Genomic DNA, 144179 nt, shown 5'->3' on the forward strand with positions numbered 1-144179 from the left:
TATTTCTCTTCTCAGAGCCTCAGTTTTTATAAACTTGTACGTGATGAAAGGGGGTGGGGGTGGGGGTGTGCACACTCGTGGATGAGCAGAGTATGTCATATCCTGGAAGGTCACACATTTATTCAAAAGGCATTAACTGAGTGCCTACTTTATTAACATATGATGGCAGACCCTGGTGATCCAGATGTGATAATGACTCCATCCTCAAAAAAGCCTCTGAAGCCTTGAGTATCAGTGAGATGGTAATTAAAGAAGTTATAGGACAGTGTGACAAGGGGAAAGAAACAGAGCAAGGGAGATGCGTGGGGTTTGGTAAGAAGCAGAGGCTTGAGGACTACGTGATTTCTAAGGTTCCTTCAACTACTTTTTAAGATGGATCTTTAGTTAGGATTTGATGATCGATGGGAAAAGGGTCCCAAAACCATGACGAGAAACCGGAGCCTAAATGGGTGGGAAGGAGTGAAAGTCTTTGGAGAACATGGAATTCAACATTTGTTGCATTCTTGTGGTCAAAACCTCCCTCCTTCCCCAACCATTTAGTGAAGTCTGCTCTGCTCACACAGGCCTCATGCAAGGGCTGCTTTGTAGAAATCAAGGGAAAGCAGCCAAGTCCGAAGCCCGAAGTGATCTGCAACGAGATAAAATGACCTTCCTAAGGCAAAATGAGCAGTAAGTCTAAACTTCAATAGGACAGTGAATTCAGAGGTGTCTAAGAGAATTGCTAAGCCAGTGGGAATTCGCAAAAACCTCATGTTGGGCTGCCATTGATTTCTACAGAAGATATAAGGGAAATTGTGCTGGAAATTTTTCTAATTTTTTCTCTTCTAGAATCACTCTTCAAAATAAAATAAAAATAAACTTTAAAATACTGTGTTTATTCAACTCATACAAGGTACCCTCTCTGAGTGTTGCTTACTTTTAGAAAGCTAACTAATATAGGTGTATAAGACATGTACTCACATATACCATGGATGAGTCCTCTCTAAATATGGATGGGCAGCTTCGAAACACAAACAGAAAAGAAAACAATTAAAGAGAAAAAACTCAGAGATTAAAAAAAAAAGTCAGTGCTTTAGTATTAAGGTAAAATGAATAACACTATCACAGACACTGCAGTAAAGTTCAGCCAAGTTTTTCGCAAATGAAGTCATAGATATTTGTGCCACAGAGAAGTTAGTCCAATAATTTTATTTTGTAGATGAGGAGCTTAGGCTGTTTTGTGTGTGTTTGTTTTTTTTGTGACTGAATATGAATGCATATGAATGCACGTGTGTGTGTGTGTGTGTGTGTGTGTGTGTGCGCGCACGTGTGCAGATTTCCTTATTTTCTTATTTATCACTGACCAATACTAAAATCATATAGAGGTGCTTCCATGAGTTCATTGTGATTGCTCTGGATTGTTTTTCCATCATGCTGTTATGCGTCTCTACATTTTCAAACAATGTTAATTTCTCATTCATTTAATGACCATTTTCCAGGGAAGATATTTTTTCCTTTTTGGGGGGGGAGGGAAGGGGAAGCCATTTTGTGAGGATCACTTCAAAAATAATAAGCAGACAAAACAAAGCCATCTTGAGATGTGCAACATATTAGCTTATTGGCTTGCTTCCACAAGCCAAATTCATTTATGCTGTGCATGGGTTTCAATTCAGTGCCTCACATCTATTACATATGACATTCACAGTTGCGGTTTGATAAAAAAAGAATCAAAACTGAAAAAATTTAGTCCATGGATACTAATTGTGTAAGTGCCAATTGTGTGTTCCTTGCTGTTTCTTAAGGTCTAGTTCGACAATTTCTGTATCACTATAACTTCTTTTTAGTAATAATACAGATTCTTCCGCTCCACCTAAGACTTACTTAATCAGAACTTCCAGGGGTGGGGTCTAGAAGCATCCATTTTTTTAATGTTATTTATTTATTTATTTATTCATTTATTTATTTATTTTTAATATAATTAATTGTCAAGTTGGCTAACATACTGTGTATACAGTGTGCTCTTGGTTTTGGAGGTACATTCCCATGATTCATTTCTTACATACAACACCCAGTGCTCATCCCAACAAGTGTCCTCCTCAATGCCAATCATCCATTTTCCCCTTTCCCCCACCCCCCATCAACCCTCAGTTTGTTTTCTGTGTTTAAGAGTCTCTTATGGTTTGCCTCCCTCCCTCACTGTAACTATTTTTCCCTCCTTCCCTTCCCCCATGGTCTTCTGTTAAGTTTCTCAAGTTCTACATATGAGTGAAAACATGTGATATCTGTATTTCTCTGACTGAGCTTCCATTTTAATGCATTTTCTAAGACAACTTCTATGAACACCCAAGTCTGAAACTATGATACTGGGTTTGGTAGAAGAACTTCGAAGATACATCAAAAATGACCAAATGCACTTAGCCTGATATTCGCTTAGTTATTAAAGAAGAAAGCTGGCTTTTAAGATGTTTCCCCCTAAAAAACAATGACTATCTTGCTTGGATTTAGTTGAACAGACAAACTGGGTATGTTGGGTGTATAATGAGATCTGTAGTCTGGGTAACAGATTTGGTTCTTCAGCAAAAATAACATTCCAGCTACAGTGAAGCTGAGGAAAAAACACAATCACTGATTGATGGCCAGACCCCTACGATGTTCTGAACCTTTCAGGAAGGTAAGACTGGGTGTTTGGGTTGTGGTTGAAAGGGGCTAAATGTTCTCTCCTGGAGTTCAGGGAACCAGCTGCTTCCTGAGCTGGCATAGGAGAGCAAACCTTGAGGCACAGAAGCTTCAATTTGCATGAGATGTACTAAGCAATCCTCCCATTAGCTGGCTGTTGCCTCTCTTGATGACTACCTTGGGGAGGAGATGGGGGTTGTGAACTTTGAAGTGGATTATTAATTATTCATGCCTCCTTCGCCTGGATGGAGGTAACCTGCATCTCAGGAGCCAGGCCCAGAATTCATTATCATCCTGTCGATGTTTGCAATAAAAATAAGGCTGAATATTAATCCTTTCACTTTCATCCTTAACTCCCTCCTCGCCCCCCCCCCCATTCTCTGGATGGGTTATGTAAAATCGTGCCTCTCCCTTAATTCTCCCTGAGTCATTTATTGTTTATTCAATTATTTGGAGGCCCTTTAAACTGAGAATTAAGTCCAAGGGCTAGTGGCTTACTTGTAAATTCCAAAGAATGTCTTTCCCTACTGAGATTTTCCATTTATTTTTCAGCATGTTTATGATAATCATGTCATGATTATTGACTTGTCATCTGTCTCTTTTTAATTTCTATATTTTGAAATTTTAGGAGTTTCATACTTTTCATGTTCCTTGGGTAGAGTTCTCTAGTGACTTTGTTGTCAGGTTTAGTCAGGGTTTGGTAGTAAAAAGCAGAGGCTTGTATTTGTCAGGTGTATGCATTTGTGTGCGTGTGTGTGTGTGTGTGTGTATGTTGTATGTATATATATGCCTCTTGAGTCTGTCTGTACATTACTTTTTTTAAGGATGCCAATAGATAAATCATTATTTATGGAAAATATAGGTTAATTAAGTGGGACATCATTAAGTCTTTATAATAAAGAATAATCTGTCTCATCATCTGATTTGTTGACACAAGGATTGATTCAGAGGTGTCAGAGGTGGGTTAAGATTAATTTGCAGACTACTTGGTATAAAGATTTATGAACAGGAAAGGGAAAATATGAAAAGAAGTATTACATAATAACAGTTAATTGAGCAAAGGTAATGACAGCCCCTGAGCTAATGCCCAGAAATGTATGTGGTCAGCAATGATGCCTCTAGCCATTGCCTTCTTGGCTTTGTTCCAACTTTCCTTTTTTTCCTTCTTATTATCTCCCTTCATTCTTTCCTGCTCTCTTTTTAAAATTTTTATTAACTAAAGCACATAGTTTACATTAATGTTCACTCTTGGCATTGTACATTCTATGGGTTATGAAAATGTATAACACCATGTATAACATCATTATGGTGTCATACAGAATAATTTCACTGTTGTAAAATTCCCTATGCTTCACCTACTCATCCCTCCCTGTCTCACTTCCAGAAATTCTGGCAACAACTGATCTTTTTATTGTCTTTCCCCAAATGTTATGTGGTTGGATTCATGCAGAATATAGCCTTTTCAGATTGGCTTTTTTCACTTAGTAATACGCACTTGCTGTTCCTTCATATCTTTTCATGGCTTGATAACTCATTTCATTTTGTTGCAGAATGATGTCCCATTGTATGAATGGACAGTTGATCCTTGAACAATATGGGGGTTGGAAAGCCAAACTTCCCAACAGTCAAAAATCCATATGTAATTTTTGACTCCCCCAAAACTTGACTACTAATAGCATACTGTTGACCAGAAGCCTCACCAACAATGTAAACAGTCAACACAAATTTTATATGTTAGATGTATTATAATATGTGATATAGTAATATAGAGAAAAGAAAATGTTATTAAGAAAGTCATAAGGAAGAGACAATACAGTCATAGTACTGTAGTGTATTTATTTTTTAAAAAAATCTCCATATAAGTGGACTTGTACAGTTCAAACCTGTGTTATTCAAGGCTCAACTATATTCAGTTTATCCATTCACCAACTGAAGGACGTTTTGGGTAATTTCAAGTTTTGGCAAATTTGAATAACGCTTCTATGAAATCCACATGCAGGATTTTGTGTGGACATACATTTTCACTTAGTATAGGTAAATACGAAAGAGTCTGACTACTGGATGTTATGGTAACACTATGCTTAACTTTTCAAGAAACTGCCAATCTATCTTCAAAGTGACGGTACTATTTTGCAGTTAATTTTGCAGTACTATTTTGCAGTTAATGAGACTTCCTATTGTTCCAGATCGTCCTCAACATTTGAGGTTGTCACTGCCTTGAATTTCAGCATTCTAATAAGTGTGTAGTGGTATTTCATTGTTTTAATTTGCAATTCCCTAATAACTTATGATGTTGAGGATATTGTCATATACTTACTCGCCTTTTGTATATCTTCTTTGGTGAGGTGTCTGTTCAGATCTTTTGCCTGTTTTTAAATTGAGTTGCTACTTTTCCTGTTGTTGAGTTTTAAGAATTCTTTGTATATTTTGGATACTTTAGTCCTTAAGCTGATATGTTTGGCAAATGTTTTCTGCCAGTCACTTTTCTTTCTTTTTTCTATTTTTAAGTTTTTTAATCTTTATTTAATTTTGAGAGAGAGAGAGAGATAGTGAGCAGGGGAGGGGCAGAGAGGGAAGGAGACGCAGAATCAGAAGCAGGCTCCAGGCTCCGAGCTGACAGCATAGAGCCCGAAGCGGGGCTTGAACTCACAAAATGTGGTATCATGAACTGAGTGGCAGTGGGATGTTTAACTGACTGAGCCACCCAGAAGCCTCTCTTTGCATTCTCTTAATAGTCTTTCATGGATCAGAAGAGTTTAATTTTAAAGAAATCTCATTTAGGAATCTTTTATTCCATGAATCATGCTGTAGGTGTCTTTCTTGTTTGCATCTTCCCTTCTTATTTTTCTTTTTTCTTCAGAACTCAAAATGAAGTTCTGAGTGAGCCATGGCCTTGCCACTTTATATTCATATGGCCTTGGATAAATTTTATTTTCTAAGTTTTAGTTTCCAGCTTCTTTGCCTATAAAATAGAAATAATAATGTTGCTTACTCCTTGAGTGTGCTAAAAAGATTATATAGGATTATGCACTGAAAATAATTATTTAAACAGTATGTTTATGTGAAATGTTACTTTCATTCATTTTGTCTCATCATCCTCATTTGTCTTTCTTGCTGTACTCTCTTACGTGGCCATGAATATGGGAGGTACACTTGCCAGCCCGTCATCCTGTGAATGAATGGTAGGTAGTTTATAGGATGCTTCATGTATAAGAGACCAAACCAAATGTAGATTTAAAAGTGTAAACTATTTTCACCTAAATCAATTAAATTAAGAGGGTGAGTGATTTTTTTTCATGTTTAAACTTGTCTTTTTGTGCATTAGCCTAGTGAGCTCAGATAGGTACACATAAGATGAGTCCAAGATCATATTTTAACCCTAAAAATTGATTTTATAGAGAGAATGATTCCATTTTAGAACCTCATTTTCAACCCTGTTATAAATATTTATTCAATAACAATACCTCAAATACATTGAGGCAGTGGTTTTCAAACTGTGTTCTGCAAAGAATTTGGGGTTTTACAGTATGTCTATTCCTGCAGTGACGTTTTGTGAGGGGAGGAAAGTACTGTCAGAACTTTGAGACCAGCCTCTTGATTTCACTAGAACAGCTTTGCTTGTTTTAATGAAGATTTCATGTGAAACTTTACTTGTAGAAATGGTTTTCCTGCTAACAAAATGTCTTTTTAATCAAAATTATAAATGGAAATTTATCAAAATTTTAAATAAGTTCACTGGTACTCTGTCTTAGAAACAGGATCACATGTTTCAAGCCCTTTTCTGGGAAAACTTATATTAAATGCATTAGTTGTTTTATATGATTAGAAGGCCATTGGGTCTGTTGTCCTAGGCATGGTGGTTGATCAGGGAACTATTCTCACCTTAGATCCTTCTGTTTTTATAAGTGCTTATGACAGAGCCACTACATCTTATCACTGATTCAACTCAAGTTGAAAAGAACTTATGCCCATGCTACACTGTATTTTCTCTCTCACTTGATTTATAAATCTGGCCTTTATATTTTGAGAGCCAAGGATATGAATATAGACTTGAGACATAAATAATGAGGTTGTTTATTATTCTTTGTCTTCTCCAAAGAGACTGGTCAAGCGAGGGTTAGAAGTAAGAGCTGTGTGAATGGAATATAAAAGAAGAAGCCTCAATGGAAACATTCAGTTCTTTAATTTTAGATATTTAGATTATTTTAGATATTTAGTCCATTAATTTATGCTGATCCATCCTTTGAAATATCTTGTGCATCCAATTCTTTTTTTATTTTTTTGTATTCCCATAGCTTCTATTCTCTTCCAAATAGTCCTTGACTCACATCATTCTTTCCATCCCCATTCCCTCTCACTTTTATTTCCTTCTACACATGGCTTTATAATTATCTTTCTAAAATGTCAATCCCATGCTACTGCTTTCATGGAAAAAGAATACATAGATGTGTATTCTCAAGTGACTACCCATTATGTCAGAGTCAAGTCCTCACTCAATGGCATGACATTCAAGTTATCCACAAGTTTTATTTATCTTTAAAAAGATTGAAATTCTTTTATGATTTCTCAATTCCACCTTAAAAGCCTTTGTTCAAGCTTTGTTTCCTATAGTCTCATCTGGTTGGCCAAATAACTGGACCATTTGCCCTTCAAAGTTCATTCTGATCCTTCATTCCATCTATGACCATTGCTGGATCACCATATTCTCCCTCTATTTGATTTTATCTAAATATACAGTGTGAGAAAATAATTCTGATTAAATTAATATTACCTTTTTTTATTGTTCATGCTATATTTATAAGTTAATTGTCGTCTCTTGAAAAACAAAAGCTAATTCTTATCACAGAAACACAACCACTGACAACAATAAAAACAGCCTCAATTTTTTATGAGTACTTATTATGACCAGTACTTATTATGATTAGTACTATGATTCCACCACCTCTTTTAATTCTCAAAATCATTGTAAGCTAATTATTATTATTCCATTTCACTCATGAAAAAATAAAGTCTTCTAGATATAATGACTTTTCTAGGATACCACAGATAACATTTGGCAGAGCTTGGATTAATACCTAATTTTGTCTGACAAAACAAAATAACTCTTTTCAATTTATACATTGTAGAATACTTCTTTGGTTTCCACTTCAGCAACCAGGGCAGCTTTACCAAAAAGAAAAACTTGACTGAGTTTTTGAAATCCTTAGAGAGAGAGAGAAATATGAATCACAATAAGAAAACAGAGTAAAATATTCCCTAAAAACTAAATTCCTATCTCAAAAAAACAAAATAAAACAAAACAAAAACCCAAAAGCTCAAAAACACATTCACACAAAACCAAAAAACAACTAAATTCCTGTTAGTGAGCCAAGGAACTGATACTGGAATCAAGTTAGAGGTCATTGCTAATTTCATGTTGTGCTCTGACATGGAATTTTCCTGGATTATGCAAATATTATAAAGCCCCATGAGCAAGAATGAGTGAGCAAGGATGGTTCTTGGAGAATCCCATGTAAAGTATGGGCTTTAGATTTTTCTTTACTGAGCTGGAATAAATATGCTAAGTATCATAGAATGTTCCTCCTAGCTAAAATTACTAGTGAGGCCAGAAGTAACATTTTGGTACAATAAACAGCAAAATTGTTCTGCGATCCTTTATTAATTTCTTTGGGAATGAAGGCCTGTGTAGAGAACAAATCATTCACTACCTAGTCATTGGTACACTTTTCTAAGAGAAGAGTAAGACTTGTAAGTTCCCTGATGCAGAAAGATATTTATCTTCCATGTTTAGAACATGGAACAAAGACATCATTGATAATGATTTCTTTGTTGATTTTTTATATTGATTATTTTTCTCATCTTCTTTTTACTTGATCACTACAAGCTTTTATTTTATTTTATTTTGCCTACAATCCTTTTGGCCATTTTGAATACATATCACATCACAAATATTATCCAAAGATTTGGGGGAAAGGCAATGGTTCTATTAGTAATCACAGACACGGGAAAGGGCATATTGAAATCCCTGTCTGTCCTCCCACTTATAATTTCTTTCCCTTTTTCGAAGTCATTAATTTAGAGCAATGAGTAAGGCAGCTATACTGGGAACTAGGATTTGTTAATATTCTGTTAGACAGTTTTCCTATCTCTGTGGGAAAGACATTTTCTGGCTCTAATCTACTTATTGTATCAGATCATTGACTGAGAAAACAGAAGCTTAGAGAGATATTGAATAAAATTCAAAACAAACAAACAAAAAAGAAGCCTAGGGAAACATGAGCAGACTCTTCCAAAAGAAAAAAAAAACCAATAAATATAAACTAAGTAAATTATTTTCCCCTCAAAAAGGTTATTTATTTAATATTTGGGCCATATCATTAATTGGGAGGTGTAATAGGCATTGAATATTTTTTAACCAAAAATTTTAAAAAAGCCATCTGATTACATTTTTTTATTTGTCGTAGATTAAAATCTCTGCGTGAGCTATGCCTTCTCTATCTTCCCCTTTACATAAGTCAAATAAGAAGTTTAGACAATCATCTGTCGAGGTAAAAGCACTTAGTTATGAAAACTTGGGGAGAAGAACAGAGTGTTCAGGTAGTGTTAGGAAACAAATCTTAAACCCCAAGAATTTCATGGGATTTAAAATTGTTCAGATGATATGCTCCCTAAAACTTTATATGGTTTGTATAATTGTTGCTAACTTGTTATAGAGGAGAAACAAGTACATATGGATCTAATTAGGCTCCAAACCATAGAAAAGTGACTTGAGAACATTGGATGACACAGCAGGATTTGTCTATTCTTATTAATTAGATATTATTGATAAGGGACTCTAAAGGTGAACACTGTTACATAAAGACTAGTCTTGTAGAGAGGTCAGTAAGCATGAATTTATGTATATTTAAGGAAGTCTTCAGCCTTTCTTAATCTTAATGGGCTGAATTTTCCTACTGTATATTTCCTGTATGGTTTTGAAACTCCAACCGACTTTTGAGTTGTCATTGTTTAAGATAAGTTTTCAGGGGCGCCTGGGTGGCTCAGTCGGTTAAATGTCCGACTTCAGCTCAGGTCACGATCTCGCGGTCCGTGAGTTAGAGCCCCGCATCGGGCTCTGGGCTGATGGCTCAGAGCCTGGTGCCTGCTTCCGATTCTGTGTCTCCCTCTCTCTCTGCCCCTCCCCCATTCATGCTCTGTCTCTCTCTGTCTCAAAAATAAATAAAACGTTAAAAAAAATTAAAAAAAAAAGATAAGTTTTCAAAGATGAATATGGATACTTTATAACTCTATTGTTGGACTCTAGAGTTTATTGTTATAACTCTAGTGTAGAAGATATACATACATTCTTTGAAATAAAGTTTAATGCAACATTTTGATAATTTCTACACTTATATGGGGATTTTTTTACAGTACAGTCCTATAAGTGTTTTTTTCTTTTCCTTATGATTTTCTTAATAACATTTATTCTCTAGCTTACTTCATTGTAAGATTACAGTATATAATACATATACAAAATATGTGTTAATTGACTGTTTATGTCATAGGTAAGGCTTTAGGTCAATAGTAAGTTATTAGTAGTTAAGTTTTGGGAGAGTCAGTAATTATATGCAGATTTTCCAACTGTTGAGGGAAGTTGGCACCCTTAACCACCACATTGTCCACTACAGTAAAACCTTGGTTTGCAATCATAAATTCATTCCAGAAACATGCTTGTAATCCAAAGAACTTGTCTATCAAAGCAAATTTCGAGAACCATTGGTTCAGTTATGATGAGGTGACATTTGGCCTCATGCACTACTCATATTGCAAAACATCACTTGTTTATCAAGTTAAAATTTATCAGAAATGTTTGCTTGTCTTGTGGAACACTCACAGAACAAGTTACTCGCAATCCAAGGTTTTATTGTATATATTTTAGTTACCTTCCCTCCTCTTAGTCTGTATGTCTCTCTCACTTTGAAAACTCAAGTAATGCAAGGAGTATAATAGTAACCTAATTACCTACTTCAGTAAGGAGCAGTTGATACCTAGGGGTCGTGAGAGAATTTTATGTAACTTTGAATAAAGCGTTCTACATTTTCCTTTTGTGTGAACAACATACACAACAGGAAGTGTATTTGTATGTAAGTACATATAGCTAAAAGCTTGGAGATCTTCAAATATTAAGGATGTAAAATTCCTTCATTTAAAAATTTTTTCATTGAAAATGTTCATATCAGTTGTTAGGGAATTTTTTTGTGGATGTGAAATAAACCTTTAATTTGATAATCTCCAATAAGACACTCTGCTTTCATTATTCATTTTTTTTTGTTTTGTGATGCTTTTACTTGGATACTGAAGAATACCTATATTAATACCATTTAACTGTAATAAAACATTTCTTTCTAATTAACAAAAGGATTTCCTTCAATGAAAAAAACAAAATCCATAGAGGGTTGAAAAGAGAATACAAACATCTATCAAATATTATATAGACTGCTTATAATTTTTCATTTATTCATTCAATACTTATTGATTACCTGCTTGGTATTAATTTGAGGAAAGGCAACATGTTGTAAAAGTTTATTTCTTAATTGGTGACTTTTCTTTTTGTAGAGAAGATTTATTGTTCTTTAAATTCAGCTCAGTAACTGGGTTCAGAAATTATTCAGGAAAATAATTCTGCAGAGTTCTTGTTACAGAAAATTACTCCAATCAACTTCATTGTATCTTTATTCAATTATTCTCACTTCTTCCTCTTCCACTAGTTTGGATAACAACACACACAAAATGACACCCCCTGCCCCAAAATCTTTTCCAGATGATGAGGCCTATGATGGTTAGTTTAATATGATAATGTAAAGGTTACAGTGCCCAATTAATCCATCAAACACTAATCTAGGTGTTGATTTGAAAGTATTTTGTAGATGTGGTTAACATATACAGTCAGTTGAGTTTATTTAAGGAATATTATCCTGGAGGGGTCCCTGGTTGGCCCAGTCGGTTAATCATTTGACTTCGGCTCAGGTCATGATGTCACTGTGCTGACAGCTCAGAGCCTGAAGCCTGCTTCGGGTTCTGTGCTCCCTCTCTCTCTGCCCCTCCCCCACTCACCCTCTGTCTGTCTGCCTCTCTCTCTCTCTCTCTCTCTCTCTCTCTCTCTCTCTCTCTCAAATATAAATAAACATTAAAAACATTTTTTAAAAAGTATATTATTCGAGATAATCTGGGTGGGCATGATCTAATCAGTTGAAGCACCTAAGAAGGGAACTGAGGTTTCTCTGAGGAAGAAGAAATTCTGCTTGTGGATTATAGTGATAGCTCCTGCTGGTCAGTGTGCAACTGGGCCTTTCTGATAGCCTGCCCTATGGATTTCTCACTTGTCTAGCCAGCTGCTATATGCATAAAGCAGTTCCTTGCAATCTCTATCAATCTGTGATAAATAGAAGGACAGATAGATAGATAGATACATACATACATACATACATACATACATACATACATGCATACATACATAGATGATAGATAGATCAATCCGTCTCCTATTTCTTTTGTTTGTCTGGTGGAACCCTGACTAATACAAGGCCATAATGCTATGTAACTGTAATTATTAGCAACATATTCATAATGTATTCATAAATAATGATTCATAAAGCCTCATATTTTTCCTGAAAGGTAGGATGTATTAACCATATGTTTCTGATGTTTTGGTATCTTGGGGGCCTTGTTAACCTTGAGAGGACTGCCCCTTCCAGGTCTAACCAATTCCAAGAGATGGAAAAGGACTTGCCGGCAAGGCTCTCTCTCATGTGGGTACCATCCACTCCACAGCACACACACCATCCACCTCTTCTATCAGGCTCTCACACTCAAGACCAGTTTTCTCCTCCCCTAATCAGCACAGGGCCATATACCAGACAACTAGGGACAGCCCCTGTGCCCCAGAGCCCACTGAAATTATTCCAACTAGCCAATTCTTAGTCTGCTTTGCTGTTTCTTCCCAGAAACTACAACACAGTCCTACATTTTTCCTTGCTTCCTCTCCCTCTTGACTGCTACTGTCACTTCTCTGTGGCTCCATCATGGAGTATCACATCCCCTCCTCTTGGGATCTGTGAGTCTAACCAACTACCTTTTCAATAGCAGTCATCCCCTGATCTGTCGGCCCGCCATACCTGAATAATAAAATCTGCATTTTAAAACAGAGGGAAACATTTTAAATATTTAGAGGTACACTACAACAATGTTTCTAATATTTTAGTACTCTAAATCGTGAGTTCATTTTGCTTTAAGGATAGCATATATCTATATACCCAAGCTTCTTGTTCTTTTGTTTTAAATCCCATGTGTGCCTTTCCAATTATTTTTTAAAACATATATTGTTAACTTTAAGCAATAAAAAAGACTCTGGAATATAGTTTCTGGTTCTTCATTGGTACTTGGCTGACTTTATATTTGGGATCCATTTATAGATTGCCCAGTAAATTAATATATGAAAAGTGCTCTAAATTTATTTTGTTTTTGTTAGTGTATGTGTGGGCAATCTTTACTGTAACAAAATTCCCTGATTTTCACAAATACATCTTTCATGTACACATACATCTTTCTCAAATACATCCTCAGATACACTCAACATACTTTTATCTGTGTTGATGCTTTAGATACCACAGGAATATTTGAATGTGCATTTTCCTTATCTGTGCAACATCTATATATAGTTTAAACTGAAAAAATATTTTATTTATATGCTACAAACCCAAACTTCAAAAAATTGATGTTATTAATAAATCTTTATTTTTAATATTAATTGTTTGGTCATTTTTTTTAATGTTAATACTAGCTTGACTGACTTCTTTCACTTTCCCGCTTGGTAGTTTGATCACAGGTAGACATAGGAAAAGTTTATAAGATGAGAGACATTGATTCATAGCTGGAAAAGAAGTGAGTGGATGTACAAATTTTGAGTTTTATGTTTATATCCATCAACAGGTGTACATAGTCTTAAAATAATCAATCCCACCCCTCAACTAACCTTCTCATAATGAATCTGCTTTCATACATCAGTTAGCAAATATTTGCCACTTTCTCAGGCTTGGGATGTCTGCCAACTGTTTGATTTTGGCATTATTAATATCTTTGTATAACAGTGTTTGTGCAAATTATTTGACTATTTAATGTCATAATGTCTTTCGAAATGAGTAGAAAATTAAAAGTGTTAAAAAGATGGAAATATTAAGCACATTAAAAGTGAAACTTTTAATCCATTTGAATGTTCATTAAATTTAATTCAATTATGAAAGAAAATAAAAGGCTAAATGATATGAAATTCTAGAAATCTGTAATTGAATCCAGTTTTGAAAGGTGAGGCTTAATGATACCTATATAGAGGAAGTTATTAAACTGTGGTTTGAGTAATAATTAATAATATTATAGCTAAACATTTTGAATGCTTCTCTCCCAAACATAGACCTAAGGTTTATAAATGCATTGTAGGGGGTGCCTGGGTGGCTCAGTCAGTTATGCATCTTACCCTTGATTTTGGCTCAGGTCATGATCTCATCATTCATGGGTTCGAGCCCTACATGGGGCTCTGTGCTAATGGTGTGGAGCCTGTTTGGGAATCTCTCTCTCCCTTCTCTCTCTCGGTCCTACCCTGCTTTCTCTCTCTCTCAAAATAAATAAATAAGCTTAAGAAAATAAAAAAAAAATGCATTGTATAATTTGATTCCCACAATAACTGTATGAAATATAGGCCAGGAAGTGTGAAGGGCCTGAGATTTTATTCCATTTGCCAACTAACGAGTTGGCATGACACAGATTAATGAGTACAGGTAGAAGATACAGACTCTTGAATCAGAGACAATGAGCTGCTTATTACAGAAACAGCAAAAGCCAGTGTCAGTGTTTATACCAGTTCTATAAGCCCAGATTCTTACAGGGCAATGCAATGAGGGCCAAGTGACTCTTGGGTTATATTAATAGCCAGGAATCCCAAGTTGAGGAAAGCTCAGTCCTTGAAAGCAGCTAGAAACAAATCTTCCAAATTCTTGCCCTGGAGGGAGACATTATGGTTATTATTCTAAAAAGCAAAAGGTAGTGCTTCTACCCTGGCTCTGTCTCTATCTTCCAAGGTTGTTTGCTCTGCAGACATTTTTGAAAAGATAGTTTTGAACAAAATGCTGTCAGGACCTTGATTCATAAGACATGTAGAAATAAGAAAGACCCATGGAACACTGCGTCCCAACAATGATTTATTATTTCCAGTTTTATGAAACTGAGGTTTCAAGACCTCAGGTGACTTGATCAGTCACAAGAACTTGTATCAAAACATCATTCTAGTTATCTAAATGCAAAGGGAAGTCCATAGTTCTGCCTACCTATTGATAGGATTATAGGTCACCAGAGAATCTTTTGTTTGGAGAAGATTGCCATTCTCTTTCCTCTGATTACATTTTGTTATCTGTGGACTATGCAAAAAACAAAACAAAACCACAGCCTCACAAATTCCAGACTTAATCCACGTGTAACCCCTTGCAATATTTTCAGTCTTAATATCTTCTTCCAGATATTAGAAGTGATTTCTCTTTATACTCAGTATCACTTCAATTTAGCTAAAAAAGTTAGCTTTCCAAATATACATAAAATTAGTTTGTATGATTTATAGCAAATGGAAATTGAAGTTGTTAACATTTGAAGAAGTTGTAGAGATTGGATAACCTAAAGGAAAACAATAGCAACAAACTCAAGAAGCCTGTATATTTTCAATAAGGAATTTGTAAAAAGTTTTAGTTTTCTGAAAATGGAACCTTAATTTAAAACCTTCAAGGTTATTTGTTTTCTTTTAGACACTCAACTATTAATTAAGCACCATTTCAAGAATGCACCGTATATTAAAATATAGCACCTTCTCTACATAAGCATCAATGTCAGTGCTATTCAAGAAGACAATCAATGCCTCACTTTCCATTATTGTGAAAGTCACAGTGGAAGTATAACCTTGTGCTTGACGTATGATAAAGGAGCAGAAGGGGTGACCCTTGGACTGGAGTGGCAGAGACCACAGGCCTTGAGTGGAACTTCTCAAGTGGACTGGAATCAGTGGGTTGATAAATAGAAGAAAGGAAGGAGGCTTCCTATCTTCTCTTGTTTATCTTGTTGTCACGAAGCATGATTGTGATTTAATCTTTGCTCTAAATTACATGTTAACTATGCTTACTCTGACATGTTAATAATATTGGGGGAAAAGAAGAAGAATATTCAGGAATATTTGGGCTTAGAAGAATTAGTTTCTAGTAAATGGCACTTTTCCCATCCTTCAACTGCTGTTTTATTGTAAGACAGTAAGTTATGCAATTTCATCTTGTAAAATGGTACTAGACAGCAGAGTAAACTTCAAGGTGTATATGTGACCTTGGGAGAGTTTTACACCTGTACTAATCTACAAGTACATGCACATATGAAGAGAAAGTGTCTTAGCATTTTCACTCAAATACAAACAGAACCATCTACCAACCAGAATGCTTTATCGGTTCCCCTGAACCTAAACACCACATGCTCCATTCTATATATGGTATATGAAAATTTGGTTGAACTCTACATTAAATTCTACACAGTGCTGGGGATTTATTGAACAAAATTAACCAGTTGTATCCTTTGAATTGTACATGGTGCTCCTAAGGTGCAGATTAAAATATCAGCAAACAATTCCATCATCTGATCAGCTGCCCCTAAATTGTAAAAACTCTGTACCAGGTCAGACTTAGTCCTTAAATCCTGTTCATTTCTTATCTGTATGAAGAGAATGAATAAATTTTTCTGCAATTTATATAATGTAACTCAGAGAATTGTTTCTCATTTTCAGGCAATGTGTAATTCAGCAACTGAGTGAAAATGTACTGTATCAATCGTAAGTTCATTATATGAATTTAATAGATGAAGATACTGTGGATACAATCCCAACTCATAGTTCCATAACTGCATAAATCACATCAAATTTTGATTATTTCAAGCGTGCGTAAGAGAGCTAATGCTATAACACCCAGGTGCTTTTTACTTCATTTAAACAACAAAAAAGGATATAAGGCATTTAAAAGAAAGAAGGCATACAATGTTTAGAGATTTCATACTGAGAATCAGTGATTATTGCTCTTCTTTTTCTATTTCCAACGGTGAAGGACATTATCTTAAGAGCATTAGCAGATTTTAGCTGTGAAGGAATAGCCACCTGGGGCCTGGAAAGAATGTCGAAGAAGCTGTGGAACCAAATCATATTGGAGACGTTGAGCCAAAAGAATCAGAAGGAAAGGAAGTCACATAATTAGAGCTGGTGAAGCCCAACATGGGGAGATAAAATGTGATGAGAAAATGGTAGTCTTTAAAATCTTTGAAATAGATGGGAATGCTGACTCCAACACATGGCAGAACAAGGCTAAGAAAACCCTGGCACTCACTCTGAAAAACGTGTATGCATATGTTAAATGGTAATGGAGGAGCCCCCTCTGTGGCTCACCCCAGCTGCAGTGGTTTGTCGTTTTCAATAAAAACTTAATGCCTCTCCCAGAGAATGAGTGCGTGCTCTGGTTCATAAGGGGATAACGCACTGGCCTTATTTCCAATGTCTGACAGATCAGCAAATACACATAGGCACTACTGCCTATTTGCTATTTACTACTACGGTAAATGGCAAGCCATAAAACGCGATCTGTTTAAATTGCATTTTGCAAACAATCCTTACTTCATGCCATACACTCTGCGAAACATTATTATTATTTATGAGGTGCAGTTAAGGGTGCCTGGTGCTGGGAGAATTGTGGATTTCTTTTACATTTAATTTTGTGAATGGAAGGGACCTGAAGATTATCTTGTTGGGGACTCTCATTTTATGGTAGAAGAAACTGGAATGTTATAATAACTTGACTATGATCATTCAGATAACTGGAGATGGAGGCCAGCTACAAACACAAGTTCCTAGCATCTTTTTATTTTAAGTGTTGAACTAAAATAGCCATGTTCCTATATTTAAAGCAATTATTCCCAGTGAGTCAGAGTCATTGTCACCATGAATGAGCACTTTGTGCCATTTAAAAAAGGAAGTGTGTGTATATATATATATATATATATATATATATATATATATATTATACACATATGTATATATATGTATACATATCACTGGTTGTCACAATTTAGGTATTTTGTCATTGAGAACCTTATTAGTCAGGAATAGGTTTTTAAGGTTCATCATGTGCAGTGACTGGGGATTATGATCCCATGTTTCTATTAAGGGGCTAAAATAAAGCATCTCCCTAGATCATGAAAGTAAGACAGAAGATACACCTGTTCTCTGGGATTAAGCAATAAAACACAAATATAATAGATGAGAGCAAAAATGTGTGAAATTTTTTTCAAAAAGGCAAAATATTTCCTGGGCCCTTTAGCCCTGACTGCAATCATATTTCCATAGATTTCAAATCACCACATGTTTTGATGTCATCACTTGACTTTCTGCCAGGCATTTCAAACTAAAAGTGAACTCATGGTTTGTCCGTCCAAAGCAGCTCCTTCTTTCCTTCCTTTTCCACCTTTCTGTAAAAAGCTCCAGTAGCATTCGTATTCAGTGACCAAAATCTAGGTGTTATTTTTTATTTATCTGTCTACATCCTTCATCTCCAAGTCATCAGTACATACTGCTCACTCGTCCTATAAAACATATCTCAAACCATCTTCTTTTTCCATTTCTGCTACCACCACCCTAGCTGGCCCAAACCCATTTCCTCTGTCCTTGACAAATACAAAAACCTCCTGATTGTTTTTCTCAGTTCTACTTGGACCCTTCCATGAATCATTCTTTGTACAGCAGTAAAAGTAATTCTTAAAAATATAAATACGACTTGGGCTGCCTGGGTGGCTCTGTCAGTTAAGCGTCTGACTTCGGCTGAGGTTATGATCTTACCGCTCGGAAGGTTGAGCCTTGCATTGGTCTCTCTGCTGTCAGCATGGAGCCCACTTCAGATCCTCTGTACCCCTCTCTCTCTGCCCCTTCTTTGTGCTCTGTCTCTCTCAAAAATAAACATTAAAAAATTAAAAAAATATATAAATAAGACCACATAATTCCCTTGATGAAAAATAGTGTAGGGCTTCTCATTATATTTGGTACAAAGCAAACGATAAATTTCTTTCCCAGCTTTAGAAAACCCTACAAGATCTCTGTACTACCTATTTATTTGAACTTCCTCAGTATCAATTTTCCCTTCACCATCTGAACTCCCATTCTATAGTGCTTCTTAAGTTCCTACAAGAAGTCAAGCCCATTCACCGCTATCAGGCCTTTCCATGATCTAGTTCCACTGCTAAGAACTGACTTTCCCTATGGATGTATGGGTGCTTCTAATGGCCATTTAGCTTAAATGTCACCCTTTAGGTCTTCCAGAACCCACAATCTAAAGTACCTGTATAACCTTTCTACTCTTGGGATCATTTTTTTTCCCCAGGATTTCACAAAGAAGTAACAGAGTTCCTTGCTAGAAGCCGCCATCTTGTCTCCCTGTTCTTTCTTCCACTCAGCTGTGGAGGAAATAAGAAAAAAAGTCAGTTGTGAAAAATGCTCTGGAGAAAGTTAAAACAAAGTGAGTAAAGCATAATCAAATAATCACAGGAGCACACCTAAGGCATATGTCATTACACATAATGGTAAGTATTGTGAAGGGCATTATGAAGTATCATGAAGAGTGATATGGTGCATATATACACTCTTCTCAGTGGTCCTACCTGTGACCAATGGGACCACCTATACCTTTGTAGTGATATTGGCACAAGTGCATTAGAGGCCTGTGAATGGTCAGGAACAGCCTAAACCAGTCTTTCATGTGGATTTGTAAGCCATACTTGCATTTTCATTAGCCTGGTGCCTGAACCTATTTTTGACTGATAATGAGGTACCAGGGGCAGGTATCTCATTACTCATTCTCCTGAGCTGTGAATTTTAGCAAGCCTACATGGTTGGGATTTAGAGATTGGATGTCGTTAGCACACAATGGGCCTGATTTCCCCAATGTCCTGAGTTGAAATTGGTTTTATTATTCCTTGATTTTATTATTTTTTTGTAATTACTTTAGGAAATTGTGATGAGTCTATTCTGGATTCCTTTGAGAAGTAATATAATCCCTAAAAAGAGAAGTAAGTTGGTATCAGAAAGAGGAAGAAAGACCAACACACCTGGATTGAGCATTTATTACGTGCCAAATTGTTAGGTACTTGTTACATGTTCCCAAACTACACTGCATATACCTTTTATACTCATTGTACTTCATTTATGTGGTGCTGTGATTAATGTTTAATTCAAAAAGTAGATAATCAGAAAGTGAAAGCATTGGTTTTTCTTTTTTCTTTAACTACCTGGCATTGTGTCTGACACATAGAAAGTGTTGGAATGAAATTGTTGAATATAAAAAATGAACATGTTATTTCTTTTAATAATTTCCATAATTTCACTAAGAGGTAATACCACTACCCAGAGATAAAAAGCTAACATTTTGTTACATAACATTTATATAAATCCTGTGAACAAGTAAAACTGTATCTGTGTAACTCTGTTGAATAGTTGCATAACATTGAATAAAATCTATTACATAAAAATACCAATATTAAATGGTCAGTTCCCTCCTAGTGAAATTTAAATTGCTGCCATGTTTCCACCATTCTAAGTACTTCTCTAGTAAATACACATGTATTTTGTGTGTGATTTAAAATAGTCACCTTATCTTTTAAAATCATTCCTGGGGCACCTGCGTGGCTCAGTCAGTTAAGCATTTGACTTCAGCTCAGGTCATGATCTTGTGGTTCATGAGTTCAAGCTCCACGTAGGGCTCTGTGCTGAGATCCTGCTTCAGATTCTGTGTGTCTGTCTGTCCCTCCCCCACTCACACTACCTCCTTCTCTCTCTCTTTCTCTCTCTGTCTCAAAAAATAAATAAACATAAAAAAATTAAAATTATCCCTAATTTTTAATTTTTTATTGTTATTGTTTTTGTGTTTGCACTCTTTTATCTTCATTAGGCCAGAGAGTGGTTTATCTGTGTTTTGGGGTTTTTTTAAGGAAACAAGTCTGAGATAAATATTTTGGCTATACTGTTTGTAGTTTCCTAATGCATTTACTTGTATGCCAATATTTGATAAATTCCTTCTCTTTTTACTAAATTCTTTGTTATTCTTCTCAGAACTGCTCATGTGACATACTTAATTTACTTCTTCCTTAAAAATAAAAGCATTTACAGCTGTGCATTTGCCTCTAAATAGAGCTGGGGTAACATCTTAAATCTTGATAATTCATGCTCTAAATTTTGGCTTTTGATTTATACTTTGATGCTTTGGTGCTTTTATACTCTGATGAGATTGTAATTGAAATAAAACATATGTACAGAAAAGTTCCCACATTATGACTGCACACATCTTATGTCAGAGTGAAGTATTGGCAGTGGAGAGGAATGGAAAGAGAAACAGGTTTTTCCTGCAGATGGACATAAACACTTGGGTTTGTCTTTGCTTTTTCTCAGGACCCAAAACAGTGGCTCAGCTCAGTAGGGGGAAATGGAAAACCTTTGGAGTAGCTGTCATTATCTAATCAAAACCACCTACTCTTTTTTTGTTGTTGTTAAGTGTGATTGAAAGTTAATTGATACAACAATTTCCTTGGGCATCTACTACTTGCAATTATCAAAGTCAGTAACCATAGATCCTTTTACAAGGAAGCTTCAACTACTGTGAAAATTTCATGTTAAATTTTTTTCTTAATATTTATTTATTTTTGAGAGAGAGAGAGAGAGAGAGAGAGAGAGAGAGAGAGAGAGAGAGAGAAAACGTGCACGCCCGCACCCGCGAGCTTGAGTGGGGGAGGGGCAGAATCCGGAGCAGGCTCCAGGCTCTGAGCTGTCAGCACAGCGCCCAACACCTGGCTGGAACTCATGAACAAGGAGATCATGACCCAAGCCAGAGTTGAATGCTTAACCAACTGAGCCATCCAGGCGCCCCAGAGATCTCATGTTATATCTTGTTTTGTAGTTATCTGTGGTTGAAGTTTTAGAGGGATTGATATATTATTTCAAGGGATGGAATTATTACTGTCAATTTGGAAATAAAAATATCTTCACAGAGAAAGTAGCTCTTGTGTGCAGGTTGATAATCACCAGTTGAGGATTTCATGATACATATAAAGTTTAAAATATTAAATGATGAAAAATCTGTAGCCTCATACAAAGGATCCAACAGAGAAGAAAAAAATAAGGATGCAGGGCACTGACATTCTGGTAAAAGAAGAAATTTAGATAAAAACAACCCAAAGTTCTAGGCTTGAAAAAAAGTTTCTTATCTTTCTTTAAAAATTGAGAGTAAAAAGGGCAGATAGAATGCCATTTTGAGAGAGAGATGGGAGAAGATACTAGATGCATATTTGTTGCAACAACATGGTAATGTGATTAATGAAAAGTTTCTACTAGGCATAAAGCTTCATTTAATGGCAAGGAATATAGAAATGCACAACTAATGCAGAAAGTGAAGAATATAAGACCCCTTTGTCATTGTAGTCTATCTTTTTTATACTTTTGTAGATTCTCTAAACTCTTCTGAAGTCTCAATCCATGTGTCTGCTGCCCACCCATTCATAATTATTACAGAAATTTTCTGAGTGCTGCAGTAATATTTTGGTGAGTCAAAAGCCTACTTGTCAGGAAGCATCTATAATTGTTAGGTTTATTTGGGGTTAATTTCTATTAACAAATGCTTATTAACACCCTGACATGCTAACAGGTAGAAAACACTGGCTTAGCTAATTTATATTATTTGATTATATGTTATATTTATACACATTATTATCCTCATTGTATGGATAAAGAAATGGAGACACAAATTTTAGGTATGTCCTCTTGGTACAATGTTGTGAATGTTTTTCTGAGCAGCAGAACCAAAAACCTAACTGAAGATGGATGGAAGTTGACTCAACACACCTGGCCGTGGAATTGTTGCCACTAATGCTTGGCTGCCTGCAAGTATGAGTGCAGAATGTGGGTAGTGCAATCTATTTGGGGTTTGATATAATTTAAGGCAATATAAATAAATGATATGAACATTCAAGTGAGTATTGTAACAGTGAATGGAGTAACTGACCAAAACCTGGTATGAAGGCAAATGAATTTGGAAAAGAGCCACATGCGTCATAGAGATAAAGAGGTAACCTGGTGAGGAAAGAACATATACCACACAGTGAGTGAGCAGATGAAGTGGAGAAATGAAAGGCATGGTCAAAGTAGGGAGATTCAGACTTTTGGATCTTGGAGGTGGAGAAATTTCAAATAATGACAAGACTCAAGGTAAAGTAAACCAAATGAAATGAACTTGAGGATGTTCAGGAAGTTGAGGGTATGTGAGGTTGGCATTTTAAGGATCATTAACATAGATGTGAAGTTACCATCAGTAATCATGGAGCAAGTGGTGGACTGGAAGTTAAAGTAACAGAGCAAGATGGCATTATTGTTAACATGGTTGAACCATGCACAACGTGACATTTATGGGCCACCCTGAAAATTCAATGAAAACTTCTGGCATAAAAGGGTTTAGAAATAGAGGGCAGCCCTCGATGTCACAAGACTGTCAAAAATTATTAGAGATCTATCATGTGTCAGGCACTGTGCTACACAGTGGAAATTCAGAGTCTGGACTGGAAGCTCATGCATAGGTGGGTGAGTTTCAGGAGTTCAGAAAATGATGGTGAAATTGACACGAGGGTGGTTTAAAAGCAGGGTGACTACCAGCTACACATTGCCTGTGTATGATTAGAAAATCTTGATAACGCCCTGGACCATGGCTCAGATTTTAGACTGTGGCGCTTTAGCTGGATTTCAGCTCCTACATATGGGAAACTTATGTACATGGCACAACCTGCAAAATCAAACTCCGTGAGCCCATATTAATGGATAGCATGGATTTTAAATGAGAAAAGGCATTGAGAGATGATAGAACATCAATGGTGAACATCAATTTAACTGAACTTGAAGTAATTGGGACCTGGTACTCTTGTGTGATTGATAAGTAATCTGCAAACAGCTTGATGGATTGGTTTGACCACACAGACTTGATCAGACTCATTCTATCTATCTCATTCTTTCTGCAGATTATCAAGATAACAAACTTCTCAGAGTTGCATTTATTCTAGAATCAAATGCTGGAAAAGAAAAATTATTTATAAGAAAGCCTGGGAGGAAAAAAAAAAACACACTACAATTCTTGATGGCAACAATAGGGAACTCATTTAGAAAATCAAGTGCACTAATCAATTTATAGCTTCCCTGGTATAAAAGAACCAAGTTATATTATTCATAGGCTAAGCATTTCTCTCTAACTTTTTAAAAATTGTGAACAGATGACAAATTACTGCATAGTAACACATTATGAGGACTGAGCATGCATGTTTATATTTCATTGTTCTAATCTAATCTAACACAACACACACCAAAGTCCCTCATACACACATTTAATGGCATGCATCCTCATGATTTTGCTGCATAGTAATTAGGCATTAGTGATAAGCAGTTCCCATAAATTACTGTAATTAGTATTACTCTTATATCACCACAGCATTTTTTTTTAGGTTTTCCCTTCTAATTTTGTTAATTCTTTAGTATCTATCATCAACACAAATGTCAGCAGTTTCCCTAATGCCATGTGTGACTTAATTACTATTCTTTGCCCAGAGTAAGGTCTCAATTAATGCTTGTTGGATTGAATTGAATAAAATCATCATGTAGTAGCTAACATTCACTATGTATAAGGGAGAAACCTTGGGTTTGCTCTTGGGTGAGGGTCTCTGTGTGCATTTCTCAGGGTCATAGTCTCTTTACTCCTTTGAAAGAGCCTTGAGTTTCAGAAGTTGAAAACATGTAGGTCAGGAAATGCTTGGTTAGAGGACAAGGTGGTGGTCATTGATCACTCACCTGCTGTGTAGCTCAGAGTTCAGGAAATTGGGTAAAGACAGACCTATACATGAAGAGTAAGGGGCAATGACAATGTATCTTCAGTACCAAACATCTTGTTATGTTGGGGTGAGAACTGAGCTAAGAGATTAATTTAGTTCACTAAACTATTGGGACAAGATTAACAGAGGGATGGGAAGAAAGTTGATTTAGAAATCCTCGACAGCATCTGAAACAGTCAGCACAGACACCTAGTACAAGGTAAGGGCAATTTCTCTTCCGGGTAACCTTGCCCTTGAATGACTACAGAGTTAAGGGAAGAACTCCCTTGATTTCAAAATATGTCGTCTTCTTCTACGAGTAGGAGGCAGAACATTTTTTCTACAGTGTGAGAAAAATAACCTAAGAATTCAAATATCTCACAGAAAACATGTAGAAGTAAATTTCAACCAAATTTGGAAAATGAGACCAAATCTTTTCTTGGATTGTTTAGGATAGGGGACCAGAAAGCAGATGTGTATCAATGGCAGAAGTGCTGGCTGGACAAATACCAATGGCGTCACACAATCTGACATCTTGATGTGCTTGCATCTTCACGGTAGCCATGTATAGCGATGGTACTTAACTGTGCTTCTTGGTAGAACAGAAAAAAAATCACAAGACATAGAATCACTGGGAAGCTCTACTAATTTCTAATCGATGCTGCAGCAAATTACTGACTTAAAGCAACATAAATTTATTATCCTACAGTTCAGTATGTTGGAAATGCAATGCATGCCTCATGGAGAAAAAATCAAGGTACAGTAAAACCCTGGATTGCAAGTAACTTGTTCTTCAAGTGTCCTCAAGATGAGAAAACATTTCTAATAAATTTTAACCTGATAAATGAGCCACATCTTGCAATATGAGTAGTACGTGATGCCAGATGTCACCTGATCACAAATGAACTGATGGTTCCCCTCTCTCTCTCTCTCTCTCTCTCTCTCTGGCTTGCCAGATTGTAAGTGATCACCAATGCAATGTCACATTTGCATGAAATCCTCCAAAGGAAGCAAAAGTTAAGTGTCTTTGGATAGGTTCTTGGTTAAAGTTGCATGAAAAAAAAAAAAAAGATTCCACTGAGCCAATAAATAGCAGTGATTCTGTTAGTGATAATGAAAATGGTCCTAAAAAAAAAAAAAAGAAAAAAAAAGAAAATGGTCCTACACAATAACCCTCCTCTCTCTTGTCTCCCTCACACCAGCCACAAGGTTTTCAAAGATAAGTGCAGGTTAATTTGTTTTTCTTTATATTTTGTATTTTCTTTGTTATTCTATATTATTATTATAGTATTGTCATCATTTTTATATGAATATTTTTGAATTGTGGAATGAATCATCTGAGTTTCCATTATCTCTTATGGGAAATTCACATTGATATACAAGTGCTTTGTCTTACAAGCATGTTTCTGGAACAAGTTCTGCTCACAAACCAAGGTTTTACTGTATTAAAAAGGCTGAATTCTTTCCATGTGGACTCTTGGAATGAATCTGCTTCCTCACCTTTTCCAGTTTCTAGAGATCACCACATTCCTTAACTAGTGGCCTTCCTCCTCCATCTTCAAAGCCAGCACCACAGCATCTTCAACCACTCTGCTTCCTGCGTTCACTTATGTGAACTCTCGTGATTAAATTTAGACCAGTCAGATATTGTGGGCTAATCTCCTCATCTCAGTAACAGTAACTTAATCAACCCATGGAGTTCCTTGTCTGGGAGTAGGATGTGGACCTTTTTTGAGGGGTGCACTGACCATAGGAACTGATTGTCCATCTTGCTCACAAGCACTGAACTTCCTCACAAGGCCCCATGATTTGAAACTTGTGTCAGGACACCCACTCCTCCTCTCTGGAGCAAGCTGCTGCCTCCCCAGCCCCCTGTGGCCCTTTACACGTTATGGTTCATATTCTAGTGGGGATCATTTGCCTGCCTTCTGGCCAGTGCAGGAACAGACTCTTGGTTATGAAGTTCTGAGGAGTGTGTTTGCCATGTTCACATGTCATAGAGTAAACATCATATCTGACTTTTACTGTGACTTTCATAGGCAATTCAGGCTTAGGAAGCATTTCTGTAGAGATTTCTGTGTATTAGGGACGGTTTAAAATGTTTTACATGTGTTAACTCTTCACAACACTCCGTAAGGAGAGTGATATCATTAAGACTAGTTTGTAGGTAAGAAAACAGGGCTAGGGGCACCTGGGTGGCTCAGTTGGTTAAGTGTCCAACTCCGACTCAGGTCATGATCTCGTGGTCAGATCCATGGGTTCGAGCCCGGTTGTCATGCTCTGTGCTGACAGCTCAGAGCCTGGAGCCTGCTTAGAATTCTGGGTCTTCTCTCTCTCTCTCTCTCTCTCTCTCTCTCTCTCTCTCTCCCCCTCTACTCCTCCCCCACTCACACTCTGTCTCTCTCTCAAAAATAAATAAACATTTAAAAAATTAAAAAACAAAAAATAAAGAAAGAAAACAGTGCCAGGCAAGGTTGAGAAAATTGACAAAATTCACACCTAGTAAATGGCAGACATGGGAATCAAACCTAGTGTGAGTGGTTCTGGAGCTCATGTTGCAAATCACCACAGTGCATATTGCCTCTCACATTGCATGGAGCAAAAGCTTAAATTGAAAACGCAAACACTGTTATAGTAAACTAAAAATGATGCAGAAAAGATGGAGAGTGGGAAGGAGAGTTAGGGGGAGATTTGAGGAAAGAGTGAGCAATGCACACATTCACACACAGTGGAGAGAGAAAGACTGATTGCATAATCTGGGTCACTGAGTATGAGAGGCACTGTGTATGGTGCACAAAGGCACCCACTGTGGGGTTCCTGGGTGCGGACAATATGGCTCATTTGCACCCTGCTACATCTACCCAGAGGGGATGTCTTTTTCTACTTGCACGAAGATGCTATATAGCTAACAGCAATCCTGTTTACAAGCTAGTGAGTGTATGTGAGCAAAATTTTTTTCTAACTAGGACAAATGGATTTATCTAATAGACATTATATTAAAACATTCCAAAAATATGTTTTCTAGTATCCTGTTTGCTACCCGTCAGAATTTCTACAGAGGTATTTAATGGGTAAGAGCTTTGAGCCAATTGTTGTAAGATCTGGTGCCCGTATAGGCCCAGTCTTTTCACTCATAGACTGCTGGACTCCTGACTTGTATGAATCGTTTTCTCTTTTGTAGTTAAGGGCTTACAGATCAAGTTTCAAGTTGTCTGCCTAGGTTTAAAATTTTGTGATTTTGTTTCATTTTGTTGAAACACAAATAGCACTCCAATGGAGAAATGCTGTCTTCTTTCAAAGCCACTTTGAAATACTAAGTGTGATTTTTGCCCCTGTTTAGGCTGTTAGATTTATCAAGTTATTAACTAAAAGATGTCCCATGGAAATCACATTCATCATTGATTTATAATGACTTGATAGCAGAAATTCAATAATCAATGAATTTTAATCCTGAAATATTAATTCTTAGTCACTCATGCAGTAGTTAAAATATTTAACAACCTCATATTGCTTGTGCATTAAAACTGCTCTTTAACACAATGGCTGTTTCTGAAAATGCTTGGATGTTGGAAATAATTGCATTTCTATTGAAGCTATTAGAATGAATCACAATTGGATTTCACATAAAAGTTTTCAATGCATAGATATTTCACATAATATGTTTGTAGGTAAGGGTTCTTCAAATAAAGCTGTTTTGTCCTCAAGAAATTTTCTCTCTGTATCAATTTTACCTCTAGTTAGATCACATATTCTTTCTTTTTTATTTTTGTTTCTTTCTTCCTTTTTTGCTACTTAAAGTATTTTTCTAGGAGTGGGGTGCCTGGGTGGCTCAATCGGTTAAGTGTCCAACTCTTGATTTTGGGGCAGGTCATGACCTCACCATCTTTTTTTTTTTTTTTTAAAGTATTTTTTTTTAGCGTTTATTTATTTTTGAGACAGAGAGAGACAGAGAGAGACAGAGCATGAACGGGGGGAGGGTCAGAGAGAGAGGGAGACACAGAATCCGAAGCAGGCTCCAGGCTCTGAGCCATCAGCCCAGAGCCTGACTTGGGGCTTGAACTCACGGACTGTGAGATCATGACCTGAGCCGAAGTCGGCCGCCCAACCGGCTGAGCCACCCAGGCGCCCCGACCTCACCATCTTGAGATTGAGCCCTACGTCAGGCTCTGCCCTGGGTGTGGAGCTTGCTTGGGATTCTCTCTCTGTCTCTCTGTCTCTCTCTGTGTCTCTCTCTGTCTCTCTCTCTCTCCCTCTCCCTCTATCCCTCCCCTGTGCATTCTCTTCTCTCTCTCTCTCTCTCAAAAAAATGTATCTATATCTATCTATATCTCTATCTATCTATATCTATATATATATATCTTTAGGCATGTTATAACACTGCTCTAGACTGAATGTTTGGGCACCCTCTCTTCCAAAATCCATGTGTCAAAGTCCTAATCTCTAATGTGAAGGTATTTGGAGGTGGGACCTCTGGGAAGTGATTAGGTCATGAGGGTGGGGTCATCAGGAATAGAATTAGTGCTCTTATAAGAGGGACACAAGAGAGATATTCTCTTACCTCTCTCTCATGTGAAAACGCAGCAAGCAGATGTCCACTGTAAACCAAGAAGACGGCCTTCACCAGACACAAGATTAGCCATCGCCTTGATCTTGGACTTCTCAGCCTCTACAATGGTGAGACATAAATTTCTGTCATTTTAGCGATCCAGGGTGTGATAATTTGTCATGGCAATCTGAACTAAGATAAATACTAAGAACCATTGCTGTGGTCGCTTTGTGAAAGCAGGGTGGGCCCCCATCCAAAATTTGGTTTGGGTGGCAAGATGACAATGCCACGTATACACCAAGATGGTATGAAAAAGTTTATTTCTGACATAATGGGACTTTCTCGAGAGTTCAGGGTGGGACCCCAGACTGGTTCAAAATGGCTTGAGAGAACAAAGAAAGGAGACCAGCTTGGCTTTTCAAGGCAGTTAGAAGTGGAGGGCCAGGGTAAGGAGTCCTGCTAGAGATCTGAACTTCCTGCCAAAACCAGAGGAAGGTAGCATCTGAGGCTTTAGCGTGAGCTTCACCAGACGGGGCCAGAAGGAGAAGGGAATGGGGGAGGTTTACAAGCTTTTAAGCAATTGAAGATCCAAAAATGGAGTCAGGCTTTTTATTACAATCCTTTTGAGAACCTATCTGTACAATAGACTTTCCTATCGACTTATAGAAGGAAAGAACAGATTATCTCTTAAAAATAAACGTTTAAAAAAACATTTTCTTTGAAAAATAAAAAATTATATACAGCACAGTATGGAGGAAAAAGCAAGAGTTAGAACCAAATTTGGAATAAAATTTGAAGTCTGTTGACTGCTTGCTGTATCCACCAGGGTTCGGGGCAGGAAACAGAATCCACTGTGGGTATCTAAAGCATGAGGGAGTTTAATGTAGGGGCATAAGGGCTCACAAAATTGTTAGAGAGGCTAGAGAAACGGGTTGTAGGCTGTACCCTGGAGTGACTCCGAGAGCTATAAGGAGCTGCTCCTGTAGGAGAGCTCTGCTTTTGATGCTGTCTTGCAGTGCTGTGCTGGAAGCCAGCAGACTCTTTGAGCACCGCCACTACAGCTCTTCCCAGCATCCTAGAGGCTCAAAATCTCACATTGTCGTGGTTTTACTTGCCAGCAACCAAAGCCGAGAGCCACAAGAAGTTTGCCTCTGTCTCACTGCCCCTGCTCAAATCATGCACAAGTGTATGTAATCAGTGGAAGCTGATTCACATCTAGAACCCTAGCTTGAAGGAGGTCTGAGAAATGTTCATTTGAGCTTTACAAGGTCAAATGGAGGTTGACTAAAACAAACTATAGTCACTTCCCTGTCTCTGTGATCTGGGACAAACATTTGAATTTGAATTTTCTCTTCTCAAAATGTATCTAATACGTATATTGAAAGGCTATCCACGGACTAGAGGTAATGTAATTAAAATATCTAGTATCTGGTAGTTGGCCAAATAACCGTATCTATCATTATGGCTGTGTCTAACTGTTTCAGAATTTTATTTTTTATTTTTTAAATGTTTATTTATTTTTGAGAGAGTGCAAGTGGGGAAGGGGCAGAGAGGGGAACAGAGGATCCAGGCTTTGCGCTGACAGCAGTGAGCCTGATGTGGGTCTTGAACTCACTAACTGTGAGATCGTGATCTGAGCCGAAGTCGGATGCTCAACCCACAGAGACACCCAGGTGCCCCTATTTCAGAATCTTAGGAATTATTGCACTGAAAGTCCTAACGAGCCATTGCTTTTTATAAAGCATGTAAACAAAGAATTTTTACTTCAGATAAAGGATTAGATAGTCCAAGTACTAATTTTAGAGATAAATTATAATAAGTAACATTGCATTTTATAAACTTTGGGACTCAAACTCATACCTCCCTCCATGTAAGTATCTATGCATTCATTAATTCTACTCTTCCGGACTGCTTTTATCACCTCTTGTGCTGGACACTGTGCTTATTGCTAGGTGTGTAGGAGAGAAATAAATGAGATTCTGCCCTTTGGAGCTTTATAGTACAGTGGAACAGAGATATGTTAAATAAATAATCAACACTGCAATGCAATTGCTGTGAAAGAAAACTGCAGGTTGCTAAGAAAGACAATAGTAAGAAAAAATTGGGTTGCCAGATTTAGTAAATAAAAATACAGGATTCCCAGATACACTTGGATTCAGATAAGCACCAAATAATCTTTTAGTGTAACTATGAAGCATTAAAAAAGTATCGGATGTTCATCTAAAATTCAAATTTAACTAGGTGTCTTGTATTTTATCTGGAAGCTCTGGGGCAAGGACTAATTTGGACAATGTCACATTTTCCCTCTTATAAATGAGGAGAAAGGACCTCAGAGAAACAAAGTGACTTGTTTCAGATTACCAGTTAATTGGATACCAGGACAGAATTTGAGTTCAGACCGGTTTGATTGCAAAGCCTTTTGTTTGTAACTGGCCCCCATCCACAGAGGGCAAGGTGGAAGAGGTCGGCCACTCCAGATTCCTGTGTAAATGGCTGGTTTAATAAGCAAGGGAACTAACAAATGTTTGAATTTTTATGAGGCTTGTGAGAGCAGCTGCAGGATGATAGGTTTCCTCACCCACCTGCCAGAATCTTAGAAGTTTATATGAAGGCCTTACCTGGGTTGTCACAGAGCTGGTCCAGATGGTCTCCACAATACATTGCCCTCTCAAGGCTGCACCTAAACACTTCTTGCTGTAGAAACGGTGGACAGAGTGTTCTTTCCAGGGGCAGGGGTGGGGGGAGGAGCCTCCCATGGCCCTGGTCCAGACAACAGGTCATATCCTCTCAATGACCTCTTCCAACAAAAACATAAACCACAGTTTGAGGGAGGACTGGTCTAAGATACATTGGTGCTGTTTAGGAAGGTGAGTCACCAAAAGTGATTTTGGTTTGTGTTTTACATATGATATTTCAGTCTTTGTCACTTTCAGGCTTCAGTCACTTTCCTGTGACTCACTTGCAAGGGAATTAACATTGAAGCTTTAAAACAAGTTGCCAATTTTGTCTGTGAAATTTTTAATTTCCTATACTCTTCTGAGGTGTCAGTCATCTGCCTTCCCATAGGAAAGCTTTGTCTTTCACCTCAAGATCTATTGGATTTCTTGTGGTGTTGAGATAAACAATATCATTAATTCATGACTAGAAAGAACTTCAAAACACATCTCACTTTTTGTTAAACTTATAACATCTCAAACTGTTGTGCAGAGAATTGTAAAATGATACATATTATTTTAAAACAGTGATTATTATTATTATTATTATTATTATTATTATTTATTTTGTTCAGGGAGAAAAAGAAAAAGAGAAAGTTCCAGAGCATAGAAGAATGGAAAAAAACATGCATGCCATAGAGAATATAGAACATGACTTTTTCCTTCCCATGATTATTGGCTATTATTATTCTTAAAGGTTAATCAAGAAAAGTAACCTGCTGAAAGAAGTAGCACATAGAGTTCTATTTCTAATGAAAGTATGCTTAAAAACATAAGTTCTCAGGACATCTGAGAGGTTCAGTCAGTTGAGTGTCTGACTCTTGGTTTTGGCTCAGGTCATGATCCCAGAATGGTGGGATTGATTGCCACGATGGGCTCCGCCCTGAGTGTGGAGCCTGCTTAATATTCTCTCTCTCTCTCTCTCTCTCTCTCTCTCTCTCTCTCTCTCCCTCCCTCCCTCCCTCCCTCCCTCTCTCTCTCTCTCTCTCTCCCTCTGCCTCTCTCCTTTGTCCATGCACTCTCTCTCTCTCTCTCTCTAAAATAATAAATTAATAGAGGTGACTGGGTGGCTCAGTCAATTAAGTGTCTGACTCTTGTTTTCAGCTCAGGTCAGAATCTCCCAATTTGTGAGATTAAGCCCCTCATTGGGCTCTGCATTAGTAGTGAGGAGTCTGCTTGGGATTCTATCTCTCCCCTTCTCTGCCCCTCCTCTGCTTGCTTTCTCTCTCTTTCAAAATAAATACACTTAAAAATTAAAACTTAAATAAAATAACCCATAAATTCCCTGTGGCATTAACCTGAGTAAATTCATGACCACATTTCAGACACAGAGTAAAGTCAAGATGGGTGAGTTTCTCCAGGGATGATAAAGAGGTTTCCCCTTAGGTACCAGCTCTGACAAATTGGTGACTCTGGAGTCTCCTATCCAAGAGGGCTCTAAAACCAGAATCAGCTGAACAGCATGCATCAGTGATTGGCTAACAATGTCTGTTCTGGCTAAATGATGGATTATTTCTTGTTAAAAACATAAATGCCAGTATAAGACTGGTTACTATAAGAGATTGGATGGATCTGTGCCAACTTAAGGGCATACACACACACACACACACACACACACACACACACACACATATTATTCTGAACTTTTTTTTTTTTTTTTAAAGTTAAGTATCGGTTCCGGAAGATTGCGGCGTAGGAGGACGCGGGGCTCACAGCGCGCCCTGCCGATCACTTAGATTCCACCTACACCTGCCTAAAGAACCCAGAAAACCGCCAGAGGATTAGCAGAAGGGAGTCTCCGGAGTCAAGCGCAGACTAGAGGCCCACGGAAGAGGGTAGGAAGGGCGGCGAGGCGGTGCGCGCTCCACGGACTGGCGGGAGGGAGCCGGGGCGGAGGGGCGGCTCGCCGGCCAAGCAGAGCCCCCGAGTCTGGCTGGCAAAAGCGGAGGGGCCGGACGGACTGTGTTCCGAGAGCAAGCGCGACTTAGCATCTGGGAGGTCATAAGTTAACAGCTCTGCTCGGAAAGCGGGAAGGCTGGAGGACAAAGGGAGGGAGAGCTGCTGAGCCCCCGGACGGCAGAGCTCAGCTTGGCAGGGAACAAAGGCGCCAGCGCCATCTCCCCCACCCATCCCCCAGCCAAAATCCCAAAGGGAACCAGTTCCTGCCAGGGAACTTGCTCGCTCCGCGCAAACACCCAAGTCTGTGCTTCTGCGGAGCCAAACCTCCGGCAGCGGATCTGACTCCCTCCCGCTGCCACAGGGCCCCTCCTGAAGTGGATCACCTAAGGAGAAGCGAGCTAAGCCTGCCCCTCCAGCCCCCATGCACCTTGCCTACCCACCCCAGCTAATACGCCAGATCCCCAGCAACACAAGCCTGGCAGTGTGCAAGTAGCCCAGACGGGCCACGCCACCCCACAGTGAATCCCGCCCCTAGGAGAGGGGAAGAGAAGGCACACACCAGTCTGACTGTGGCCTCAGCAGTGGGCTGGGGGCAGACATCGGGTCGGACTGCGGCCCCGCCCACTAACTCCAGTTATACACCACAGCACAGGGGAAGTGCCCTTCAGGTCCTCACCACACCAGGGACTCTCCAAAATGACCAAACGGAAGAATTCCCCTCAGAAGAATCTCCAGGAAATAACAACAGCTAATGAACTGATCAAAAAGGATTTAAATAATATAACAGAAAGTGAATTTAGAATAATAGTCATAAAATTAATCGCTGGGCTTGAAAACAGTATACAGGACAGCAGAGAATCTCTTGCCACAAAGATCGAGGGACTAAGGAACAGTCACGAGGAGCTGAAAAATGCTTTAAACGAAATGCAAAACAAAATGGAAACCACGATGGCTCGGCTTGAAGAGGCAGAGGAGAGAATAGGTGAACTAGAAGATAAAGTTATGGAGAAAGAGGAAGCTGAAAGAAAGAGGGATAAAAAAATCCAGGAGTATGAGGGGAAAATTAGAGAACTAAGTGATACACTAAAAAAAAATAATATACGCATAATTGGTATCCCAGAGGAGGAAGAGAGAGGGAAAGGTGCTGAAGGGGTACTTGAAGAAATCATAGCTGAGAACTTCCCTGAACTGGGGAAGGAAAAAGGCATTGAAATCCAAGAGGCACAGAGAACTCCCTTCAGACGTAACTTGAATCGATCTTCTGCACGACATATCATAGTGAAACTGGCAAAATACAAGGATAAAGAGAAAATTCTGAAAGCAGCAAGGGATAAACGTGCCCTCACATATAAAGGGAGACCTATAAGACTCGTGACTGATCTCTCCTTTGAAACTTGGCAGGCCAGAAAGGCTTGGCACGATATCTACAGTGTGCTAAACAGAAAAAATATGCAGCCGAGAATCCTTTATCCAGCAAGTCTGTCATTTAGACTAGAAGGAGAGATAAAGGTCTTCCCAAACAAACAAAAACTGAAGGAATTTGTCACCACGAAACCAGCCCTACAAGAGATCCTAAGGGGGATCCTGTGAGACAAAGTACCAGAGACATCACTACAAGCATAAAACATACAGACATCACAATGACTCTAAACCCATATCTTTCTATAATAACACTGAATGTAAATGGATTAAATGCGCCAACTAAAAGACATAGGGTATCAGAATGGATAAAAAAACAAGACCCATCTATTTGCTGTCTACAAGAGACTCATTTTAGATCTGAGGACACCTTTAGATTGAGAGTGAGGGGATGGAGAACTATCTATCATGCTCCTGGAAGCCAAAAGAAAGCTGGAGTAGCCATACTTATATCAGACAAACTAGACTTTAAATTAAAGGCTGTAACAAGAGATGAAGAAGGGCATTATATAATAATCACAGGGTCTATCCACCAGGAAGAGCTAACTATTATAAATGTCTATGCGCCAAATACCCGAGCCCCCAGATATATAAAACAATTACTCATAAACATAAGCAACCTTATTGATAAGAATGTGGTCATTGCAGGGGACTTTAACACCCCACTTACAGAAATGGATAGATCATCTAGACACACAGTCAATAAAGAAACAAGGGCCCTGAATGATACATTGGATCAGATGGACTTGACAGATATATTTAGAACTCTGCATCCCAAAGCAACAGAATATACTTTCTTCTCGAGTGCACATGGAACATTCTCCAAGATAGATCATATACTGGGTCACAAAACAGCCCTTCATAAGTTTACAAGAATTGAAATTATACCATGCATACTTTCAGACCACAATGCTATGAAGCTTGAAATCAACCACAGGAAAAAGTCTGGAAAACCTCCAAAAGCATGGAGGTTAAAGAACACCCTACTAACGAATGAGTGGGTCAACCAGGCAATTAGAGAAGAAATTAAAACATATATGGAAACAAACGAAAATGAAAATACAACAATCCAAACGCTCTGGGATGCAGCGAAGGCAGTCCTGAGAGGAAAATACATTGCAATCCAGGCCTATCTCAAGAAACAAGAAAAATCCCAAATACAAAATCTAACAGCACACCTAAAGGAAATAGAAGCAGAACAGCAAAGGCAGCCTAAACCCAGCAGAAGAAGAGAAATCATAAAGATCAGAGCAGAAATAAACAATATAGAATCTAAAAAAACTGTAGAGCAGATCAACGAAACCAAGAGTTGTTTTTTTGAAAAAATAAACAAAATTGACAAACCTCTAGCGAGGCTTCTCAAAAAGAAAAGGGAGATGACCCAAATAGATAAAATCATGAATGAAAATGGAATGATTACAACCAATCCCTCAGAGATACAAACAATTATCAGGGAACACTATGAAAAATTATATGCCAGCAAATTAGACAACCTGGAAGAAATGGACACATTTCTAAACACCCACACTCTTCCAAAACTCAATCAGGAGGAAATAGAAAGCTTGAACAGACCCATAACCAGCGAAGAAATTGAATCGGTTATCAAAAATCTCCCAACAAATAAGAGTCCAGGACCAGATGGCTTCCCAGGGGAGTTCTACCAGACATTTAAAGCAGAGATAATACCTATCCTTCTCAAGCTATTCCAAGAAATAGAAAGGGAAGGAAAACTTCCAGACTCATTCTATGAAGCCAGTATTACTTTGATTCCTAAACCAGACAGAGACCCAGTAAAAAAAGAGAACTACAGGCCAATATCCCTGATGAATATGGATGCAAAAATTCTTAATAAGATACTAGCAAATCGAATTCAACAGCATATAAAAAGAATTATTCACCATGATCAAGTGGGATTCATTCCTGGGATGCAGGGCTGGTTCAACATTCGCAAATCGATCAACGTGATACATCACATTAACAAAAAAAAAGAGAAGAACCATATGATCCTGTCAATTGATGCAGAAAAGGCCTTTGACAAAATCCAGCACCCTTTCTTAATAAAAACCCTCGAGAAAGTCGGGATAGAAGGAACATACTTAAAGATCATAAAGGCCATTTATGAAAAGCCCACAGCTAACATCATCCTCAACGGGGAAAAACTGAGAGCTTTTTCCCTGAGATCAGGAACACGACAGGGATGCCCACTGTCACCGCTGTTGTTTAATATAGTGCTGGAAGTTCTAGCATCACAAATCAGACAACAAAAGGAAATCAAAGGCATCAAAATTGGCAAAGATGAAGTCAAGCTTTCGCTTTTTGCAGATGACATGATATTATACATGGAAAATCCGATAGACTCCACCAAAAGTCTGCTAGAACTGATACATGAATTCAGCAAAGTTGCAGGATACAAAATCAATGTGCAGAAATCAGTTGCATTCTTATACACTAACAATGAAGCAACAGAAAGACAAATGAAGAAACTGATCCCATTCACAATTGCACCAAGAAGCATAAAATACCTAGGAATAAATCTAACCAAAGATGTAAAAGATCTGTATGCTGAAAACTATAGAAAGCTTATAGAAAGCTTATAGAAAGCTGCAGCTTATGCAGCTTAATTGAAGAAGATATAAAGAAATGGAAAGACATTCCCTGCTCATGGATTGGAAGAATAAATATTGTCAAAATGTCAATACTACCCAAAGCTATCTACACATTCAATGCAATCCCAATCAAAATTGCACCAGCATTCTTCTCGAAACTAGAACAAGCAATCCTAAAATTCATATGGAACCACAAAAGGCCCCGAATAGCCAAAGTAATTTTGAAGAAGACCAAAGCAGGAGGCATCACAATCCCAGACTTTAGCCTCTACTACAAAGCTGTCATCATCAAGACAGCATGGTATTGGCATAAAAACAGACACATAGACCAATGGAATAGAATAGAAACCCCAGAACTAGACCCACAAACGTATGGCCAACTCATCTTTGACAAAGCAGGAAAGAACATCCAATGGAAAAAAGACAGTCTCTTTAACAAATGGTGCTGGGAGAACTGGACAGCAACATGCAGAAGGTTGAAACTAGACCACTTTCTCACACCATTCACAAAAATAAACTCAAAATGGATAAAGGACCTGAATGTGAGACAGGAAACCATCAAAACCTTAGAGGAGAAAGCAGGAAAAGACCTCTCTGACCTCAGCCGTAGCAATCTCTTACTCGGCACATCCCCAAAGGCAAGGGAATTAAAAGCAAAAGTGAATTACTGGGACCTTATGAAGATAAAAAGCTTCTGCACAGCAAAGGAAACAACCAACAAAACTAAAAGGCAACCAACGGAATGGGAAAAGATATTTGCAAATGACACATCGGACAAAGGGCTAGTATCCAAAATCTATAAAGAGCTCATCAAACTCCACACCCGAAAAACAAATAACCCAGTGAAGAATTGGGCAGAAAACATGAATAGACACTTCTCTAAAGAAGACATCCGGATGGCCAACAGGCACATGAAAAGATGTTCAACGTCGCTCCTTATCAGGGAAATACAAATCAAAACCACACTCAGATACCACCTCACGCCAGTCAGAGTGGCCAAAATGAAGAAATCAGGAGACTATAGATGCTGGAGAGGATGTGGAGAAACAGGAACCCTCTTGCACTGTTGGTGGGAATGCAAATTGGTGCAGCCGCTCTGGAAAGCAGTGTGGAGGTTCCTCAGAAAATTAAAAATAGACCTACCCTATGACCCAGCAATAGCACTGCTAGGAATTTATCCAAGGGATACAGGAGTACTGATGCATAGGGGCACCTGGACCCCAATGTTTATAGCGGCACTCTCAACAATAGCCAAATTATGGAAAGAGCCTAAATGTCCATCAACTGATGAATGGATAAAGAAATTGTGGTTTATATACACAATGGAATACTACGTGGCAATGAGAAAAAATGAAATATGGCCTTTTGTAGCAACATGGATGGAACTGGAGAGTGTGATGCTAAGTGAAATAAGCCATACAGAGAAAGACAGATACCATATGGTTTCACTCTTATGTGGATCCTGAGAAACGTAACAGAAACCCATGGGGGAGGGGAAGGAAAAAAAAAAAAAAAAAAAAAAAAAAAAGAGTTTAGAGTGGGAGAGAGCCAAAGCATTAGAGACTGTTAAAAACTGAGAACAAACTGAGGGTTGATGGGGGGTGGGAGGGAGGGCAGGGTGGGAGGGAGGGCAGGGTGGGTGATGGGTATTGAGGAGGGCACCTTTTGGGATGAGCACTGGGTGTTGTATGGAAACCAATTTGACAGTAAATTTCATATATTAAAAAATAAAAAAAATAAATAAAAAAATAAAGTTAAGTATCTGAGAATTGGGGAGAATTTTTCTTTCTTGTTAACATAGAAGGTAGAAAAAGAAGTTTAAAAGGGGTGCCTTGGTGGCTCAATCAGTTGAACCTCTGATTCTTGATTTTGACTTAGATCATGATCCCAGGGTCATGGAATGAAACCTTGAGACAGGCTCTGAGCTGCACACACTCTCTCTTTCTCTCTCTCTCTCACACACACAAAACCAAACCAAACCAAAACAACACAAAACCACAAAAACAAAAAAAAACTTTAATAAATAAAAAGAAGGTAGAAAAATAAATTCTTGTCTCTTTAAGGCTCTAAATAATTTATTTCATTCATGAAAATTTGTGACATTTTATAAAGTGATAGACAAATGTTATTCAGCAAACAAATAATTAGGTTGCATCCTTATTCAACATTTTGGGTACAAGGCAAACTGGAAATTTGATTACACAGTTCTTGGGACAAAGCTGAGACATAATGGGTCATTTGAAGAAAATAAAGGGCTTAAAGGCTAGAACCAAAAAGGGAAACAGACAATGGGAAATTTGTTTTTAAAGTGTGAGGGGAAAAGTACACACTAATACTTACAGCTCATGCTAGTGCAAGAAAAATGGACTTAACCAGGAATTCCCATTTAGCAATCAGATTGGAGCTGGAATACAGATATAGAACTGCTTCTTACTCTGTGATGCTTTGTGGGAAAATTCAATAATGGTATTTAATATTTATTGCATATATAGTGCTTTGAAAATGGTATCTCTTATGTTTCAAATATAGCAATACAGTCCCCTGGAGGCAGTTGGTTGTTTCAAAATAATGAAACTATGGCTTAAGGTAACTAATAAAGGCCTCAGATCTCCACCCCACCCCACTTAACTGGATCAAGATCTCTTGATCTTTTTGTTGGTAACTGTCTATATTATTTTTCCAAAATCATGGATGAAGTATATGCTAAAATTTTCTCATCTAAAATAGGAATCTCTGTATATAAATTCAAGACAAAAATAAAATAAATGAGTGTGATTGGCTGAATAACACCCTTCTCCTTCCCCTGAGACATACCAATGACCTAATCCACAAAGCCTGTGAATAGTGCTTCAAATGACAAATAATGGCTTTGCAGATGGGATTAAGGATTTTGACATGAGATAGATGAGATTATTCTGAATTATTCCATGTGGTCCCTAAATGCAATCACATGTATTCTCATGAGAGAGAAACAGAGGGACAGTTGAGACAGACAGAATTGGAGAAGGTAATGTGAGCAGAGAGGCAGAGATTGGAGGCATTCAGCCACAAGCCAAGGAATGCCAGTGGCGATCAGAAGTTAAAAGATACAATGACCAAGTTCTCCCCTAGTGTATTTGGAAGGAGCATAGTCTTGCTGACACCTTGATTTTATACCAATTTCAGATTTCTGGCCTGTGAGAGAATGACTGCCTATTGTTTTTAAGCACCGAGTTTGTGGTAATTTATTGGAGTCACATCAAGAAACTAATATACAGGCACAAAAGGGAGCAAAGTGTTCAAGGCACTAAATTTGTGGTAATGTGTTATAACAGCCATAGGAAGCCAATACAATGAGTTTTAAAAAAGACCAAAAATGTTGACTATTTCTTCCCTCAGGAAAGTGTCCCCAGACTAGGTGACCTTTCCCTAAAAATTCTTCTCAGCACTTCAGACTTGCTTTTGGTAGCATTCACTTGTAGTTGCTTTCAGTTCTCTTGTTTACGTCTGTATTCCAAAGTGCCCAACAAAGTGACAGCCATGTAGTAGAAGCTCAATAAATATTTGTTAAATGATAAAGTGGAATTCAAGGCATAGGATCTGCAGGGTGGTGAAATTTCGTGGACTGTGACTCATGCAACACCTGGCAGGGTGAAGTCTTTTGGGGCAGGGTTGAGGCTGGGAATAGGACACGGCAGCTAACACTGAGTATCCCACACATACTGATGAGGGGAACAAAAAGTGGGTTGTTGAGTTGTTTTGGGAAACAAATTGCCTGTAGCTAATAAAATTACAAAGATATGTACTTTTTGACTAAGCAGAGCCTTTCTTGGAAATTTCCAGTATATAGGAGTATATGGACAGGGGTACTTATTGCCAAGTTGTTCATGGTATAAAACCATGGGAAAGGTAAGTACATAACATTAGAATAATTACTGAAACCATCATTAATTTTTATATAACATGATATATCATGATATAACATGATATATCATGGAATGTTATGCAGCCATTAAAAAATTAAATACAGGGGGAGTTAAGATGGTGGAGAAGTAGGGGGAGCAGGAGTTCCCTTGTCCCTTCAACACAGCTGTATCGAAGTCAGATCACTTGGAACACCAAGGAAATCAATCTGTGGACTGGCAGAAGGATCTCCACAGGTGGAAGGAGACAGTTTGGTGGGATCGAGGGTTACTTCAATGAACAAATCAAAGCACACCTGGTGGAAGGTCCAAACACTCCATCACTACACACAAGGAGGAGTTTTGCAGAGGATTGACCAGTGGGATAGAGCAGTCAAAACGCAACAACAGAGTGCACACAACACACTCCAAAAACGCTTCTTCAAGTACCAGGCCCTAGACAGTGTATGACCCTTTTTTAATATAGTAGCGTTCACAGGTGCAAGACACATAACAAGCTATTAAAGCATGTAAAAGACAGAAACCTAGCCAAAATGACAAAATGGAAGAATTCTCCTCAAAAGAAAACCCAGGAAGAAATGACAGAGAATTGCTCAAGACAGATATAAACAATATGTCTGAAGAAAAATTTGGAATAACAGTCATAAGACTAAGAGCTGGGCTTGAAAAAAGCATAGATGACAGTAGAGAATCTATCTATAATCTCAGCAGAGATCAGAGACCTAAGACATAGTCATGATGAATTATGAAATGCTATAAATGAGATGCAAAATAAGCTAGATACAGTGACAGCAAGGATGGAGGAAGCAGATGAGAGACTAGGTGAAATAGATGATAAAATTATGGAAAATAATGAAGCTGATAAAAAGAGGAAAAGGAAATTACTAGACCACAAGGAGAGAATTAGAGTTAAGTAATTCTGTGAAATGAAATAATATCCATATCATAGGAGTTCCAGAAGAAGAAGAGTAAGAGAAAGGGGCAGAAGGTTATAGCTGAGAACTTCCCTAATCTGGGGAAGCAAACAGGCATCCAAGTCCAAGAGGCACAGAGAACTCGCTTCAAAATCAACAAAAACAGGTCAACACCATGACATATCATAGTGAAACTGGCAAAATACAAAGATAAAGAGAGAATTCTGAAAGCAAAGAGGGACAAACAGGTCTTAGCTAACAAGGATAGACACATAAGGGTAGTAGCAGACCTGTCCACCAAAACTTGGCAGGCCAGAAGGGAGTGGCAGGAAATAGTCAATGTGCTGAGTAGGAAAAATAGGCAGCCAAGAAGCTTTTATCCAGCAAGGCTGTCATTCAGGATAGAAGGAGAGATAAAGGCTTTCCCAGACAAACAAAAACTAAAGGAGTTCATGACCACTAAATCAGCCCTGCAGGACATCCCAAGGGGAACTCTGAGTGGAATGCTGCAAAAAATACAAAGGGCCAGAGACATCGCCACAAACACAAAACCTATAGATAACACAATGGCACTAAATCCACATCTTTCAATAATAACTCTCAATGTAAATGGACTAAATTACCCAATCAAAAGATATAGGGTATCAGAATGGATAAAAAAATAAGATCTATCTATATTCTGCCTACAAAAGACTCATTTTATACCTAAGCACACCTGAGATTGAAAGTGAGGGGATGAAGAACCATCTATCATGCTACTGGACATAAAAAGAAAGCTGGAGTAGCCATACTTACATCACACAAACTAGATTTTAAAACAAATACTGTAATAAGAGATGAAGAAGAGCATTATATCATGGTTAAAGGGCCATCAAAAACAGCTAAAAATTATAAATGTTTATGCCCCCAATGTGAAGTACCCAAATATATAAATCAATTAAATACAAACATAATAAATGTATAGATGATAGTACCCTGATTGTAGGGGACTTTCATACTCCACTTACATCAATGGATATATCATCTAGGCAGAAAATCAATTAATGAAACAATGGCTCTGGATGACACATTGGACAAGATGGACTTAAGAGATATATTCAGAACTTTTTATCCAAAAGCAGCAGAATACACATTCTTCTTGAGTGCACATGGAACATTCTCCAAAACAGATCACATAATGGGTCACAAAATAGCCCTCAACAAGTATAAAAAGATTGAGATCATACCAGGCATATTTTCAGATCACACTGGTATGAAACTTGAAATCAACCACAAGAAAAATTTTGGAAAGCCCCCAAATACATGGAGGTTGAAGAACATCCTGCTGAAGAATGAATGGGTCAAACAGGAAGTTATTAAAAAATATATGGAAGTAAATGAAAATGAAACCCTTTGTCCAAAGGGTTTGAGTCCAAACCCTTTGAGATGCAGCAAAGACAGTTCTAAGAGGAAAATACATTGCAATTCAGGCCTATCTCAAGAAGCAAGAAAGTCCCCAAATATACAACCTAACCTTACACCTAAAGGAGCTAGAAACCCTGCAGCAAAGAAAGCCCAAAACCAGCAGAAGAAGAGAAATAATAAAGATTAGAGCAAAAATAAACAATATAGAATCAAACAAAATAAAACAAAACAGGAGAACAGATCAATAAATCTAAGAGCTGGTTTTTTGAAAGAATAAACAAAATTTATAAAACCTTACCCTGACTTCTCAAACAGAAAAGAGAGAGGACCCAAATAGATAAAATCATAAATGAAAGAGGAGAGATCACAACACCACAGAAATACAAACAATTATTAGAGAATACTGTGAACAGTTATATGTCAAAAACTGGACAATATGGAAGAAGTAGACAAATTCCTAGACACCCGCACACTATCAAAACTCAGGAAGAAATAGAAAATTTGAACAATTAACCAAGGTAGAAATTGAATCTGTTATCAGAAATCTCCCAACAAATAAGAGTCCTGGGCCAGATGGCTTCCCAAGGGAATTCTACTAGACATTTAAAGCAGAGTTAATACCTATTTTTCTCAAATTGTTCCAAAAAATAGAAATGGAATGGAAGCTTCCAGACTCCTTCTATCAAGTCAGCATTACCTTGATTCCAAAACCAAAGACCCCACTAAAAAGGAGAATTACAGGCCAATATCCCTGATTAACATGGATGCAAAAATTCTCAACAAGATACTAGCAAATCAAATTCAAAGGTATATTAAAAGAATTATTGACCATGATCAAGTGGGATTCACTCCTGGGCTGTAGGGCTAGTTCAATATTTGGAAATCAATCAACATGATATATCACATTAATGGAAGAAAGGATAATTATCATATGATCCTGTCAATAGATGCAGAAAAAATCATTTGACAAAATACAGCATTCTTTCTTAATAAACCCTCAAGAAAGTTGGGATAGAAGGAACATACCTTAATATTATAAAAGCTATATATGAAATGCCCACAGTTAATATCATCCTCAATGGGGGAAAAACTAAGAGCTTTACCCCTGAGGTCAGAAACACAATAGGGATGTCCACTCTCATCACTGTTGTTTAACATAGTGTTGGAAGTCCTAGCCTCAGCAATCAGACAACAAAATGAAATAAAAGCCATCCAAATTGGCAAAGAAGTCAAAATTTCACTCTCCACAGATGACGTGATACTCTACATGGAAAACCCAAAAGACTTCCACAAAACCTGCTGGAGCTGATACAAGAATTCCACAAAGTCATAGGATATAAAATCAACGTACAGAAATTGGTCGTATTTTACTACACCAATATGAAGAAACAGAAAGAGATTTCAGGGAATTGATCCCATTTACAACTGCATCAAAAACTATAAAATACCTAGGAGTAAACCTAACCAAAGAGGTAAAAGATCTGTACACTGAAAACTATAGAAAGCTTATGAAGGAAATTGAAGAAGACACAACATTCTATGTTCATGGATTGACAGAAAATTTTTGTTAAAATGTCAATACTACCCAAAGCAATCTATACATTCAATCCAATCCCAGTGAAAATAGCACCAGCATTCTTACCAGAGCTAGCACAAACAATCTTAACATTTTTTTTACATTGATTTATTTTTGAGAGGCAGAGCACAAGTGGGGTAGGGGCAGAGAGAGAATGAGACACAGAATCCGAAGCAGGCTCCAGGGTCTGAGCTGTCAACACAGAGCCCTACGCGGGGCTCAAACCCACAAACCGTGAGATCATGACCTGAGCCCAAGTCGGATGCCTAACCCACTGAGCCACCCAGGTGCCCCAGCATTCTTAACATTTATATGAAAACACAAAAGACCACAAATAGACAAAGTAATGTTGAAAAAGAAAACCAAAGCTGGAGGCATCACAATCCCAGACTTTAGCTTTATTGTAAAGCTGTAATCATCAAGACGGTATGGTGTTGGCACAAAAACAGACATAGAATAGAGACACAGAAATGGTCCCACAACCACAAATATATGGCCAACTAATCTTTGACACAGCAAGAAAGAGTATCCACTGGAAAAAAGGACAGTCTTTAGGAAATGGTGCTGGGAGAACTGGACAGCAAAACACAGAAGAATGAAACTGGATCAGTTTCTTAGACCATACACAAAAAATAAATTCAAAATGGATGAAAGATCTAACTGTGAGACAGGAAACTATCAAAATCCTACAGGAGAAAACAGGCAGCAACCTCTTTGACAGCCACAGCAGCTTCTTACTTGACATGTCTCCAAAGGCAAGGGAAATAAAAGCAAAAATGAACTATTGGGACTTCATCAAGATAAAAAGCTTCTGCACAGCAAAGGAAACAATCAACAAAACTAAAGGCAACCGATGGAAAGGGAGATGTTTGCAAATGACATATTGGATAAAGGGTTAGTATCCAAAATCTATAAAGAACTTACTAAACTCAACATCCAAAAAACAATTCAGTGAAGAAATGGGCAGAAGACACGAATAGACACTTTTCCAAAGAAGACATCCAGGTGGCAAACAGACACATGAAAAGATACTCAACGTTGCCATTCATCAGGGAAATACAAATCAAAAGCACACTGAGATATCACCTCACATTGGTCAGAGTGGCTAAAATTAACAACTCAGGGAACAACAGATATTGGGGAGGATGTGAGGAAAGCGGAACCCTCTTGCACTGTTGGTGAGAATGCAAACTGGTGCAGTTACTCTAGAAAACAGTGTGGAGGTGCCTCAAAAAATTAAAAATAGAATTTCCCTATGACCTTCACTACTAGGAATTTATCCAAATGATACAGTAGTACTGATTTGAAGGGGTACATGTACCCAAGGTTTATAGTAGCACTTTCAACAATAGCCAAATTATGGAAAGAGCCCAAATGTCCATCAACTGATGAATGAATAAAGAAGATGTGGTGTGTATATATACAATGGAATACTACTCTGCGATGAGAAAGAATGAAGTCTTGCCATTTGCAACAACATGGATGGAACTAGAGGGTATTATGCCAAGCGAAATAAGTCAGTCAGAGAAAGACACATATCATATGATTTCATTAATATGTGGAATCTGAGAAACTGAACAGGTGATCATAGGGGAAGGATAGGAAAAATAAGATAAAAACAGAGAGAGAGGCAAACCATAAGAGACTCTTAAATACAGAAAACAAACTGAGGGTTGATAGGGATGGGAAAAATGTGTGATGGGATTTAAGGAGGGCATTTGTTGGGATGACCAACATCCCAACAAGTTATATGTATTATATGTATGTGATGTATATGATGTTATATGTAAGTGATGAATCATTGGAATCTACTCACCAAGCCAAGACTACACTGCATGTTAGCAAATTGAGAATAAATTTAAAAAAATAGGTTTGCACAGAAAAAGGCACTGTTAAAAAAATTTAATAGAACTGTAATAATTACCTTGGAGGAATGTCTATAATATATTAACTAAGATGAACAAGATGTAGAAAAGTGTTGTATGATTCTATTTTTGATACACAAACACAAGATATGAGCTTATAAGCATGAATAATGATACAATTTCATGTAGACTTTTACATAATACGAGCTGAATTGTTAATAAGGGCAGTGTTATTGGGGCAGTAATGTAGTCAAGAGGGAGAGGCAGAAGTGGGAAAAAAAAGCAAAAGAAAATGAAAGGCCACCCAAAAAAGAGCAAATATTCTATAATCTATTAACACATTTATATAAACTTGTATCTGTATATAGACACACTTATTTTTATTTATTTATTTGCATTTTTATTTTATATTTATTTATAGACATTTTAAAAATATAAATACAAAATTTTAATTGAAGTATATTTACATATACCATCATGTTAGTTTCTGGTGTATGACACAATGATTCAATATCTTTATAATTTGCAAAATGATACCCATAATAGTAAGTCTAGTTAGCATCTGTTACTCTAAACTGTTATAAAATTTTTGTTGTTGTTGTTTAGGAAAGGGGACATGAAATAGTCTGGTAGGGGGCAGTTTTTGGGAAAAATAAATGTGTGTTATGCTCCCACTATGTTGAGGTTTTGAAATAAATCAATCCTAAAAGAAGAAGAAAGGGCCAGCTGTGTGGTACATCTAGGTGCAAATCAGTGGGAGCACAGGATTACTTCCGTGAGGAGTGGGCTCTGAGGAGGACTCCTGAAGAAAGACAGCAGATGCACACACAGCTCCAATCACATGGTCCAGGTGGGCAGCCACCATCTGTGTCCACCTCAGACAAGTGTGGGGACACTGAGCTCTTGTCCACCAGTAGCCAAATCTGGTCAACTCTTAGGCTTGAGCACACTACCTAAAAACTATCTAGATTACTTTCCTCTACTTTACGTGTCCCCCTCTTCACTTCCATAATATTTATCACATTTCACACATATTAATGGATTAGTTACCAATGTCTATTCACCCTTTCTCCACACCCACCTCCTTAAGGAAAGGCACTTCGACTCAGTGTTATAGCTGCAAAATTTAGCATGGTGGCTGATACTTAGTAAAATGTCAAGAATTTGTTGAAGGTTCATAGACATAACTTTTCTATACTGAAAAATACATAAGAAAATGGTTATTACTTTTTGTTCTTGTTGTTATAATCCCACTTGAGACTTTAATGAAAGCCATGAAACTTTTTCCCAGAAAAATTCAGAATTTTGTCGCATTTACTGGAGATTCACTAATTAGCCTAAAACCCATTCATGTCGGGTTCATCAGTTCCAAATTATATTAATTTTCCAGTTTAAGCCATAGACGTTAACTTTTATGAAGTACTTACAATTTGTCAGACTTTGTGCTGTCTTACATGTAATATTTCAATAACCCTTACAGCTCTAGGGGGTAAGTCCCCCTAGATGAAGATGAAGAATCAGTGCAAAAGAGATCAACTTGCTTATCCAACTTCATAGAACTGATTGGCAGTAGAACTGGGACTCAAACCGAGATTTTTTTTTAATTTTTATATAGCCTGAGTTTGCACTCTTAACCACTAAAAATCATCTGCCTGTTCTCTGTTCCCCCCCATGGTGAGCAACGGAGTTACCCAGTGAAGACACTTAATCTCCTCTAGTAAGAGACTGAAATGATGATATTAGCTGGCTTGAGCTTGATGTGAGCAAAGTTTCCTTGATTGAACAGGACAGCCTGTTCCCCCAACAGCACTCAGGATGCATCGAAAGCCCACATTCCTGCTGCACTTGTTTAGCAATTGGCAGAGCTGTGACTCTAAATTATCTCGTGCATGTTTCAAACCATTTAAATTGTCACTGTAGGATTTTGCCTATTAGCAAAATACCATCCCCTGAATACTGATTATGTAAAACAGCACAATTGTCTGGTGAAAGGAAAGCAATGACTTCTTGAATGTAGTCCAGCAGTATGACTGCTCTTTTTTGGTGAAATGTAAGGAAGTTGCTTGTGTACTATTCTTTATGTAATTAGATTCTGGGTGTATTCATATTTTACCACACGCTGATACAAAATAAATAGGCACAGTATTTTAAAAAATGTTTTGTCACACATAAATGTCCTTCATTGAGGCTAAGGAGAGTAAAACATGTCTTCTCTTGCATTTTTCTCCCTTCTTCTTTGGTGGTGACAACATTTCCGTCAGAGATTGAGTGAACTCAAGAACTCTAAATGCACTCTTGGCATGGGGCTGAGGTCTTAGCTGGCTGCTCTTGGGGGGAAGCACTCCTGGTGAAATTGGGGGCCATTAGCATGCCAGTGATTGATCAGCTGAGTTATTCACTTTAAAGCTTCAGCATTGTAGCATATAAAGTAATTTTGGTCAGTAAGAGTAAATTACACTCATTATATCCAAATGCAAATACATGTTTAGAAAGCATGTGGTTTGGAAAACAAATGGGATTCAATTCCAACACTAATGTTTCATTAGGGGCATTTGCACACGCCTATCTCTATCTCTGAGCTCTTTATAATCATCATAATGTCATTCCTCCCTCCATGAAATCAGAAGAGACATTTATTTGTGTTACTTCTACTACAAGCAGAGCTTATCTCCTGAAGAGGAGCTCCCCTACCACTGCTGTTTTTATTTCTTGCTTTCTGCACCAGTGATTCCACTAATCAGATAGAACTCAGCCTGAAATCCTGCAGAAATCCTAGGTAGCACTCTTAGACAAGGCTGTCTAATCCCCAGGAGATCACAAAATTACAAACCAACTTTCCTTAGAATTCCTTTAGAATTACCACCAGCACTGTTTTTCAATTAGGGATCTATAAAGGCTTGACTGAAGTGAGCTTGTTTGTAATAGATTAAATATGGTTGCAAACTTTTTATTACCCTGCTCATTGAGAGATGGAGGCTAATTCATCTCCACTGAGTCTGGGCTTACCTATTGACTTGACCAATTTAGAGAATATGACATTCCAAGACTTCCAAGGCAAGGTCATAAGAAGCCTTGAACTTCCTGGTAAGAGCTCTTGGAACACTTTCTCTGGGAGCCTAGAGCCTCTGGAGAAGTATGACTGCTTCGAGGTCATGTATTGGTTCCCTACATGATAGTTTCAGCAGAGCCAGCCTTCTAGTCATCTCTTCCAAGACACTAAGGATTTTTTTTTGTTTGTTTTAGGGTTTTTCCTTTTTTTTAAGTTTCAGTGTAGGTTTTATTATTATTCAGGAATAGTGAGGCCAACAGATCAGGAGATGACTGCCATTGGAAAGATAGTTACGAAGTAACTCATAGTCACCAAGAGGAGGGGGCATGCCATGCCATGCAGGGCCACATGGGGAAGCACTGGGGTTGGTAAAGAGACAGAAAGAATGAGGGGAAAACATGGGTGAGGCCCTTTTTATTTATGTATTTATTTATTTATTTAAAAAATATTTATTTATTTTGAGAGGGAGAGAGAGAGAGAGTGTGTGCATGCACATGTATGCAAGTGAAGGAGTGGGAGAGAGAGAGGAGAGAGAGAATCCCAAGTAGGCTCTGCACCATCAGTGCATAGTCCAACATGGGGCTCGATCTTATGAGCCATAAAATCATAACGCTTGACTAAATGAGTCACCCAGGCACCCTTTTTATTTATTTTATTTTATTTTATTTTATTTTATTTTATTTTATTTTATTATTTTACTGTATTTTATTTTTATTTTTCTCTTTCTATTTTCTTTTCTCCTTCCCTTTCCCCCTTCTCCTCCTCTTCTTGTTCTCCTTCTTATTCTTCTTTCCCAGACAGGAATGGAAGAGGCAGGGAAAGCAGAGAAATTTGTTAATTTGAGTAATTTCAGTGGACTTCAGGTATAGGGACTGACCCTATTTGTCTGGTACCTGGATGTGAGGTGATTTAGACAGGGAAATATTGGTCCTGAGTACACATACTCTATGAGAGACTAATAAATGGGATGGGTGGAGAATACAAACTTTGGATTGGTTGGTTTGCATATGGTTTGCATCTTGCATGGTGGTACTTTGCTATCTTTAGGAATTGGCTAGCCCTGGGAGGGACAGTCTTCCAGGTCAGCTAGGATCCAGATGCCTCCAGAGCGCCAAGAATACAGAAAATAAGAAAATATAGTTAATATGACCAAAAATATGGGTAAAGCCATCTTAGATTCTCCAGATCAGGGCGTCTGCCAGCTGGATACTATAGGGGTAACTCTATCAGTGCCACATGGAACTCAAGAATCACCCAGCTGAGCCCTGCCCAAATTCCTGACCCACAGATTAATGGATATAATAAACAAGTTGTTTTCATCCACTGTGTTTGGGGTAGTTTGTTATGTGACAACAGTTAGCTGGAACATTGAAACCACAATCTTAGAGCCATTTGGCTTCCTGTCTCACACACCAGAAATCCACTTAAATAAGTATTCAGTCTTGACCAATGACAAAACTCAGAAAATTTTAACTAAAGGTGATTTCCTGGTATCTTCTGGCAGAATTATATGATTAATCATATTTCTTTTGTAGGAAGACCACATAGAAAATATAAAATAACAAATTAATAATAGAAATGACTCTTGGGTTTCTATATTATAAAATCACAACACTTTCAAACTTGAAGAAGTAGAAGAACTCCTATATCCTTTTCAAACTGACTCTGCCAAAGGTTAGTGGGTGGGGCCTCCAGGTGATATCAACATGAGTGGGCTGTGAGGTTAATGGTAATGTTGAACATGATGAGGTTACACAGACAGAAGATGAAGAAAACTAACGCCATCTCTGTTTCCATACAGTGTAATTTCAGAAGGTCTTAGGGTTCTCAAACAGTCTTTGCACTGCTGGCTTGAGTAGTGTCTGCATTTTTCTGTCCTATGGATGTCTCCATCTGGAGTTTAATACACACTCATCTCTTTTCATTCCAGGAGGGATATGTAATGAAAATCTCCATATTAGTCATCAGCTGTCAACATTGACAAATTTCAATTACTGTCCTTTGGTAGCAGTTCACACTAGAGAAGGAAATCAGGATGGCACACTGGGATAGCATACTTGTGACAGATCTATTTTAATTGCCTTTCTTATCCACATTTAACCTCCATCATTTTGACAGGAGAATGAAACTCACAGAGGAGGTAACTTTTCCTGCCAGTGATAAAGGTAGATGGTGTGGGAAAATAGGCCGCTAGCAAGAGACTGGGCAACACTCATCAATATATAAATTGACATTGATTGCTGGAAATGCTTCCTTTTCCTTGGAGGCCTGTGGTGGTAACTCTGCTTATCAAAATACTTTGCATTTAATCAGCTGCCTGGATGGATGTTCCTGCTGATCATCCATAAATTATTCATCAATTAAAAAGACTTGGCACTATCTTTTCTTTCTTTTCTCTTTCTTTTTTCTATTTTATTTATTTTTTGCTTCATTTTCTGAGAGATGAATTTTCAACAGCCCGTAGCAGGAGGTTCTCTTAGTGAGTTCTCATCATTTCTTCTCATTCCTTCCAACAATACTGCTCATTTAGCCTTTTGATTGCAGCTTGATGCTTGCATCAGAGGAGGCCTCTTACCGTGATGGATCATGTCAGCGTTGTTACTTTACTCTTGCTTCTTTCCTTTTCTTTAATCTGGAGGGATCTACGTGGTAGTCTTGAAATAAAGAGGAAGTATTTTTCTTAAATGAGACATGTTAGAAAAGTATTTATGATCTTTGGTTCTTCACAGAACCATTTCTCATGGGATTTTTACTGTGACTTCTATTTCTTGCGTGATCTGGCTTCTGTTATAGTTCAGTCAAAATGAAATCAAGGTATCTTTCCATAACAATAATTATGTTATGCTCAATAACAAAAGGTTATTTACTTTGATCATGCAACAACCCCTACAGAGATGGATACTGTTATCCATCTATTACAGATAAGAAAGAAGCTCAGAGATTTTTGAGTAGCTCTCTCATGGTTGTACAGCTAGAAAGTAGTAAATCTGGGTTTCATTTCTGGGAAATCTGACTCCAGAAACTGATCCCCAATTTCTCTGCTACAATATTCACTTACAATCCATGTCTACAATGCTTTATTAACCATTTTAGTCATTGTTACTGCCCTGTAGAAGAATAACATATTCCTGGGGACTTACAAATTCATGATTGCTTTGAAAACTAGAAAGAGAGGGTAGTGTAGTTTCATCCATCTCAGGAAAAGACCAAAAAGCTTAAGCTAATTTCTCCAGAGAATTTGCCCAGAGACAAGGACAATAGTTACATTTGAGAGAACATGAATAAAGAAGTTGAAAGGCATTTCCAAATTTGAGAAAGAGTAAAACCAGGAGTGAAAATAGAGCCAGATATATCTGAATGGGACAGAGACATTGGATATCCGTGACTTGTCTGCAGTCTTTTCTAGATATGGAACCATAATGGCAGCTGGGTACTTTTTTTACACTCTCTTTTCCCCCATTTGGTCCATTTTCATGCTGGATCTAGAAGATTCTAAGAGTTGTATTCCAACAAGTGTATGATAAAGAACACATGTCACTTCTTCATTCTAATTCTTAAACTAATGCAACAAAAACCTGTCAGTCAACAATATTTATTGACAACCTAATATGTATGTAATTAAAGAAGTGTGCAAAATATTGTGCAAAATAGCATAGTCTTCTTGCAACTTTGGGATGTCAAATGGATGTTGTTCTTTACACCAGAAGGACTCTGAGAAACAAGAATAAGGTGTTAACAAATTTCTCATTCTGAGAAGTCAGTTAAGACAGGAGAGGAAGCGTGCAGAGCTGTGAACACCAGGCCAAAAATGGCCCAGAAGGAGGCAAATTACAATCAGTTATAAATCATAGTGGAATTGAGAGGGGTTAAGGAGGTAATTACATTTTTTTTGAATAGAGATTACAACCTTTAAGTTGAAAGAATGGCCTTGGTGGAATTTAATAGAACTCTTCCTCATTATTAAAATGATAAACTCCGTCATTTGATAGAGTTCTCCTGTTTAAATGCAAGCAAATCAAAACCACCCTGGGGTATGTGAATTAACTGTGCTCATTTATAAACTATGAAGTGCTTTATATCTAAGAGAATGCATAAAACAAGCTGAAGTCAAATCTATGAATGTATTTAGATTTGCTAGTGCCAAGATTTCTTACCCTTCTTTAGGAAATATCCCAAATGAGATATAATAAAGCTCTGGAAATATCAGGTCTCATTTAGTGCTTCTTGGTAGAACCAAGGAGCCTGAGTAAGCAAGGTTGCCTTTAGAATGATTAATATGCTAGCAAAGACTTGAGTTATAAATATAATTGTTATCCTTGCCCCTGGGAGTATGAGACATTTATCATGTAGCTTTCCAGCACCTGACACATGGGGCTTGGGGAAGGGCTCACATTTATTGAGTACATGTTCTATGTTAAGAAATATCTGGGCCCTGAATATTGCTTTACTGAACTCTTGAAGTGACTCTGTTCATAAAGCTCCATTAGTACCATCATGCATCTAAGGAAACTAAGGCTCAGGGAGCTGATATAAAATGACCACAGATTGGCTGTAATTATAGAAGCTGATTTTAAATTCAAGGTCACTCGTTTTCATTTTATTTTATTCATTTTTTAAATGTTTATTTATTTATTTTTTTAGAGAGATAGAGCACGAGCAGGGTAGGGATAGGGAGAGAGGGAGAGGGAGAATCCCAAGCAGTCTCCACAACCTCAGTGCAGAGCCCAACACGGGGCTTGAACTCACAAACCATAAGATCATAACCTGAGCTGAAACCAAGAGTCATCTGCTTAATCAACAGAGCTATCCAGGTGCCCAAGGTCAGGGGTTTTTAAAATATACTTACTACATCATGTTATCTTCTAGAGTATCATGGGTACTTCCTGAACATAGTGGGTGCTTAATAAATGTTTGTTGCATGACCTTTGAGAAATCAATCCATCTATATTCAATGAATTTGCAATTTTATTACAGGAAAAAAGGGAAAGTGAAATCAAGTACAATTAAAAGCACAATTAAAAGGCAATTAAGTATTTAATTATTTAACTTGATAAAAATTTATTTGTTTCAAAAATGATAGAAATACACATATGTAAATAGTAATGTTTATAGAAACTCAATGAAAAGTGCTACTATTGAAGGGTAGTATTTGTCAAGAGACTTTTCTCAGAAGAGAAGAGAACATTTTGCTTTTTAAAATGCGCAATTCTTAATTAAGATTTCCACTCCGCATCTTATTACCAATCCTTTCAGAAAAACACATTACAGTCTTTCAATATTATATACTAGAAGGCATCTAAAAACATATTTATTCTGCAGTAATTTTACTGCAGTACTGGAGCACATTTTCCTTTCAGTAATAGGGTAAATTAAGCACATTTTCAAGTGTTTTTTCTTGACAGACTACATGAGCAAAAATGAAATCCCCCCAATGCAAATGTCCTCAAGGGAAATGCTCTACCTAGGTCCTCAAGAAAATTTCAGGACTGGCAGCGTGTTCTCAAAAATAAATATCTCATTCAAGCAAGGCATGCTTGACCTTGACAAGCAGCTAGGGATTCTGAACATCAAGCCATGTGACTTCCCAAAGGCCACAATCAATCTAGTGCTGACTGTGGTGTTGACTATCTGCCCAAGAAAAAAAAAGCTTTGGACTTAGCTGATTTGGTTAGAAGGGCCCCTGAAGACAGGTTTGGATGACAGGAAAGTCAACCCATAGTCCCTAGGTTTGGAATGATTTAATTAAGGTGCTTCAGTTGACATCTGCGTAATGTAAAGTGAATTCCATCAAATTGCAAGCAAGACTATTGCATTTAAATCCTGCCCCTTACTCCTCAATATCGTATGAAAGTTTCTATTTATCTTAATTTAGATTATTTCCAGATCATTTTCCAGGTGCTCCCTTTTTCTTATTTACCCTTTCAAAATTTTATACATTTTTTACTTATTTAAAAAAAATATTTATTTCAAGAGAGAGAATGAGAGCATGCGTGCCTGCATGCATGAACAGGGGAGGGGTAGAGAGAGAGAGGGAGAAAGAGAATCCCAACCAGGCTCCATGCTGTCAGCTCACACCTGCACATGGGGCTCAATCCCAAGAACCATGAGATCGTGACCTAAGCCGAAATCCAGAGTCATATGCTTAAATAACTCAGTCACCTAGGCACCCCAAGTTTTTGCTTGCGTTCTAATGGGAGGTTTTGAGAGGCAGCTAAAATAGATTTTAAAATTCTGGTATGCACAATATCCAATATTTAGTTAATTAACGTGTGGAACACTTACAAAGGCTTTATATATGTACAATTTTACTTAATCCTTGTAATAATCCTATAAGTTACTCCACCATCCATATTTCACAAATGATGAAACTGAGTCTCAGAATCTTAAATGGAATTTTCCAAGGTTACACATATAGTAAAAGGTTGATTTAAGGTTTAAATCCAGACCTGTATTGTTTCAAAACTGAATGCTTATTCTATGATTCCATGTTATCATCCTTCACCTTACATGGGAAAGCTATACCTTCACATGAATGACCTCTTTTATCATGTTTAATCAATTTTTGTTCATTCACTTAGCAACCATTTACAGAGAGTTAGTATTTGTAGTTTTCAGAGACCAATATAAGACAGAATGTTCTCGCTCCTCAATTTTTTTGCAAAAGCTGGAATTTGGTGTGAACTATCAATTCTATCATTTTAAACATCATTTGTTCAGCTATGTGTTATTTCATTTATTGATCCAAGCCAAGCCAATATCCCTTTCATCTGGGAATAAGTTAAAAGCATGAAGATTCCTGTTCTTGTCCACTTAGGCCAGAATTCACACCCAGCTACTCAGTTTCTCTGCATCCATTTTTGTCCCTTTCTTGCTGTCTTCTGTGACTCCCCTCATTTTGGCTCTTTGACCTTGATATTCCTCGGACCAATGCGCAAAAGTACTTCTATTCAGCTTGCCTGGGCAGCTCATTCAGTTAAGTGTCTGACTTCCACTCAGGTCATGATCTCAAGGTTTGCAAGTTTGAGCCCCGTATTGCACTGACAGTGCAGAATCTGTTTGGGATTTTCTGTCTCCCTCTCTCTCTGTCCCACCCCAGCTTGTGCTCATGCTCCCTCTTCTATCACTCTCTCAAAATAAATAAATAAATATTTTATAAAAGCACTTCTATTCTCAGATAAGGAAACAGTATAATCAGAATGTTTTTTTCTCTTGTTTGTTTCTCATACACAGATGTGCAACAAGAATAACAAAGCCATCAATGTTTCGTGTTTGGTCTTGAAGTTCAAGGGAAATCTTTTAATAATTAAGAGGGGCCTCTGGATATAATATTTTCTTTTTCTCATGGCAAAAGTTCATATTTTTTGGATACTATATTTCTCATTACAAAACTTTGCCTACATAATGTCTATGCTTGTATATCCCTATTTCTGCCACTATGTTGTGAACATTTTATAGGCAAGAACACTGTCAAATTCACCATGACCCTCACTTCATCCAGGCTTAGCACAAAGCCAAAAAGCAGACACTCAATAAAGATGATTGGTCCAAATCCTTTCTTTAACTAGTACACGTATGAATCCATGCACTGGAGACACACTGGTGAACTAAATAAGACAAGGTCCCTGTGCTCATGGGGATTAGGACTTTCAAGTTATTTTAGAAAAAGAAGACAGAAGGAAGGGGAAAAGGAAGGAAGGAGAATCTAATGTTATATATGTAACTACAATGTATGAAACGATGTGAAGTATCTTATGCTTGCCATGTTCCATTTAATCATTTTGGTATACCCCATCACAAAGGAAGTAAATTAAACTTTCCAAAACATATGTGTTATCTCCAGTTATGAAAAGAAATCTAAGTCATTGTCTTTCTAGAGCATGGTCATTTTGTGGTTGTTACTTCTGGGAGTTCATTTCCTTGACAAAGGTAGAAGCTGGCTTTCTTTTGCTGTCTCATTTGAATTCACCATTGACTATAATAATCATAACTCTTCTTTCTCCATTTCTCAGCCATTGTAAATTTGCTGAGATAACTCAGCAATAGCTCACTACTCTGCTATATTTAATTTTAAAAGTATAAACTAAGAGGTACCTGGGTGGCACAGTAGGTTGAGTGATGGACTCTTGATTTCAGCTTAGGTCATGATCTTGTGGTTTGTGGAACCAAGCCCTATGTCAGACTCCATGCTAAGCATGGAATCTGCTTGGGATTCTCTCTCTCCCTCTCTCTGCCCCTCCCCTGCTCATGCTCTCTTTCTCTCTCTCTCATAATTAAATAAATAAACTTAAAAAAATAAATAAAAGTATAAACAAAACACAAAGATCTATAAAACTGCTTTCCCCCATCCATATCATAATGTGAGGCCAAATGGGAGAGATAAGTAGGCATAACATAGATATCAAGATGAAAGTCTAGTTCTTGTTCTTAAGTCACCCTCTTAAACTGAAGGGTTATTTCTGTTTTCTCTATTCTCTACAAATTGTGAATTTTAGAACCAAGGGTCGGTGGAGACTGATTTTGGAGAAAGAACACCTTTAGAAAGCTAATGTAAATATTCATTTGATGTATGGGATTGAAATAGCTTATTACCACCTGCCTGGAGTCAAGGCCTTCATCTCTAGGCTAGAAGCGTAGTCAGAAACTACACCACTAAAAGGTGCTTTCCCTTGTAAATGAGAGGAATTTATTCAAAAAGGAACAACTACGTGAGGTTAACACAATTGGCAGCAGTGTGATTAAATCTGTGAGATGGGAGTCCCAAACCAGGTCTGATAGAAAGTGTAATGCCAAGCTGCAGTAAAGCTCTCTCAGCAATTAGAGAGACAAAATGACCAGGGTCTGTTTATAGATAAAAGATTAGTGTGGTGTCTCAGGACTTTGATCATAGAATCTTAAGGAGCCAGATATTGATTGGGTTTACAAGCAATCACAGGAGCCCAAACTGTGCTTAAGTGGAGTAAATGGGAAGAAATGAATAAGTTACCTGTTTGATTTAAAAGGGACGATTAAAGATTATATGCTAAGATAGATGCATTAAAATATAAATCAACAATATTGGTCAAAGGGTAAAAACTTAAAGTTATAAGATTAACAAGTTCTGGGAATCTAATGTTCAGCATGGTGATTATAGGTAATAATAACTGTGTTATAGGGACTACATCAAAGTAGAAAAACTTCTGTACAGGAAAGAAAACTATTAACAAAATGAAAAGGCAACCTACTGAATGAGAGCAAATATTTGCAGATCATATATCTGAAAAGGGATAATATCCAAAATAAATAACTTATACAACTCAATAACAAAATATAAACAATTCCGTTAAAAAGCGGACAGGGGCACCTAGGTGGCTTAATTGGTTGGGTGTCCGACTTCGGCTCAGGTCATGATCTCGAGGTTTGTGAGTTTGAGCCCTACATCAAGCTCTGTGCTGACAGCTCGGAGCCTGGAGCCTGCTTCTGATTCTGTGTCTCTCTCTCTATCTTCCCCTCCCCGACTCGTGCTCTGTCTGTCTCTCTCAAAAATAAACATTAACAAAAAAATGGGCAGAAGATCTGAATAGACATTTTTCCAAAGAAGACATACAGATGGTCAACAGGTACATGAAAAGAAGCTCAACATCATTAATCAAAGAAATGCAAATCAAAACCACAAAGAGATTTCACCTTAGTCCTGTCACAATAGCTATTATCAAAAAGACAAGAAATAAGAAGTGTTTGTGAGGAAGTGGAGAATAGGAAAATGTGTGCACTGTTGGTGAGGATATAAATTGGTTCAGTCACTGAGGAAATCAGAATGAAGATTCCTCAAAATTAAAAATAGAACTACTATATGATCCAGCAATTCACTTTTGGGTGTTTATCCAAAGAAAACAAAAACACTAATTTTAAAAGACATGTGTACCCTATGTTCATGGCAGCAAGGTATGGAAACACACTAAGTGTCCATTGATGGATGAATGGATAAATATGATATATATATATGTATATCATACATATAATATACATGTCATTTGTATGATATATGTATGTATGTCATATATGTCATATCATACGTATAAAATACATATATGTATCATATCATACATACATATATGATATATAGCCATAAAAAAGATGAATTATTGTGATTTTTTTGCAACAAGGATGGAACTTGAGACTGTTACACTAATTGAATTAAGTCAGACAGAGAAAGACAAATACCATATGATCTTAGTTCTTTTTTTTTTTTTTTTTGGAAGTAGAAATATTATTTATTTAAAATAAAAAAGGCGTTCAAGTTGTCTTTACATTCCACTTTCTCCTTATTCCAACAGAACACCTGATTTTCAGTCTTTTTTCCCCACTTTTTTTTTGTATTTTATTTTTTCAATATATGAAATTTATTGTCAAATTGGTTTCCATACAACACCCAGTGCTCATCCCAAAAGGTGCCCTCCTCAATAACCATCACCCACCCTCCCCTCCCTCCCACCCCCCATCAACCCTCAGTTTGTTCTCAGTTTTTAACAGTCTCTTATGCTTTGGCTCTCTCCCACTCTAACCTCTTTTTTTTTTTTTTCCCTTCCCCTCCCCCATGGGTTTCTGTTAAGTTTCTCAGGATCCACATAAGAGTGAAAACATATGGTATCTGTCTTTCTCTGTATGGCTTATTTCACTTAGCATCACACTCTCCAGTTCCATCCACGTTGCTACAAAGGGCCATATTTCGTTCTTTCTCATTGCCCTGTAGTACTCCATTGTGTATATAAACCACAATTTCTTTATCCATTCATCAGTTGATGGACATTTAGGCTCTTTCCATAATTTGGCTATTGTTGAGAGTGCTGCTATAAGCATTGGGGTACAAGTGCCCCAATGCATCAGTACCCCTGTATCCCTTGGGTAAATTCCTAGCAGTGCTATTGCTGGGTCATAGGGTAGGTCTATTTTTAATTTTCTGAGGAACCTCCACACTGTTTTCCAGAGTGGCTGCACCAGTTTGCATTCCCACCAACAGTGCAAGAGGCTTCCCATTTCTCCACATCCTCTCCAGCATCTATAGTCTCCTGATTTGTTCATTTTGGCCACTCTGACTGGCGTGAGGTGATATCTGAGTGTGGTTTTGATTTGGCTATTCGGGGTCTTTTGTGGTTCCATATGAATTTTAGGATTGCTTGTTCTACCTTCGAGAAGAATGCTGGTGCAATTTTGATTGGGATTGCATTGAATGTGTAGATAGCTTTGGGTAGTATTGACATTTTGACAATATTTATTCTTCCAATTCATGAGCAGGGAATGTCTTTCCATTTCTTTATATCTTCTTCAATTACCTTCATAAGCTTTCTTTAGTTTTCAGCATACAGATCTTTTACATCTTTGGTTAGATTTATTCCAAGGTATTTTATGCTTCTTGGTGCAATTATGAATGGGATCAGTTTCTTTATTTGTCTTTCTGTTGCTTCATTGTTAGTGTATAAGAATGCAACTGATTTCTGTACATTGATTTTGTATCCTGCAACTTTGCTGAATTCATGTATCAGTTCTAGCAGACTTTTGGTGGAGTCTTTCGGGTTTTCCACGTATAGTATCATGTCATCTGCAAAAGGTGAAAGCTTGACTTCATCTTTGCCACTTTTGATGCCTTTGATTTCCTTTTGTTGTCTGATTGCTGATGCTAGAACTTCCAAGACTATGTTAAACAACAGCGGTGAGAGTGGGCATCCCTGTCGTGTTCCTGATCTCAGGGAAAAAGCTCTCAGTTTTTCCCCATTGAGGATGATGTTAGCTGTGGGCTTTTCATAAATGGCTTTTATGATGTTTAAGTATGTTCCTTCTATCCCAACTTTCTCGAGGGTTTTTGTTAAGAAAGGAGGCTGAATTTTGTCAAAGGCCTTTTCTGCATCGATTGACAGGATCATATGGTTCTTATCTTTTCTTTTATTAATGTGATGTATCACGTTGATTGATTTGCAAATGTTGAACCAGCCCTGCATCCCAGGAATGAATCCCACTTGATCATGGTGAATAATTCTTTTTATATGCTGTTGAATTCGCTTTGCTAGTATCTTATTGAGAATTTTTGCATCCATATTCATCAGGGATATTGGCCTGTATTTCTCTTTTTTTACTGGGTCTCTGTCTGGTTTAGGAATCAAAGTAATACTGGCTTCATAGAATGAGTCTGGAAGTTTTCCTTCCCTTTCTATTTCTTGGAATAGCTTGAGAAGGATAGGTATTATTTCTGCTTAAAATATCTGGTAGAACTCCCCTGGGAAGCCATCTGGTCCTGGACTCTTATTTGTTGGGAGATTTTTGATAACCGATTCAATTTCTTTGCTGATTGTGGGTCTATTCAAGCTTTCTATTTCCTCCTGATTGAGTTTTGGAAGAGTGTGGGTGTTTAGAAATTTGTCCATTTCTTCCAGGTTGTCCAATTTGTTGGCATATAATTTTTCATAGTATTCCCTGATAATTGTTTGTATCTCTGAGGGATTGGTTGTAATCATTCCATTTTCATTCATGATTTTATCTATTTGGGTCATCTCCCTTTTCTTTTTGAGAAGCCTCGCTAGAGGTTTGTCAATTTTGTTTATTTTTTCAAAAAAACAACTCTTGGTTTCGTTGATCTGCTCTACAGTCTTTTTAGATTCTATATTGTTTATTTCTGCTCTGATCTTTATGATTTCTCTTCTTCTGCTGGGTTTAGGCTGCCTTTGCTGTTCTGCTTCTATTTCCTTTAGGTGTGCTGTTAGATTTTGTATTTGGGATTTTTCTTGTTTCTTGAGATAGGCCTGGATTGCAATGTATTTTCCTCTCAGGACTGCCTTCGCTGCATCCCAAATCATTTGGATTGTTGTATTTTCATTTTCGTTTGTTTCCATATATTTTTTGATTTCTTCTCTAATTGCCTGGTTGACCCACTCATTCTTTAGTAGGGTGTTCTTTAACCTCCATGCTTTTGGAGGTTTTCCAGACTTTTTCCTGTGGTTGATTTCAAGCTTCATAGCATTGTGGTCTGAAAGTATGCATGGTATAATTTCAATTCTTGTATCCTTATGAAGGGCTGTTTTGTGACCCAGTATGTGATCTATCTTGGAGAATGTTCCATGTGCACTCGAGAAGAAAGTATATTCTGTTGCTTTGGGATGCAGAGTTCTAAATATATCTGTCAAGTCCATCTGATCCAATGTATCATTCAGGGCCCTTGTTTCTTTATTGACTGTGTGTCTAGATGATCTATCCAATTCTGTAAGTGGGGTGTTAAAGTCCCCTGCAATTACCACATTGTTATCAATAAGGTTGCTTATGTTTATGAGTAATTGTTTTATATATTTGAAGGCTCCGGTGTTCGGCGCATAGACATTTATAATTGTTAGCTCTTCCTGATGGATAGACCCTGTGATTATTATATAATGCCCTTCTTCATCTCTTGTTACAGCCTTTAATTTAAAGTCTAGTTTGTCTGATATAAGTATGGCTACTCCAGCTTTCTTTTGGTTTCCAGTAGCATGATAGATAGTTCTCCATGCCCTCACTCTCAATCTAAAGGTGTCCTCAGGTCTAAAATGCGTCTCTTGTAGACAGCAAATAGATGGGTCTTGTTTTTTTATCCATTCTGATACCCTATGTCTTTTGGTTGGTGCATTTAATCCATTTACATTCAGTGTTATTATAGAAAGATACGGGTTTAGAGTCATTGTGATGTCTGTATGTTTTATGCTTGTAGCGATGTCTCTGGTACCTTGTCTCACAGGATCCCCCTTAGGATCTCTTGTAGGGCTGGTTTAGTGGTGATGAATTCCTTCAGTTTTTGTTTGTTTGGGAAGACCTTTATCTTTCCTTCTATTCTAAATGACAGACTTGCTGGATAAAGGATTCTCGGCTGCATATTTTTTCTGTTCATCACATTGAAGATCTCCTGCCATGCCTTTCTGGCCTGCCAAGTTTCGAAAGAGAGATCGGTCACGAGTCTTATAGGTCTCCCTTTATATGTTAGGGCACGTTTATCCCTTGCTGCTTTCAGAATTTTCTTTATCCTTGTATTTTGCCAGTTTCACTATGATATGTCGTGCAGAAGATCGATTCAAGTTACGTCTGAAGGGAGTTCTCTGTGCCTCTTGGATTTCAATGCCTTTTTCCTTCCCCAGATCCGGGAAGTTCTCAGCTATGATTTCTTCAAGTACACCTTCAGCACCTTTCCCTCTCTCTTCCTCCTCTGGGATACCAATTATGCGTATATTAATTCTTTTTAGTGTATCACTTAGTTCTCTAATTTTCCCCTCATACTCCTGGATTTTTTTTTTATCTCTCTTTCTTTCAGCTTCCTCTTTTTCCATAATTTTATCTTCTAGTTCACCTATTCTCTCCTCTGCCTCTTCAATCCGAGCTGTGGTCGTTTCCATTTTATTTTGCATGTCGTTTAAAGCGTTTTTCAGCTCCTCCTGACTGTTCCTTAGTCCCTTGATCTCTGTAGCAAGAGATTCTCTGCTGTCCTCTATACTGTTTTCAAGCCCAGCGATTAATTTTATGACTATTATTCTAAATTCACTTTCTGTTATATTATTTAAATCCTTTTTGATCAGTTCATTAGCTGTTGTTATTTCCTGGAGATTCTTTTTTTTTTTTTTTTTTTTTTTTAATTTTTTTTTTCAACGTTTTTTATTTATTTTTGGGACAGAGAGAGACAGAGCATGAACGGGGGAGGGGCAGAGAGAGAGGGAGACACAGAATCGGAAACAGGCTCCAGGCTCCGAGCCATCAGCCCAGAGCCTGACGCGGGGCTCGAACTCACGGACCGCGAGATCGTGACCTGGCTGAAGTCGGACGCTTAACCGACTGCGCCACCCAGGCGCCCCTCCTGGAGATTCTTTTGAGGGGAATTCTTCTGTTTCGTCATTTTTGATAGTTCTTGGAGTGGTGCGGACCTGCAGGGCACTTCCCCTGTGCTGTGGTGTATAACTGGAGCTCGTGGGCGGGGCCGCAGTCCAACCTGAAGTCTTCCCCCCGGGCCCACCGCTGGGGCCACAGTCAGACTGGTGTGTGCCTTCTCTTCCCCTCTCCTAGGGGCGGGATTCACTGTGGGGTGGCGTGGCCCGTCTGGGCTACTTGCACACTGCCGGGCTTGTGGTGCTGGGCATCCAGCTTATTAGCTGGGGTGGGTAAGCAAGGTGCACGGGGGCAGGAGGGGCAGGCTTAGCTCCTTTCTCCTTAGGTGATCCACTTCAGGAGGGGCCCTGTGGCAGCGGGAGGGAGTCAGACCCGCTGCCAGAGGGTTGGCTCCGCAGAAGCACAGCGTTGGGTGTTTGCAGGGAGCAAGCAAGTTCCCTGGCAGGAACTGGTTCCCTTTGGGATTTTGGCTGGGGGATGGGTGAGGGAGATGGCGCTGGCAAGCGCCTTTGTTCCCCACCAAGCTGAGCTCTGTCGTCCGGGGGCTCAGCAACTCTCCCTTCCTTTGTCCTCCAGCCTTCCTGCTTTCTGAGCAGAGCTGTTAACTTATGACCTCCCAGATGCTAAGTCGCGCTTGCTGTCGGAACACAGTCCGTCAGGCCCCTCTGCTTTTGCCAGCCAGACTCAGGGCTCCTCTTGACCAGCGGGCCGCCCTTCCGCCCCGGCTCCCTCCCACCAGTCCGTGGAGCGCACACCGTCTCTCCGCCCTTCCTACCCTCTTCCGTGGGTCTCTCATCCGCGCTTGGCTCCGGAGACTCCATTCTGCTAATCCTCTGGCGGTTTTCTGGGTTAGTTAGGCAGGCGTAGGTGGAATCTAAGTGATCAGCAGGACGCGCGGTGAGCCCAGCGTCCTCCTATGCTGCCATTGTCCGACGATCCCCTCCATATGATCTTATTTCTATGTGTAACCTAAATAACAAGCCAAAAACCAAGCTCATAGATATGGAGACTATATTGGTGTTTTCAGAGGTACAGGCAGGGGGGTGGGGGGGGGGGGTGGAAGATATAGGTGAATTATTATTTGCTGTTTGTTTGTTTGTTCTGGTTTAACTAATTAAAAAAATACTGTGTTATGTATTTGAATGTTGCTAAGAGAGTAGATCTTAAATGTTCTCACCACAAAAAGGAAATGATAATTATGTGATGGGACAGAAGTGTTAGGTAATGCTATGGTGGTAATCATTTTGCAATACATAAATATATCAAATCAGCAGGTTGTACACCTTAAACTTACACAATGTTATATGTCAAGGATATCTTAATAAAGCTGGAAAAAATAAATCAAATTAAAAAATAAAACATTTATACATAATCAAGCATCATTGCAAGAGTAAGAGTTGAAGAAAAGATTAATTTTTAACTCGGTCCTATCTTCTCATTGGTGATTGTTAGCATGAGATCTGAAAGAGAAGATTTACTATACTTGAATGCAAGCCCCTATTTTGTGAGCTCCAAACCTTTGGGGTTCTAGTAGCATTAAAAATACAAAATGTATGTACTTAAAGTTTTTACAACTTAAAGTTTTGGACACTTTTATGAATGCTTTAACTTGTAAAAAATTAATTTTAATTGACTTCAAATTTTAATGATTTTTCTAATGCAACCCAAAGAATCATTTTCAAAAGTCTACAAAGAGTTAAAGAGTTTTCATAAGTAAGTTTTAGTTTTTCCTTAACGAAACAAATGTTTCCTAAGTGCCACATTTGATAGATTCAGAATGTTAAGAGTGTAAATACCAAAATGTGGGTTACATGTCATATAAAGTAATTAACTTGGGCAAGGAAAGTTATGTTCAGAGATACAAAGTTACAAATCAAATGGCTATAGGTTAGCAGTATATAAAACAGGACACTGAGGCATATATAGGTATAAATAGTATCAATAATATAATTTCACATATTTTGTGTTGCCTGTAAGAATAGGACCCTGATATATCAAAATGATGTCATGAGAACTCTTAGGCATGTGGAAATTCTACACTGGCCTTGCTCAAGCACATTTTTAGCTTTGGGGCAGTGGTGGTGGTATTATATCATTTGAAAAGAACTTGAAGAGGCAGTAGTCCTAAATATTTTTTGGTCACAGACCCATCAAGCCAATGAAACTGATAGATGTTCTTTTTTTTTTTTTAATTTTTTTTTTTAACATTTATTTATTTTTGGGACAGAGAAAGAGAGAGCATGAACAGGAGAGGGTCAGAGGAAGAGGGAGACATAGAATCTGAAACAGGCTCCAGGCTCTGAGCTGTCAGCACAGAGCCTGATGCGGGGCTCGAACCCACAGACCACGAGATCATGACCTGAGCCAAAACTGGACGCTTAACCGACTGAGCCACCCAGGCGCCCCAAGATGTTCTCATTATGAATAAAGGATATATGTTCCCACACACAAAATCTTACACACAAATTATGGGTTATTATGTTAGCCATCTGGACCCTCCAGAGGCAGAGATTTATTCTGAGTGAGTTCTGTGAAGAACAAAGGTAAGACAGCTGGAGGAACCTGGGGGAGCTCTCAGACACAATGTAAATCTGTCTCAGGTAAGGGAGGGATAGAAGAAAGGAAGGTTCAGTGAGACCATCTTGGACTGAGGTATGGTTCTAAGAGGGTTTATCAAGCTGTTGAGGGTCCTCAAATCAAAGTAACCCATCAGAGGAATCCCTCATCTTCTAGAAACAGACATACATGCCTTGGTCTCCTGACCACATCCAGTGCTTGGCTAGGAGCAGCCTGTGGTGTGTGGTACTTCGTGAGAAAATCTTAATGGCAGTCAGAGGGTAACAGCTGGGGCTACAGGTCAATTGCACTCACTGTAGCTGGAGATCAGAAAGTGACACTCTCACAGCCCCCACACTCATGGGTCCCAAGATGAAAAGTTGGCTTTGAAGAGAAGTGACATGATTACAGAGATGACTTTTGCAAAGTGACTGTCAGATCTATGCTTATGGTGCAATCTGCAGATTGTGATGATTCAGACCTCAGGTGTAAGTTCCCAAATTAATCCAAATCCAAATGTACTGTGGATTCTGTCAATGATTGATACCATTTATTTGTTACTACCTACTCTGAACTAGATATGGTAGTAAGCAATTAATGTAAATGAATTCAATTGTAGGTATTGTAACAGCACTTCAACGCCCCTGTAAGAGTTAATGTGGTTCACGCTGATGCAATCATTGCCTCCTAAACTAAATCCCTTGGTTTGTAGCAGAAACTAACCTACTTTCCTTGAGATTTTGCAGACCGCTGGCTTCGAGGTAAGAAGGCTCAAAATTTTCCGGAAGCTAAAGCCTCATCACATTCAAAAACAGCTGCCACTGATGCCAGCAAGTCTGTTCAGGCTCATGTCCACACAGGAGTACCTCCTGGGCACCTGCTTCTCCTCCATGCAGCTCCCACCATTTCTCGTGCCTTCCCCTTTAAAACCCTCCAGCTTTGCCTGGACAGGGCAGATGGTCTTTGAGATGTTAGTTCACCATCTCCCTGGGCTTCCAGACCCCCAAATAAAGCAACTTTCCTTTCCCACCATTACTTATCTCTTGAGTACTGATTTCTGAGTGGCAAGCCAACAAATGTGAATTCAGAACGAGTTCTCTATCCAGTAATAGTATTATGACACAATTTCATAATTTAGGAAACTGAGTAACTTGCTTAATTATCTAGAAACATGAATGTAATTTCTAATGCTTTTCTATTTACTTAGCATATATCTTTCCACAGAAATCTGTATAATATCAGCCACAACCAATAGCAGCCACAACCAGTGATCGCGGGCTCACAATCCTTCTAGAGAAGAAAAGGTGGAATTTGGGCAGTAAGTTTAGTCTCTTCTTCATGACAAAGTCCTCTGCTGTGGTCTATGAGAGGTCATCTCTACTCTTTTCCAACCTAATTTTCTAGAAATGCAGATGAGGAAGAAGAAAGTGGAACACAAAACTGAGGTAGGAAACAGAATTTATCCTAATGTTGGAAGACACTGAGGCAACAGAGCTGAATTTTTAAAAACTACCTTCAACATACATTAAGGGGAATTATAGAAAATCCTTATATACTGATGATGGTACAGTGAAAAAAGGCTACATTTGTAGCAGGAAGTGTTATTAATCAAGTGAATTATGTTTAAACTGAATGTAGGTATGTAAAATGAGGAAAAAAAGAAAATACAAGCAGGATGTATTATTGAGATTCCCATTTCAGAAGGATGGGTCAGAAATGACCCCTTTGTGGTTGGAATGCTTTTGAAGAGAATATCCATTAGTACCATGGTTTGCAAACATTGTTTTATCATAACATATAAATAAATAACACTGAGAAAGACATTCCACAATACAATACACACAAACACATACATGTAGTTCATAGTGACCACAGCTACCTCACTATCTATTTTGTCTATTTCGTTTTATTGTATTCATTTCTATCTTCTACTATTTTTGCCCTATCACATTAAGGAATGCTGGTACTGGTCAGCTTAATTGATTCCACTTCTTCTAATGGCTCACAATTTGAAAAATTGAATATGCAGTTCAACCTCCAAAAGATGATTTAAAAAAAAATTTAAGTGCTTTATTTATTTTTGAGAGAGAGAGAGACAGAGTGAGATCAGGGGAGGGGCAGAGAGAGAAGGAGACACAGAATCTGAAGCAGGCTCCAGGCTCTGAGCTGTCAGCACAGAGCCCAATGTGGGGCTTGAACCCACAAATGATGAGGTCGTGACCTGAGCCGAAGTCGGACACTTAACTGACTGAGCCACCCAGGCACCCCCAAATGATGATTTAATTACAAGAATCATGACACCATTGAGGAAGGAGGAAGAGAAGGAAAAGATTTTTGGGTCACCTTATCTAACGCATAGTTATGGAGTAGCCATATAGTGCAGATCTCTGTTTAGGGTGAGGGAAGTGATGACAGATTCTATGTTATATAAGCAATATTAAGTGTTGTTTAGAAAATAGTTTTCAGTGAGTGATGATGAGTTACTGATACTCTATTCTCTCTATGCCAGTTATCACTACGGACTTCTGGGAATTACAGGAAGATTGCCTCACCCTGCATGTGAGAGCAGTTAGATACTTCAACACTAAAAGTAGGGAAGCTGCCTTGAAGAGAAAGTGGGTCAACTCAAGGCTAAGTTGTAAGATGACATGAGCCCAAGGTTCAAGGTCTCGTAAGGGATCTCCCTTGTCTGATGGATGTATCAGAGGTTGAACAAGTTAACATGGGTCACAGTGGTATATTAGAAGAACACAATTGACACTGAAAACAAAATATTTATCCTGTCAGTCTCAGTTGGTTATTTGTTCAGTGGTTGTTGAGCAGGAACCATGTACTCAACACTGCTGAATGCAGAGCACCCAAAGGCAAGAAAACACAGTTTGATCTTAAGGATCCCACGAGGAAGATATGCCAAAGAGTTATTCAGTTTCCTACTCTCCTCCCCAAATCCATCCACTCCCCTCCTTTGTCTGCCTACCTTCCTCACCCAGAAGTTGACCCTGGGCTCTGAATCACCTTGCCTTGTGGCTTCTAGTTGGGCTCGGTCTAAAGGAGTCACCATTAGGAAATTTGAAGGTGGGAAAAAAGAGAGATCGAGGCTTTTTTTCCTCTCCCTCCTGAGCTGGAATGGATTTTCTGATGATGCTGTCCCGCTACCCCCACCATAACTACAGTTTCTGTAAGATAACCCCTTCTGCTTGTCCTGAGCTCCTAATGTTCAATGCTTTCATAATACTCTTTGCTTCCTTTGCTGTTTTATTCCTTTGAGTGTTAGTGGTATCTCACTGTTGCCAATCCCTGGGTACTTAGCATCCATTTCTGGGTTCATTAACCTTTCTCACATCTTTGTAAATATATTGTTAGGTTTCTTGGACCATTTGAGTACTATTCTCTGTCTGGCAAGACTCTGTTGTAGGATAAGCCATATATGATATAGGAGCAAAATGAAGGCACACCAGGAGAGAGGGATTCAGCAGTGACCTTTTAGAAAGATTTTGGGGTTTTTTGGTACGTGCAATGATGGGGGCCATGCTGTTGAGAAAGAGTATTTGAAGCAAGACATTAATAATTTAACACTGGATTAAGAGTGTGTTAGATGAAGACTTAACAGAATTCACACTGACTTTCAGATTTTTACATTGTGTCTTTTCCTTTTTTGCACCTTGGCTCAGCTATCTTTCAGTTTGACAAAAAAATGTTTCTACTTGGAAACGTCCGTGAGCTCATCTCACATTATTTACTTGTGAAGAATAATGATGTGCTTAAGGGCATGATAGGCTTGTGGGCTGAACACCACAGTTATGCCTTAGGGGAATATTTTAGTATTAATATGATGTTCACTTTCTCAGAGTATAATATCTTTAAGGCTCATCCGCACTTCATTAAAGACTAAAAAATGGGGACTCATGCTAATGTATGTAGCTGATAGAGTTTTCTGTACATTGTTCTATCTTTTTTTTTTTTTTTTTTTTTTTTTTTTTGGCTGCTACGACCTTTTTACCTTGATCCATTTGACAAGTAGGCTAATTTAGCATGAAACAGTAGCAAGCAAGATAAAGCTACTTCTTGCAAATCTGAGGAAGATGTGGACGTGTTGGAGGAAGCTAAATAAACATGAATCTTTGACCTTCTCCTTTAACTAGTGCTCCAGTCCAGTGAGCTCATTATAGGGAAATCTGTTAGCAACCTTCACATGTTGGCAGATGACTGGTACTGAACACATGCTGCCAGCCCGACAGGGGATCGGGAGAAGCCCGGCTTGTGCATGACCCATCACTGCTAAATAGCAAATCCCTGTAGTTACTTGCATTACGTAAAACTGCTTGATGCACATTAAAGAGAACCTTTTGAACCCCATACTCATTATTATTTTTTTCCCTTTCTTTCCATTTTCTGACTTCTGTGGTGAGATTGCCTTAAAGTCTTATCATATGTGCTCATATTCTAGGCAGCTAATGAATATGGATGTTGTTTGTGCTAATTTTTGCAGCCGTAAAAGGCTAGATTTGGAAGAAATGCCAGTTATTAGCCTCAGGGAAACTTTCAGTAAATAATTCCACTTATACCCTGTTGAGTTCAAAGGGACATTAGAGTCCAGAGAAATGAGCAGGTTGTGCCCTTTCCCCCACTGCGACAAGTCCCCTAAAAGAAAAAGAAAAAAAAAAAAAAAAAGAAAGTTAAGACAGGGATTCCCTTTTCTCCTTTTGGAGATTAAAAATTAATGTTTGCAGGCTAAAACAACTGACATTATGGTTAATGTAGTGGTTTTACATTCCTATCAAACATTGGTTGTTTTGTGCCACATTCTCCTGTTGCTTCCGTTATCTGAGTGAACACAGATTAATGCACACTTCACAATAAACTCTAGTCTGCACTCTATAACAATTGCATACAACCTAAAATTATATAAGCATATAGTCCTTTGAATAAAGGCTTAAGTGACGAGGTGGAAAGAACACTGGGTTACAGTTTTGACTCTGGTGTTAATTCACTCCTTGACCTTGGACCATTGTCTTTACCTCATTTCAGGAGATGGAGTTAGATTATACGATTTTTCAGTTTTAATATTCTGATTCTGATGTAGAGATCAGCTATCTAAATGTGGGACTAATCCCAGTTATTAATAAACAAACAGAGTTGATGAAATTTACAGATGGGTCTCTTTCTCTTGTTCCCAGTTGGACTTTCGCCACTTTGTAGAGAAATGTTTCACATCAATCTGTTGTATGTGATTGGGCTGGAAGAGGGCCAAACTGAACTCCTGAGGACCCTGAGATATACAGTATTTAAAAGGAACTTAGGGTTGATGGGGGTGGGAGGGAGGGGAAAGTGGGTGATGGGCATTGAGGAGGGCACCTGTTGGGATGAGCACTGGGTGTTGTATGGAAACCAATCTGACAATAAATTTCATGTTAAAAAAAAAAGGAGATGAAATGTTACCACTGTTGCTTTTCTCACAACTGTACACTAGTTTTAAGAATGTTGCCAGAGTATTTTACCAAATAGATTACTACTGATTTGCTCCTCATTTCAAAACATCAAAATTTGTAATGAATATGTAATTTGTGTGAAAATGAATAAACCCCATACACTTGCAATTTTACAAATTTTTCCACAACACCACTCCCTGTATTCCAGTCCTCAGAATAATTATACTCCATGTATGCGTTTATTACAATGCTCTTTTCTACGAAGGCATAGTCCAGATACCTAATACTTTGTTATTCTGCTCTCTTCTTGAACTCATGCACTTGACTGATACAAGCTGAGAGTTACATGCCTGCTAGTGGGTCACTATGGCGAGGAAAGGGCTGTCGCACACTTTCTTGAGTAGGATAAAGAGAGTGTGGACATTTGCTGTTGTTCTCTATATGAAATAACAGTAAGTCGTGTGTGAGCATGATAAAGGAGTGCCTGGTGCACAGTTCATTGACTTGGGCTTCATAATTACCCAATCACTTATACCTTACTTACGAAGGTTTAGAATTCAAATTTAGTGGGGCTGTAAATATTATTATAAAGGAGTAAAAGTGATATTAACCAAGTTTTGAGTTAAGTAGAGCAAGTTGCCCAAAGTGAGGTGCTAATTTATCTTTTAGAAGAGTCTTATATGACTGTGAGAAGGTGAGGTTGAGTGCCTAGATTAGGAATTGAAGCATGTCAACAGAATTTGACAACATTCCCCAAGGTCAAGAGGTCTTTTATTATAGAGGATACAGTGAATTGATTCCATAAAGTTGTTTAAACTAGGTGAACCATACAAATGTAAAAGTAAAGGGAAAGCACAAATACAGCTACTCAAGCTAGATTAGGTGTTAGGTATCCAAAACCCATATGGCATATGAATAACTTCTAGACCATCATATATGACAAGACATGTACCATTGACAGATTTGGTTTATGATCTTCTATATGCACTCTCCTTGCTTGTTCTCAAGATGGTTGATTCAAATAGAGAAAAGTTTAGGGAAACTTTGGAAGACAAGTGTTGAATATAGCAAAGCTTCCATCAGCCTGTATTGTTGGATGGTGGCATAAAGACTTCCTTGACAATCTATTCATTTGTACCATATTGTTACATGGACAGTAGATAATCCCTTATTGGTTGACACTATTTGTTAAAGCGGTTAGCTTTACCCTAATGAATACAAAGACTGAATAAAATATAAAATCTATTGGGGCGCCTGGGTGGCGCAGTGGGTTAAGCGTCCGACTTCAGCCAGGTCACGATCTCGTGGTCCGTGAGTTCAAGCCCCGCGTCAGGCTCTGGGCTGATGGCTCGGAGCCTGGAGCCTGTTTCCGATTCTGTGTCTCCCTCTCTCTCTGCCCCTCCCCCGTTCATGCTCTGTCTCTCTCTGTCCCAAAAATAAATAAAAAAAACGTTGAAAAAAAAAATAAAATCTATCACAGTCACTCAAACATTTGTCAGAGTCATAAATGCCTCTGAGAATCTTTTGAAAGTTCTGGAGACTTCCTCCTTAGAAATGCTTACATTCAGCATATATATAGCACTTAAAAAATAATTTTTTGAACCTCATGAAGTGCACACATGGATGTTAAATTTGTCCAGTCTAAATAATCTTAAAGTTCAAACATGAAGCACATGATCACTGAGGATCATATGAAAGGCCAGTTGGCATAAGATATTTTGGATTAGGTGTTGGACATTTTTATCATCAAAGGATATAGGTCTGGGGCACTCAAATTGCAAGGAGTTTATTTAGTTTCCAGGCAGGATACCCAGCCACTGGTGGTAGAGCTTGGAGAGCTCTAGGCTCAATGAACAACTTTTGGAGTTATAAAGTAAAAAGACTATAATCTATTACCCTTTCTGACTATAATTTATCACTCAGTGAAGAGTATACATTATAAGTAGGTTTTTGTCAATTGAGTATTTTGGTTGCAAGGGAGAAATGCACGTAAAAGTGAACTAAAGTCCTGAGGGTTGATAGTAAGGATATAGATGGTATTAGGGGAGATTGGAATCTCAGAAATGGCAGCAGGTCTTATGATGTTATGTGTTAGAAATTGGTTCTGAATTCAGGATAGCTGAGAACAAGTCTTTCTGTAGAAGTGTTTTTTTTTTCCCCCCAGCTCTGTAAAACTATGATCCATCATTATGCCCCTCCCTTATTCTCCCTTTGTCTTTTGGCTTCAATATAATTCTCTTCCTTCTACTAATGTAATTCTTCTGGTGATGGTGAAGCAAAAGAATTGGTTCAGCTACTTATTTACAATCACACATTCTAGATATCTTTTCATACTAGGCCATCATATAGGTTATTGTGCTGTTGAAATGTTGATTGTACTTAAGTTTGGTACTCACTATGGTGGTACAAGTATCTGAAACTTTGGAGAGGAAGAGATAGCATCATATAAACCAGAACTTGCCCTCCAGGGCTTAAAGAAGAACCTACAGAGACTTCTCTCAGTAGAAACTAGGAATGGAGAAGCTTCCTAAAGATTAGAAGATAATGTGGTTATGCTTGGTATTACAATTTTCCACTATAGCCATTAACTTGCTAGTAAACCAACTCTCTGGGGAAAAAAAGAGAGACAGAGAGTTCTGATTTGTAGTACTTGCCAATTTCCCTGGTGTAAATACTCTGTTCATGGCCAATTCCAGCTACCTATGATTTTATTTTTTTTAATTTTTTTAATGTTTATTCAGTTTTGAGAAAGAGAGAGAGAGAGGCAGCAGGGGAAGGGCAAAGAAGAAGGGACACACAGAATCTGAAGCAGTCTCCAGGCTCTCAGCTGCCCGCAAAAAGCAACGCGGGGTTTGAACCCACGAACCATGAGATCATGACCTGAGCCGAAGTCAGACGCTTAACCAACTGAGCCACCCAGGCACCCCTGGATACCTACGATTTTAACACTAGCTTTAAAGAAATTCTTAAGTATTTAACAATTGGCTCTTGTGAGTGTTGATACAATACTAACAATAACACTGAACCTATAAATTAGTTTTTAAAAAAAAAGAAAATGAAAAGAAAAAAAATTAAATATCACTTATGCCAAGATATGACTCCCAGTGACCAAAGATGAGACTAAAACACAGGGAGGTTTTTCAAAAATAAACTAAATTTTAGTTCTTGGTTTGAATTGTTTGAAGAATGGTAAGAGTAGAGCCACACTAGTAGTGACTTGGATGGTCATTTCCAATATTCTGCTTAGCTCATATTAAAATGCATAGCTCTGATAGTTTTGAAAAACTAAATGCTTCTAAATGTTAAAGAAGGTCTTAAATAAGTGAATGGATTTGCTTGGGAAGCAGATGCTACCATTTCATATTAAGCCCAGACGAAAGTCTTGGCCCTTTGTCCTTGGGAATTGCAATGTCTGCAACAAGATTCCTGTTACCTTTCCTGCAATACCAAGTGTTCTCCAATGAAAGGATGTTGGAGGGAGCTGTAATTAGACTCGACAGGAGTTTAATGTATTGACGACCTAACACTGATTTGATTTTATATTTGCATTGATGATATACACTTATACTTGATTTCCCTAACTGAGTCTGACACCTTTATTGGAATATTTGCAGAATAGAAAGGAATGGCTTACATGGAATATGACAGCATAGTTCAGACCAGATGGAGGCTTTCTACACTGATGTGATATGGCATCTGAGGAGCTGGTAACTACTAGACTCAATCTCACCATTAACTGAACAGGAAAGTGTTGCATTCTTAAGATGAGCCAGTCTGACCCCATGCACAATCCTGTCTTCATTCATGACATATCTGGGGCCAGGTGGTACACACAGAACCTGTTATCTCAAGCCACACGTTAACATAAACTAGAAAAAAATGAATGGGGGGGGGGAATCATGCTATGAGATAAGAGTAGTGTCACAGAGATGACGATGACTCAAGGAAGGAATGATAGGGCCTGGTGTAGACAAAGGCAAACATTCCATTCCATGCTTTTGTGAATTTATTGTAAGCACAAAGGATAATCAACTTTTCCTCGGAAATGTCCTCCCTTTTTTTGTTCGGCCATAGAAAATCCAAAGTGAAGGAAGCCAGATCAATACCTTTTTCTTTTACTCTCAGTATATTGTTTTGGTTTTCTTGGCACCTTTCCTATCTTTATTGTTTGAGCTGGTTGAGCTTGGGTTTCTCTAACTTTCAGGCTAAGACATCCTGATATAGGAATCAACTGCCATACTATATTTAAAGAAGGTTTGTTATAATAGGTAATTCTTGAGCTAGCAGTTCATATACAAGTATAATATATGAACGTGTTGGGCATTTAGAGAGATTTTCTGAGGGGTAGAGGGCTTGCAGAATATCATTATCAATTAAGAGGGAGAAAACGTGTAAGCTGGTGAGGGTAGGTTTTTTTTTTTTTCCAGCAAGGCCTTGTTTGGAGATGAGGGCAGAGTGCCTAATAGTTGTGGTTCCTTTGGTAATTTATAACCTAAGTAATACTTAACTGCCCCTCTAAGACTTATTGCTAGAAGTTCCTGTATCCTGACACATACCATCCGCAGGACCATGTCTTTTGGTGAGTCACTGCCTTGTGGCCAGTAATTATAGTCCCTCTAAAAACACCCAAGAAAAGTCTAACCTCTATAAAAGGATGAACCGTTCTCCAAGTTAAAGTCTGGTGCCAAAGATTATCCGGGTATAAGTATATAAATCATCAGGAATATTTCTTTTAAAAAATTTTTAATGTTTCTTTATTTTTGAGGGGGGCAGGGGCAGAGAGAGAGGGAGACACAGAATCTGAAGCAAGCTCCAGGCTCTAAGCTACCAGCACAGAGCCTGACGCAGGGCTCAAACTCCCAAACCATGATATCATGACCTGAGCCGAAGTTGGATGCTTAACCAACTGAACTACGTAGGCACCCCAGGAATCTTTTTTAAAAATGTAGATTCCTCTTGGAATTCATCTGTGGGCAGAAGCAGAGAACTCCTATTTTTAACAAGCAATCCAGATGGTTCTTAAGCTTACACCTACATTTCTAATCAATTAATTTGGATATTAATTTTCAGACTTGAGACATCATTAGCTGCACAAAGTCTTCCTCAAATCTTATTCCAGTGTGCTGATATTCATCACTGTTAGATCTATACATGGGCATCCTTTATAGGCATAACTATAAACTAGTCACTAAGGAAGAAGAAAAAGATCCTAGTACAGAAACCAGAAATAGAAAAATTCAGCAGTAAGAAGTACCAGTAAAGGAAATATAAATATTTGTATAAGTGTGTGTATTATGATATTATTTAAATGAATGTGTCTGATCTTATAAACAGATTTGATAGTTATATTTTTCTATATTTCTATAGAAATAGAATTTCTATTTCTATATTTCTAGATATTAACTACATAATGATATTTATAGAAGAAAGTTTGAAGGTCCATGTGGAATCTGGGAAAGGAATTGAGGACGGGACTTGAAATGGGTGCTACAGAACAGAGTGATGTTAATTAGCGTTTGGATGTCTAAATCTGAAAGTTCTGTGTTAACCATTTTTTTAAATATTAAAGAAGAGTTTTGCACATTTCAATGTTAATATTTTTTTGAAATGTCCTTTAGAAGCATTTCTAAAGAATGAGTTTAATCTGACTTCCCATGGGGTTTACTACCATGTCTCAAATGCTCTCACACAGTCAATTATTGTTTTGCTTCACAATATTTTTGTTTAAATGCTTCAAAAGATCTTGTAGGCTCAATGCAAGAGCATGCATGCATGTTTATATACAGAAGAGCATTTTATTTCTCATGTTATAGATTTTAATTACATGTACTAACTCACTGGAGCTGCCATGCTGCTTTTATTTGTGGAAAACAGAAAGCATCTTCTGAAGCAGGACTCAAGCCCTTTCTTTGCATTTGCATTTGTCCTTGGACCTCAGATAGGATGACAGTCTTTTCTTAACCAAAAGGAACATAGGGAACTTTTATGTATTTAATGTTTCATGTTCATAGCTTACAAAACTGTTACTGAGACTGCAGTCTGGGTGTCTGGTGCTATGTAAGGGAAGTGAAGCAGTTATTATGGTCTGGCAGCATGGAATGTACTGCTTTGGATTAAGTGTTTATTACCCAGAACATAAAGGATGTTGGCAAAGGTACTACTGGAGCCTGCACAAACTATTAAAGAGATTCTCAAGACCTTCTCATCTGTCCATGTATATATTTTATGTTATTGTAGGTCAGCAGTGGGAGATAGAGTCCACAGTGAAAACAGTAATTTAGGGTCAGGCAGCATGGAGCTAAAATTCTTATTCCCTTTTATATGATATGTGACATTTGGTCAATTACTGAATCCCTCTTGATCTCTGATTCCTCATTTAAAAAACAAGAATAAGTACGATTACATAGAAGACTGAAAATAAAATGAGTTGAAGTATGTGCCAGGGGAGAAAGTAATTCATAGGTGAGTATCTTTTGATATGATGGATTACATTGATTGGTTTTAAAATTTGAAACAAACTGGCATTTCTAGGATAAATGTCTCTTGATCATGATGCATTATCCTTATATTGCTGAATTTGATTTGCTAATATTTTGTTAAGGATTTTTATCTATGTTCATAAAGAATATTGATCTGCTGTTTTCATATGATGTCTTTGTCTGCCTTGGTTATCAGTATAATATATGTAATATAATATAATGTGTGTATAAAATATATCACAATGTAATATCGGCTCCATAACATTTAGAAATATTCCTTATTTTGTGTAAGTTTGGTCAAGATTGACATAATTTCTAGATAGAATTCACCAGTGAAGCTATCTAGACCTATATTTTTTGAGGGAAGATTTTAAATAACCAACTTTATGTATTTAATAAATATAGTAATATTCAAATTATCCATTTTTCTCGAGTTAATATTAATAATTTTTGTCCTTCAAAGACTTTTTTGTAAAAGATTTTTTGGCATGAAATATTCATAATATTTCCCTATCTTTTTAGTATCTGTAGGCTCTGTATTGATATCCCTTTTTTCATTCCTAATATTAGTAATGTGTATTTCACTCATTTCTTCTTCTTTTAGGTAAAGATTTAGCTAAATAATATTGATTCTAGCTAAAGACTTTTCAGTTTCAGGGATCCTTGAAAGATTTAGCTTCTGGTTTAGATCATTCTTTTGTTTAATTATTTCTCCTCTACATTTTGGATTGGATAATTTCTTTTGATATATCTTCAAATTCACATATAATTTTTTTTCTGTCATTCAATCCTGCTGTTGAACTCAGCTAGTTGAATTTTTACCTTTAGTTATTATTTTTCAGCTTTGGAATTCCTACTTGTTTTTAAATTTTTCTTTTAATTTATTTTGAGATCTCCATGTGCTCACTTATTATTAGCACATTTTCTTTTAATTCCTTGGGAAGATTTTCCTTTAAATTTGGAACATACATATTGTAATTGCTTTAATTTTTTGTGTATTTTATCCAGCATTTGAACTCCTTTTTTTTCTCTTCTGATTATGAGTTACATTTGTCAGTTTATTAGCATGTCTAATAATTTCAACCGAAAGCCAGATACTAGATAATTCATTGCAGTGACTCTTAATTCTATTTGTTTTTCTGGGGAGTTGCTGGTTTTATTTGTTTGTTTGTTCTAGGAGGTAATGAACTTTCCTGGTCCTCAAATGTGAAATCTATCTTCTCTGCCGTGTGTATCCACTGATGTCTCCGGTCATTCTTGTCTAGCCTTGGTCCCTAGGGGTCTACATTGTGCTTGTGTAGTTCACAAGTCAGCCAATGATTTAGACAGAGGCTGTTTTCAGACACCAAAAGCCAATAAATCTTTTTTTTTTTAAGCCAAAAAAATCTTCTATCCTCTGCTCCTTGAGCTGTGGATTGAGGAATGCATTCAAAATGCAGCAATTTTTCAAATTTCTTCAAGGCTTTAATTTTCACTGGGCTCTTTGTCCTGCTTGCATACATATTTTAGAAGTCATTCAGGGATGTATGTAGAGCTTATCTCAGTCTTTCTATGATGAATATCTTGATTCCAACCTCCTCCATTTTGGTTTCTAGTTGTTGTGCTTTGCACCTTGAACCAAATGTCTACTTCTGGCAAGTAATATCGTGATTTTCATCCTCCAAGTTGGAGATGAAAACAATCCATTGTAGAAAGACCAAAGATTCATCTTTCTTAATCAATGAAACAGCAGATTTGGATGAATAAACACTTTGATGAGTAAGCACTTCTCAAGTTGCTGCCTGTCTTTGGTCATTTCTAGTTCGTTCTTGAAGTGATTATTTTGAATAATTTCAGTCTATTTTAAATTCATTTTCTGTTACAGATAATTACCTGACTCATTATTCTATTGCCAGAAATAGAATTCTGATTTTTAGGATTTAATTTTGTACATTTTTGAAGTAACTAGTTAGTGCCAGGCATATAGCAGGGACTTGATAAATGCTAACTCCTTTAATCCTATTATGAAGCACCGAATATGGCTAGATGGTTTAAAAAAAAAAGATTATTTTAAGGTAAGAAATAGAGGTATAGCATTGCTATTTTGGAGATAGGTAATGGCAAGCTGTCTTCAAAAAATCCTTGGAGTTTTAAATAAGGAGACTGAAAACAGTTGGTTAAATATTTTCAAAATGATTACCGTACATGCTTATTGACCAAAGTTATTTGATGAGACATCAGGGTCAAAAATTCTAGGGAATTTCTCTATCATTTCATATATCATATTCTTTGACCAACTTTACATAATTTATGAAGTGGAGTTTAGTCACTTATTTTGAACATTATGTCTTGCTCCTGAGAATGAAGTTGTGCTAAATTTCAGTGGATCTTCATTTGTGTAAGCAAGCTTTAAGAGACCTTGTTTCTGAAAGCTCTGAGTCTCTGAAACACTTTCTGCTGGTCTTATACAATACTTATCATTCAATAAGATAGCATTGAGGCATCCTTAGGAACAAATTATCTATACAAAGAACCTTAAGATACTTAAGACAGAAATGTCAACAAAGAAATATAAGTTGAAGATATGAATTAACAAAAGTCATTAAAACTAGAAGGAGGAAGAGGAGGAGGAGGAGGAGGAGGAGGGTAAGGAGGAGGAGGGAAGAAGAAGAAGAAGAAGAAGAAGAAGAAGAAGAAGAAGAAGAAGAAAAGAAGAAGGAGAAGGAGGAGAAGAAAGAAGCAGAAGGAGGAGGAGGAGGGAGAGGAGGAGGAGGAGGAGAAAGCAGCTATATTATTGCCTGGAATGGCTGCTGAGAGTTAGTTCAAAGTCTACCTATAAAATTTAGAAACTTACACAGTTGAAGATGATTCTTCAGAATCATCTGCCCTTAACAACTTTTTTTTTACTGTTTATTTATTACCCTTAGCAACTTTTTTAGTGGTAGAGAATAAAATTAATATACAAGATAACCTACATAAATAGTTAAACTTCAAAGAAATGTAAATACTGGTTAAAAGTCACATGGAGTGGTCAAACTTTACACTCTGCCATCTGTTTTCTAGTTGGACTTTATTTGCATCACTCTTGATATGGTATTATTAACCATTTAATTTTTTTAACTTTTTAAATATATTTAGTCATGTCAATGACTTATTCAATTTATTAGAAATATATGCCTTAAGTAAACTTTGAAATCAAGCAGAAAGTGGACAGAGAGAGAGAGAGAGAGAGGAGAGAAAGAGAGACAAACAAAACAAAAAAACAGAGAATGAAGAAACAAATGAACATTGGAGAAAAAAGAGAAAGAGAGGCAAACCATAAAATAGACTCTTGGCCAAAGAAGACAAACAGGGTTGATGGAGGGGAGGTGGATGGGGGAATGGGTTAAATGGGTGATGGGTATTAAGGAGGGCACTTGTAATAAGCACTGGGTGTTGTATGTAAGTGATGACTCACCAAATTCTGCACCTGAATTGAATACTACACTGTATTGTATGTTAACTAACTGAATTCCAATAAAAACTTGAAATTACAACTTCCTTGCCATCCCCCCCCCCGCCCCAAATAGAGAATTATCAATGGGGAGGAGAGAGAAGATGATCGGAATATGAAAAAGGTTAGTATTTTTTAAACATTTTTTTACCTAGAAAAAATTGTAAAGAAATAATTTATTTCCTATGTAAAGTAAGAAAAAAAAAAAAAACCTATTCTTAATCAAAGTCTACTAGGGATGCCTGGGTGACTCAGTCGGGTAAGCGTCCAATTTGGCCCAGGTCGTGATCTCATAGTTTGTGAATTTGAGCCCCATATGGGGCTGTGCGCTGTCTACACAGAGCCCACCTCATGTGCTCTGTCCCTCTCTCTCTCTGCACCTTCCCCACACTCTCTTTCTCTCTCTCAAAAATAAATAAACATTTAAAAATGTCTACTAAAAATAATACCTTCCAAAATGTGTTATTATTTTGCAGCATTTTACTTCTGTGTTAGTTCAAACAGATATGGTAAGATGAGATAGAGAAGGTATTAAGGAAAAGAAAAGTAATAACTATTTGTGTCATTGATCTGATAATATAGTTATAATTAAAGATATTCTTATTACTTTCTTTAGTTCTTTCTTTTTTAATTTTTTAATGTTTAATTCTTTTTGAGAGACAGAGAGACCGAGCACAAGTGGGGGAGGGGCAGAGAGAGAGAGGGAAACAGAATCTGAAGCAGGCTCCAGGCTCTGAGCTGTCAGCACAGAGCCCAGCGCAACTTAACCAACTGAGCCAACCAGGTGCCCCACTTTCTGTAGTTCTAATTAGTTCATTTCTGAACTTGCTTTCTCCATGATGTTCCTACCATATGTTTTTTAAGCATAATTTTGTGCACTTGCTGTTTGTTCTTATAATGATCTTTAATTGGTGTCTCCTGGGTGGCAAAGTTATTGGTGAAAAATATAATTCTGTGAAATTTGAGGTTTATTGTTTCAGTTTTTCATCTTTCCTGTTTTCCCAATGCCAATGTCAATGGTGTATTATAATGTTGTAAATATGCTGATCCAACTGTTCCAAAGTCTGGGAACTTGAGAAAGACAATTTATCTACATGTATTAAATAATCAAAATAAAATCAATTTGGCTAAGCTTTTTGTTTGTTCCACTCAAGAAACACGATTTTGAAAACAAAATAAATGTATTTGCATTGTCGTTTAGCATGCTTGTTAAGAGCTTATTGTTTGAAAAAAATCATAAAAGTCATTTTATGAAAACAGAATTCTCCATCAACATATTAAACATGAATATCTTATTTTGAATATGTATGTGATTTTCTTACAAGTAGTATATGACAGAGCACAAGTAACAAAGACAGATTTAAGAAAATAAAGAAAATCAGGAGATTTTCATTTCTTTTCATTTCTGGAATTTGCTCCATGAAACCAGAATTTAGAAACATGAAATATAAGATAGAACTTTTTGCTTAAAGCTTTCAAATGCTTTTTGAATGTGTCTCTTTTTATCTCTTACATTGAATGATACCTTGTACCTTCTTGAATTTGGCACTTGATGAGTTGTACAGTTAGGAGTCAGAAAATGTGCATTTTGAGGTGTAAGGCAATAGGAGATGAGTAAATGAGATATAAATGTGCTTGAGAAACCAAATCACTCTAGGGACTCCTATACAAATCTTGAAAATATATAATTTTCCTCCTATATACACATTAAGGAACATCTTCAAATCTAATATCATATCTTTGTCAAAAATGTGCCTTTAGTGGAGAAAACATGCTTTAATTAGATGTGTTATTACTCTATATTTACTTTTTCTTTTCCCTCACCATATTCTAAGTGGAATTGAAATTGCAACGCCTAATGTTGAAAATTTAAATATATATAGCTTTAACATTTAAAATGCAGCAAAAGGGTCTTAAAATTTCTTGGTTGCCACTCGGTCACTAACATGTAAATTATTGTCTTAGTTAAAATACCATGTAATGAAACATTTTTCAATGTACATTTTTAAGTCTGGGGGAAGATAATTAAAATGATCAATTAAATTTGTGTTTCAGTTTCCAGTTGCCTGGAGAAGATCTTTTAAAAGCTGTCACATTCCCCCTCCCCACCAGCCACATACACTTTCTCTCTTAATCTTATAAAAGCTAAATAAAAGAAACAGAATTGAGAGATAAGATCAAATGTTTTCAATGCTTAACCTATAAAAACTAACAAGAGCTATTGATGACTTTGTCTATGGTATTAAAGACTAGATTGAATCGAACAGTGGTTTACTGCTTGACAGGCAGAGTAATGACCAAACACAAATGGGAGGTTTCTTGGTGTAAATTACCCAGTTTAGACTCTAGCTGTCAACTCTCACTAGTTCTGAAACTGCCTTTAATCTCTGGTTTGGATGCAAATTCAGTTGGAGGCAATTTCTGAAAACTTGCTCCCTTAGTCCTACTACTTGATAGCTCTTCACCAGCCACATTTGTGCTAGCTTTCCTGGGCTGGTTTTGGTACCTTTCCAACCACCCTCATTCTGACTTGGCCATATTCAATCAGAGACAAAGGCCTTCAAATAATAGGACTATCTTATTTTCTTCCTCATGACTAATAATAATTAATAATGATTGAACACTTAGTCATGCCAGACACTGAGCTGGGACTACAAAAGCTTTGTCTTTATCCTCATGACACCCCCATGGTGTAGCCATATTTACTATTGATGAGGAAACTGAGACCTGATACTTGCCAGAATGTCACCCAAGGGGTAAATTTGTCTGAATCCTAGACCGATGCCATTAGTTGCCACTCCCTACTGCCTCTATCGTGTCTGTAGTATCAGGAAATGAGTTCTTCCATTCTATGTGAGAATAAAACAATTTAGTATATTCTACTCATGGCTTTTCAGAGTGTCTTATTCCAGTTACAGACTCTCCAGCATACAGACACATCTAACCCATTTTATCACCACATTTCTCTGTCATTTGGTGAATCATCAACTTCCTCTTCCTTGCAACTTCCTTCACTTCAAAGCCCCAACTTTTTGTTCAGAAACTCTCTGCAAAATAGTTAACTCCAGATTTCCCCCCCTGCAGATCATCCATTTTTTTCTCAAGCCTGCCTAGTCTGACATTGCCTTTCTTTGCTTCTTATCCTTGGGCTGTTTTATACCTAGAGACTAAAGATCAAAGTTACAGGCTCTTCCTTGATCTTCCTCTGTAGGGTTTCTATTTCAGCCTGTGTAGGATTATTGGTGAAAGAAAAATGGACAGTTACTTAAAGATATTTAAGGCCACTGATGAAAAGAAAAGGAGAGAGACTTGAAATACTATAGTACCAAGCTTAGTGGGCAATTATCCATCACAGACTTTTAATGGTAAAGAAGTGACAAAGACCACATAATCTTAGCTCCCTTATTTTATGGATGATGAATCTGGAGTCCACAGTGGTAACTAACTTGTCTAAAATTTCTGGGTAGTTAATGCTAGTTAGTGGCAAAATCTGGGATTAGTCTCCTACATTCAAATATATATATATATATAATATATATATATATATAAAATATATATATATTATATATATTATAAATATAAATATAAATATATTATATATATATATAATATATATATATATAAAGTAACACACTGCTTTCTTATTTCCATTGATTTGGTAGCATTTATTCATCTGTCATATATCTATCTATCTGTCTATCATCTATCTATCTATCCATCCATCCATCGACCCACCCATCCAGTGTGTAACTATAAGTAAGGGCATGTTTACCAAGGACATGCTATGTTCAAGGTAATGCACTAGAAGCTTGTAAGAGTCACAGATATAAGTATAACATGATCTTTATTCTGAATGACCTGGCATCACCATATGACCCAAGACACAGACACATATGAGTAACCATATCGCATATCTTGATATATTCATTCGCTGTGTGGGTCAATAAGCAACTTCACTGATGTGAGAAAAAAATGAAACATTTATTTTGCATAGCACAAGGTTTGTGACTAATTGTTCATCTAGTTTATGAAGTCTAGAGATAGGTAAAGGTAGATGAATACTAATGGGTTCTCATGAACTCAGGCAAGGATATGTGTACTCAAAGTGATGACCAGGAGATAGAAGTTTTGTTTTTTTCTTCTTGTTTGTTTTTGCTTATAAACCATGACCTGGTGGAGATAAAAGATAGGATACTAAGAGAAAAAGTGGCTCACAAAGCCAGAAATGTTTATTCCTTGGAATATGCAGTGAAAGAATGTCTTCAACATCATGACAATTCAGACTTTCTGGCACCATTGTTTTTGAGTGTATTGTAGCAGAATTATTATTTTCAAGTCTTTCTGGAAGTTGGGATAAGGGCTACGTTCATTGGGTTATGTGAATCAACAACCTATTAGTAATTGAATACTTATTAGAAATAGTTGAAATAGATTACTAAGAGACTCATACTGTAAAAACTTATAAGGATGTGGATTGGTATCAGTCTCTTGGTGGTTATACATTAACATGATAGTTGACTTCATCAAGGTGATATGAACTATTCGAATATTATATTGGTCCAATGATATGACTGTTTGACCATGTAGCATGATCTGTTGTTACAAAATGAGTGATTTAAAGATTTTTCTTTGAGTCTGTATTTTTGTTTTTCATCAATATATTTTTTAATTAAAAAAATTTTAATGTTTATTTTATTTTTGGGAGAGAGAGAGACAGTGCAACCAGGGGAAAGACAGAGAGAGAGAGGGAGACACAGAATATGAAGCAGGCTTCAGGCTCTGAGCTGTGACCTGTTGGCACAGAGCCCGACACAAGTCTCAAACCCACGAACCGCGAGATCATGACCTGAGCCACAGAAGTCAGACACTTAACTGAGCCACCCAAGCATGCCTCTTTCATCAATTTAAATGAGATCAAAACTAGTTGAAAAGTTTAAGAGTCAGTGACTTAGCATGTCTACTTTAAGGAACATTTTGAGATGTGAGGAAATATCTGGTTAGTTTAATTCACTATTTTATATGTTTATGAGAGAACGATAGACAAAGGACATCTCCTTTCAACTTTCTCAGTTGTCCTAAATATATTAATATATTAAGGACCTGTTCTATAGAAATTCCAGATTTCACCTAATCTAGGAGTTATATATATTTGTGGTTCTGGACACTTAAAAATGTGATAAAAGGCTAAGGATCTGTTACTCCCATCAGAATGTACAGAAGACAACCCACTTAGGTCTCAAGGTGTTTGAAATGTTAAGTTGGTCCCCGTGTAAGAACTTCTAACAGAGTTTTTTAAAGAATCCTTTCACCCAGGACAAACAGTTGCACCTATACTGAAGGAAAGGGAAAAACAAATATGCTGTCCTAACTTTTTAAAAAGTTTTTTCTTTTAAGAAAAGAGCCCCAAATGGCAGATGATAAGTGAGTAGGGCTGATTTGATTAAAAGCCAATTAAATAATATAAATTTAATAATTATTTCTCATATACATGATTGCATTAATAATCTATTCTTATTCTGAGAGAGTAAACTCCAAATCTTAGTGACTTAATAGGACTGAATTTACATGGTGTTTAAACTGTACAAGATAAGGAAGCTTTACTCAGAGGTCCAAGGGGATGGCAATTTGCTATCTTACAGCATTTCACCTGGATACACACCTTCCTGGCTCACTGCTGTGAGGAAAGAGAAACTAGAGAATTGCACATAGATTTCTTTCACTATCTCAGCCAAGAGGTGACAAACACCACTTCCAATCACATTTTACTGGGTATAAATACTCACATGAGCAGTCACAAATGCATGGGGCCAGGGAAGTGTAATCCTCCAGTGTTGCCAGAAGGAGAGAGTAACTGGATATGGTTATACATTAGAAGTCCCTAGTAGTGGTGCAAGAAACGAAAAGGACACTGTTCCCTCTCTCCAGGTATCTACCCAAAAGGATAAAATGAGTATACCTAAAAGGATACTATCAGGGTAATACAGTTTAGGATTATGAGAACAACAAGAACAACAACAAATTGTAGAGTGACAATATATTCTAGGAGAAGCCGCAGAAGGAATCTAGTTGAATATTGTTGAGGAAAATTAAACTGTGTCAGTGAAGTTGGCACTTTCGGTTGATGAGCAAAGCTGTTACTGATGGACCTTGACATCTCAAATCATAGGAAACTCTTTTCTGGGGCCATCTTTGAATTGGTCACGTTATAATTCAGGCTTTTCCTGTTGTGCTTTAGGTGTCAGGCTTTGAGAGCATTGAGAATTACAATGCCAAAGATGGCAAGCTATTTCCGTTCTTATTTTTTTTCTGGCGCTGTTAATTTATTAAAACAATGTTCTGACATAATACATGATGCCTGAAAGAAGTATCACTGCATTGAAATTCAGCAATATGCTGTAAATTTGTAATTTTTGCTATTCCAACTGTTTTAGCATCAGACTTTCTAATGAGTCCAATGAATAACAAGTAAGTGCCAAAAAAGAATAATGTCTACCATTTAAAGAATAATCCACTATATTTATTCTAGTTCCCTTCCCTGGCAGGAAGAAGGGTCTCCCCAGACCGCACACATATGTGTATTCTTGCAGCGATCGGTAGGTACAAATACTTCTCATTGATCTAGGAATTAGGCATCCGGCAGTTCAGCCTTCTTGAACATACATATTAAGGGTGCAAAAATGAGCTCCAAGTGGTGAGAAAATTTGTTACCACAAAGCTTGAATACTATTTGATGGCCATGATATAGAGCAACTGTTAGGCTTTCTCCTATAATCCTAGGTATTTGATAGAAGTAAACCTTCAAGCTTGACTGGTCTTTTCTACTATTTGCATCAAATAGATACCCAAGATAGAAATTAAAGTCTGGGTGACACTTTAATGACACTTAGATGACACTAAGACCAACATAGTGACAAACAGGACAGAGAATGGAGTTCTGGTTAATTGCCAGAAAAGTCTATCGGTGACTTTTAAAGTAAACAGCAAAAGTTCAACTTAAACCAGATAAAACAATTTATTGAATTATGCAACTAGGAAAACACCCATGGTATGGTGGCCATCAGTCACAGTGCAATCAGGATGTCAATTCTAGAATCCTCTTAGCTTCATAACCCTGTGTTTGGTTTTATCCTTAGGCTGGCTTTTCATAGCTCAGAAATATGATGCCAGCAATGTGCTTTCAAATTCACATTTGGTGTATATAGCTTCTCCCCCTGCCCTGCCCCCCCCCCCCCCCCCCCCCGATCTTGCCACGTGTGAACCAATCAATTTCTTCCGTTGGAATAGTGTGTTAAGTCCTGACAGTGTCATGCGTGAAACAATGATTGTGGCAAAAGAATGAGATTATCCCTCTGGAACTGTGAGAAAGGTCAAAGCCAGCCTCCCACTCCAAACGCCATGACTGCTCTTCAAAAGAGGTGTTAGAATAATGTTGGGGAGAAAATCACAATATCAACAATGAAGGAAAGTATGCAAGTATAAAAAATAGACCTAAAAAATGATGAAACACGGTAGTGTGGCCACTTAGTCTAGAGAAAAATCTGTTCTTTTCAATAGCTTGTTATTTAATATAGCAGCATACAAAAATTAACACTTGCAGTTAAGGTCTGAGACAACAATGGAATGTGAACTTATATTCTGTATATTCTTTTTAGAGACTCTGTATTCTTCTGGTGTTAAGAGTAAGTTTGACAAGATATGGCAAGATATAGGAATGATTTTTTTTTTAACTTTTCAACTATGTATTTGAGTTCATTTATAAGGAAGAGAAATATGAGCAGTCTTTAAGGAGAGTCCTTACTTACCTATGGAGAAAGGGTGCTGCATTTTCAGCAGGTCAGAGTATTGGACTCTTGCGCTGGGAGATTCTTACTGAGGGGGCTGACTGGAGCACTACAGTGATGATGCATCATGTTTCTGTATATCCACGTGGCCCTCCCATCACTGAAAAACAGCCATCTTAGTGAGACAAAGCTTCAGTTCACTGTTCACTATAAACTTTACTCTTTTTAAAAAAGAGAAGACTTAATTAGATATCTTTTTGTCTTACATAACAAAGACCAGGTCAGTTTGGCCTTGGGTTAACATTCCTGCAGATATGAAAAGAACAGCAGAATGCCACTGTTAACAGTGTCAGTCAGGGTCTTCCTAGGAAACAGATGGTGCCCTCTAATTGATTCGTTTGCAGGGAGTTTAACATAACTATTCACAAAGCTATGGTTAGCATACCGGAAACCCACAAGGATGGTGAACTCACCCCAGAGCTGAGAACAGCAGTGATGATTCACACCTCTAGGACTGAAAAGACAAGTGGAGGGAACAGTTACCTGGAGGAGAAGACCTCTTAACTGGACTGTGACCTTTGTTCCAGGAATCCGGCAAGCTTATTGTGAGCTCCCAGAAAGGCGACCAAGGGAATCAACACCCAACCTCATGCTCCTCCCTCCCATACACTGCTTCTGCCAATGACTTGCATTGCTGATTCCTACCAAAATTCTGAGGAGAGGAAAGCATGAGTGAGCATACTTCACACAGAACATGGAAACTACTATTGCTTATTTAGAGGAAAAAAAAAAGAGCCTAAAACTTAAGGACAAAAGTAAACTATTGAAAATAATGCCTACGGGGGAATGAGTGGAACTGGAATAAAAGGAGTAAAGATGGTAGTGAGAGGTCATTCATTATACAGTTTTTTTTAATCTTTTTTTTTTAAAGTCTATTTATTTTGACAGAGAGAGAGACAGAGACAGAGAGACAGAGAGAGAGGAGAGAGACTGTGCAGGGGAAGGGGCAGAGAGAGAGGGGGAGAGAGAGAATCCCAAGCAGGCACCGCACTGTCAGCACAGAGCCTCATGTGGGGCTTGAACTCAGAAACTGTGAGATCATGACCTGAGCTGAAACGAAGAGTCAGACATTTAACCGACTGAGCCACCCCAGGCGCCTAAGTGCAGGGACTATATTATACAGAGGTTTGCACTCTTAGGGATTTTCTATTGTAGAAGGATGGATATAATAGTTACAAATAAATTACTTTATAAGGTGGATTAAATAGATACTTTTAAGGAGACACAAGCTTCCTTTGAAATTCGAAGAAGGAGGAAGAAACAGTGATTTCCAATTAGGAGTTAGAGTGAGTGAACTGTGCCTTGAGTAATGAGAAATGTATAAATAAATTAAAATGAGAAAAGGTTTATACCAGCATTAGAGCACTGTGAGCAAAGATGGGGACAAAAGCAATGCTGTGCATTTTGAGAAGGGCCAGTTACCAACTGAATTCAAAACACATATAAAAGGCCAGGGTAACACTATGTTGAACATTTGAAACTAAAGAACATTATTTGTTAACTATACTCAAAAAGGAAAAAAAAATGGGGCAGCAGTATACTGCAGAATGGCTAGCTGGCCGCAGACTTAGAAGTGCGTATCTATGTCATAGTAAGAATTTCTTACTGGATAGAATATTGAATGAAAAGTTAGAGTGCCCTTTGCTCATCCTGACCAAATACAAAGCAAAGAGCCCATGGAATTGAACAAGGGGATTTTTCCCCCTATGTCAGGGCTGCAGTGAACACTATCTTTCAGTACAAATGAGGATTTAGGGAGGCATGGTGCTATATCTACTCCTTTGTGGTTTTTTAAAAACTTATTTTATTATTTTTTTAATGCTTATTTATTTTTGAGAGAGAGAGAGAGAGAGAGAGAGAGAAAGCACAAGCATGGGAGGGGCAGAGAGAGAGAGGGAGACACAGAATCTGAAGCAGGATCCAGGCTCCGAGCAGTCAGCACAGAGCCTGACACAGGGCTTGAACCCACAAGCTACAAGATCATAACCTAAGCCAAAGTTGGATGCTTAACTAACAGCCACCCAGGTGCCCCTATTTGTGTCTTTATCTAGTTATACTCTTTGCACTGCTTACATTCTGATTAATAGTACACTGAAGTGAAAATAACCTCTATTTGAGTCAAGGTCATTTTCACCAACCTTTGTGGTCTGGCCTACTTCAATTATTATATGAAAGCCAGAGATAAAAAGATGCACATTAGACATGGTGTCTGATCCAGCTGCATTTTCTACTCATTGAAACTGCTGGCTTATCTAGTGTATTCTTATTTCTGTCTGCTAATCTCAATTCTTAGGGTTTTTAATCTCAATTCTTAGGGTTTTTGTCCCCCTGTATACCAAATAATGTCTTTAAATTTTCTCAGGTTAGAAGACCAATAAAACAGAGGCACAAGTACACTTTTTATGTTAATGAAAATATATATGTATTTATATTGCTGTCTTTCCTCAGGATAACACTGCTACACCCAGAGAGTTTGAGTGAGCTCTTCTCTTCTTACTCAAAAAAGAGTGGTTACCTGGTCTGGGGGTAGGAGTGGGGATTGGTTTTAAATAGGCATAAGAAAATACTTTGCAGTGAACAAAGAAAGAAAGGAAGGAAGGAAGGAAGGAAGGAAGGAAGGAGGGAAGGAAGGAAGGAAGGAAAGAAGAAAGAAAGAAAGAAAGAAAGAAAGAAAGAAAGAAAGAAAGAAAGAAAGAAAGAGAAAAAGAAGGAAAGAAAGAAAAAAAGGAAAAGAAAAACACTTTGAAGTGATGGAAATATTGTAAGACTGAATTGTAAGAGGAAGTTATGAGAGGACATGACCTCCAGTTGACCTGCAAGCTGGGCCAGGGCAATGAAGGCTCCTCGCCCCTCCCCTGTCCTTGAAATGTACATTCTGCTCACTTTTCCTGCAGCCCGCCGTTTTCCAGGATGCAGCCTCGAGAAAGCAAGTCTGCGTGGTGACTAAACCCGGGTACAGTCTCCGTATAAACTTCAGATTCTGGCGGGAGTGTGATGATTTGTGCATCTTGCAGGGACCAAGACAAGCCTTGTACGTAAGTCCCCTTGCTTATTCAGCCTGCCACTTCGCAATCTGGAGTGGTTGGCCTCCTTCCTCCGCCTCTCCTTGCCCTCCGAGAAAGGGGCCGGTTTCAGAACTTCACCCCAGAAGCTCTGAATTTGCAAACCAACGGTGCTGATGATTGCACAACTATAAATTTACTAAAAATAATTCAACTGCACACATAAAATGGGTGAATTTTATAGTATGAAAGTGGTACCTCAATAAAGCTGTTAACTTTTTTAAATTCCAGGAATCCTAAAGTCATCTGAACCATCAGTTCAGTATTAAATATTGTTTCAGGGGCGCCTGGGTGGCTCAGTCGGTTAAGCTTTGGACTTGGGCTCAGGTCATGATTTCACGGTTTGCAGGTTCCAGCCCCAAATGGGACTCTGTTCTGACAGTTCAGAGCCTGGAGCCTACTTTGGATTCTGTGTCTCCCTCTCTCTCTCTGCCCCTCCCCAATTCATGCTCTGTCCTTCGCTCTCAAAAGTGAATAAACGCTAGAAAAATTTTTAAATATTCTTTGTGTCTACTAATCAGAATTCCTAGTGGTTTAGCTAAGTATACAGAATCCCCAAGGTGGGATGTAGCTTAGCTCTCCACAGTGTCCTTACAGATGAAAAGGATAAACTCCAAGTGTAAACCAAGCAGGATTGGATTGAGGCTGTAGGACTTGCCTGAGGCCTGAGTACTCCTAGAAAAGTATGATGCCGTGTGAATTAGGCAATGTTTACTTGATTCCCATTGTCTGAGAGGACTTGTGTAAATTAAAATGAAATATCCCAGCTTGCCTTGATGTATTCTTTGAGGGAAGATTTTAAACTATAAGTTTAATTTCTTTTAAAATGTGGTAGGGGTTCCTGGGTGGCTCAGTCAAGCATCTGGGGCTTGATTTCAGCTCGGGTCGTGATCTGCCTGTCCCTGCTCATGCGCTCTCTCTCTCTCCCTCTCTCTCAAAATAAATAAATAAACTTAAAAAATAAATAAAATGTCATAAGTAAACTCAGGTTTTCTGGTTTTGTTTTGTTTCTAGTTTAGTTTTGGTATTTTGGTGTGTTGTATTTGACTAGGAATTTATTTTGTCTGCATTTAAAAGTTTTCAACAAAAAGCCATTTGTCATATTGTGCTTTCTTTAAAATTGTTGCTGATTGTAGCTTTATGCTTCATTAAAAAATTATTTTTGATATTGGGGCGCCTGGGTGGCGCAGTCGGTTAAGCGTCCGACTTCAGCCAGGTCACGATCTTGCGGTCCGTGAGTTCGAGCCCCGCGTCAGGCTCTGGGCTGATGGCTCGGAGCCTGGAGCCTGTTTCCGATTCTGTGTCTCCCTCTCTCTCTGCCCCTCCCCCGTTCATGCTCTGTCTCTCTCTGTCCCAAAAATAAATAAAAAACGTTGAAAAAAAAATTAAAAAAAAAATATTTTTGATATTGATCCTTTGGATATTCTCTACTTTTTCTTGGTGAATATTGCCAGAAGTTTTATTAATATATAAAACAACCAACTTCGACTTCTACTGGGTGTCTCTTTTATCTTTGTTTTTATGTTCTTTAATTTTTGCTTGTTAGTTTCTTTTTCCTTCTACCCTTTTTTGAATTTCTTTGGCATTAATTCTCTAATTTTTAAATTTTGCTACTTAATAACTTTTCTAATCAAAACATTCCTTTAAATACTGTTTTAAGTGTGTCCCCCAAACTTTGTAATGGAGTGTAGGAATTGGTGCTTAGTTCTGAATATTTTGAAATTTTCTGTGTCATTTGATCTTTGATCCTTGGTTATTAAAAATGTGATTGTTAATTTCCATTCTTATATTTGTGTTCTTAAGTTTATATTCTTTTAATTGATATTTCACTACATCATGGTAAGAGGACATAATTTGTGGTATACAGATTTTTGGAAATTGGTTGAGACTTGCTTTATGATATAGTAAATGTTTTCATGTTTATAGTGTAGTAAATTTTTTTTAAGGTCATGTTTTATAAATAGCATATGTGTGCTTGAAGAAAAACATACTTTGTAATAATTGGAAGTGTGATTTTGTGTATGTATATATATATATATATATTCATTTAAATCAAGCTTTTAAATTGTATTGCTCAGTGTGTATATTTACTTGACTTACTTTTACTGCCTGCTTTATCTACTGATAGTTGAGAGACAAATTTAGAAAATTTTCACTATAATCATAGATTTTCCCACTTGTACCCATAATGCTATAGATTTTTCTACTTCATGTATTTTGAGGTCTCTCAATTTGATACATATAAGTTTAGAACTTATATCTTCCTAATAAGATCAACCTTTTTATTATTATGTAATGGTTAGCCTAATTTATACTTTCTATCTTAAAATCTTTTTGGTCCTACTTAAATATATCTACCACAACAATATTTTTGCTGGTATTTGTTTAACATACTTTTTTCTATAATTTTGCTTCAGAATATTTCATGTTCTTATGAGTGTTCACTCTCCCTCTGTCTCTCTTTCCCACACAGACACACAACCCTCATTCAAATATATAATCTAATCTGAAAAGTTTTACTCACTACCTCATAAATTTAGTCCCTTAATATCTAATGTGATTTCTATTATATTTGAACCTCTTAATGCTATTTTAATTTGGATTTTCTGATTCTTTTCCTTTTCTTTTTGGTATTGTTGATTTCATCATTCTGTTTGTTTTCCTGATTTTTTTCTACTTTACTAAAGGAACAGTATCTTTTAGTGATTACCCTTGAAAAATTACCATATTAACTTTGAAACATCGAATGCAAATCAGTATTTAAGTCCCCACTCCAGAGTAATGCATGCTTCTAGGATTGTAACTGTGATCACTCCCTCTTACTAATCAGCAGGCCCTTATTTTCTCATACTTTATTTCTGTCATTTTTAAGCAAAAAAAAAAATTAGACATCAATATTACTTTTGCAGTTTGTTCAGATTTATCTCGTCTCTCAATTTTATTGCTTACCATTCCTTCCTCCATTGCCCACCATATTTCTGAGGTCATTTTCTTTTTTAAAAAATTCCTTCAGTGAAGTTTTGTTGGTGACAAACTCAGTTTTATTTTGTTTTGTTTTGTTTTTTACCTGAAAATGATTTTATCTCTATCCCCATTCTTAAAATAGTTTTGCTAGATACTAAATTTTGAATTAGTAGTTTTATCTTCCATTATTTTCAGTATATCATCATAGTTTTCTAACTTCTATTATTCCTGTTGAAAATTTAGTTGTTCTTTGTGAATGATTTGTCTTTTCTTTTGAATTACTCTTAAGAATTTATCCTTTCATTAATGTTTTGCTGTTTTAAAATTTTGCAAAAAATTTTAATGTTGATTTATTTTTGTGAGAGAGAGCACGTGAGAGTGGGGGTGGGCAGAGAAAGAGGGGACAGAGGATCTGAAGTTAGCCCTACACTGACAGCAGAGGGGCTTGAACTCACGAACCATGAGATTATGACCTGAACTGAAGTTGGATGCTCAACCGTCTGAGCCACCCAGGCAAACCAATGTTTTGCCATTTTATTATGATGAATTTATTTGTGGATTTCTTCTTATATATGCTTCTTGGTATATATGATGCATTTTAAATTGATGCATAATTGACATATAACATTAATTTCAGGTGTACAACATAATAATTTGATATTTTTATATATTGAGAAATGATCACCACAATAAGTCTGCTTAACATGTCACCATACATAGTTACAAAAAATTTTTTTCTTGCGATGAGGACTTAAGATCTAGTCTCTTAGCAACTTGCAAATATGCAATACAGTGTTATTAATTACAGTCCTTATGCTATACATTATATCCCCATGACATTTTTTTTTTTTATGACTGGAAGTTTCTACCTTTTAACCCCTTCATCTATTTTATCCACTTCCCAGCGCCCATGTCTGGTAACCACCAATCTTTTCTCTGTATCTATTAGCTTGGTTTTTGTTTTTTATTTGTTTATTTTTGATTCCACATATGAGTGAAATTATGTGGTATTTGTCTTTCTCTGTCTGACTTATTTCACTTAGCAAAATGTCCTTGAGGTCCATCCATGTTGTTTCAAATGGCATGATTTCATTCATTTTTATGACTGAATAATATGCTTTTGTGTGTGTGTGTGTGTGTGTGTATGTGTGTGTGTGTATATATATGGTGTGTGTATATGTATATATATATATATATATATATATATATATATATACACCATATCTTCTTTATCCATTCCTCTATCAATGGACACTTGAGTTATTTCCATATCTCAGCTATTATAAATAATGCTGCCATAAACATAGGGTTGCATATAAGTTTTGAATTAGTGTTTTTATTTTCTTTAGATAGTCAGAAGTGGAATTGTTGGATAATATGGTAGCTCTATTTTTAAGTTTTTGAAGAACCAACAAGCTGTTTTCCATAGTGGTTCTACCAATTTACATTCCCATCAAAAGTGCACAGTGTTTCCCTTTTATTCACATCCTGGCCAACACTTGTTTTTCTTGTTTGTTTGATAATAGCCATTCTGACAGGTGATATCTCATTGTGGTTTTGATTTGCATTTCCCTGATGATATTGATATTGAGCATCTTTTCATGTACCTGTTGGTTCTCTGTATGTCTTTGGGAAAATGTTTGTTCAGATCCTCTGCCCATTCTTTAATTGGGTTGTATGTTGCTTGTTGTAGTTTTTGTCTTGAGTTGTATGAGTTCTTTACATGCTTTGGATATTAACTTCTTATCTTTATAAGATAAAGATATATAAAGATAAAGGTATATCTTTATATGATCTATAAATATTTTCTCCCATTGGGTAGGTTACCTTTTCTTTTGTTGATGATTTCCTTTGCTGTGCAAAAGACTTTTGTTTTGATGTGGTCCCATTTGTTTATTTTTGTTTTTGTTTCCTTTGCTTTTGGAATCAGCTCTAAAAAATCACTGCCAAGACCAATGTCAAGATGCTTACCTCCTACATTTTTTTCTAAGAATTTTATGGTTTCAGGTCTAACATTAGGTCTTTAAGTTTTTTGGTGGAGTCTTCAGGTTTTTCTGCATATAATATTATGTTATCTACAACAGTAGCAGCTGTACTCCTTCTTTTTCAATTGGGATGCCTTTTATTTCTCTTTCTTTCTTAATTGCTGTGGCTACGACCTTCAGGACTATGTTGAATAAAAGTAGTGAGTGGACATCTTTGTCTTGTTCCTGACCTTAAAGTAAAGCTTTCAGCTTTTCACCACTGATTATGATGTTAGCTGTGGGCCTGGCATATATGGCCTCTATTATATTGAGATGTGTTCCTTCTATAACCATTTTGTTGAGTTTTTATCATAAATGGGTGTTAAATTTTGTCAAATAATTTTTCTGCATACAATTGAGATGATCATTTGATTTTTATTCTTCATTTTGTTAATGATGTGTATTACATTAATTGATTTGCAGATGTTGAACCTTCCTAGTCACCCTGGAATAATCCCACCTGATTATGGTGTGTAATCCTTTTAATGTATTCCTGAATTCAGTTTGCTAATATTTTGTTGAGGATTTCTGCATCATCAGCAATATTGGCCTATAATTTTCTTTTCTTGTGGCATCCTTGTCTGATTTTGGTATCAGGGTAATTCTCATCTCAAAAGATGAGGTTAGAATTTTTCTCTTATCTTCCATTTTTTAGAAGAGTTTGAGAAGGATTGGCATCAATACTTTGAATGTTTGACAGAATTCACCAGTGAAGATGTCTGGTCCTGGACTTGTTGTGTTTGTTGAGATGTTTTTGATTAATGAATCAATCAATTTTTTTCCCCAGTAATTGGTCTATTCAGATTTTCTATTTCTTCATGATTTGATCTTGAAGGTTATATGTTTCTAGGAATGTATCCATTTCTTCTAGGTTGTTCAGTTTTTTGGCATATACTTGTACATTGTAGTGTCTTATGATCCTTTGTATTTCTGTTGTATCAGTTGTAATGTCTCCTTTTCATTTCTGGTTATATTTATTTGAGCCCTCCCTTTTTTTTTCATTTATCTTTTGATTTCTCACTGATAATTGGTTGATGAGCAGCATGCTATTTAATCTCCACATATTTGTAAATTTTTCAGTTTTCTTCATGTAATGGACTTCTAGTTTTATATCATGTGGTTAGAAAAATGACTGATGATTTCAATCCTCTTAAAAATATTAGGATTAGTTTTGTGGCTTAATATATGATCTATCCTGGAGAATGTTCTTTATGCACTTGATAAGAATGAGTATTCTGTTGCTTTTGGATGGAATGTTCTGCATATATCCATTAAGCCCATCTGGTCTAAAGTGTCATTAAAGGCTGACATTTCCTTATTGATTTACTGTCTGAATGATCTATCCATTGATGTAAATGGGGTACTGAAGTCTCTTATTATTATTATAGTGGAGTCTATTTCAACCTTTTGGTATGTTAATATTTGCTTTATATATTTATGTGCTCCTATGTTGGCTGCATAAATCATTACAGTATTATATCCTTTTGTTGGATTGACCCTTTATTATTATGTAATGCCCTTCTCTCTTATTGGTCTTTGTTTTAAAGCCTATTTTGTCTCATACAAGTATCCAAGCTATCCAAGCTTTCTTTTGGTTTCCATTTGCTTAGAATATCTTTTTCCAGTCCTTCATTTTCAGTCTGTGTGGGTCCTTACATCTGAAGTGAGTCTTTTGTATGCAGCAAATAGATGGGTCTTGTTTTGTTTTGTTTTTTCTTTTTTTTAAATCCATTCAGCCTCTCTGTCTTAATTGGAGAATTTAGTGCATTTAAAGTTAAGGTAATTATTGATAGGTATGTACTTATTCTCATTTTGTTAACTGTTTTCTGGCTGTTTTGTAGTTCCTGTCCCTTTCTTTTTCTCTTGCTCTTTTCTATTGGGGGGTTGATGACTTTCTTTAGTGGTGTGTTTATATTTCTTTCTCATTATCTTTTGTGTATCTACTATGGGTTTTGCTTTGTGGTTACTATGAGGCTTATATATAACAACTTATATTTATAACAGTTCATTTGAAGTTGATAACAACTTAAGTTCCAACATATTCTAAATCTATTTTTACTCTGCCCCCCCACCCATTTTATGATTTTAATATCAAATTTAATATCTTTTTATCTTATATTGTGTTATACTTATATTGTGTTGTTTTTATTTGTAGATTCCAACTTTTTGTCAGCTTTAGGTAATTCTCACCCTTTATCTATTCAGATATGGCCTAACTCTTACATTTTCTTTTAAGTCTCTGATTTGGCATATTTTAAATTTATTTCTATTCTCAACATCCCTTAAACTTTCATATTTTCCATTTTCTCATATGTCTGTGCCTCAGTATGGGTAGATCTATTTTCTAGTTCACGAATTATTACTTTGGATATGACTAGTTTACTATACACATTGTTTTAACTTCAAATCATATTTTTTATTTCTAAAACTTTAGATTGTTCTGTAATATATTACTGGCCTCTTTTATTTGATGACATATGTCATAAATCATTAGGCCCCTGTAGCCTATATCTAATAATTTTAGGGTCTGAATCCCCTAGTCATCTGAATCTGTAGTTTTTGTTTGCTTGTTTGTTTGTTTGCATCTGCTGACTCTTTATCATAGTGTCTTGTTTGCTTGTGCACTTAAGAATACTTGATTCTGAGTTCACATTTTGCTGAGTTTAAACAGAAAATGCCGAGGATCTAAATTGAGAATCTGTCCTTCAGAGAGGAATTATATTTGCTTTTGCTGGCAGCCAGAAGACACTACTGACTTCGATCACTGTAGTCCCCACCAATGGTCTTAACTTACTAGTAGAATCATAGTTCACCTTCTCCACTTATGCATGGCCCAAGGCCTAGTATTTGTATCAATATTTAATTGTTGGGCATCCTTGGTTTGTGTTATCTTTCCTGCTCTAGCTTGGATCCAGAATTCTTAATCACTCTCTTACTTTCTTTTTGCAGTGGATATTTCTCTTTCCCCTAGATGAACAACAATTTAAGTATATATCTTATTCAGAAGATAAGTCTTTTATTTTACTTATTTATTTTTTAAAATTTATTTTGAGACAGATACACAGAGCAAGTGGGGAGGGGCAGAGAGAGAAGGAGACAGAATCCCAAGAGGGCTCCACACTGTCAGTGCAGAGCCCAATGCCGGACTCGACCTCAATCCGTGAGATCATGACCTGAGCTGAGAAAAAGTCAACAGTTGGATGCTTAACCAACTGAGCCACCCAGGAGCCCCAGGAGATAAGTCTTTTAGAGTATGTGTCCTGCTGTGTTGCAAGAAGCAATCGTGCTATACTTACAGAGCTTAAATCACTGTAGAATTATAATTCTGGTGTGTGTGTGTGTGTGTGTGTGTGTGTGTATGTGTGTATACATATATATATATATATATATATATATATATATATATATATATAGGTAGTTTTCTAAGGGAGAGTTAAAAGCTTTGGGATGCAAAATGACATATACATAACATGACGAATCACATGAGTCTTCCTTGTAGACTTGTGGTATAATGCGTGCTATTTGCAAATAACCTAAATAACAACAACCCCTTCTCTGCTTTTAATATCTGGATTCTTTTGTACCTGTAAGCTCACTTTAAAATTTTTTTTTTTTCAACGTTTTTTATTTATTTTTGGGACAGAGAGAGACAGAGCATGAACAGGGGAGGGTCAGAGAGAGAGGGAGACACAGAATCGGAAACAGGCTCCAGGCTCCGAGCCATCAGCCCAGAGCCTGACGCGGGGCTCGAACTCACGGACTGCAAGATCGTGACCTGGCTGAAGTCGGACGCTTAACCGACTGCGCCACCCAGGCGCCCCTTTTTTTTTTTTTTTTTTTTTTTTTTTAAATTTTTGTACCTGTAAGCTCACTTTAACTAACAGTACATACTTCTTGAACTTTTGCTTTATGATTTCCAAGGGGTTTTATTAAAATGCAAATAGTATTTGGGGCATGATTGGGGAGAACATATTGGACAATTTATTACAAGTTTTTTTTACTTTAATGAGTATGATAAATTAAACAGCTGGTTTTAACAAAGAATGGACGAACTTCAGAACCTTGGATATAGTTTATTGAATAATTTTGCCTAGGGTATGGCACTTTTTGAAAAGATATACCGTGAAAAGTTCTATTTCTTTTCCAGGAGTTGATAGTATGATTGAGCATGCTTTCTGGAATTCTAGTTTGAGTTTTACAAAGGGCTTAATTATTTCCAATGATATGACTTCTATAATTAATAGGATTGGGTCCACATTTTTGGTTAAATTTCTGGGACATTAGTAAAAAGAAATATATATATATATATTTACCCTATGCTATTATATATTTGCTGCTATGAGTGCTTAATCATTATCCTAGAAAAATGAAGGTCAGACTGCAAGAAATTGGGGAGCTTAATGACCCATACACCTGCTCCCAGATTGGTTACTTATGCCTAATCCAGCTCCATCTGCACGTCATGAAGACTGGAATTCAGATAACTCAGTAATATCACTGTTGCATTAGAAAAGCTCTAGGGCATACTACACATCAGTCACCAAAAATGAAACTCTTTGGAACTGTAGTGGTAGAGTTGCAGCAACTATAGAAGTGATAGGTGATCACCTTAGACGAATAGCATAACACTGGAAAAGCTAGAAAAGTCTAGATGAATTTTGCTGTTTCCTGGTGCTATTTCTATCATTTCAGTAACCCCTTATTATGTTTCAAATACAATTTTAATATATAGAACATTTTGTTGTCGTCAGTTTTATCAATTGGTGTTTGGACCAATTGTCCTTGGTTTGGACCTCTCTGTCTTTGGAATAATGTACAGAAGAAAATTAACTATAATTTTAGGAAAAAATGCACCATTACTAACACAGTAAAACCTTGGATTTTGAGTAACTTGTTCTGAGAGTGTTCCACAAGACAAGCAAACATTTCTAATAAATTTTAACTCGGTAAACAAACAATGTCTTGCAATGCAAGTAGTATGTGACGTGGAACGTCACCTGATCACAACTGAGCCAAGGTTCTTTCTCTCTCTCTCTCTCTCTCTGTGGGATTGTGGGTGATGCCAATGCAATGTTACATTTCCATGAAATCCTCAAGAGGAGGCAAAAGCAAATGTTCTTTGGATAAGTTCCTTGTTAAGTTTCGCGAAAAGAAAAAGATTCCATTAAGCCGCTAAATAGATAGCAGTGACTTTGTTAGTGATAGAGAAAGTCATCCTACTCAATAACCCTCCTCTCTCTTGTCTCCCTCACACCAGCCACAAAAGTTTTCAATGGTAAGTGCAGGTTAATTTTATTTTTCTTTATATTTTGTATTTTCTTTATTCTTTTGTATTATATTACAGTATTGTAATCATTTTTATGTGAATATTTTTGGGTTGTGGGATTAATCATCTGGGCTTCCATCATTTCTTATGGGGAAATTCACTTTGATATACAAATGCTTTACATTATAAGCATGTTTCTGGACAGAATTATGCTCACAAACCAAGGTTTTACTGTACATATTACTATTGTTTTAATAATTTACTAACCAATATTCAAATTACTTGCAACTAGTAATATCTTAAAGCCTAAATGGATTAAACTGAGACTCATGATGATAATTTGTTACCTGTTCTTTATTAGAATCATCTAAACACTTCACATTATTTTTGGTGTAATAGAGTTTAAATAAATATGCCCTTGTGGTTATGGTTATTGTTTTTGCAACAGAAGTACATCTTGGAGCAACCACTGGGAATGTTCCATTAGCATTAACTAAACATTTGATACTCAAGGGTCTCACAACTGGTTAATCACTTTATTTATATATCAACTCAATATAATGCTCTTCATTGTTATGGCACATTATAAATAAAAAGAGAAAGGATTCACTAAATAAAATTAGTCTTGAATTAAAATAAAGATAGCAAATACAGAATTAGGAATTAGTTCCTGGCATGTTGCTGGCTGAATACTTGGTCACTGAAGTTTAAAAAGGTACTTAGACCTCAGAAAAGAACCTTGTTTTAAGCCTAGTATCTTAATAGACAAGGTGGATTAGAACAGGGGCTCTCACTTGCTTTTTTCACTGGGACACTATTAACTGACTGATTGTGTTCACATGAATGTAGAGCTGTACTGAGTCACATGGAGCCCCTCATGCAGACCAATGATTGTGGTTGTTTCAAAAGAACATTCTTAAATATCTGTTCAACATTGATCGAGTGGTAAGACTATGTGGGTAAACTATAAAGAGGAGGACTTTTGGTGACATGGCATCAGCTTGCCCACCATTTAACATGACAGGAACCCCTGCTGTTAACCAGGTCTGTGCTTCCTAGAAGAGAGTTGGTGACCCTTTCTTCCTGTTTCACCATGTTACCCAGTGGTCTCATCAGCCTTCCTCAATGGCTTATCAACATATTTCTTCTAAGCACATAGGTTTCCTAGAGGAAATTGTGGCATATAAATTTTTTTCTAACTCATTATATTCCTAGGGTGTGGGTTTGGAAGCCTGGTAATATTTGTGGAAATCTAATAGTATTTCCACATCCTCTATAGATGCCAAGTTGACCAGCTGTTCAATCAGGACCCATATCAAGGTTAAATTTCCACGCCCCTGTGGGCTTGATGGTCAGCTCAGCACCCTCACCTTTCCCTGGCTTAAGATCTCCTAAGCCAAAATCCCCCTCCCTGTATAGTTCTGAATTAAATTCTGTCCCTAGGAGGATCTTGGAAGGAAGGTAAAAAGGAGAAACTATTATTTTTTAGAGGATGGGATAGTCAGCATTGTAGGTCGATAAGAGGTATGAGGTATGAGAACCATCCACCTCACTCTTGAGCACTGAGAGTTGATGGGAACCTGCCAGAGCTTCTTGAAATGTTTCATGGTTTCTGACCATGCTTTCGAGAACCATCTGCTTTGATGCTGTGATATGAGATTATTAGTGATCATTTTCTTACTTACAATTCTAGCTCTTCCAACAGCTGTAGAAGCTTTTCATTCCTTGTAATAAATTCTTTCAGACATTTCACTTATTCAGCCTCTGAGAGGCTGTGAAATTGCTTCCAAAGTCAGACTTTTGGCAGGATAATGGGTGAAAAGCTCACACATGGCTTCCATCTTCCGCTGGTCAAAGGTTTTCCCACAAGGCATAAACTACCTCCACACTTCCAGGTAGCTTAGTTGCCTCAACATTAATATTAAGTTCAGTGGCAGAAGGTGAGAGGTGTGCATTGTGGGTACAAGATGTGGCCTCATCAGGGTGTCCTGCATAGATTTGGTCCGTTTGAACACAGAGTTGGTTGTAACCGTGGTGGTTGGAGTAGGTGAAGTGGCCAAAGACCTCAGAAGCAGATGAGGGTCAGAGGATTTGATATGAAGAATTGAAAGTTTTTACTGTGTGACATTTGGGGCCAGTTGGTCCTGGGTTCAAATCTTGGGTTATACTAGCCATAGAATGAGGTGATTTTGCTTGTTCTGTCTGCATTTTCTCAATATTGTCAATCCGGAACAGTAATGATACATAGTGTAACATTGTGGGATCTTTCTAAAGATTCAGCGAGGTAAACTATATAGTGCATTTATATATATTATTAATTTATAAGTATTTAATATGTAAATGTATATTAATATATTTATATATAAATGCACATATATTAATACATATTGTGACACATAATAATGCTGAGTAGATGTTTTCTGATGTGATAATTATTATTTGTAGTTCTCCAGGGGATTACTGGTAGGAGGAAATATGGGTAACCGAGTGGGGCCTGCTGCTCTTAACACTATATGGCTTATCATCATTAAGGTGATCCCCCAATCCCTGTTGAGAACCTTGGAAAGATACAGGAAATGATTTTTCTTCTCCTCCTCTTTCTCTCAGGGATTGCTTTTTTTTTTTTTTTTTTTTTTTGAGGGATGTGACTTCTGAAAAAAGTAGCCTTATATTTCCAAAGGGATGGTAGAAAGAATGAAAACACAATTAAGCTTTGAAAATCATGGTATTTCTGGACAAGCTCCACATTTACTGTGATATAATAGAAAGCAAGGACCAGAAGCCAAGTGTTAGGAACAAAGGCTCATGATGTCGGTTACGTAGGTTTTAATTCTAAAAGCCTGTAAAATGAGTTAATCATATAAGGGAAAACACTAGCTAAGAAGAAAGCAAAGTGTTAAAAAACTTGATAAAAGACTATAAAGATTCACACAAGAAGACATTAAAATTGAGAGAAACACACACTTTAATGATCTTTTTCTCTTTATCATCTGTAAAATTAAATTTGGGAGTTGGTAATAGTTACAATGACCTCAGTTTAGTTGCTGATCATTAACCATGGGTATTTCACACCAGAGATTTGGAATAGTAAAGTAAATTGAAATTGCACTAATCAATTAGCTCTGTTATACACTGCCTCTGTGTACAGTCTTAAATTGCAATGGGAATCTATAAATTTAAAAGAAAGATATTTATTGAATAATAGTAGGTGAAAATTAAAATAGAGAAAACACATATAAAATAAAGAGTCAAGATTTGTGGGATCTTTAAGCTCCTAAAAGAAAAACCAGTCAATTTCCTTCTGCATATGCAGTGAAAGCACACCTTCCATCACTTTATCTTGCTAAACCTCTTCTAGAAAAAGGAAGACAAAACTCAAAGTTCATGAGGCTCTGTTCACTTGAGAACCTGGTAATCATCCATCATATTCTGAACACCATAACAAAGCCTTCTCGGAACAAATGGAAATTCTCTCCTCACTAAACTTTATTAATAGTTTCCTTTCAGAGAATATTGGTTTTAGTGAAATCTCTTGGCATGCCAAAGTTGGTGCTTTGGAGCACCTGATGTATCTTTGAAGTCTGAGTAAGTTTTTCTGAATAAAATAGGAGATAATTCTCCCTCGCAAGGTTTTATTTGTCCGATCATTTGATTAAATTTGTACGACAGGTTGTAATTGGCTCCTGTTATCCTAGAGTATATTCAATATTACTATGCTCTGGCTCACACAGTTCCTATCCATGACACCTTGTAATTTAAGAGAAAATCACTCAAATTGGTCACTTGATATCACAAAGAGAAAGCAAATTGTTGATCGCCTAAGTTCTAGTTTTTCAGCTGGTTGCTTTGATTTCATTTATCGACCGTCATGGTTTATCATCCACTTAGGTCACCAGCTTTTCTTGATATTGAAGAGTTATGATCAGATAGCATAATGAGGAAAGTGATATAAGATCTTTATTTGAACCAGTTGAAATCAATTGAAATTGCTCTTTCCATCCATAACTTTCATGTTTGGAAAGAAAGGTCAATCTTACTATGTTTCACTATATAGTGATTGTTTAAGGGCTTGTATTCCCTCATTTGGCTTATACTGGAGTTGAAGGTGAGTTGGCTGTTGATTCCAGAACATGCAGTCAATAATTTGAGATTCCCCCTTTGGCTCCTGGACCTAGGATGATAAATTTAGCCAACCTTTAAGCCTCCTCCTACCTTATGCATCATTATACTTTTTTATTTTCATATTTCCTTCTTTGCTTTTTATTATGTGAGATCTTGACATAATGTCCCACAATATCCAGAAAATGTGCAGGTAGAGTTCATTACCAGCCATTCACCACCAAAAGTTCATTCTACTAACCTATCATGAACACAAGAGAATTTTTCTAATTACTTGCCTTCTCTTCCAAGTACTTTCAATCCTTGAATGTGCTTCCAGTTTAATTTTTCTTTTATCTCTTTCTGTCATTCTCTCCTCTCTCCTCTCTGTAGGGTCTATGTTTTATCCTGCTTTTACGACATGGTCCAAGGATGGAAGATAACCCTCCTTGATTCCATTTTAGAATGTTGGCGCCAGACTGAATCTCCTTAGATGTTGGGTCTTTCAGGTTCATCAAAGCGGACAAACTACAAATTTAGTAGATTTTTAAAATGTCCATTCTTCTGTGAAGTGATTTTGTAAAGTTTCCAGAGATCCTTCCTTCTGCCCTCCGTTGATGGGGAGGTTTTAAATGTATTTCCCTTGATGTGGGTAAACGTATCTCCTCTGGCTGATGATTTATTACTTTGCCTCTGACTCAAGACAGTCTTTTGGCTAAGGACACCTTCCCAATCCAGGCAACTCTCTTGGACAGAATCAAACAATTATTTACCAGTTCTCTGACTATGCCCTAAGAATTCTAGGAATAGAGCCCATAACCAAATTCCTAACTTCTTTGTCTTCACTGTTTTATCTCCATTATCAGAGAAGCTAGGCAGCCCTGGTCTCACTCCCTTTAGGTTTCTCACACATGTCTACTATAACTCCATGATGCATGGAAAATAGATAAAGCTCTCTAAGGCATACTGCTGAAGCCTCTGCCCCAGGCTTTGAGAAGTTAAAGGCCTCTCAGCTTCCTCCCCATGGCAGGGGCAGGAGTCACAGCACCGGATCAGCTCTCCCAAAGTACTCTCTTTAAGTTCATTGGCTGCTTTTTCAGAATCTTTAAAGTGTGGATGTGAATGTTCAGGGAAGGGTTGAAAAGCTGGTTTTGTACTGTTTCTTTTGCTTGAAGTCCTTGTGTTTTAGTTCTGGTGATAGCTCATACCCAAGATCTTAGGAACTCAGTTGAAACTGATACTAAGTAAGTCCACATTTACATTCTATAGAAAATTTATTTTCTAAATAAAACAAGAGGAATTCAGACAAGACAGCAATAAAATTGATTCTTTTAGACATATCTTTTCTAAAAACTTTAATCTTTCTCGATGATGAGACTCCATAATATAGTAAACTTTAATACATTTGTATTTTTTTCTTATGATCTTAAATTAATATAATTTGAGTTGAGTTGAGATTTAACTATATCTTTGTCTATATCTACTATGTGAGTGCAGCTGCTTTGATTTAATTATGTTCTTTGCTTTAGTTATTTTTAATTTAAAAAAATGCTTATTTATTTTGAGAGAGCTAGAGTGTATGTGCATGGTGAGCAGAGGAGGGGCAGAGATGGAATCCCAGGCAGGCTCTGCATTATCAGTGCAGAGCCTGACATAGGGCTTGATTTCACGAACGGTGAGATCATGACCTAAGCTAAAACCAAGAGTTGGGTGCTACACCGACTGAGCCACCCAGGTGCCCATGTTCTTTGCTTTAGAAAACCTTAAGTAAAGCATCTGAATTGTATAAAATGCCACTGACTTGGATTATATCAGATATCCCTTGCATTCTCCACCTCGTATCTTTTTGGCTCTTATTTTCAGTCCAGCCATGGCTGTGGCATACAGGTGCATGCAGCAGATATAATACGACAGCACTTTGCCTTTTACCTACACTCCACATCTTTTGTGTTTGGCCTTGGATTTTTCTTTGCTACTTCCAAACGGGGTGCCTTTGGAAATCTGCTCAGCCATGTGGCACATGCGGAGAGGAGTTAAGTTTCCATGGGACAACCTCAGTAATTGGGGATTAGAATTGCTCTTCTCTGTCTCAGGTGGACAGTTCTGAGGTGCTCATACATGGCTCCTCAGAAGATCCTCAGCGGAATGGTGCTCCAGTTGTTCACCGAGGTAATCAGTTCAATGGTGCAGTTTTCAATTAAGTTTCCCTCCTTCTATGTTTTGCTCTTCCATCCCTACTCTAGTTACTTGGGGTCATTTCCCAAATTAGACTCCATGAATTCAAGCCTGTATCTCAGATCCTTTTGTGGAGAACCCTGGGCCAATACCGCAACTGTTGCTTCTCTGTTTACTAAAGAATTCCAAACACTTAGAGTAGTATCTGGAACATGGTAAGCACTCAACAAAATGTTGTTGAATGAATGAGTTCCTGGTGTCTGGGGGATGGATGGTGTAATTGGGATTCTTGCAGCATGCAGGCTTAGGAAAGTTCACTCCTCTGTGGGTTGTGCTGCATCTTAAGACTGATCATTATAAATAGGTGCTGTCATTGCCCTTCTGACGTATTATCTGAAACATGCTGCCTGGCTCTTCTCAAAAAGAAGGAGTTGCCTCTTCACTGTAACGTCAGAATCTACAGGAAAATAATGTTTTACCAGGTGAATTATAGCAGTCTAACATGGAGTCCAGCGTGATGCATTGTTCTTTGCTCATAAATAATGCAAACAGGATACCAGCCAAAGATAAAGGCCAGTGATTTATTCCACATAACCTTTATGTAAACCTCATAAATTGTGCACAGTGGTGTCTGGGAATGTGAAGATGGCTGTGGTACCAGATTGTGTTGACAATGGCAAGCATTTCATGTATTGACAATAAGAGCTGAAGAGGACACCTCTTCTCACTCCTCTTGCACTCTCTTACCATGGAAAAATGGAGGAAACAGTAATATTTCCAGGGTAAAGCAGAAGACAAGAATTAACAGCAATAAAATGGATATGCATATGAAGAGAAAACAGTACTACAAAATCACATTATGTAAGATCTCATTATGAATCAATTCATTTGCATAGGCTTTGTTTCTTATCTGCAATGCTAGAGAAATTATCCCCTGACACACACGCAAACACACACACACACACACACACACACACACACACACACATATTTGCACAATATCCTAATGATATAGAAAACCCTTATTTATGTCCAGCAGAATAACTTTCCAAAGGTGGAATTTAAAAACATTTTATGGGCGCCTGGGTGGCTCAGTCAGTTAAGCATCTGATTTGGTTTCGGCTCAAGTCATGATCTCCCGGTTTGTGAGGTAGAACCCTATATCAGGCTCTGCACTGGCAGCAGAGAGCCTGCTTGGGATTGTCTCTCTCTCCCTCTCTCTCTGCCCCCTTCCCTGCTTGAGCTCTCTCTCTATCTCTCTCAAAATAAATAAATTAAGATAAAAAAAAAATAAAAACATTTTAGGATTATTTATTTTCCATTGTCTTTATTAGTAAAGAAAAAACACACTGGCAAGGAGTTTTAGATAAGGACCTGGATTGTAATAATTCAGTCTTCACTCTGCTGCACTCACCATGGAAAGTCACAATGTGTAATGAAAACAAGGCTAATAGAAATCATAAATGTCTTACTGTGTTAGGAAGAGGTAAAAACCTCAAAAATAATGAATTGTTAAATAATGTAATGAGATTAAGCTGAATGAAAATGGAGCATGGATGGCTGATTCTAAAAGAGGGAGGGTCAAAGGAAGAAACAAAAACAAAAACACTTGACCTGGCTTCAGTTCAATACAATGGAGTGGTTGCACTCTTTAAGTACTGAGATGTGACTGTGCGTGAGTCATACGTCACCATGAAATATACAGGACTTATTCTCCCGAAGTCATTCAGTCTTTCATCTCAATTCTGCTTTGCAACTTTGTCCTATGAAAATTCCTTTTCCATTTTCAGAGGTTCGAAAATCCTTGAAGAAATCAAAGGAGATCATAGAGATGCAGCATAAAGCTTAATTAGCTAAATTGACTAAAGTACTATTGTTAATTACTTCTATCATGATTTGTCCAAGGTTAACTTTTAAACTTAAATAAGAGATGCTGTCATTTTCTTCTGAATTAAAGTGCTGACTCTACTAAGTAAAGCAACAGCAGAAAACACTGCAGTTTTATCTGTTGTGTTGACCTTAAAAGAGAGATTGTTCACATAGTGAGCACTGAGTGTTTTGTTTCCTCCTTTGATTGCTACCTGGAATCAGGTTTTGCTTTAGGCGTTTTCCTATAACAAACATTATTTTTCTAATTAATTAAAAGAAAACTTGACTGCGCCATTAAGAATGGGAAGCATCAATATTAGAAATTCAATTTTTAGCAATGGTCGTGTGCAATTAGAAAGCAGCTACACAGTGGCTACCATTGATATAAAAATACAAGTTATAAAAAAAAAAGTACAGCTTCCAAGTCCTTGATTTAAAAGAGAGCAATGCCACACACTTGAAACTTAACTCTCTTATAAACTGACGTTTTAGAGGTATCCAAATAGCTTGGATAGTGTTCTTTATAATTATAATGTAAAAGAAACTCCCAAAAAGGAAATAGCATTAAAGAGATGGTTGCTTCCATGAGGAATGAGATGTGTAATGAAAGAGTGTGGGCAAAACAGTATTCTCTGCTGTGTCAGTGTGGCTGGTCATTACAAGCTGTATCCACTGTTTTTTTTTTTTAATATGAAATTTATTGTCAAATTGTTTTCCATACAACACCCAGTGCTCATCCCAACAGGTGCCTTCCTCAATGTCCATCACCCACTTTCCCCTCCCTCCCAACCCCCATCAACCCTCAGTTTATTCTCAGGTTTTTTAAAAATTTTTTTTTAACGTTTATTTATTTTTGAGACAGAGACAGAGCATGAACAGGGGAGGAGCAGAGAAAGAGGGAGACACAGAATCTGAAACAGGCTCCAGGCTCTGAGCTGTCAGCACAGAGCCCGACACGGGGCTCGAACTCACGGACCATGAGATCATGACCTGAGCCAAAGTCGGACGCTTAACCGACCAAGCCACCCAGGCGCCCCTATTCTCAGTTTTTAAGAGTCTCTTATGGTTTGGCTCCCTTCCTCTCTAACCTTTTTTTTTTCCCCTTCCCCTCCCCCATGGTCTTCTGTTAAGTTTCTTAGGATCTACATAAGAGTGAAAACATATGGTGTCTGTCTTTCTCTGTATGACTTATCTCACTTAGCATCACAGTCAGTTCCATCCACGTTGCTACAAAAGGCCATATTTCATTCTTTCTCATTGCCAACTAGTATTCCATTGTGTATATAAACCACAGTTTCTTTATCCATTCATCAGTTGATGGACATTTAGGCTCTTTCCACAATTTGGCTACTGTTGAAAAGGGCTGCTATAAACATTGGGGTACAAGTGCCCCTAAGCATCAGCACTCCTGTATCCCTTGGGTAAATTGTATCCACTGTTTTTAGCAACCCCCAGATTCAAATTAATAAATCATTGTATCAGCAAGGGGGTATATTGTGTGCCTACTATGCATTCATTCCTGTGATTAGTGATGTGGGAAATAGTTAGCTCATATAATATATAGTTTGGATTCCAAAGGGAAAAAACTTCTAGTTAGGGAGTTAAGATAAATATAAGTCACATAATGAATGACCTTTAAACATATGTCTCACTTGGATTAATGAAATGTCACTTTTTCTTTAGTCTCTTTTTCAAGAAATTTTCAAAGTTCAGTGATATTAAACTATGTTTGTGTCTTTCTAAAATTCATATATTGAAACCCTAATCCCCTAATGGGGTGGTTTTAGGAGGTGGGGCCTTTGGGAAGTAATTAGATGGTGAGGGTAGAGTCCTTGTGATGGCATTAGTGCCCTGCCTTGTAAGAAGAGACACAAGAAGGAGAGAGAGAGAGAGAGAGAGAGAGCGCAAATGGACTTGCTTCCTGTCTCTCTGTTCTCTGCCACATGACACTACAACAACCTGGTCTCAAATCAGGAAAAGGACTTTTACCAGACACTGGATCTGCTGGTACCTCGATCATGGACTTCCCAGTGTCCAGAACTTTGAGAATTAAATATTTATTGTTGGGATGCCTGGGTGGCTCAGTCAGTTAAGCATCTGACTCCTCATTTCAGCTCACGTCATGATTTCCCGGGTTTTGTGAGATTGAGCCCTGTGTTGGGTTCAGTGCTGAGCACAGAGCCTGCTTGAGATTATCTCTCTCTCTCTCTCTCTCTCTGCCCCTCCTCCTCCTGCATGTTCTCTCTCTCTCTGTCTCTCTGTCTCATAACAAATAAATAAACATAAAAAAATTATTGTTAGGCTACCCAGTCTGTGGCATCTTGTAACAGTCCAAACTGACTAAAACAAGTATTCCTCTTTATGGTTTTTAAAAATAACTTTTGTTCTCAAATGTTTTTAATAACCTCCATTTCTGAGGTAAATGATAACCTTTATCATATGTGGTAAGATGAATAATTAAGGGGAGAGGCTCACAGTCTTGTGTTGGTAGACAATTCTCCATAGGTCTGTCATGTTTCTGTACATCTTTTGAACAGACTATCTTTTTTTAAAAAAATTTTTAAGGCTTATTTTTTTAATTTTTGTGAGAGAGATAGAGGCAGATCATGAGTGAGGGAGTGGCAGAGAGAAAGGGAGACACAGAATCCGAAGCAGGCTCCAGGCTCTGAGCTGTCAGCACAGAGCCTGATGCGGGCTCAAACTCACGAACTGTGAGATCATGACCCGAGCCGAAGTTAGACGCTTAACCACCCAGGCGCCCCACTGAGCAGACTATCTTTGTTCCAAACTATCTTTCCAAGAATGTTTGTGGAGTGAACAGCATTGGAAAGTAGAGATGAGTTTCTCTTCAGAGACAACAGGTTTGTTTACCGAATAATGTAACAAAGGTAAGAACTTTCTTTGTGGGCGAAAGGCTGGCATGCTTACTCTCCAGGATACAAGATGGGAGTTCCATAAGTCTGCGGTTATGTAATGCAATTGGTAATGTAACTCACTATGAGAGTAAATGCTGCCTGGCTTTCCCTGTGTTGCCCTATTGGAATTTGGACCTGGAGAAGCAGGAAAAATGCTACTCCTTTCGCTGTTGCTATTGCTGTGAGTAATAAAGTCCTTATTCTCTGGCTCAGAGGTATTATGTCTTCTCCCTCTATGCAAGAAATGGTGCCAGGCTAACTTGTTAACTCAGACCCTTCACAGCACCTTATACCCTGCCCCTTTTATTTGTCTTTGTTTTTTGTTTTGTCATATGCTTCATTTGATTGTCTGTTTATCTGATGAATGACTGGGTGGATTCTTGGGAGATAGTTGGAGTAGCAGGAAAATTACCTTCCTAGGAGGCTGTGACAGAGAGGACAGAGGGTTCGGAACCAATGGAGTCCAGAAGAAGGACATCATTTGAAACATATAACACTTACATTTGGAATTTTCCACAACTTAGCCCAGCTTTCTGGTCTTCATTGTCATTATTTATCCATATGAATTCTCGATTATTTTCAAACTGATTTGTTTGGCATGGCTCTATTTTACTGAGCTTGATGCTGAATATAACATCTTTATTATTCTATAATTCATCTTCTCTTCCTCCCATTTTCTCCACCCTTTTCCTCAGCCCTATACTCCCTCTGAGGGTATCTAGTCGTATGATCACATACAAACCTTCTGCTGGTGGAGACTAGGTTTAATCTTACTGGTCCAATAATTCCAAGTACTTCTTTTAATGACTCAAAAACCTCACACAAGTGCTTGCTCTCTCCTTTCCCTTCCCTTTGGTAGCATTGGGTTTAAAGTGTTTGCTGCAGTCTTGTTCTGGTGGTGGAAGTTTGAATCTGCAGATTTTTGACACCTGTACTGTGTCCCCTGGTCTTGCTCTCTCTGCTGTCCTGTGGCTAGTTAGGTCTTCTCCCTAAACCGGTCCCTCCTAAATTAAACTGGTCCTATCTGGCCTTTTGCAAGTGCTTTGCTGGTATTTGGCTCTTGAGTCTGTACCGTAGCCATTAGCCATCAGTCCCCAAGTCCCTACACAGTGAAGACCTCTGCTGAATACCACATGCATCATCACAGTCTCCAGCAATCTTCTGGGTTCCTGAGCACTGTACTCAGACCCTGGGATGCCGGAAGCTCACCGTCACTTGGCAGATTTGTCCCATCACTTTCATCCTGTGCTCTGACCTGAAGTTAGGTGTTCAGCCTGTTCCATGTTATACATCAGAAACAACTATCACCTCTGATCAGTTTTGGTCTGTCAAAACTCATGCGGACATTTCAGTTCTTTTTCTACCCAACAGGCAACCTGTCCCCCTAGACTACCTACCTGGCATGGGGAAAAGGCATAGCCTCCCTAAGAAATACATACACATACAATAGCCCCACACTCTATGATCTAAATGTGCCCTTTATATGTTTTTGTAATATTTCATTTATTTTTTTGAGAGATAGAGCACAAGCAGGGGAAGGGCAGAGAGAGAGAGAGGGAGACAGGATCTGAAGCAGGCTCTGCACTGACAGCAGAGTGCCTGATGTGGGGCTCGAACTCACAAGCCATGAGATCATGACCTGTGCCGAAGTCTGACCCTCAACCAATTGAGCCACCCAGGCAGCCCTGCCCCTTATATGTTAATAATTATTAAGGCCACTTATTTTTCTTCTTCTCAAAGTGTAGCTTTCAAGCCTATTATTTCATAATTAATCTTTTGGTATTAAAAACTTGAAATGCTCTTTCTCTGTTTCTGCCTGAAAGTTTTCATTTTCTACTTCTGTGTCACTCCCATCCTCACTCAACCACTCAAGACAGAGAAGTAATCCCGAATGACTAAAGATAAAGCCGCATGCATTAAAATGGAAAAAGAAAGATAATACATTTTACAAAGCATTTCTCTCATTATAATTGTTTCTATTTCCAAATCTCCTTGCAGTGGCCCCTCAATGCTTTCTTCATGCTCTCTCCATTAACCTGTGAGGCTTCCACGGAGTTACCTTAATCTACCCAACATCTATGCATCTTTTTAAAATTTGGTCTCATTCTCACTGCTTCTAGGAAGACTTATGATCCAGATTGTGTTTCTTTTATGCATTCAGTGTCAAACCCCTGTTGCCCTGTGGTTTTAAAATCATTTTCTTCAGAGTGTTCAATTTATAAGGATGTGTTTTGGGATCCACCTAGAGAGAAGACAGGTTTTCTATCCTCACTTCACCCATAGCATTTCTAACTTTATTGGATATGTATATTTGGTAAGTTATTTCATGTGTAAAAGTAAAATAGTTCAAGGGTAAAAAAATATTTAAAAAATTCTGGATTATTTGTCATCCATTTTATAATTAACAATAGGTAACCTTAAAATGATTAAGTCACGTTTTACCCTTCTATGCTTCCTCTATACCTTCTAATTTGCACACAGACATACAAGTTGATAGATGTTTGTGGTTCTTATTAGCATTGCCATGATCAAATTCTGTTCTGAGGTGACTCAGGAAATAAAAACTTGGGACTATTCATGCAGAGCCTTATTGACCAGGTGGATTCCATCTAGGCCTTTAAGGAGGGATAAGGTTTGAAAAGATAACCAAGAAGGGGAGAAAATTTTATGAAGTGTGACAGCCTGAAAAAAGTTTGGGAACTGGAAAAAAAAATCAATGGTCTCAGCTGTTGCATTTTATAACCAATGTCTGGTTAGGATTCATCCCAGAGTCCAAGTAAACATTCTATTCAGAAGAAAGAGATATATAATAAAACATGTTAAAAAGACAAGCCACATGTCTTACAGAATGAACCGTGTTAAGTGTTTGCTGTTTGATGACCGAACATGCTATTTTGTTCTAAATAGTCGTGCATGGATGAACTGTTTCTGAAATTAGCAAAACCACCTTTTCAATGTATGAAAAATGATAATGTGTAGATTTACTAGTGCTAAGCACCCATAGCGATAACTTTAAAAAATGTAACACTTTAGAACAGAAAGGACCTTTGGAAATATTGTTCAGTCCCTTATTTAAATAGATGCTGGAAGCTTAGGCCCGCAGAGGGTAAGTGAATGCTCCAAGGTCACATGGCTAGCAAACAGCAGAGCGGGGACTCAGCTGGGATCCCTTGACCCTCCAAACCTACACTTGTGTTCCTCTAAAGGAAATCTGCCTTTCTAACTGAGATGAAATATGAAAGAAAATGAGCAGGTTCAGCATTTTGAAACACATGATGCTCTAAACACACTACAGCAACACTGCTGTCCTCAGGAAATTAAAAAGCAATTTAGAGAAATGAAATGGGTCAAATGAGCTGTCACTGAAGCAAAAGGCTGCGGATCAACCAGTAAATGAGTAACTGCTTCCTGTGCTTGAGATTTTCAACCCCTCAGGGTGGGAGGTAAACCACCAAATAAATTTAAAAGGATTTTCACTGAGTGTTTCTTGTGAAAGTCTGAAGACATTTATATTACATGCTCTACACCCTTAATTTCCGGTGCAAAAACAGAACAGCATTCACTGGTCTCATGTTTTAAGAGGGTTATTTTCTATCATATTTTTTAAAATACCATAAAGTGCTTTAGCAGGAGGTGGTCTAATTCCCTCAAGCAAAATTGAAAGGCTCAGATATTTTTATAATGAACATTAAAATTTCCTTGTTCTGCCTCATCTTATTGATGATTGATGGCCATTGCTTTCTTTCCTCTCAGGATTCCAGGGAATAAAAAGCAGCCAACAAGACATAGTAGCTTCGTTTTAACCTGTGCTTCATATACAATTTTAATGACAGTTTTACATACACTACTCAACCCCCAGTACACTTAGAGGTCACATCAGCATTTAAACAGACATTCTAAATGGAAATGAGTGTCCAGTCATTTATTTGTGATTGGTTTAATAGAACAGCAACTCTCCAAATCATCACAGAGTGTTAGCAGTCTGGAAAATCAAAAGCAAGCATTGATTTCTTTGCCCACTTGATTTTAGCAATTGGACTTCAATGGCATGAAAACTCAGGAAGGAAAGGCCTTTTGTGCTATTTTATTTGGTTTCATCTGCACTGATCAATGTGAATTGCTCATGTCTATGGATATTATTTTGACATTGGCTGACAACATCTCTAATTAAGTTGTGGGTTCCTGAAAGGTTATTTTGGGTCTTCACTGAGCCCAGTTAAGTGCTATAAACCTTGAATTCAAAAGTAGTGTTTATGTACATAATTCTGATGGTGATGTTGAGGTTGCTGTTGAATCTGTGTGTCAGAGTTACTTTGTCTATTATCTAAATAAGTAAGCATTGCACTATTACCTACTACTATACTGAGCAAATCTTAGCTCGTGATAAAGAATCAGAGTGCGGAGAATCATCAGTTATCAGAGGTATATGGTAGACACAAATATTGCCCCCTAAAGATGCCCACATCTTATTCCCCAGAACCTGGGAACATGTTATGATATGAAAGAGAGACTTAAGATTACAGATCGAATTAAGGTTTGTAATCAGCTGATCTGAGATAGGGTGATTTTCTTGGATTATCTAAATAGGCCCAATGGGATCACAAAGGGCTTTAAATGATGTAAGAGGAAGACTGAAGAGCCAGTGTTTGAGGGAGGCGAGAAGAAAGACTTGATTAGTCCCTGCTGAAGAAGGAAGAAGGGGCCACAAGCCAAGGAAAGTAGATAGCCTAGAAGCTGGAAAAGGCGAGAAAACAGATTCTACCCTAGGGCCTCCAGAATGAAGGCAGCCTTCTGGCGCCTTGATTTTAGCCCACAGAGACCCTTTTCGGACTTCGACCTCCAGAACTATAAAGAATACATTTTTGTTGTTTTAAGCAACTAAGTTTCATAATTAGTTACAGCAACAATAGGAATACAGGATATTTGGACTCTATTTACCTGGATTGACATAATTATTGATTGATTTTTATTTGTGTGTGTGTGTATGTGTGTGTGCACATGTGTACCATAAGGTAATCTGGTCATAACGCATTTTACCTGTGAATAATATTTTGTGAACATACCACAAAATATTCATCTACTTTTTTGTTTATGGAGACTTAGATACTTTCCATGTTGCTGTTACAAACATCCCATAAAAATCTCCTGTACTTGTTTCCTTGTGCTTTTACATGAGTGTTTCCCTTAGATATAAACTTGGACAGAGAAACACTGGGATGTAAATATATGTTGATAAATTGCTCTTTGAAGTGCCTGGACCAATTTACAAAATGACCAACAGTATAAATGAATTTGTTCACATTCTTGCTAAAACGAATCACATACTTTTTATCCAGTTGATCTTATGGTTTTATAAGTTATTGCAGGTGTTATCAATTACATAAAAAACTGAGGTAACTTTGGGTAGGTAGTGATCTTTTTGAAAGCCTCAGTTGGAATTCTCCAGTGGCTTCTTATTGCTTCCAGGATGAGATGTAAGATTGCTAACATGATGTATATACTTGACCTGACCTGTTTTTCCAACCTCACTTCTGTCCACACTCCCTCTTGCCCGTTATGGACCAGTGTCTTGTACCTCTGTGCACATATAATGATAATTCGTGAATGTAAAATTGTCTTCATTGGAGTACCTGGGTGGCTCAGTCAGTTAAGCATCTGACTCTCGATTTTAGCTCAGGTCATGATCTCACAATTTATTTGAACCCCGCATCTGGCTCTGTGCTGACATTGCACAGCCTGCTGACAGTGTGGAGCCTACTTGGGGTTTCCTCTCTCCTCTCTCTCTGCCCCTCCGCCACTCGCTCTTGTGTGGACTCACTCTCTCTCTCTCAAAATAAACAAATAAACTAAAAAAAAGATTTTCTTCATCTCATCTTCCACCTAGATACCCATCACTTTCACCTCTCCTTGCTTGTCCCATGTTTTAGTGTAAAACTCATTTATGAATATATATTCACAAAAAATCTCTTTACAACTTTCGTTTGGGTTCTGTGACCTTTCTTTGGTCTCATCACAATGTGTCATTATGTTAAGACATTTTTAAAAATAAGTAATATTACCATATGATTCAAATATCCGAAGTATAAAATTATATCAAGTAAACAATTCTCCCCCTAGAATTGCAACTCAACAGCTCAGTTTCCCTTTCTATTGTTAAGGTCTTGCTTAACCTTCCAGAAAATTTTAGGTACACATACAAGCCAATACTATATATGTACACTATTGAGAAAGTCTCTTTCTGGGAATGGAACCTAAAGACCTAGAGAATACAAATATGAGTTGGCTGGTCGTGGGAAGATCCCAGGGAAAGCAAAAGAAATAGCAAGCACAGAGGCAATGAGGCAGTAGGAGAAAGGTCATGTTCCACTACAACAACAAGGAAGCCAGCGGTAGATGGAATACATGAAAATAAAAAATAAGGCTAGATGATGAATAAATTCTATTTTCATTAACAGAAATATTAATGCATTCTGTAATTAATCTTTTTTATTTTAATAAAATAATGGTATATGTTTATATTAGTTCTGTGAAAACAGTTCGTGATTTGCTTTATTCATAACTTTGTGTGTGCGTTTCACTATGTGTTCCATTTTCTTCATTTTTCTGTGTGGTTATGTGTGTAATTCTGACGTTTAGGCAGGGTTGCATTCCTTTAAAATAATAAAGTTATATAACAACCTTAATCCTTTAAAAATAATGAATTTTGATTATATGAGAGATGATACAATTATCATATTTCCACTTCCTTTCCCCTCTCCTCCCTCCTCTCTCTCCTCAGTCAATTTAAAAGTCTTCTTAAATTATTGTCATTGTAGATGTAAATACTCTTTTAATTCTATTATTTGATCTGTTGGCTTTAATTTTTTTTTTTTTAGTTTATTTATTTTTGAAAGAGAAAAAGAGAGAGAGCAGGGGAGGAATAGAGGGAGAGAGAAGATCCCAAGCAGGCTCAGCAAAGAGCCCGATGTGGGGCTTGAAACCACCAACTGTGAGATCATGACCTGAGCTGAAATCAAGAGTTGGACACTTAACTAACTGAGCCACCCAGGCACCGCTGGTCTGTCAGCCTTAAATGATATCCTTTGACTTTGAACGATTAACCATTTCGTGCTCCTCATCCATGCCTGTCCATGCCTGTCCTGCCACTGTGGTCCCCCCTGTTATTCTTGGGGGCTGAACGTTGCCCTCCAGTAATTTCCCAAGACTCATGGGAACAATTTTTACTTAGTTCTCATTATTCAACACTATTTGCCTGTGGTTTTTATAGCTAAAAATAATTTGGCTTGATATAATTTCCTTGGCTTATATTTTCTTTATTTAATTTTATATTGGTTAACAATCCTATAGGCTTGAATGTTCCTGTGGCTTTTTCCATAATTTCACATTTTAACATGTTTTTCTGGCTGTGAAAAGGATTCTGTACGTTTAAGTCTATATTTCTTGGTATCCACTCTTCTGGGTCAATTTCTCTAGCAAAGATGTGCCTTTGAAAATTCAAATCTACTTTTATTTCAGAAACGTTTCTTGAACTAGGACTCTATTTTTTTTCCAGTAACTTGTTTCCTTCTTTGGAGACCCTATGAGGGTGTACACTGGATTTCCCTTTGCCTGCTTCTCTATCATTTTCTTGCTCATTTATGTTTATTGTTTCTTCTATTTCTTTCATAAATTTACTGTATTTCTCTCCTCTCTGCCTGTGTTTTCTGACTTTTTTTCTTTACTTTTATGTGCTTCCCATTTTTATCTTTTCTCTTGAATTGATTTTACTTTTTGTCTCCTTCTTTTCAAAGATCTGTCAGCTTTTATTTCATCTCTGCCACTTTCCTCACCGTTTATTTCCTAAGGACTTTGATTTCTACTTTGTGACATTATTCCACAGAGGCAGTAGTCACTCAGCTTTTCAAATCCCTGATAAAATGTTTGCTCACAGTATACAAATGATGCATGAGTTTGTTGCCAATAAATTTGTTGCCCTTTGGGTTTTGCATCATTTTAGATTTAATGGCAGCTAAAATTGATAAATGTTTGACAAGTGCCTACTGTTAAAACACATCTCTGTTGTCTTTTGTTTATGGAGTTGATTTTTAAAAATCTAAATATATCTGTTTATACTTTTTCTTACACATTTATCTTTTGTCTGTAGCCTGCCAACATTTGACCCTATCAGTTTAATTTCATCCCCTTAATTGATAAGCATTGTCTTCTATGTTGAGGGTATATTTATGAAAATATTATCCAGAATGAAACTAAAGACAGAATTTTGTGACAATTCACTAGATCCCTCTCCTAGGCTGACATCTGTCCAAAACTTTTTATCCATTCACGTTTCATGGTTCCAACATGTTCCTTAGTTCTTTAATTGTCCTTTTATCCACCCCAGTCTCTTCAACTCCTCCAAAGTACTTTAGTCTTTACCTTGCCAGTAACACAATTATCTCTTTAAGTAGAAAAACTCATTTGATTATAGTTGATTAGTTAACTAAATTTGACTCTGAAATTGCTGTATCAGAGAGCACAAAGGGGAGATCTCTGGACTAATTCTTATCCTGTCACATAACAAAAATGATGAATTTATCATCATCATCATTTTATTATTATTATTATTATTATTACACTATTATTATTAGTTAGAATTTATTATTTACCATCTGACTTGCAACTAACAAACTATTCCATACAAAATATTTTATTTAATCTTTATAGTAATCTCAGTATAGTAGAAACTATGATCCCCATTTCTACATAGGAAATCTGATGTGCAGAAAGTTTAAGTAACTCACTCAAAGTTACACAGCCAGTAATCAGTGGGGGCAACATTTATATCAAGGGAATCTGATGCTAGAACACTCTTGTAAAGTCATTACTCTATAGTTCCTCTCTTTTGGCTCAGTAATCTTGGTTCTGTCCACTAATTTTTCTAGAAGTTTGCTACTCATCTCTGAAATAAGGAGATTAAAATAGAATGCATGCCCTAGGGATCTTCTTGTGTAAGAGGGAAACTACCTCCTTGGGGAATCACTAACCTTCCATCAGTTGCCTTTCAATCATTCATCCTGTGTGCTAAATGTACAGGGCAAGTCCATAGAGCTAGTGACAACTAAAAACAAGTTCAAGGCCATTCTGCAGCCCCAGCTAGTCCTCCTTATACAAATGGCCCAAGAGTCGAAACTGACAGGCAGTCCTAAATTAATCCTATTTGGGCTGATTCTCTGTTGTTATAGATTTCTATGCCTCTAGCTTGCTGCTTAGCAGCGCCAACTCTGGCTACCAATGCCGATGCCTCCTTGGTGTGTCATTGTCAGAACCACTTCAAGTCAAACATGGAAAGCATTTGGTCTCATTTAACCCAGCTCTTTTCCCCAAAGAGCAACTCAGAAAGTGATTTCTGTAGAGGAAAAGTCTTTGACTCATCTTCCTGTGCCTTGTGAGTTCTGTACTTCATGAAAATTTACAAGTGGGTGGGATGATGATTCAAACCAAATTCAAGCTCGATGTTTAATATTTCAAATTCCTGGGTGGTATTCTCTTTGCTAACTTTCTGTCTCTTTTTTTTTTTAAGCTTATTTATTTTGAGAGAGAGGAGGAGCATGGGCAGGGGAGGGGCAGACAGAGAGGTATCCCAAGCACACTCCGTGTTGTCAGCAGGGAGCCCAATGCTGGGCTCAAACCCATGAACTGTGAGATCATGACCTGAGCCGGAATCAAAGGTGGGATGATTAACCAACTGGGCCACCCAGGCACCCCTGATTTCTGCCTTTTATTTCTATCTTTATATCAACAAATTTCTTTAGAAAGGTAATATACTAACAGTTCCAGATTAGGCACGGGGTTCTGGAAGAGGTGGCCGCTTCTGTGGATGTGTCTGACCCAGGAGAGTCTCCTCTCTAGATACCCTAAGGCACTTGGAGGCTCCTATTTTTCTTCCTTTTTCTCCTTTCATTACCACTGCTTCTCACTTTTATCTTAAGTCATCCAAGGAAATCTGGAAATGCACTTTTCTATTCACCGTCCTTGACTCTTCCTCCTTACAGAGGAAAGCCCACTATTATGGACTGAATGTGTGTATCTTCCCAAACTTCACAGTTGAAATCCTAACCTCCAATGTGATGGTATCAGGAGGTGGAGCCTTTGGAGGTGATGAGGTCATGTGGGTGGAGTCATCATGAATGGGAATAGTGCCCTTATAAGAAGAGATCTGAGAGAGATGATCCGTCTACCATGTGATGATGCAGTAAGAAGGTGGCCATGTGCAAACCAGGAAGAGGGCCTTTACCAGACACAGGATCTGCCAGTACCTTGATCTTGAACTTCCCAGCCTCCAGAAATGAGAGAAATAAATGTTTGTTATTTAAGCCATCTACTCTATGGTAAATTGTTGTAGCAGCCCAAAGTGACTAAGACCTACACTTAGCTAGAAAGAAGACCTGAAGGGTTCCTGGGCCGCTCAGTTGGTTAAGTGACCAGCTCTTGATTTTGGCGTAGGTCATGATCTCACAGTTCCTGGGTTTGAGCCCTGCATCAGGCTCCATGCTGACAGCACAGAGCTTGCTTGGGATTCTCTCTCTCCCTCTCTCTCTGCCTCTCTCTCTCAAAGTAAATAAATAAAAAAAAATGAAGAAGAAATGAGACCAGTGTCTCTTCTTAGGACAGTGAGCAACTAACTAAACCACTTGAATTTTTTTTTCAAATATACTTCCCACCACAGTGATTTTGATCATTTTTAAGTCTCTACCAACTTAAAATTGCTGTGATTATACTTATTATAAAGAACTACCATCTTAATTTTAGTGTCATAATAATCTGAATATAAAAGCCTTAGTGTCTAAGTAACTGCCTGTCATTCAGACTTTTTTCACCAAATGTAGCAATTCTGGATAGATAGCTAACTTTCCAATTCTTGCTTTGGAGAACTCTTCTAGGTGTAAAATGGAATGGAATACAGGTTTAGAAGTTTTAAATCTTTATTCTAAATCTATTTAATCTTGTATTGTCTTTTGTAGATAGAACCTTGGTCAGAGGGTCTTAGGTGGGCTGTATTATTTGCAAGAACACTTCAATGCTTTTTCACATAAAAATATTGATAAATTACCCAGATAAAAGTTATGTGTAAATTTTTCTAATAAAAAGACTCAAGGACTACATACCTATCATGTGAGTGGCAAAAGATCTAGCTAGTTCCATACAATAAAATAACTGTGCACACATGGAAGCCAGGAAAAAAAAAAGAGAAGAAAACAGGGAAAGAGAAAAAAGAAATTAAAAGAATTCCCAATGCAAAATTCCCAAGCCGCTGTCACAGCACCTCAGCAACTGATTATTAGATGTTATATCCTTGGACATAACTCATGCTGCTTTATAACCTGAGGCTGTGGTTCCTACATTCAGGGAGTGGTCTTCCCTTCTGTTACCAAACCTATCAGTTAAGCATCTTCGCCTTAGACTTGGGCAAGTAAGACTTCTTCCTCAGGACCTGGGCATTAAAAGATTCCTGTAGCTGAAATCAGAAAAAGCGTAAGACCATGGGGATGTCCTCACTATTGACAGTACCTCTTTTTCTAGACCATACCCCGAGTACCCAGTGTCCTGTCCATGCCACATGACCCCACGTCAACTTCCAGGGGCTGTACAAGGCTACTCCTTGATCCTTTACACCTGAAAATAGACCAAGCCACCAATTTGCTTATGCTTATGCCCAATGGATTTTTGAGAGGCTCTTTTTGAAGAGGGTGGAATGCAGCAAGACCCTCACCGTGAAGACCTAAGCTGGGCCAGACAAGGGTTTGGAGACAGCTTTCCCTGTACCATCCACATTCCAGCAGGAAACTCTAAAGTATCCAAGAATAGTAAGTTCAAACCTGACTCTCCTGGTTATAGGAAAGGATATCTGTAACACCAGAGAATAGAACCTGTTTTATTTAATGGTATGATAGCCTTATTTGTAACTTTTAAATATTTAGATATAAGATACATGGGATTCCATTTGTACTCTTGTCCTGGGTCCTGCAAATGTTAGGAGTGGCCTGTCTGTAAATTCTGTGCCCAGTTTTTGCCTTGTAGCAGCAGAGTTGGCATAAGGCACAGGTCTGGGGTTGTCACCACAACACTGAGAGTCTGTCAGGGTTAGGTGTCCCAGGGAGTAAGGCTATATATAGTTCTCCTTATTTCATGACTGGAATCAGTACCATTTAGGGTTGAATCAATTCAGTCCTTCCTCCTAGGTCAGTGGTCACGTCCAGGGCTATGTTCACTTCTCTTGCCTGCTTTTTTTTTCTTTTTGAGTAAACTGCAGTTCGCTCTTACACGAATAGAGAAAATGAAATGTGGTTAACATTTGTCAAGCACTGGGGCACCTGTGTGGCTCAGTCGGTTAAGTGCTCAACTTTTGAGTCAGGTCAAGATGAGGTCGTGATCTCACGGTTCATGAGGCTCTACGCTGACAGTGTGGAGCCTGCTTGGGATTCTCTCTCTCCCACTCTCTCTGCCTCTCCCCTGCTTTCTCTTTCTCTCTCTAAAATAAATAAACTTAAAAAAAATATTTGTTAAGTATGAACAAACAAGGTACTATACTAGGAACTTTATATACTTTCTCCCTTCACCACTTAAACCTTACAACAAAGCAGGTAATATCTCTATTAGAGGAAGAAACTGAAGCTTACAGAAGTTAAGAAGGAATTGGTTAAGGAACTCCCTCTCCAAATTATTTGTTATCTTGATAACCTCATAACTGCTACAAAACAGCCTTTTGAACCTGACCCTCTGCCATTACTCTTCTACTTTCAAAGACAACCCCAGAGATCCTACTCACACGTCTGTTGAAGTCTCAGGCCAGTCACGCACGAACCCTGACCCCCGTACTTTGGTTTAGCTCCTTGAATAGTGGCTGTTCCCTGGTGCAGCTGAGTGTGGGAACTTCACCATGGCTGCTTTAGACTTAGAACAAATAATGGAAAGAGTTTAAGTTTTGATATAAAAATAAGACCTGATGTCAGCAACTGAAGTTTCCAGAAAATGTGATTACTCAAGTTCTTGACTAGGCTGAGATTTCAGCAGTGGGCATTAATTTACACATCTCTGTTAGCAGGCTCAGCCTAATGCCCCACAGGGAGACAGACTTGCTCATGAAGGAGCCGCGTGGCAGAGGGCTCAGGAATGGCCTATGCAAAGTGACAGAGAGTAAGAGAGGGTGTCTTGGAAGATACCCTGGCACTCACAGCTAATGCTGGACTCTGCCCATAAATTAGAAAGTAGCCCTCTATGGGTGGAGAGTCAGGCTGAAGTTTAAGGCAGTTTACATAGAGCTGAAAGGAGTTACAGAGATCAGGAATGGACAAACTAACCTTTTCCTCTGCAGAATCTGTACATGTATTCAACTTAATTCAGTAAGATTTTTTTGAGTACCAACTACCAGTAAGGAATTATTTAAACATTGTACAGAACAGCATTTTTAAAAAAATATTTATTTTTGAGAGAGAGTGAGAGTGAGCGAGTGTGAGTGGGGGAGGGGCAGAGAGAAAGGAAACACAGAATCTGAGGCAGGCTCCAGGCTCTGAGCTGTCAGTACAGAGCTTGACATGGGGCTCGAACTCATGAACTGTGAGATCATGACCTGAGCCGAAGTTGGATGCTTAACCAACTGAGCCACCCAGGCGCCCCAAGAACAGTATTAAATAAGATATTATGGCCACTGTTTTCTAGACCACCTAGAATGAAGGAGAGTCCAATGTACATCCATAACTCTAATAAATTTTTCACATTATCACAGTGTGACAAAACTAGTGTCACTAGTATGACAGATGATAAACTATTATAGAGGTACAAAATGCAGTGAAAGAAAAAAGGAAAGGAGTTAACTTCATGGTCTGTGGGAGGGGTTGCTACCAATTTGTTAAATCTCGTTGGTCCAGATATTATTCATTTTCTCCTTAGGGCTGTCCACTGAATTGTGTAGAAGGAAAATATTAATTATATAATACATCTTGTTTTTTGTTTGTTTGTTTTCAGTTAAAGAAGTGATCTCTAAGCTCTTCCCTTTTTCTTATGTAAATCAAGCTAGCATTTTCCTCTTAAGAGCAGAAGAGGTGGTTTGTAGGTGTGTTTCTTCCTCTTTATTTGTAGACATGTGATTTTTACCATTAGTCGCTGGTTTTCTAACTTAAGGAGTTATTTATTCCCCTAACGTTATAAATTTGATTATGAGTCCTATTAACCTTTTAAATTATGTTTTCCAGTTGATGAGACAGATTTCCAGACAATGGAATTCTTGGATAATTACTGTGTTCACATAAGTATGATTTTTTTTTTAGCCAAAGAACAAACTTAGAGATAAATTAGTAGAAATGCCAAGTGATGCATGGAAAATACTATACTTTTTTCCCCCATCCCCAGAACAGCAACTTCTGAAGTTTCTGCTGCAAGCTGGTTAGAAAGCAGTTTATTGAGAAATGATATGGTAACTGTCATTTGCAGGCTCCCTACATCTATCAGGTAAAGTGATTAAACCCGTATCCATCATTCAGCATAATTAATCAGTTAGACACCGCAGCCCGTGTTCACGTGTTGATTAATCTGTAGTTCAGGTACATACGTCTCAGGTTTCAAGTTCACACGAGAAATACATCAATCAGTGCTGCCCCATGCACTGGTGTCTCCTGTTAGAAGTGTAAAATGACTAGATATTTTTTAAAGAACAGTGGAAAGAAGTTTCTTCCTAATGGAAGCAAGCGAGTGCAGGGCTCTTCAAAGACTGCTGAACAGAAAACAAAAGTCCAGTAAAATAGGTTCCTTTGTTATTTATTTATTTTATTTTACTTTTTCTTTTATATGATGCCAAGTAGTTCTCCAGCTCATTAAGTAGATCTCTTACCTGAGTACAAGAGACTGATTTAAGGGCTTACTCAGTCATGCAACAAATATTTATTGGGCACCTAACATGCCTTAGGGACACAATAATCTCACAAGCTCCTTACTCCCAACAAGCGGACAGTCTGGAGTTCAAAGGCCAACAATGTCAGAAAGGGAGAGACTGTGGTCACCTTGGACTTCATCAGCACCAATCTGAGGTTCATTGTTTTACAAGACACATCTTTTTTTTACAGAGTTAGCTAACACAGTGTCTTAATAACGGTTTAGATACATGAAATAACTTCAAATATTTCTGTAAAATTGTTAATTTTGCTTTTGTAAGACCCAACCATGTTTTGATAGTGGCAAAGAACTTTGGATAGTGGCAAAGATAGTGGTTATGGTCTCAATTCAATCATTTCACAAAGAAGCAAAAGCTCAGGGGGAGTCATTCACTCAAGTTCACCCAGCTGGTGATTAGCAACATTCAAATGCAAATGTATGCACTTATCCTGCATTCCGCTCCTATTCTGCCATGGTACCTTCAGACGAAAATTAAAAAAAAAAATCTGAAGTGATTTGATGTAGTTTTTAATAAAAAAAATAGTTATTTTGATATATATTATTTTTAGTACTTGGTGCTTTTTTTATTATAAGGATTGTTTTAGCAATTCAAATGATACAGAAGTGTCCTTCCATATTTTCTTCAACATGCATAGAAACGTGCACAAATACATAGACACACAGCATGAATATGGTTTTCAAAGTAAGTGATAATATTTTGTGTAATGTTTAGCTTGTCAAAGTCTCCTTAACAGGATTCCACTTCTGATCCTTTTCTTTATGTTGCATTTTAAAAAAAATTTTGTACATTTATTTATTTTTGATAGAGACAGAGCACAAGCGGGGGAGGGGCAGAGAGAAAAGGAGACAGAATTCAAAGCAGGCTCCAGGCTCCAAGCTGTCAACACAGAGCCCAACGCAGGGCTTGAACCCACAGACGTGAGATCATGACCGGAGCTGAAGTTGAACGCTCAACCGACTGAGCCGCCCAGGCACCCCTCTTTATGTTGCATTTTAATCAGAATCCCCTACAGGATGAATCTGAGTTTCCCATGGTAGACATTAGGGTCCGACTAACCTGTTAGTTTTATGTTAAGCAAAAAGAAGTTCCTTTCTCTTGTCTTCTATTATAACTACTTATTGTAATGACCTTGAGTGAATTCTTCAGTCTCAACTTCAATATTCTCAGATACATCCTCTCGATATCCAGAATTTGGGCTGGTAAATGAAAGAAGACACTAGAGAGGGAAAGAATGTGAAGAAGTGGGCACACTGGCCTTTCCGACAAGCTCCCTGTGGAGTATTTCTTAGCAACTTAGAATATGTGCATACTTGTAATCATTTTGGATACATTTTAGGCAATGGATATTGGTGGTGGAAAACCCTCAGAAAAGGGGCCTCTGTTGGCTGAGAAGCAGCTATGTCCCAACTCAGAAATGATAAAGGGCTTTGTTAAGACAGACACAGGTATTTCAAATATTTTCTATAGCTCAACAGAATTTCACAGTGCATGCTGTACTCCAACAGCTAGGTAAAATTGAAGAGGGGTTGATATTCTGGATGAAAGTTGAAATGGGTCATGTTGCTTGAGTTCCTCCCGTTATGTAAATAATTCAGGGATTTTAACTGCTTAAGTATTTCAGGAAATACTTAAAATAACAAATAACAACTTTTGCTGACTGAAGGATATTTGTGATGAAATTAGTCTTCCTTTTAAGTTTTGGCTTTCTAAGCCTGATAAGGTCACTTCCACAAAGTTGTCCACTTTTTTTGAATTAGTTTCTCTCGATAATCACATAAATTGAGCTGCAAAGTCTTCACTCTTGAAAAATTACAAAATCTATAAAATGGGTTTTAAAAGAGCAGAATGGAAAGAAACCTATGCACAACAAAAACAGCCCCGAATGTTTATTTTCTCCTTGAAATATTCTTTGTGTTTTCAAAAAACCTTAATCCAGTTTATACTGCCTGATGGAGTTTTGGGGTGATGGTTGTGTCCAGAGCTGATGGCCAAGAAAGGATTCTTGAAGATGCCTTTGGTGCAAAAAGGTGGTTTTATTAAAGCACAGACACAGGACCTGTGGGCAGAAAGAGCTGCACTGGGGTTGACAGGTAACTGATTATAGACCCTCAGGTTGGGAGGGGGTTAGGGATAGAGTAAGTGTCTAAGGTATTTTGGAAGCAAGGTTTCCAGGACCTTGAGGGGCTAGCTGGTGTTAGGAAACACCATTTATTACTGTTTAGTAAAACCTCAGTCGTGAGACCCTTCAGATGTATATCAGGGGGCCATAAGCTCAGAGTATGATTACTAGCATATACCTTGGGGGAATTGAGATAAAGGAAGTTTCCAAAGGAATTTTTATATGTTAAAGTAGACTTAGAGGATCCTGGGGAGTCAGGATAATGTTAAGCCAAGATTCCTTTTGGCCCCTAGCAAAGTGTCATCATCCAGGCAGCTGAGCTCCTAGAGGGAGATAACTCTGCCTGTTTCAAGGACTTGTCAGTGGGCTGTAGGCAGTAAAGGAACTTAATTTTTCATTTGCCTTTGTTTTCCACATCACCATGGCAAGCACTTAAACCCCTTACATCTTGATGAGGGTGATATTAGGGCTCCAGGGCATAGAGTCTATAGGTTTCTGGAGATTAGATTAAGGATAAGATTACCTTTTTCTTGCAGTTTACTAAATTACCCATGAACTGAAGGAGACTCCTGTCCTGCGTGACCGTGATCTCTCAGTCAGCCATTCACTTTCTTTCCTTTCCCCTGTTCTTGGGCAGCCAGGAGTGTCTGAGGAACATCATACATATCCCACGTGGGGTTGGGGTGGGGGGGTTGCCGTTAGCCTGTACTTTGCCCTCAGCTTGCCCCATGTTCTGTCATCACTCCCCTCACCCTTTTTGCTAAGCATCTCAATCTAATAAACAAACATCTCATTTTAGGATAACACCAAATCTCTAAGCTTCTCTTAAGTTCACACTGCACTTTCTGGGTTAATAAAATTATCTTTCTCATTTACATATTTTTAAAAAGCTAAGCATTTTAATAAATGCTCTTGTGAAAAAGAATAAAGGTACCTAAAAGTATTAGCAACTCTATAAGTTAAAAACCAATGAGACCATCAGAAGGAAATCCAAACAAGTCTTTTATTTGAATAGCATTTCAGTGTTTACAAGCACTTTTTATACATTTCAAGCCACTTCCTTTATGACAAGCAATAAAGAATAAAACAATGGGGCCCATCACCTACCCTGCCAATTGGTACATTGTGTTAGAAGATTGAAAAAATGGATTGATATTTCATATTTAAAAGGTTGACAGTTATTTTACAGGAGAATTGGCAACCTGTATTTTGTGATACCATAATCTGGGAAAACAATCTGGTTATCCAAACTGAAGGAATAATGTATCATTAAAATGGGAGTAAGAGAGCTAGTGAGATAATTCACACCCTAGATTTGCTTCTTTTGGAGCCTGGATGTTTATGAGAGAGAGGGGAAAAAAAAAAGTTGCTGCCATAAGGTGACCTCTGTGAAGAAAGCAAAGTACCATGATTCTAAGGTGTGCCTACAATTATAAGGGACAAGTACCAGCATGAGCCCTAGGGCGGTGTTCTTAGTTCAGTCTGGAATTGGTGAACATTGATTAGATCTTGAACTAATTGGATGCAATTTGTAGTTCTTGATATGAAAAATAATCTATGACTTTGTTGTGTTAAGAGGTTTGCCAATTGATGGGGATGCCTGGGTGGCTCAGTGGGTTAAGCCTCTGGCTTCAGCTCAGGTGATAATCTTGTGCTTCATGAGTTCAAGCCCCGTGTCAGGCTCTGCTAACAACTCAGGGCCTGGAGCCTGCTTCAGATTCTGTGTCTCCATCTCTCTCTGCCCCTCCCCCACTCATGCGCGCGCTCTCTCTCTGAAAAAAGTAAATGAACATTAAAAATAAAAAAGGCTTGCCAATTGATGTTTCATGTCACTCTGAGGAGTCTGTTAACCATATGAAACATGGATATATCTCAGTTTAAGTGAAACTGAAGGGAAAACACACACACACACCAATCTGGGTTCTAGACTGATAAAGCCTAGGGTTCTAGGAGAATTTTGAATAAATAAATGCCATTTTTACTGATGTGTTTGGCTGTAAGTAGGTGTATGTGATTGTGATAAAGGCAAAGCGTAGGGGCATGAAATGCAACAGAGCTCGGTTGAATCACAGCTTGGTCTTTTATTATCTGCTCTAGATTATAAATTGTTATAAGGTATTACATGACCTTCTCTTCCATTCTTTTCCTCTTTCTTCTTCTCCTCAACTCTTTTCCTCTCTCTTCTTTCCCCACTTTTGTTTATATATAAAAGAAATATATGTAATATATGATTATATTATAATGTATCTTAGATATCCATCAGGAGTTTTATTTGTGGGAAAATTTTAGTTACAAATTTAATTTCTTGAATTGATTTAAGACTATAAAGGCTTACTATTTCTTCCTGAATCCACTTTAGTAATCTGTCTTCCAAACAATTTTTTTTGTATTTAAATTTTATAATTTACTGGCATAAAGTTATTTAAAACATTCCCTTATTTAACGTCTATAGGATCTGTAGCTTTGTCTATTCTTTCCCTATTGATATTAATGATAATTTGTGTTTTTTTAGTTTTCAAGTTTGCTCTTTATTTTACTTCCTTCTATCTTAATTTGCTCTAGTTTCCCCAATTTTGTGAGATGGAAATTTCAGTCATCGATTTAGAATATTTTTTTAAATATCTAAATTGAAAGTCATAAGTTTCCCTCTAAACACTGCATTAGCTGCATTCCACAAATTTTGATGTTATATTTTTAAACAATTTTATTTAGATATAATTGACAATAAATTATTTACATTTAAAGAGCATTTTATATATGTGTATGTGTATATATACAGTATATACATACACACACATACCAATAACACAGTGAAGGTACTGAACATATCCATCACTCCCAAGAATTATTACCTCATGACCATTTGCCCCTTTACAATTCCCCCATTGTTCTTCCTTTCCCCACACTCATGAAACCTGCTTTCTTCTACTGTAGATTACTCTGCATATTTTATAGTTTTATGTAAATGAATCATAAAGTACATACTCTTTTTAATCTGGCTTCTTTCACTCAGTGTAATTATTTTGATAATTTTGCTTGTCCTAACATATGTGAGTAGTTCATTCTATTTTTAAATTGTATCATTCTATGATGCAATACAATCATATTTGCCCACCCACCGTTTCATGGAAACTGTTTCTTTAAATTGTATCATTCGATGATACAATTCAGTTAAACTTACCCTCCCAGTCACCCTTTCATAGAAACTATTTCCAGTTTTTGGCTATTACAAATTAAGCTTGTGTGAACATTAGGTATACGTCTTTGTGTGTACCTATATTTTTCTTTTTTCTTGGGTAAATACCTAGAATTGAATGACTGAATTTTAAGCATGTGCTTAACCTTTTAAGAATTTACCATAATGTTTTCCAATTCACTTGTGGCGTTTAACATTCACTCCATTAGTGTTATGAATATCCATTTACCACACATCATTGTTAATGCTTTTACAGCTAGTCTTTCTAATTTTAGCTATTCTAATATTTTTGCAGTAGTATCTCATCATAGTTCTAATTGGCATTTTCCCATTTCGTAATGGCCAATGATGCTAAGCATCATTCCATGTACTTCTTTGCCATTGTCATATCTTACTTGTTGAGGTGTCTGCTTAAACTTTTTCAAGTTTAAATAATATTAAGTTTAAATAATATTTATTTAAATTTTATTTAAACTTAAATATTTATTTAAATAATAATAACTTTAAGTAATATTAAGTTTAAATAATATTTTCTCTTATATTTGCTTCTAGAATTTTAATGATTTGGGGTTTTATAGTAAGGTTTTTGATCCATTTGAGTTAATATTTCTGTGTGATAAGGAGTGTGAATCAAAGTTCTTTTTCTATTTTCTTTCTTTCTTTCTTTCTTCTTTCTTTCTTTCTTTCTTCTTTCTTTCTTTCTTTCTTTCTTTCTTTCTTTCTTTCTTTCTGCATGTGGCTATCCATTATTCTAATAATATTTAAAAAAACCTATTTTATCTCCACTGAATTGCCTTTGAATTTGTGCCAAAAATTAGTTGACAATATTTGTGAGTATTTATTTCTAGGCCCCAATTGTTAAATGCTTATATCACATTGGCTTGATATTGGAACTTTATAATACATCTGAAATTCAGGTAGTATTAGCTCTCAAACTTTGTTTTTATTTTTAAAGTTGCTCTGTGTATTCTAGATTATTTGCATTTCAATAGAACTTTAGACTTAATTTCTTAATTTCTGTAAAAAAAAGGGGGGAGGGAACTTACTGGAGTTTTGACTGAGGTTATCATCGACTCTATAGAATAATTTGGATAGAACTGACATCATACTAAAATTAAGTTTCCTGACCTAAGAACAAGATATGTCTATTTATTGGGTTTGTTTCTTTCGGCACTACTTTATAGTTTTCAGTGGACAAATCTTGAATATATTTTGTCAGAAAAATCCCTAAGTATTTGCTATATTTATGCTATTTTAAATCATTGCTTTTTTAAATTAAAATCTTATTTTGCAATTATTTGCTGCTAGTTTAGAGATATACCGTTGATATTGTATATTTATCTTGTTTCCTTGCTAAATTTGCTTGTTACTTCTAGTAGCTTCTTTGTAGTTTCTTAAAACTTTCTATGTAGTCAATTATATCATCTGCAAGTAAATTCAAATTATTTTTTTCTTTATAATCTCAAAAGCTTCTATTTCTTTTTCTTGTGCTATTGCACTGACTAGAATCTATAGTACAATGTTAAATAAAAGTAGTGAAAGCAGAAATCCTTAACTTGTTTCTGATCTCAAAGAGAAGCATTCAGATTGAAATATGTTAGGCATAGGCTTTTTATCTGGACAAAGGCATTCTCTTTTATTCTTAGTTTCTGAGATTCTTTTCATCAGAAATACATTGGATTTGGTCAGATGCTTTTTTGCATCTACAGTAATTATCATTTTCCTTTTCAGTTTTAGTTGATTAATATTTTGTTTAGAATTTTTGCATCTATGTTCATATAGGATATGCACCTATGCTTTTTGTTCCTTTAATTTCTTTCCCTTGTTTTGGTATCAAGGTAATGCTGGAATCCTGAATGAGTTGGAAAGTATTTTCTTCAAATTCCAGAAAGTTTGTGTAACTTTTATTTTGTTTTAGTAGGCAATTGGCTGGGGTTAGTGCGTCAAATTTCTTTCTTAGGTGGCAGTTTTTATTCCATTTCATATCTTTTGTCTTGGAGCTACTTTTAGTCTGTTTTACAGATGTGTGATTCAGACGCCAGCCAAAGAGGTGGGTAGGTAGAATTGGGAATCTTCTGTCAGTGTCTTTAGCTTCTGGTATTCCTTCTCTATGACTAGTGGCCATGGTTTTCTCAGATTCAGTCTTCTATTTTCCCCCATCCAGAAACACTGCAGTACTATACTGCTCTAGATATTTTAGTGACTAAGACTGGTTCCAAGATAAAAAACCATGAAAATAGGAACTAATTTCTTATAGATCAGACACTCCAGTTATAGATTCTGTCTGAATATGTCTGTTTCTTCACTCACCAGTACCTCCTAGGCAAGTATGTTTTATATTATGTCCAGAACTTATAGATATCATAGACAGGGAGTATCATACAGTAGAATCTTTTTCAGCCACTACTGGATGCAGAGGTTTCTGAGCTTGCTTTTTTATTTTCTCTGACCTTCCCCTCAGTTTTCAACTCTCAGTTTTTTAGCCATTGTTACATTTAGTGGTTCTGCCTCTAACAACCTCATTGCCACTTCAGTTTGCTACCTCTAATTTGATGTGAGCTTAGAAACTAAAACTCTTGACGTGGTAGAATTTGTTCTAATGGAGAGTAGATTGTTTCAGAGACATCCTTATATCCATAAAGATTATGACCTTAATCACATAAATTTTGTGTAATACAGTTTGGTTGCTTTCAATTTTTATTTAATCACGTCCAGGTTTTTATTTTTGAAAATTTTTTTAAATTAGAAACTCTCGTTAAATTACATTGAAAAAGCAAGATGCTTGTGTTATACATGTATAGACCCTCCCATAGATTGACCAACATACTTTTCATGTGTGTGTGTGTTTATCTACTTTTGAAAAAGAGGTGGGGGAAGGAAGGGGCAGAGAGAAGGGGACAGAGGATGGGAAGCAGGCTCTGTGCTGACAGCAGACAACCCGATGTGGGGCTCGAACTCAAGTTTAACTGACTGAGCTACCCAGGCACCCCTAGATTTACCAACATGCTTTTAAAAATTTGAGCCAATTTACCCAGAATACTTCAATTAAATTTCAAAGTCCCATGGATTTATACTTTCTAATTAGAAAAAGAACATAATGATTTATACATATTGGTTAGGCTGAGTTTGTAGGTTTTTGAAAACTAAAATTCTTTTTCAACTATTGATAACCCAAGGTGGGTTTTTATTCAGGATTTATTGCTAATTTTGCAACAATACTTTTTATAAAATGAAGTATTTGTTATTTGCTTTTTTTTTTTTTACAGTTATCTCTAGGATGCCCTTGTAAGTGAATGACTTAATAGGTTTTATACTTGAGCATATCACATAATATACACTAGAAGTGCTGATTCTATTCTTTGAATCGGTATAGGCTTACGTTATTAAAACTTTGCTCAGTTTCTCAATTTTTCTGTTCATATTTGATTTCAGAACATTCTGTATTTTTTTCCAACTGAGCTAAATGGAAGGTTATGGATTTATCAGTACTCTATGCACTTTTGAACTTTGACACCTGATCCTAAGAAATAAATATTCTTTCTGTTCCCATGCATAAGAGCGTATTGTTTGGTAAATGTTTTTATTTCAGTCCCATCTAGGAAACTGATCCATGTGGATGAAATAAGTTAATATCTCCATTCAACCGCGCATGTTTTTATATTTCTCAAGCCAGTTATTTTCCACTCTGCCTAATCAGGCTAAATATGAAAAGTGGAGAGGCCAAATCTCCATGTCCCCTTTGGATTCCCATTAGTTAGTTGGATGTGACTCAAATAAGAAAATTTTTATTTCTTTAGCTGGTCTCAGAAATAAATGGCCCCTACAGACCAAACAAAAAAAAATGTATTTGGAATATGAAAATACATGCAGTCAAGTTTTGATTGAGTTAAAGGGATCTTCTTTCACACATTAGGATGTAACATTGTTATCAAAGCAATAACTAACAGAACTAGGAGAAATTACATGTGGCTAAAGTGAGTGAGAGCCATCCTATAATCCTCAAATGGATTAGAAAGATTATGGCAGGAAAATTGTTTAAGGGTGACCTAAGAGAATCGAAGTACTAGCAATAAATGTAAACTTAAAGAAAATGGAGAATATTACAGAAGTCTCTAAATGACTGTCTCCAGTGAGAAATAATTAGGAGCCTTGGGCGGAAAGATTTCAAGAAGCATATTCTCCTCCAGATGCCAGACAAACTTTTCTAATAGGGCTGAGCATCTTTACTTCTTATTTCCAAGTCATTACAATAATTAGGATAGGCTCTAGTGATGACTGTGGATATTTACAGGGGGACACCGTAAACCATGAACCAGTGGTTCATGACCTCTGACCCATATAAGTTGTGGCAAAGCTATTAAAGGATTGCAAGTTATAGTCACTAGCAACTGAGATCAAAAATCAGATATGTGGCTTACATAGGAACAATGCCTGCCAGACCTATCAAGGCTTGTAAGCCATCTGTTTGTTTTTGCTTTGTTTAGTTTTTTTGGCATGGCTATTCTTAGAAGACATTAAGCAAAATGAAAATACACATTATATATGTAAGATGGTGAGTGTACAAGACAATCTCAGAGGGAGGAAAGGAACTGAAGGGTTGAGTGAACACAGGAACTTTTGGAGGATGGATGGCAACCTAAGCATCTGAGTGGGAAGATGTAATGGCTTTCTGGTCAATCCAGAAAAGGAGGGGAAATGGTGGCAAGTACAAAATCACAAGTTAATCTTCTCTCCATGGAATTGGCAAACATTGCAAAAGCTGATTGAGCTGCAGCTTATGATGGCAAGACTCCTGTAATCTTGGAAGATGAAAACCTTAGCTGATTGTAACATAAGAAAGGGCTGGTGGCAGAAAATCAGCACAGGGGGCAGTGTTTCAGAGAGATGTTCTATCGGCTGTCAGGATTCAGGTAGCATTCATGTTAGTGAAGGGAAGGAATTACATACCCTGGTGGAGTCAGTATAGGCCATCGGTAAGATCAACATTCACACATTTCATGGAATTCTGTTACAAAACAGCACACATATTCAAGTTGCTCTTGTGGGTAAGGTAAATGGATTTTATAGATATTTAAAGTACACATTTCAATGTTTTATATATGTGTGTATAGATTGTATATAGACTTATTTTTTAGCTAAAATTCTTTAAGTTTATTTACTTATTTTGAAAGAGAGAGAGAATGGGGAGGAGGAGCATAGAGAGAGGAAGAAAGAGAATCTCAAGCAAGCTCCGTACTGCCAGAGGGAGTCCCACACGGGGTTCGATATCATAGTTTATGAGATCATGACCTGAGCTGAAATCGAGTCAGAAGCTTAACTGACTGAGCCATTTAGGCGCCCCTTAGTAAAATTCTTAATATTGTTGCATGAGATAGTTTTTCTCCCATCTTTTAAGGATTTTGTTTCTGGAAGAGGGAGAAGACTATATACAAATATCCCATAAATGAATTTACGTGGAGAAATTCTTGAAAGATTGTATGAATTGTGGCATCACCTATACTATTTTGTACCTAAAAAGCAAGTGTAATATTCTGAGACTTGAGTATTATTTAAAAAAACAAAAACAAACAAACAAAAAAAGAGGTTGAAATAAAAGGAGGAAGGTGTTTGGAATTGGCAGAAAATTGTCATTAAGGGCAGGACAACCCACTGTCAGGCACAATGTCCAGAGGGCAGGACAGGTATAATGTTGATTATACCAGAATCTGAGTCATCTCAGCAGAGTCCTGCAAGGTGGGCAGTGTGCAGACATGGGAAACAGATCCTATAGAATCAGGAATGGGGGTGATGACTTGGGTGAGTTCTTTCCACATGTAACCGGTCCCTGGGCTCTGGACCAGGGTATTACCAAGTATGTACCAGGTACTTGGTACCAAGTACAGTACCAAGTACCAGGTTCATTGTGACTAGAACTTTGTTTTAGAGATGGAATGGAACTTTAGAGGTTCCAGGCTCTGGATTGGAGGAGTCCTATTTTTAAATAGCACCTATTCCACACCTGAGAGTGTCAGAAAAGTAGAGCAAAGCCAAAAAGTCCATCTATGCAGAACTGTAGATGGAAATGAAAGTGTGGAGCAGAGAATTAGATAGGCCTCAACACAAAGAAGTCCAAGTTCACTTAGCTTTTGTTTCTTCCACTCTGGACATACATATACCCAGCATAGCAGTTATGCTCTTATATTGCAAGATGCCATTGCATTCTGATGCAGATATAGTCTTGACATATCCGAATTACTTTCCCCAGTCATACTTTCATACTTCATTTATATAATTCACCACCACTATTCACTGTTTTGAATTTTTTCTTTATATACAATTTTGTCATTGTTGTTTGTTGATTTGTTTATTGCTTTTAAGGAAAAAGTGCCAACTGTTCTTCATAGAGGCAAAGACAGAGGTCTCTTTGGGGGAGGTCTTAATTGTTCTAGAAATGTAGCCCTTTGGTTATTTTCAAATGCAGTGACTAAGCATTTATTGCCCTAGGAAATGAATTGATAGGACTTTATATGCTTTATTCTTAGCTTTGTTTCTTCTTACTCTTGTTTTCTTTTTACTTTTTTCTTGATCCAATTAATAATGTTATGTCACCTAAACTCCCAAGGCTGTGATAATTACTGATCATACTATAAGATGAAATGATGCCCATGTGCTTATGGCTATTTGGGAATGAAAAATTAAAAGAAAGTTTGAAACATTTATATGTTAAATATCTACACGCTAATAAAATTCAACATACTAAGGATAATTTTCTTATTAGATACATTTATTATGTATACCTGATAGGCAAGAACAACCCTCAAAAGCCTCTCCATCTGTATAATCACCTCCCTTTTGAGTGCGAGTGGAATCCATGAAAATGATAGTATCACTCCAAAGATTATTTTAAGTCATATGGCACAAGGGAGATATCTGGGTAGGCCTGATTTAGTTACACGAGCCTTTAAAATGTAGAGATTTTGTTTGTAGCAGGTGATAGGAAGGGAAGACAGAGAGATTCAAAGCATAGGATTCTGCATATCATAGCTAGCTTGTGCATAAAAGGGGCCCACATGACAAAATATGTAGGGGACCTATAGAAGCTCAAAGTGACTCCCTGCTGATAGGCAGCAAGAAAATGAAGACCCATCAGTCTTACTGATGCAACGTTGCTGACAACAACCTCAATGAGCTTGGAAGAAGATTCCTCCCAAGATCTTGGGTGTCAGAGCTTGGCCTGACTCACACCTTGATTTTGGCCTGTGAGACCATAAACAAAGAGCCTAGTAAGACCCACCTGAATTTGTGACCCACAAAAAGTACAAGACAACAAGTGGGTATTGTTTTAAGCCCCTAAGATTGTGGTAACCAGTTAGAAAGCAATAGAAAGCTGTTAGAGTCTGCTATATGCTCTATGTGAAATGTTGAAAACACAGATAAAGAGAACACTGTCACTTCTTTTGAGATGTTTACAGCAGAGTAAACAAGACAACTGCATAAACACCAAATATAGTAAGAATGTATTGAACACCATTATAGAAGTCTGCTATAAAATACTATGGAAATGAAAATATGTGGTACAAATTCTGTCTAGGGAAATCAGGAGAGACTTTTCAAGAGACTGTGATTGTTAGGTTCTATAATGAAAAAATAATATGTAACAGAGATAAACAATATTACCAGGCAAAAAGACACAAATTCTTTATGCATGAATATTCACAACCTTGCAAAAATTGTGAAGGCACAAAGAAGGTCAGTTTCAATTTTATGAGAAATTAACTGGTACGAGTGTGAGTGTACCTTGGTGTTTGGAGAAACAGTTCCGTCTCAGAATATCCATTTTATCATATTGCAGAGGGAATTCATCCAAGCATGTTCTGATTAAGCAGTACTGATCATCAATGAGTAACTTAATTGAATTTCTATGATGTATTTAATGGCTTCACTAGCTCAGGAAAGTTAAGTTTTAAGCCTTGAAAACTGCTCTGTGAGGTAAGATTAGATTCAGCTGGGGGTGACTCAAACCTCAAATAATAATAACTCAAAGCCTCAAATAAGGAAGACATTTATTTCTCTGTGAAAGTCTTGAGATGGGCAGCTGGGTGGGAGTGATCATTGTGGCTTCATGTGTCAGGGATCTGGGCTTCTGTGGCTCTGAAGCATGTGTGCTTTATATTTCCAAGGTTGTCTAAAGATCCATTTGTCTTTAAGAATTCCAGGATTTATATTATATTCTATCCAGTGGGAAAGAGTGAGGATGATTATGGTAACCCTCCTTTCACATTTCAGTAAAGTTATTACCAAGAAATTACACATATCACTTCCATTTATAAGTTCTTGCTCAGATCTTTTTCACAAAGTCATTAGCTGCAAGGAAAGCTAGAAAATTTAGTTCTATTTTACATGGCCATATGCACTAC

At 37.4% G+C, this 144179-nt stretch overlaps 1 long non-coding RNA gene across 3 annotated transcripts; it reads right to left on the reverse strand.

The window, feature by feature from the left end:
• Positions 1–15462: 15462 nt before the first annotated feature.
• On the reverse strand, positions 15463–91760 carry LOC132670165 (uncharacterized). 3 transcript variants are annotated; one of them, XR_009606478.2, is made up of 6 exons: positions 91653–91760; positions 91131–91269; positions 29192–29299; positions 19083–19197; positions 18587–18692; positions 15463–16886 (listed from the first exon to the last, which is right to left on the reverse strand). It is a non-coding gene; the product is annotated as an uncharacterized LOC132670165 (long non-coding RNA). The 3 variants fall into 3 exon arrangements; XR_009606482.2 differs by lacking the exon at positions 18587–18692; XR_013555999.1 differs by having other exon boundaries at positions 18587–19197.
• Positions 91761–144179: the final 52419 nt, after the last annotated feature.

Source organism: Panthera onca, chromosome B3 (assembly GCF_046562875.1).
Source record: "Panthera onca isolate mPanOnc1 chromosome B3, mPanOnc1 haplotype 2, whole genome shotgun sequence".
Taxonomy (NCBI): Eukaryota; Metazoa; Chordata; class Mammalia; order Carnivora; family Felidae; genus Panthera; species Panthera onca.